The sequence below is a fragment of the Haliotis rufescens genome, unplaced genomic scaffold (assembly GCF_023055435.1).
Source record: "Haliotis rufescens isolate VD_foot unplaced genomic scaffold, xgHalRufe1.0.p SCAF_4, whole genome shotgun sequence".
In the NCBI taxonomy this organism is placed as follows: Eukaryota; Metazoa; Mollusca; class Gastropoda; order Lepetellida; family Haliotidae; genus Haliotis; species Haliotis rufescens.
The window spans coordinates 52,650,077-52,794,255 of NW_025964112.1; the positions used below are offsets into that span (position 1 = coordinate 52,650,077).

The window sequence follows — 144,179 nt, forward strand, 5'->3', positions numbered from 1 at the left end:
TCATCCCTGCCTGTCCTGCTACCCAACACCCCACTGTTCCACGGGCCTGTCCCACATCTTACTGTCTCCAAGAAACAACAGATGAGGAAAATGTATTTCTTCTTTCTGTCCTTAATGAGAAGGGGCATGATTGGCCCAGTTGTCTAAGGTACTGCACACTAGAAACCTATGGTTGTGGGTTTCGAATCCCGGTTCGCCCAAATTATGTTTCTAGGTTTGTCAGCGCCATACCCATGGTGGGTTTCACCCAAGTGGTAAATGTCTGAGACTTTGAGTTGTCATGCCACATTAGCTGACACGCCTTGAAATATCTAGAATACTGTTCAAAGTGACATTAAACCCAACTCACTCACTCACTCCTCAATGAAAGACACCACATACCTGTTCCTTCCAAGTATTCATGTTTGTTTGTTGTTTAACGCCTCACTCAGCAATATTTCAGCTATATGACAGCTGTCTGTAAACAATCGAGTCTGGACCAAACAATCCAGTGATTGACATCATGAGTATCGATCCACGCAATTGGGATACGATGACATGCAGCGACCAAGTCAGCGAGCCTGACCACCTGATCCTGTTAGTAGCTTCTAATGGCAAGCATGATTGCTGATGACCAATTCTACCCGGATCTTCACAGGGTGCCATGGGTACATCAACAACCCAATATAACAATAACCAATAAGAACAAAGCCAAGATCATATTTAAGCGTCATTTTACTCACGCTTGTGAGTTCCAAAAACTCCACAAAAAACAACTTGAGGTACAAACAAACAATATTTCCCGCCTTTCAGCTCAGGAAATGTACAGCCAAACAAATAATCATGTACAAAATACAAAATACAAGTGCATGTGTCACAAAGATGGACTCCATGTGTTTTGATCACAATACAAAACACAGGGGAAATGTTACAATGAGTGATTCATGTGCCGCTGAGATGTACAAAATGCCGCTGTAAATGAAACAGGAAATACCTCAAAGAACGATCTGAAAGACTATATCTGACATGACTACTACCAATATTCCATGAGGAAAACAATGTCCCACCAATCAGTCTTTCATCTTTGAGACTGATGTCTTTTCTACAGCGCAGTTATTTATCATAAATTCTTTTTAATGGTTAAAAGATTATCTCTGAAATGCGACATTCAGATGAATTTCAAACATTTCTATCAGCTCAAAATGCATCTGATTCGGCTAAATAATAATAGTCTTGGTTCTCAGGCACCGGCCGCATCATCATAAAGTTTGCCGCACATTTTGTTTTTAATTCCATTTTTAGAAGAAAAAAATCCTTAAATACACATGTATTCCAAGTCCAACGCTAGTCAAATATTGTCTACCACTATTTTACTCAAGGAATACATTTATGTAGAGAGGCCCTTTCCCAGGTTGATCGTACACGACTGTTTGTTTGGTTACACAACTGTTTATTTGGTTACATACTAGTTTGCACAACCCCCCCAAAAAAGAAAAAGACACAGCCGCCCGCACAATATTTTCCAAAACCATTGCCTGAGAACCAATTCTTTTATCAAAGCCTTAAATCTTTGACAAAAAGACAAATTTTACAGTGTATGTTTTTGGCTAAATGTTTACAAGGACGTATGGTTGTGCACAGTGAAGGTGATGAACGAGTGAGACTGGATGGTACATGATTAATATTGACATGTAAAAACACCATGAGGTATGACAAGCAGATAGAGTGAGGTAATCACTAGACAGTGTAATGCTATGATACAGTATTGCCGGCAGCCAGGCCATGTATACACCTTTAACTTGCTCATGCTTGAACATGTGAGTGAGTGAGTGAGTGAGTGAGTGAGTATGGTTTTACGCCGCTTTTAGCAATATTCCAGCAATATCACGGCGGGGAACACCAGAAATGGGCTTCACACACTGTACCCATGTCGGGAATCGAACCCGGGTCTTCAGCGTGACGAGCGAACGCTTTAACCAATGGGCTACCCGACCGCCCCTTGAACATGGGAAAACATTGCAGGAAATGTACACATGTTGTCATAAAATCTCTCCAGTTTGAGAAACATCTATACTGAAATTTCATTGGTATGTATGTATTTCATTCGCAAACTTTGACAATCTAGCTGATGTGTTGTGATTAATAACTGCAATCTCTTTTAATTCACATCTTGGTTCTCGCTACCGCTAAACAAAGATCTGAGGACATCCCCTTGTGGGTCCTGTCAGAGTGATCTTTCATTGGACCAATCACAGCGTCGCTAATCAGATCAGGAAAGTGACAGTCGGAATGTGTTTTCCTATCATGCAACCATGAAAAGGTTTACACAGGGTATTCTGATTGACAGTTGCGGACTGTACGAGTGATTGTCTATCTCAATGGGATAAACATTTGAATGGAAGAGACTTTGCATAGCCTGATGGAAATACTGCCATACAATCTCTCCATCTATTAGACATTCCAGAATGTTCTTTTATTCAGTTTTCAAATTCTGAATCAGGAACTTTGACAAAATATTGTTCAAAAAGAAGTCTGGCATGCAAGTCACCAGTTTGAAACTAGTGCCATATAACTTGAGAAAGCTGCTTTCTGATTGGCTGATGTTGACTTCTTGTTAGTCATTTCATTGGTGGGTCAAGATTCGCGACCTGTAATGGGGTGTCCTCAGATCCTTGTTTAGCGCTAGCAAGAACTAAGATCGGATTTCAATGAGGCTGTGTTTCACAAAGCAATCTTAGTGCTAAGACAATCGTAACTCCCATACAATAACTTTGACTGAGGTTATTGTGCTAAGATCACTTTGTGGAACAGAGCCCTCATTTTGTGATTTGCGAATTATTTAGAATATACTTGCCCCACTGTCTCTATTTCTTTGTGAACATCTTAAAAGATCTTCCCTTAAGACTTAGGAAACTTCAGTGTTTCACTAAACTACACAAGATGAATACTAAGTCTAGACTAAGATGTCGACTGTTTGGTAGGTAGGTCTCTAAGCGTCTAGGATAATCTTACAGACTAGATAGGTTTTTCTATCAAATCTTTTCGCAAATGTCTGATCTTGTGATGAGTAGCTTTAATTGATTCATAACAACCCAAAACCCACCAGTGCATTGACTTTCCTATTGTTCAGATAAGTATTTAAACCTTCATGAAACTACTCTTAAAACGTTTCTATCATGAATATATCAAAGTTGTGAGAAAGAGTTAGAAGAAAATAATGCATGTAAAATACTGTGATTTGTGACAGGCTGTAAAGTCCTGCATAATGTCGTACATACATTTCTAAAGGCACTTTTTCTAATCAATCAAACATTTTGCGGAAACTACTTGTAAAATCTCCCATTAAGCCATCGTCATCAGAACAACTGTTCTCCACAGCAAAATAACAGTAATCTCAAAACAACAGCTGAAAATAATTGAATTATAAAACTATTTCTAGCTTTTTAAGTGTCACTTTTTAAAAAAGGATCACAAATTATATCAGTGCTGTATATCTATTTACACTTTCACCGGATTGATTAAAAAAGTTTAAGGAAGCAAAAACCAGGTTGACCTTTTAGTTCCCACAGACAAGACAATATGGATACAGAAATCTGCAGTTCAGTGCCCAAACTTCTTCACCAGCAACAGCTAGGTTAGCCAGATATCATTTAAACCCGTTTGAGTTAAAAGCTTCTACACACTTAGCAAAAAATAGAAAAATAGCACTATTACTAACTTGATATGCCCAATCCTCCTAATCTACAAACAGTGTGTTTGAAACCATGCATACCAAGTGCTTTAGTCTTAAAGTTTCAAGGTTAATTCCTGACGTTTTATCTCATGTGTCCTTAAAACTCACAATACCATTTATTTGGGATAAACAGTCCAAACTACATATATTCATAACACAAAAAGAACTATCAGCCACTTTAGATTTGACCAGGAATTTAACACTATTCCAAACTAACTGCCCTTTGTTGGCCAATTTAAAAATGTTGTTTTGTTCAAAATTGGTAATTTTCAAAGTTACTGTAACATTGCGTTCAATACTTTAATGGGAAATTAAGCAACAAATCCTCTTCCGCTTCATTGGCACTGTTATCAAAGCCATAGAATCAGTCAAAAATATAACAACATGAACTGGGACATATTGATTCCGAATTGGGAATATCTACTCACATTTGCTGCAGATTTGGAACAATTCCAGCAACATCCCTGGTTACTTCTATGTATGAGAGGTTACTCTTTGATACTCCATGTTATCAGTCTCTATTATTTAAATACCAGGGGGAAATGGTTTAGTTTTCATTTTTTGTGGCAATATGATATAAAATAATGCATATATTTACAAAGATTTCAAATTGTCTTAACCTGTTCATAACAAATATCGTACAATATGGCATCTGAGAGTTTAATAGCTGAATATTTCAGTAAATGGCACCACCTTACAAAATATATAACTTCTCAACACTACATCTTAGTAAGTTGTTAAGTATTGAAACTACAATCGCAATACCTCAATCTCCTGACAATTTGTCAGCATACACCGGGACTGAACCAGAGACAGGTGCTCTTGTGGCTGCTCTTGGAAGAGCATTGTCAGAATACAAGTTTTGACAGCTGAAGTAAGTTTCACATTGAAAACCCATCATACACACAATATTTCTTTTACAACATCAATTCTCTCATCCCAAGATGGCACTGCCCGTTTTGTTTGCAAGTTTATTTGTTCATAAAAAAATCTTTAGTCTAACAAAACAGAAGCACTAAGAATGTATAAGATTTTTGTCAATATTTCTCCTGATGGGTTTTCTCAAGAACAAGGCAGGCAATAACATTGCATATCTCACATCTGTTGAATATGAAAAATAACATCTTTCAAATAGGTAAACCTGATTCAGGCATGAATTTGTGTGAAATCTGTGGTGAAATTCAGGAGCACTTTGCAAATGGATTAACATGAAACTACATAGAATATTTATGGTGAACATCCCTAGGAATGATGCTTTAAACATGAACAAACATGACTGTGCCTACAAACTGTCCTGCAGTTTCCTCAAGAACTGGATGAAGTTAAGAATATGATTCTGATATCACAATTGAGATCATACATGTCGTTGTCATCTAAAAAAAATGGTATCAAAACTCTACATAAAACTGCTCCGACATTCCGTTTTTGAAATGTATTAAAACGAGAAACACTATATACTACAATGTGGTTGGTTACAGAACATTATAAATATTACAAGTAAAACTGACAGCATATTTTAAGCTTTCTTCTCATGATTTCTTCCAATGGACACAGGTGAAATTTATTCGTCAAGTAAACAGTATAATTTTAGAAAATAATATTTTCTGTCATTCATGTCATGAAAATTGACATTAAAATGTGGATAGCACTTTGGTGATGTTTTTTAAAAGATTTGTACTCATTTGAACTCAAAAAAACAATTTAATACATGAAATCTCAATTGCCAGTGGTAACAGCACTTTCATGACATGGCAATAATTTCATTCCTTTTACATTGCTGCAAGTCAGCAACAAGACCTGCAACAAGACCTGCAACAAGACCTGCAACAAGACCTGCACCATCACCAGGTTCAGGAAACACACGTTCCAACTCACAGCTATTACTTGACAATAATTTCACCATCAATTTTTGCAGCTACTGAATGACATCCCTCTGCTGAGACAAATAGTAATAACAATTTGGAAATATTTCAACAACAAAATCATTCAACTTCTTAAAAAGTTCATGAATATACAAGCATATCTTTAAAAGTGTTGAGACTTCTTTCGTGATTAATCATACCTGAAACAACATAACAGTACTGTACGTATTATTGTTGATAACATGACGATGGAATACCGTATTCAATGCAATAAGCATCTTGTAAATGGTAGGAATCCCCCCCCCCCTCCCCCCCTTACATGAAGTGACATTCGAGACCCCTTTCCCATTGAAGACAGTCCACATGGACAAAGTAGCAGTTGCCAGTTGCTTCAGCCAAGGTGCCAAAAACTCCCACAAATGAGTACTTGTAATACAATGAATAAATGATTAAAAAAACACTTGAGATGGCAGTTATCAAGCATATCTTGTTATTGTTGGTAGTGTTATAACACCCTACTAGTTGCTAACTTTTTCAATCACCCAAGTGCTTATTGGGTTGAATACGGTAATGATTAATTTGAATTTATTGATTCACAATATTCACAATTATTGATTCAATTGCCTGTGATCTCATGATTTCTGAACAGGGATTTACCTAGAATTTTCAATTTATGTTCCTGTGGCAGCGAAACTGTCTAAAACTATTGGATTTCTATCTATCTAAATTCGGAGGTATTTTAACACTGCAATACAGAAATGTAAAACTAAGTATTAAAGCCATTTCTCTCTCTTGATACTTTCATCAGTGAAAAACATTGATTGATTGATTGATTTATTGATTGACTGTTGTTTAAAGCTCACTCAGCAATATTCCAGCTGTAAGACTGAGGTCTGGAAATAATCGAGTCTGGACCAGACAATCCAGTGATTGACATCATGAGCATCGATCCATGCAACTGGGAGCGAGCCTGACCACTCGATTCATCAAGTTACCTCGTATGACAAGCATGGGTTTCTGGGTCTGTCAAAAACAAGCAGCCTTTGCAAACTAAAACAATATTTTTTTTAAATTATACCATTAGTTGGAAATGTAACATTTTGTTTGATAGGGGTTGAATATCTGCCCTTGGGTACCTAGGTAAATCCCTGCAGAAAGTCCTATTGTCCAATATAACAGGAGGCATCACAAGTGGATGACCGACACACCTGGCGACTCTCCACAAAAACAGTAACTTCTTGCTGATGATTAAGCCACTGTTCTCCTTGTATTGTGACAGTGTAACAAAGCTAGATTCCTATCTTTGGATGATAATGGCACAGTGAACAGAGACAACAAGATCTAACTGCATCAACTTGACTGGATGAGGCATGTATGGATGAGACGAGATCTCTGGGAAGATTATCATGATTCTAGGTATCTGTGAGACGGTAACCAATGACAACCAAGATGGTCCAGATTCCATCAAGTTTCTGCACTCTCCTTAAATTTGTCTTTTAAAGATTTAAAATTTCATATAGTTTTCACATGAATATGTACAATTTTAGTCTTCCAATTGTTCAGAATCAAAATAATTTCTTTCTTCAAATCAAATTTTCCTTCTTGGACTTTGAAAACTCCAAATATTCTTCCTGGAACTTACCACTGTAAATAATATTTGTAGGAATATTTTTAATTCCCTTTTTCAAATTGATTTGGCACTCTCTTTTTACAAAACAGGGTGTTTTATGAACAACTTCTTATTGTGAATGAGTACATCTTCCGACTTTTCTTTGGGTAATTTTTAATTTAAATTTAAATGAATATTTCTGTCAAAGTTATTTCTGTGTTAAAATGCTTACCATTTCTCAATTTGCTTTCAACACAAACATGTCTTTGGAACCCAGACCACTTGGAGTGGATGAAAAACTTCATTGCATTTTCATATGCAAAATTTGTCACGAGGAATTCTATATACAATCAACCACTTGGCATACATTCTAACGTTACCATTGGCAACTTTAATTGTACAAAGTTATTAAAAGTGGAAAAATATAATTATTTACGTGTACAAAAATGACATGAGATATTCAACACACCTACATTTGTAAGCCAACAACAGTATGCATACAAATCAACAATATTTGTCTCCGAGATATATATGTACACACAGCCTAACAAAAGGCCTGACAAGCTTCGACTCATCACACAGACCAAGCTTAAACTACCAGGGACACCAAAATATTTTAACTTTAGTCCTGTCAAATTATAAGATGAACATTAACACAGACAGCATAAAATTGCAGACAGATTTACCAAATATAGACAAGCAGAAAATGTTACAATTTTATCATTATTTCATACTAGTAAAATTCTCAAAACGTGTCCAAATTACCTAAATCGTTTATCCTTGACATCCTTGTCTAAATCTTGGTCCTCATGGTAACTTGATCACTAGAGTGTGGCATTCATCCTGATCCCTCCCCTGTGTAGGGCTCCACCCTCCCCTCCCCTCCCCCGGGTAGAGTGATCCCCACTCCCAGGGCTCTCCCCGCTAGAGCATGAAGGGTCATGGCACACAACAAACCATACTATTGCATTCATTGAATTGTCATATTCACTTAATACCCACAGTAACACGTTTCTAACAATTATCTACCAAGTGTCTTTCATACACTGAGTCTTGAATGTTTATTTCTTCCAACATTGTCTGCGTGTATACTGTGAGTACTCTCAATCTCTGCATCCGAACTACTTGAAGATATTTCTAACAATGTACTTCCAAATCCCTGGCAAACAAAGGGACTATCATTCAATCTGTAATAAACCCTGAATTTTTATGAAATTAAATAAATACATTGAGTGTATTCCCATAAAAAGTCTGATATTTGTCATACTGTAAACAATTCACATAATGCAATAGTACGATGACTTACACTGACTATCATATTGATATAATGTAGCACATTTCCTCCTATTAGGCCCCAGGCTATAAAAACAGGATGTACATTAGGATCAATTTCTACCTTCGATACATCAAACTGATCACACCTGTATCCTACAATAATTAATGTTTCAAAAACATGAAAACCTCAGTTAAAGAAAGACAATTCTCCAAGTCTTAATTTGTGTATTCAAGTATTGTCAACCCTGATTAAATATACCACTCAAAAGAAGTAAAGAACATGCGATTATTTCATATTAACTATAGTAATAGGAAAGAATCGGGTCTTCTCATATAACTTCTTTTGTGCAGTCTGTACAATCTTTATCTAAGCTCCTCACATGTAGGCAGATGAATAATAATATTCCAACAAACTCTTCTGATATTATTCATGTATTTTCAAAATAATACTCTCAAAAGCATCATCACCCAGTACCTGAACTACTTTTGACTCAATATCAATGAATATCTGCCCTATAAGTACATTAATCAAAATCATTATGTATTTTTAAACAGATGTGTTCCAGTCAAAAGTTGGTACAAGATCATTTCCTCTATACGTAAAACCCTGTTATATAGCTGGAGCAGTAATTGGAGAAAATGTGATACTACTGTCAACACAACTGAGTATCAGAAGAATATTCAATACAAACAACATGACATGACCTGTTGACTACTAGTATTACATAAACTACAACTAGTTATAGTTGGGACAGTGAAAGACATGGATTCTGATGAAATAACCACCCATACGGCAGCCTCTCACTCACTGGGATACAAGTTAACATCTCAAATATGTGTCAAATGTTTACGTTCATTATAAATCCAATACTCTAAATCATGCCATATTTGTAATTCTGTTAAACAATGTTACTTTTTCACCAATTTCGATGAGAAAATTATATTTCTTCCTCTAAATAAATTTAATTTAACAGTACAGTGTTCATAACACAGATAACACTTACAACTTAAGGCAGATCTAGATTTCTTGAAAGTCAGCAACACAACATGGCTGAATTGAAGGCTCAACAACCAAAGTTTCAGAATCAAATTCAAAATTACATGAAACCTCAATTGGCACAAACAAATAACGCTTATTCAACAAACAAAATCAAAATGTAACAAACAAGTACATGTAGTACATCCGCCATCGATAAAACAAGAAGTACCTTTCAAGAACCACTGTAACCTGAAGCCAATCAGAAACTGAGTTAACTACAACATACATTGAATGCCATTCAAAAGCTGATCACAAGAAATACTTGAAACTATCACTGAGGAATGCATAAAACATGGACTTTCAACTAATATCTTTGGCCCTGTTGTAGCATCAGGCATTTTCACAAACTTACTGGATGTTTGCACATTAGCATGGCATGTTTCTGTATACACCGCCAAAAGAAATGTGAAAACATGTTAGTGAATATTTGAAGAATTGCTAATATTCAAGAGATATTAGATTGGTCGATGCACAAACGAAACTACTGTTATGCTGTGTGAACCGATGCTCATGAACGCATCACATGTGTTGTCACAGATCCATGACTCGAGATGCACCAATTGTCTCGTGCAGGATTAGCATGTAAAGTTTGGAAATCATGAGCCTCATATTGTGATAAGAATAAAGACACTCTGTGGTAACAATTGACTGACTTTAGTCTTGTCATTAATTAGTACACATTGGAAACATCTCTTCTTAACGTACCTACTTCTTTATTATGTTTCTACGGTTTGCATTTCTTTTGACGGTGAGTATATTTGTAATAATTAAGTGAGTGAGTTAGACTTTACGTCGCTTTTACCAATATACCACAAAAATGATGGCAGGGAACACAAGAAATGGGCTTCATATACTGTACCCAAATTATTAAGTGGCAAAATCTGATTGTCAAATTGAAAATTTCAAATATGCAGAAAAGTTTCAAACTCACTCATATTTACGAGTACATTTGAAAATTTCAAATATGCAGAAAAGTTTCAAACTCACTCATATTTACGAGTACATTTGAAAGGAAGAAATGCCATCCTAACAAGCCCTAGAGCATTCCTCTTGCAACAGTTACTGTCTTATATTTGCTTTAATGTTATTAAATGATGATGATTGTTTCAGCACTATGTCACCGAGGACTGACGAAAATTTTCAGATTTCCATGTTTTATGCTTTCAAACAAGAATTAAGAAAAAAAATAACATGATAGATGCAAACACACTCAGTCCTGGGTGGCAACCCATAATACTGCATGAGGTATCCAGAGAAAAAGTGTCAGTTTAGAGTTATCTCCCCTTGGCTACAGATTTTACTTTCTTGGGACTGCTGTCCGATTCTATGTGAAAACAGCCAAGATGTATTAGGCATCTATTTAAAAATTGACATATTCCAGATATATTATGCCCTTTCTCCAAGTGTTGACCTTTGGGGTTGGCCAATTCCAGTGCCAAAAATTACCAAATATTATATATTATTTTAAATAAGAATCATCAATATTCCTCTGACCTAGTGATAAAAAAGTAATGAAATGCAGTAAAATATTCTCTTATCAACTACACTTCTAAAAATAATTATTTTCTTAATTAAATTTGGGTGAAAGTGTCAACAAGATTTACCCAAGTTACAAACTGTCTTGGCAAGTGCCTGTCAGCCTTGTACAGTTTGTTGTTGGATAGGAAAAAAATATGTTTTGCTTATATCCTGTGAGTGATATGAATACTGCATGCTGCTTCTTTATACAGGCAAATCTTACACTGACATACAGAAGATGGTGTTTTCCAGCATTTAGAACTTTTTCCAAGTATATATTTGTTTCAAATTCTGCTTGCAATGGGGAGATAACACATGAACCTATCTGACATTCAAAACAGCACATACTCAACAAAGTGAAAACAAATGTTTACTTTGAAATTTGCGTTTACCTGTGATCGAATTAATCAATGAATGGAGACTGTTCTCCCTATAGAAAGTTTCAGAAGAAAGCAATAGAATATGATCTTGTTCTAATTGTATTAACAAAAACTCCACAAATATCCAAGCAAGTATTTTCAATATCCTTATCACTAACACAAAAAATAGGGACGAGCGTTTCAAATTTTTAAAATAATTTTTCCAAAATTGAAAATTGTGACCGTGAGACTGATGCAGATGTAGATGTCGATGCAATATAGATGAATATATTTGTTTGGAAAAAAATAGATTTAATTTGATCACAGGTATCCACAAACATCGTGTTACTCAAAAAAACATTGGCAAATGTCACCATACAAAGTACCAACTACACAATATGCACCAAATAAACTATAATGTGAAAAATATACCCTTAACCAATGGCATATAAGTCAAATGATCACAAATAGATTCCACATGCGTAGCGGACACAAACAATAACAAGTAAATTTTGATTTCATGACAAAATCCAAAACAGGCCAAAAGAGCCCTTGTGGGAATGCTAGATAACAGAACCAGTCTAACACTTTGGCCCCTAAAATATTCAAATGATCAAGTCACCATTTGTTGCAGACAATTCCATTTGAATTAGAGGGGATAGATTGCACCTAGCTACATATTTACACTAGGACTATCGGAACTTATAGTACATTTCTGTAGACTAACTGTATCTATGAGTGGGCTCCCCTGACCACCACTACGTGACGTAGTTGTGGCAGGGCGTTCAGGCTCTAAAAATGGATCATCGGCAACAGAATCTCTCCTAGAGTCTTCCGAGTCTATACTTTCGTAACTTGTCGACGACCAGTTCCGGGCTTTTCTGTACCCCATGAATGGATCGAAAGATGATTCTGTAGGCACAGACAGTGTATTCTGGTCGATTTCTTCAAAGTCTGGAGCCTCTTTCCTCCCACACGCCCACTGCAGCGTCTGTGTCACGTCCTTGTCGGCCTGCGCTCCTTCCGGGCTGGCGTATTTACGATGACTCGTTTCTGATTCCAAACTATCAACGCTGGACACTGAGCAGGTTCGAGTTGAGTCTGTTGTATCTGTGCTTGAAACTGAACTCTTACGTACTTCGCTACTCTCCATTTCGGGCACAGCCAGAAAGCGTCCACCTTTTCGTGATGATCTCTTGTTGTGGGTGCGCATGTGTCGTGTGATCATGTCTCGCCGACAAGCTGCGTACGGACACTGTGGACAGCGGTATGGTTTCTCACCCGTGTGTGTTCGTTTGTGAGTGTTCAGGTGGTCACTGCGGCTAAACACCTGGCCACAATCTGTGCACTCATAAGGCTTAAGTCCTGTATGGAGCCGCATATGGCGAGTAAGCATGTCACTACGCGAGAAGGACCGATTGCACACTTTACAGTAATGTATTTTGTTATTGTCAGCTGCACGTACAGTCTCAGTTGGGAGATGCTTGGCCATATGTTTAGCAAGATTATCGTAGGATGGAAACACTTGTCCACAAACCGGACAGAGGTACGTCACATCGGACTCCGATAAGGATCGTTTCTCGTAAAAGCCTTTAGTGTGTTCCTGCTTGACAGGCCCATATTGCTTGGATGGGAAGTTGGAGAACTGAGTAGGTGATGATGGGTACAGAGCCCGTGGCGAGACAGCCAAGCGATTCACCTCCGCTAGGGGACTCAACATGGAGGCGTGAGGAGGGAATGTGAAGAATCGTGGTGACATGGGACTAGGGGACAGAAGATCCGAGTCCGAGTGGGGACCTTCAAATGGACTGGGCATGCTGAAGTTGAAGATACGCCCGCCTTCAGGCACTGAACACAGAGGTGATTGTGGAGAGATAAGACCGTGGGGTGAGTATGGCAGGCGATGCGTAGACCGGAAAGTGACAGGGGAGAACTGTTTGGCTGCTGTGGGAGACAGCTCCTGCTCCTGGGGAACCTGGCCCATCCCTACACCCAGGTTTGGAGAACCCAGGTTTGGAGAACCCAGGGAGGGACTCCCTAGTGATGGCGACCCCAGAGAAGGGGATCCCAACCCTGGGGACAAATTAGGACTTGTGCTCTTTGAGAGGTCTAGAGGTTCATTCTGCTGCAAGGAAGGAGGTTTTGAACGTTTGTGTGAAGTAACAGAAGAGGTAGGTTCCATGAAGACATCGTCTGGTGTGTCCGACCGAACATCACTGGTCCTCTTGAGATCACGTTCTGACTCCGACACCGACTCACAAGACACCCATACTCCTCCCGGACCCACATCTTGGCCCCTGCCTTTCATATCCTCTAGTTCAGGAGGGTAAAAGTACACTGGCCCTTCCTTCAAGCTTTGCTCTAAGGATGAAGAGTCTGACTGAAGACTAGTCACATATCGTTGATGAAGCATTTTCTTGAATTTCCCATGTTGGTAGCTCTGACGTTCACTCTCTGAATGAAAATCTCCCTCCTCATATTTCTGAGCAGACATCTCTCCAACTCGCCTTCCTCCGAAATCCTCTTGTTCTGAGTTCCCTGGGTACTGATGTTTGGGAACATCTTCTGATCCAGTGAAGGGGGACTGTTCTCGACTGCTGCCACTGTCGATGTTGCTGGAACTTGACTCCGATATTGTCTCAACTAACGTGTTGTCTTCCGCTTCACCACTCCATAGTCGAGGTCGTTCAGTTTTTATCAATGGGGGTCCTCGAAACCACCCATATCTAGAATCATCAAACACCTCCCCTTCTTCCCCTGTTCTGGGAGGCATATTGAGTATCTCGTTACCTTCAAATCCAGGCGGACACTTTTGCAAATTGGGATTCTGGAATGCTCCAGCATGGCTGGGGTTGTCACTTGAATATGGAACGAAATTTAATGCTTTATTCACGCCTTTGTCCAACATACTGGCTGGTTGAAACTCTGACTTAATATGAAATTCAGAAGGGCTGATTGGTGCGACAGTCGCTTCCAAGGGCTGTGATTGGCTGGCTTGAATTTTATGGTGCTCCGTGGAGCTTTGTGACGGATGACCCATCATAGTCAAATAAACTCACAAATTGGAGATGGGGGAAAGGGAGAAGGTAGGCACTGGGTGGGGAACAAATGGGGATCCTTGGTATTCATGGTGACTCTGTAATGAAAACAGAAAAGAATTTCAGGTGCATAGTCAACAAAATATTAATAAAAATAATAAAAATTAATTATTAATATAATATTACAGAATATAAAGTCTACATTGATCTCCAAATAAAAAAAAACTTTTGTTTTTGAGTGAGTGAGTGAGTGAGTGAGTGAGTGAGTGAGTGAGTGAGTAAGTGAGTGAGTGAGTGAGTGAGTGAGTGAGTTGGGTTTAACGCCGCTTTTAACAGTATTCCAGTCATATCACGGCTGAGAATGATAACTAATGACATCATTCATGCTACCCTCTTTGCAAAGTTCCTGACCAAGCAGTTTAAGAGAACTGGAGTGAGAGAGTGAGTATGGTTTTACGCCGCTTTTTAAGCAATATTTCAGCAATATCACAGCGGGGGACACCAGAAACGGGCTTCACTCTTTGTACCCATGTCGGGAATCGAACCTGGGTCTTCGGCATGACAAGCGAACGCTTTAACCACTAGGCTACATGACCATCCCTCAGAGAATTGGAAGAGTTGTACATTTGTCAGTGCTTTACACTACACTGAAAACACAGCAAATTTCTCCCAGGACAAAATGAACCTCAAACTATTTAGTTCAACCAAAAGTAAATTGACTTGTGCTCTAGATTACAAAAATGAAATGTACCAGTTGTTCCAATAAAAGACAAGCAACCAGTACTGTCATCTCACGTAGAGCTGCCTATTATAGGGATAGAATTACTACACATCCATGGACTTATCATGCAGTACAGCCTTGGAGCACGGCTAGGGTTCACTCTAATGTTATCAGTGGCTGACAAAGCAAAGAATAGTACTTTCTCAATACTTATTATGCCCATGTGCAGTGATGCAGATGACCAAAATATATTGCGACTGGTACTTGAATATTAAAGGGAAAACAACTTGTCATATTGTAACTGACATTTGCCACTGAATTACATAAAACTCCCAACCCACCAGGAAGTGATGCAAGTGAATGAGTGAGTATAGTTTTACGCCGCCTTTAGCAATATTCCAGCAATATCCCAGAGAGGGACACCAGAAATGGGCTTCAACTGCATGACAACCCAACACTTTAACCACTAGGCTACCTGACTGCCTCTGATGCATGTACTCAAAGGAGATGCTAATGTTATTTGAAACCTCTGGCTGACTTATAAGAGTGAGTGAGAATGGTTATACTTTGCTTATAGCAATATTCCAGTAACACCAAAATCCCATTTTACCAATACAGTGAATCAAACACTTGGCGTCAGCATGAGAAGCGAAAGCTTTAACCATGAGGCTAACCCACAGCCCCTAACCAATAACATCTCAACATTCCCCAAAATACTGATATAGTACAAAGGCAGCCATGCATTCATGATGAAGATGGTTAAAACAAATGATTTGTAATTAAACCGGAAAATGTAAAAGTGTAAAAATTAGTAAACTCCATCATGTGAAATTTGTTAATATATTTCACAAAGCCTCCGATCATGACACTAAAATTTGAAAAACCTTTCAATCATAAAACATGTACAGATTTATAAATAAAAAAATGTTTTCTAAAAACCCAAAAGCTCTTACTGTTATGATGACCCCAGTTTTCATAATCTCCGGGAGATGAAACACTGTCAGGTGTAGATATACACTGACACTGATAAAGCTGGATTTCCATAAAATCAAATATTCAGTCTTAAAAATAAAATTACTTACATTGAACGACCAGCCTGTCACCCAAGCACATCCCAAACTAATGCCAGATCTATCAGTTTCTCTTATATATCAAGTCTGTTTCACACCCTAAGAAAAAAGTACGTAGGTTATTTACGTGGTGATTAGAATGTAGCAGCTTCCCAAGCCTCGTCTTTAGCCTGAGTGTTGTCAGAGCAAAGCGAAGGCTCTCGATCAGTCCTTTGTCTGGAAATACCTGTGAAACACAACAATCAATACTGAAGCACTAATTACAACCCTCATCGCCCAATATCCCATCTTACAAATTAACAAGTATAGCTGTGCTCCAAATACATGTGGAACGACCATTTTTTTTGCAGTTTAAACTTGTGTACTTTCTTGTATATAGTGCTAATCTTGTCTTAAAAATTACACAGCTGTGTAGAGGTGGGGTGCATAATACATACATAAACTTGACTTGTTGTTGGGTTTTTTACCCCAAAGCAAAAACATTGCCCTGAGTATATAACACTTGAAATACCACGTCAACAAATCCGTACTGAAGTAAGCAAATTTATCTGGTCATAAAAAGTGATCATTTTGTATCTGAATTATGTCTATAGTCTATTTTACAAATATTGTATTTAAAAATTCATTCAATATTGTTCATTCAATATTGGTGAAATCATCAGACCACACCAACTCACCGATATCTAGAGCAACCACAATCAAATTAACGTTATTGACGCCCTGAAACGAACCTAACTTGTTAAAGAATGAACGCATGTATAAAAAATGCCATACTTGACTGGTTAAAAGTCATATTAGCTGTAACATGACAATAGATAGATCATTGTTAGGCGAAAAAGATATACTGTCTGTACACCGGCGCGACTGTTACCGACAGAGGTGAAGCCTACACTGGTCAACTGTCTCTAGGTGTTATAGCAACACCTACCGCTCATATCGCGCATACCACATGCACCCTCAGTTTAAGGTTTAACCGTACGGGTCAGCCCACCTAGCGAGTTAGTGAAGTTAAGATAAATTGAAAAGATTGCCCATTGAACCCAGGCCTTCACTGTGATCAGCCGACGCTTTAACTACTAAGCTACCCCACCGCTCCATAAGGAAGAGTCATCAGGAGATGACATATCCCCCCGGTCTGGTGCAATTCGAAAATGGAGTTTGGCTACTTATATCCCACCCTTGGTTCACTGCTGTTGGATACCTTCAGTTCAGTGAAGAAAAAAATAATGCGGTTCAGTATTTTCAAAATTCCAAATCATGAAAAGGCACCAGTTCACCACTAGATTGATCTGTATAGCACGTTACATCCAGGAATATTTAACGGTAATAAATAGTTGCAACAGTTAGACACAGTCATTTTGAAAAATTAGTAACTCTAAATGCATAAGAACCTCTGGGAGTAACTAAAACAAGAATGTGTTCTCCCCAATCCTTTTCTTAATACATTAGTTAAAATTGTTACCCTAATTACGTCAGCAAATCCCCAAAAAACAATGATTGCAAATTATATCTTGGAAAGATAATGATTTCATGCAGAAACATTCATAGGTCCAAACTGTTTCCATGGAAACTCAAGAAATTAACCAAAAAATTTAAAAATATGACAAGCAATAGTTGAGCATGCCTTGTTTATTGTTTAATGCTGCACTCAGCAATATTCCAGCTATATGTCAACAGTTGAGCATGTGGTCATTGCACATGTGTAGTTTCATGCAAAAATATTCATTGGTTTGAGAGTCATGGCTCAGAAACGAAGCCTTGAGTTGTTTGAGACCAAATTGTTTCCATGGAAACATAACAAAATAAAATTTAGAAAGATTTCAAAATAGCAAAAGTCACCAGTCAATCTGATGACGTATGCATATGCCAATTTTCATGTTTCTCCATCATCTTGTCTGACACAAACATGGACCTAATTTGTTATTAATTCGAAACTGATGAAGTTGTCTGTTCTTGGTTATAAGTGAGTGTGTTGGGTTTCACATGTGTTTAACAGTATTCCTGTTATATAGAGCATGTCAGCTTAATGTTGGAGGAAAGCCCGAAGTGATGCAGGTCTTCAACGTTTACCACTTTAGTGAAACCCCATCTTCCCGAGGCAAGAGAGTTAACTGACTTTAAAAGTCTAGTTGTTACCGTTGCCGAACTAGGCTGGAATTTCAGGGCTCGATCCTAGTGCCACCAATGGCTATTACAAGTTATGTCACCCTTACTGACCAATCAGATTCTACCTCTCATTTCACTTGCATTTGCTTCAAGCAAAATGGCAGAGCACCTTGATTAAAAAAACATGAAAAGATTTGGAAAATATGTGTCGACGCCCAGTTGGTGGTACACATGCTCTATAAATCTTGCAATCGAACAAATTTGACACAGCAGTGGCCATGTTGTTTATGAACCATATGTCGATATTGTTACACGATTTTGATTGGACTATGAAGAGACTCGTTAGTCCAGCCAAATTATAAGTCCATAATTCCAGCTTAGTTCGGAAACTGGACTTTTATTGTCAGTCAACCCCCGTGCCTCGGGAAGATGGTAAAACCCACTTAGTCATAACAAGTACTTACTGATTTTCAGTGTCACAAGAACCACAAATAATTGCAATTCATGACTGATTAACACCCAGCCAACAAAAACTTTTGTTTTCAGAGACAGAGATTCAATAACCTGTTACTTTCTCCAACCCTTTGAATATGTCACTAGCCACAGTCTTGCAGGCTAGCAATACATTTCTGAATCATCTCCTCCATGGCGACAAAAACACCATTGTCAAAACCTACATCGGAAACCTGGAAAGACAAGACATGTGTGTCTTCTCAGAACACAAGGTATATATTTGTTCCACGTGGAACACAGCAAACACAGATGAAGTCTGAGTTGACAATGATGTTGAGTTTGAGACAACATCTCCTCCCCATAACCCCTAGTCCATCGCCCCCTCAATCCCCATCCCTCACCCTCACCCTCACCCCCATCCCCACCCCCACCCCCACCCCCACCCCCACCCACTCAACTCTGTCCTATACAAACAGGGCCTACAGGACACTAGGTAAAACATGACCATTGATTAGCATGGTCCTATCACTTGTGTAAGGTGCTGCAACTGCATATGTATCTTTGGTTACCTGGCGTGGGAATTTTATACTTTCTTGTTGGATAAGCTGGTCACATCACCTACACATCTTAAATGATAAATTTCCGAAGACATATTTGATTTATTTTTTCAAGGATGTTCTTGTTAAAATGCTGAAGGTGAAAATAAATTGTCATTACTGTTGATTCAAGTTTTAGATATTATGTAAAATATGTAAAATAATCAAATCACCATTGTTAAATAAAGTTTTAGTTGCTTGAAGACAAATATGCATGTAATATATCAAAAATATTTCATATCATTGCAAAAAATAATTCAACTTTGAGATTAGAAATGACTACACTTGAAAAAAGCAATTTGACTGAATGTGTTAAGTGGGTGAAGAAAAGGTGATACAAACTAGCCATGGGTCTCAACTGACCCCCTCAATGTTAAAGCTGGCGATGTTACCATAGTAATGACTAGAATTGCAAAGATAAAGTAAGGTCATGATACAATATGTATCTCGATATGCAACCATACAAAAAAAAAAATATCAGTACTTCAGCTTTTATTAAGTTTCAAGACTTGCATGTCAAGATTGGACCTTCATGATTTTGGAATTCTTTTATAACATGAAGACTTTTGAAGTTGTAAAGCTTCAAAGTTTCTCTCCTTCAAAACACTTCAAATTTCAAAACAGCAGACAACTTCAAAGTTCGAACACTAGAACACCTGTGAAGATCCGAGGTAGAATAGGTCTTCAGCAACCCATGCTTGCTGTAGAAGGCGACTATGCTTGTCGTAAAAGGCGACTTAGGGGATCGGGTGGTCAGGCTCGCTGACTTAGTTTATGCATGTAATTGTATCCCAGTTGTGTGGATCGATGCTCATGATGTCAATCACTGGACTGTCTGGTCCAGACTCGATTATTTACAGACTGGCGTCATATAGCTGGAATATATGTTGAGTGCAGCGTTGAACAACAAACACCAGACAACAATCAATGTAATTCAGTCTGAACAGTTCAACTTCAGGGTCTTTTTCAGAAAAATTAAAATGTCAACATTGTAAAGGGACAGGTCTCCTGCTGTTGAGTCTGAACGGAGGTACACGCTCTGCCTACCTAACACAATCTATGATGTATGTTCAAAAATAAAGATAAGAATAGAAGTTGTTTATGATTCATAGTGTAAAAAAATAATTTATTGAATGTAAGTGCTTTAAAGAAACCCATGCTTCACCCAAATCAGCAAACCTGACGACCTGATCCCATTGGTCGCCTCTTACGACAAGCATAGTCGCCTTTTACAGCAAGCATGGGTTGCTGAAGACCTATTCTAACCCGGATCTTCACAGGTCTTGTTCTTTGGGAGTGTAGGACACTTTTGTCCACATTAAATATAAAAGTGATATAATTATTATCAGTTTTATTTACAATTTGACAAACTATACCGATATAAATACTACAATTCATCAATACTTGTCAAGTTCACAAAAATATCACCAGCTAGAATCTGTCACAGATTTGTCACAATCAAATCCCTAATGACATCTTGTCTACATGGTTACAACCGGTGATTGTTAAGATCACAAATCCCAGCTTCAGTCACACAACATGGTGCGCTATATTCATTTCCAATATCCTCTCATAATTTGTGGCAAATCTTAGGACACACCATCTGAAAAGATATCTAGAGTCCCCCACCACATTCATTCTTACAACAACAAAAAAGTGGGGTGTGGGGAATGTGTCTGGTATTGTGGCTTCGTCAGCCTACTGCATTATAAACCGAAATTAATTACTTGTACAGATATTTTTTTTCAAATCCCTTTGTTTATGTTGATATTGGTCTTGAAAAGTTTTCTGTTTCAGGCAATGTAGCTAGAACCCACAGAGACATCAAAAGCAGGAGGTCAACAGCGACAAGGGGACATAACACTATCAGATGAGTGAGTGAGTGAGTGAGTGAGTGAGTGAGTGAGTGAGTGAGTGAGTGAGTGAGAGTGCGTGAGTGAGTGCGTGCGTGAGTGTGTGGTTTTACGCCACATTTAGTAATATTCCAGCAATATCACCATTTGGGACACCAGAAATGGGCATCCGCTTTGAGCCCATGTGGGGAATCGAACCAGGGTCTTCAGCTTGACGAGCGAACGCTTTAATGTCTAGGCTACCCCACCGCCCCTCACTATCAGATTAAATTTTGGCTGTTTATGCTGGTTTCCGGTGCTATTATGATCCTGTTTTTGTGCATTTCTGAGTGACCGCTGGAACCACCGAACAGAGATATTCTCATTTGTCACTGCCCTGCACTGAATCGGCCATGTGCACACTACAGCGTAACGACCAGTCAGTGAGGCACACACTTATTGTTCCTCTATACATTAGGGCTGGGGCGATATACCAACTGTGTGATCCGATACGTATCACGACACCTTGTTCATGATCAGATACATATCATGATACTTGCATGAGTTCTGGTGAGTAAGCCATCTTTTTCATAGACAGGATGGCCAAATACCTGGTACACTGATGATTTACTGTTGGCTGTGTCAAGAATGGCGCATTGGATGAAAATATCCACTAATTTTCCCTACTAATTCATGTTTGCTGTTTGCTGATTGAAGCAAATGTTTAAGGTAAGAATTGATATTTTTTACTTAGTGTTTGTTTGTTTGTTGTTTAACGCCACACTCAGCAATATTCCAGCTATATGACAGCGGTCTGTAAAATAATCGAGTCTGGACCAGACAATCCAGTGATTGACATCATGAGCATCGATCCATGCAATTGGTATCGATGACATGTATCAACCAAGTCAGCGAGCCTGACCACCCGACCCCGTTAGTCGCCTTTTATGACAAGCATAGTCGCCTTTTATGGCAAGTATGGGTTGCTGAAGACCTATTCTACCCCGGAATCTTCACGTTTTTTTTACTTAGTGTGCAACTGTAATCGATACTTGTATCAAGAAGCAAAAAAATCGCGATCGATGTATCATCCCACTACGACTATGTACAGTGATCACTCACTACAACGCTACCCTTAGGGTCCAAATAATTGATGAGCGTTATAGACAATCAGCGGTTAAGTCGAGGTGGAGTCATTGAGGCTAGATGACCAACACAACCATACATGCCCTGCCTACCTAATACGATCAATGCTGCACCTTTCAGAGTTTAAAAAAGGATTAGAATGGTAGTTGTTTTATTGTAGATGGAAGAGCTTATTAGCGCCCACTTAACTGTTTCTATAAAATTCTATCAAATTGACATGAGATTGTCCACGTTTGAATGGCGCCCCCCAGATGACTAACGACAGCTGTAAAGGTGACTTGTGACAAACATGAACTAACTGGGTGACAACTTGTCATACGAAGAATTGGAAAAGCCACCAAGTTTCCAAGCAACAATGAAGCTGTATAGCAAAAGCCTAATAAACAATGATTCTGTGACTGTGTGGTATGATAAATCATTTAGGCTTATTATCACCATATTGACCTATATAATTTTAAATGAGGAAGTAAAATGTTAGTACCAGACGCCATCTTTTATTTCTGGCAGACGATGGGGCAGTCGGATAGCCTAGTGTATAAAGCATTTGCTCGTCACGCCGAAGACCAGGGTTCGATTCCTGACATGGGTACATTGTGTGAAGCCCATTTCTGGTGTTCCCTGCATTAATATCGCTGGAATATTGCTAAAGGCGTAAAACCATACTCACTCACTCACTCCAGCAGACGATTCCATAATCATCACGTGACAGGTCAATACTTATCATGTGAAGGGTCAATATTCAAGGTCAGGGTCAGTCCTGTGAATTAGGGGTCCACATTGAAATGTATTCTTTCGTCACATGGTATGGAATAACAGACTATCCGTCGCAAATGAGTTAATTTGGTAATTGACAAGCCTTTTGGAATGTCTGCATTAAACAGACTATGGATAGGATTATAAACTATACACCTCCAGTGAAGTCATCGCATTCCAAACTTGTGCAGTATCAGGATTACAGGGATTAAGATGCCCACCCCATCACGCACAAAGTACCGTTGACTTTACGTTTCAGTGGATCAAACTTGCAACCATTGTATCTGTAGCCTGGTGAACCACAAGACTAGAAAAGGTGCTGAGAAATCACAATTCTTTCTGAGAATCTCTCTTTCAACATGTTAATTAAGATACATGTACAAATATACGTACACCACCACGAGTTAGTTGACGTCTGTTTCTTATTGACCTTTGAATTTTTTTATTTTAAAAAAAAACAACGTTGTTCCAGTCACATGAAACACATGAATTATGAGATTTAAAACCCTATCCGAGGTCGACCCAAGGTTTTATCCCCCAGATGCAGGTTGTAAAATCTCATAAAAACACTAAAGGACTGTTTATCCCACACATGACAACTGGGATCTGAAGGAATATTTTTTCACACATTGTAAGGTATATTTATTATGTGTGTTAGGCATATGTAATAATAAAAACATTAATTTCCAGAGTGAAGATATAAATACAGGAAAAGAGGCATAACTCTAGCTGGTCTCATGCAGAAATCAAGTATTCCACACTTTTGCCATTTTACTGGTGCTTCAATTACCCTACAGCACATACAGACAGACCATGAGTATATTCATATTTCTTACATATTTGTCTGGAAGTCTTATTGGAAGGCTTAATACGAGAAATACGGTAAGTCATGGCATGTCAGTTATTCTACATATAAGTCAGAACACCTCCATGGTCTAGAGAGCGGAAGGCCTGAATTTCGATCCCCGATGGCTCCATACCAAAAGACGTTAAAAGATGGTACTTGTTGTTACCCTGCCTGGCACGAGGCATTAAGGGGTTAAAACAAGGACTGGTCGGTTCGGAGTGAGTATACTGTGTCTGAGTGGGATATCCATGTCAAACTGCATGGTGTGTATATATATATATATGAGTGAGAGAGAGAGAGAGACAGAGAGAGAGAGAGAGAAAGACGCACACAGTCATAACATGTGTCAGGTATTCAATAAAGTTAGTTATTCTGTAAAAACACACTTGTTTGTTGAACTGAAGACATCAACTCAGTCTATGTTATGAGTCACAACAGTGTTGAGGAGCGCTCAGTAAGACTTACCAAATATGCATTCCTCTAGATAGTTTAATATCTTGGCAATGACATATAAACACAGTGTCAGACCCATATAGAAATATTATACTCACACGAAAAGTAAAACGTAAAAGCTGAAGGTGTACAAGAGAGTTGTCTGCCCCTGAGTGAATGTGTTGCTGTATCAATCTCTAGCCTTGCTGTCATGGTGGGTTGTGGGCATCCAATACCTGGAACAACAAAATCAGTTGTAACATTGTATGAGGTAGTCATGTTTAACACTGCCTTGTAAAATCTTTCAGGTGGGGGCACGGTGGCCTAGTCGTCTAAGGCGCCGCGATTCGCTGTGCAGAGTTGCGTCCCTTCGGCACGCCAGAAACCTATGTTTGTGGGTTCGAATCCCGGTTCTCCCCAATTATGTTTCTAGGTTTGTCAGCACCATACCCGTGCTCGTGGGTTTCACCGAAGTGGTAAACGTCTGAGACCTGCATCACTTCGGGCTTTCCTCCCACATCAAGCTGACACGCCACAATATAACTGGAATACTGTTAAAAGCGGCGTTCAACCCAACTCACTCACTCACTCACTCACTCACTCACTCTTTCAGTCAGGTACTTCAAGAATAACTGTCCCTCGCCTCTGTTCACAATGTTATAAAGGCTTCCTATAAAGGAGATTTAAACACATTTTCAGTTTCACCACGATGTGTCAGCTAAGTCCTTAATGGACATTTACAACTTCATCAGAACCAATGATGAAGACCCGTGAAGATCCTGGGTAGAATAGGTCTTCAGCAACCCATGCTTGCCGTGAAAGGTGACTATGCTTGTCAAAAGAGGCGACTAAGGGGATTGAGTGGTCAGGCTCACTGACTTGGTTAATGCATGTCATTATATCCCAATTACGTAGATCGATGCTCATGATGTCAATCATTGGCTTGTCTGGTCCAGATTTGATTATTTACAGACCGCCCTCACATAGCTATAATATTGCTGAGTGTGGAGCTAAACAACAAACAAACAAACAAACAAGAAGTTGGAGAAGCCCAGTGGTTAAAATGTTCACTCATCATGCCAAAAGCCCGGTTTTGATTCCTCACATATGATGCCCATTTCTGCTGTCCCCAGCAGTGATATTTCAGGAATAATGGCAACAGTGGCAAAAAATCCCATACTCACTGCCTGATGTCTGGTACAAGGATTCACACCAAAGGACCATAGTAAGGCATGAGGATAAGATTTTCAACAGAGGATAGTGCAGAAATCTGTCAAGTTCAAAGAAGCATTCATAAAAGGATCTTACATAATGACTGGTGCTGGACGGTTGGCCATGAACGACACTGATAACACTGCACCTCTCAACGGTCGGAAGCCAGCATCTGACTGTTGGCTTGACCTGGGGCATTAGTTGTGTTTTATAGGAAACAATTTGTTGCTGAGCAGTATGGATTTGTTGTGAATAGAAAAATATAGTGGAATAAAAACACCTGAATTGTTGCCATATTTGGTATGCCTGTTTCATGACGTTAAGGCCTTGCGTATACAAGTATAGAAATGAGGGAGTATCACATGTTAACAAATACAGAGATTTTATGACAAATATAAAGATTCCTAATGATAATAGGCAACTTTTTGAGAGTTATTTCTATTAGAGCTGACACTGAAATAGAGACCTATGGTATTGTAGCTCACCTGGTTAGATTGATTACAGAGGAAGTTCATTTTGATAAGCATGAAAATTATTCCAGCTATTTGGTACATAGTGTTTGAAATGACAGGAGGCCTGAGATCCTTAGTGTTAGCACCTTTAGTGTTTGAAACTAAGGACTACCAAAGGACAAGGGTTATGTTTGTTTGTTTGTTTGTTTATTGTTGTTGCACTCAGCAATATGACAGCTATATGACGGCGATCAGGACTAGACAATCCAGTGATTGACATCATGAGCATCGATCCACGCAACTGGGATACGATGACATGCATTAACTAAGTCAGCGAGCCTGACCACCCGATCCCGTTAGTCGCCAACAAGGGTCATGACAAGGACTTCTTGACCTTATGCTTTATGTCGAACAAAATATTAACTTAATTACCTAATCAGTTACAACTAATCTAACAGATTTATTTGACCGGGGGAAATAGTTTCATCACCCTTGATCGTCTAGTGAGTGAGTGAGTATGGTTTTATGCGGCTTTAAGCAATATGGGAAACAAAAGGCTTCAACAAAAACCTTCATAACACAAGAGGCAAGCAATGTCTAACACAAAAGATGGAATCTGGTCCACATCACAAGACAATCTCTATGCATGAATATCAATATGAGGTCACTTCAGTAGAACTTTCTAATTAGCCAATCAACGTCGAGAATTCTACATTCCGAGCAGGATATAATTTAATGATATCCCTCTATTGAAAACAAACAATAAAGGGTAGTTCTTGATGGAGATAATAAAGGTGGTGCTTTTATAGTGTTGCGGATATCTTATACATACAACTTGTCGATTCTGGATGCAATGGCATCTATTCATGGAATGTTTCTGTTGTGGGTAGGTATTGTTCTGTTAAGGCATGCCTGATTGTGTTTTCAAGCTCTGGCAGTATGGGTGAGTGAGTGAGTGAGTGAGTGAGTGTGGTTTTACGCCGCTTTTAGCAATATTCCAGCAATATCACGGCGGGGGACACCTGAAATGGGCTTCACACATTGTACCCATGTCGGGAATCGAACCCGGGTCTTCGGCGTGACGAGCGAACGCTTTAACCACTAGGCTACCCGACCGCCCCTCTGGCAGTATGGATCACTGCTCATGATTTTAGTAGTGGTGGAACAATACACGGATGCATGGGAGCATCGCGATATTTTACTTCCTGATCCAAGTATCGATCACAGTCACACATGAAGGAAAAAATATTGATTAATACCTTAAATGTTTACTTTTTGTGGCTACTAATTAGTAGTGAAAATTGGTATTGAAAAAATAAATATTTTCATCCATTGTGCCATTCTTGACACTGCCAACTGTAAATCATCAGTGTGCCAGGTATTTGGCAATCCTGTCTATGAAAAAGATGACTTACGTACCACAGATAAGGGCACATGCAAGTATCGTGATACGTATCAGATCGTGAACAAGGTATGGTGATACGTATCGGATCGTGAACAAGGTATGGTGATACGTATCGGATCGTGAACAAGGTATGGTGATACGTATCGGATTGCACAGTTGGTGTATCGTCCCAGCCCTAATGCTTAGTCCAGACAGGACTATATACAGGCTGCTGGAATATCGCTGACATCAGCCCCAAAGGAGGTGAGGTGAAATTGGGTTTAACGTCGCGTCCAAGATTATTGCACTTATATAGCGACGTGCATGCACGTGTATGTGTGTGTGTGGCTGCTTGTACTAGTCCGGACTGATGCCGATTTATAGTGCTAGCTCACTGAGATACCATGCCGCAGTTTAACATGAATACCCCACTCAGACACAGTATACTGACTCCGAGCCGACCAGTCCTTGTTTTAGCCCCTTAATGCCGAGCGCCAGACAGGGTAACAACAAGTACAATCTTTTAAAGTCTTTTTGTATGACGCGGCCCGGGATCGAACCCTGGACCTTCCGCTCTCCGGGCGGACGCTCTACCACAAGACCACGGAGGCGGTCTCAGCCCCAAAGGAACTTTCACTAACTTATAATGACACTCTAGAGTAGAGATTGTGTCCAGACTCGATTATTTACAGACCGCCATCATATAGCTGGAATATTGTTCTCAACTGCACCTTATTAATTACAGAAGACCAATAACACAACACCTGATAGAAATGGTGAAGGTAATTCCTGGAATAAACCTGTATCACTTAAGTCACATCTCTGAACTTAAGCCATTCAGCTTTCCAACACTGACAACATGAAGGTCAGAAAAATTGCAAATATAAAAGAAACTGAGTTTCCACTAAATGGTTTCATCCTGCCATTGGTCTTTGTATGTTGCAAAACAAGGATAAAAATAAAGTCAAGACCTTGGTGAAATTGTATGACAAGGTGAGGAGAAATGTGGTTTAACAACGCGTCCAAGATTATTGCAGTTATTTTGTAATGTGCATGTGTTTGTGTGTGTGGTTGCTTGTACTAGTCCGGACTGATGCCGATTTATAGTGCCAGCACACTGAGATACCAAGCTGAAGTTTAATATGAATACCCCACTCAGACACAGTATACCGACTCCAACCGACCAGTCCTTGTTTTAGCCCCTTACTGCTGAACACCAGACAGGGTAACAACAAGTACCATCTTTTAATGTCTTTTGGTATGACACGGACTGGGATCAAACCCAGGACCTTCCGCTCTCCCCGCGGACGCCTTACCACTAGACCACAGAGGCGGTCCACAATATGATGAGCATAGATGGGGTGAGGTGAAATGGGGTTTAATGTTGTGTTCAAGATTATTTCACTTATACAGCGATGTGCATGGACGAGAGAGTTTGCTGCTGAGTTAAGACAAATGCAGCATAAGAAATTGGCACTTGTCCTGTCGTCCTTGCCAAAGCACCCAATAGTTAAGGTATTATAAGGACTAGTAGAAATTTGCCGTTTTTTAAGAGTTTTACTTTATGTTATCATTAAAAGGACCAGTGGACTACAGCTGCAAATGCCTGTTTTGTTTCATTTATATTCACCACTATTCTGCCTCTTCGCCGAATGGATCTGTTCCAGCAGAATAAAACGGACTGGTTCCTCTCTGGTGTGGACATTTTATACATCAAAATGCTGGCCCCCAAGATGCCAGGCCACAGTTTAACATGGATACCCACTCAGACACATTATACTGATTCCGAGCCAGCCGGTCCTTGTCTCTTCTTTCTGGCAAGAGCCAGGAAGGGAAACAACAAGTACCGTCTTATAACATCTTATGCTCCATCACACAAAAGCAGTCTGAACATAAAAGTACTCTATCTAATGTCTACCTAGCTTCAACCCAATCCCCATAAACCTACCGTCTTCTCACCTACACCCACAAGGACAATGGCAAGTATACAGCAATGGAAACCTAAGCCTAACAAACATGCATCTCCCATTACTGACGTGACTAATGATCAAAACAAAAATGCCATCCTACTCCCCGTTCAAAACAAACCCACATTCCAACATCACGTTCGCAAACAGCAATCCAATTACAATAAGCCTACGATCAATATATACGGAAACTGAACATATCATCAATGTTAGATACGTTAAAAACACATATGAAAGAAGGTCCTTTCAATCAACAAAACATCGGTGAGGAATCGTTGGGCGGGGATCTACAAAGAAGCACTACGAGTTATGTGTTGTTAGCCCTTGTGGTTGAATAGGGCAGTTAGGTCTGTCCAACTCGGCAGTTGTATGACCAGGGAAAGTGGGACAATCAATATCATGCACTTCCTTCTATGGCGTGTATCTGCACTGAGCATAAAAGGCCAGTGTGTCGGCCAATCAGCATCGATGATCGTTACTTACAACATCCTAGTTCAAGGTTTAATGAACATTTTTCTATGGGTGCGGAGGGTCACTGTGAAGCTTAAGTTGATGTATTGCCATTTATGGAATTAGACAGCCTGAAGACACTTAAAGCGCACATTATGGAATACCAACAAATGCCAAGTGTTTCCTGTGATACACAGGTATCTGAAAAATTATTCAAGTGAAATCGGAAGACTTTGATGACATTCTAAAGAAACCAGAGAAATGCTAGGAGAAGATGTGACGCCACTTTGCTAGACAAAAGCAGAATGCTCAGGCCACACATTTTTTAGTTTTTGTTTCACGGGCCTGCCACCACTACTGGAGGAAGACTTTGATGACATTCTAAAGAAATCAGAGAAATGCTACATGAAGATGTCACGCCATTTTGCTAGACAAAAGCAGAATGCTCAGGCCACATATTTTTTAGTTTTTGTTTCACGGGCCTGCCACCCCAACTGAAAAGCAGCCGGTTAAAGAAATAAATTCAACATACAAATATTTATTTTTATTATGCCTCCGGCTAGTAATATAGACCTTCTTGTACAATACAAAATGTTAGACATAAATTCTATGTCTACATCACTATGAGTGATTCAAGAGGCCACCTGTAGTTTTAACTCCTAGCCAAAACGACTTTCCATTTTCCTCTACCTTATCTTGATGTTTGATTGGTCGGTAACCTGTTAATGAAAATCAAGAGCAGGTACCGTATTCAACTTAATAAGCGCCCAGGGCGCTCTCAAAATTAGAAATAGGGGGCGCTTATTAGAATATTATTTTGAGTTGAAAGATCGTAAATTTCGTGTTTTATGCTAACAGCATGAAATGCTTACATATGACAGATATATTTTTCAAGAATTTAATTGCTCATAATTAAGGATGATATAACACACGAGTGCGTATTATACACGAATAAATAAGTCTTGTGTACATTGATCAATCTGAAGGGGTGCTGATTGGGATTGTTCAGTAGCCAATATATTAGCAAATATCAATGTGGGCACTTATTAGAGCGGGGCGCTTATTACATCGAATACGGTAATTAGAGATCACAAGAACCATGAGAATGGAACCATCGGTTAGTGTAGATGTACCGAAATGCGAGCCTCGAGACATTATATTATAACGTGGATAGCTTCGTGTAATGTTATCCTGATGACTCTGATCTTTGTGCATTGAAGCGAGGGCGCACGGGTCATTTTAAGCACCCCAATTTGCTTACCAGAGTTGCTTCCCTTGAGCATGCCAGAAACCTATGATCGTGGGTTTGAATCCTATTTCCCTCCAATTATGTTTCTTGGTTTGTTAGCACCATGCCTGTGCTCATTATAAGGTTTCATCAAAGTGGTAAACAGGCTTTCATCCCACATCAAGCTGAAACCCTGTGATATAACTGGAATAATGTTTAAAGCAGTGTTAAACACTTCTCAGTCACTTACTGAAATCCTTAAGTTTTAACATAATGGTTATGACAAGGACTCCTTGACCTTCATGCTAATTTTGAGCAACACATACTAATTTTTATTTTTATGTACCCAAGCTATGCAATCAACCCCTATTTTGTCTGGTTCAGATTCAATTATTTATAAGCCACTGTGATACAACTTAGAATATTGTAGAATGTGGCTTTCAACAACATTCACTCACTCATAATGAGGCCTACCCATTCTCATGAGATGGTACAGACAACTACAAATATTCTATTCTCAACTTTTAAGACAAGATACCAACTTTATAATCCCGAAGGAAATTTGGGTCTCAACTTAAAATAAAATTAATACATACACAAATACATATACAGAATATCAAACGAGCTCCCGTGTAATACCACACCTCATAAAATTGGTTTTACACGGGATCAAGTTTAGTATCTTACTTATTACTTGCCATTTGTAATGTTTTTAGAATTATACTGTTGAGTGTGCATAGGCTGACACTACACGATCCATGGCATAATCCAATTGAGTTTAACAGAATAATACTTCAAACACGTCCAAAGTTGAAACGTATGAATTTAATACCATACAACGGTCCACCTTTAGAATTCAGGCGTCCGTTCCACAAAGTTATCGTAGCCCTAAGGTTATCGCATCTCACATACTTTACTTAAGACTAACGACTGTCGTTGCGCTACAATTGCCTTGTGGAACAGGGCCTTGCACCTCAAAGTTTACAATCACGTCACAATACCCGATGACGTAATTTGTGGAATTTTGTTGCAAGATCCATCGGGGAAACAATGCCATGTGACATCAGCCTAGCAACAAGGTTGCTGGGGTCATTGAGTGTGCATAAGCTCTCCTCAGTGATCTATCATCTCCAAATGCACTGTTGTTGAATAAGCCAAGGGATGTTGAGAGCTTTCAATATTTGTTTGTGAAACGTGTTCCGAGAGTACATAAGCATAGGCGTTTTGGTATTACACAATGTGCAATACAGCTGTATGTTTATTAAACGGGTGATCTCTTCACGGACAAGTAATAAAAGAACATCACAAACATTTAATGTGGCACTAGCGAATAAATCCTCAACTGTTTTTCACAAAAGTCATTGTAAAATTTGGTATTGTGATATGAATGAATTCCGGGCCGTTTGTTCTGAAACATTTTGTCAGATACTTCTTTCCAACAACTGATTTAAACAATGGATTTTTCCTGGAACAAAACACCTCATCTGGTCCTGAGTAGGATATTTACAGGCTGCAGTGACATAATTGAAATATTGTTGACTGTGACGTCAGACAACATTCACTCACTCACTCACACAGGGTCAGATACATGATACATGTACACATCCCAATACACACTCCAACTACAAAATACACACAACCCAAAAGCCCATAAACCTATGGTTTTTAAACTTTTAAAAAAACCTATGAAAATATTCGACATACCATTTTACAAAACCAGATAAATCAGTTCATCATTTTGTGCAAAGGAGTACACTATTTTCCTGAACAACACAGCCATCCCTCCTCCCCAAAGTCAACGACCTCATTACACGATAACTATTGATTTTTTACTTAACCCAATTTTCCATCTGTGGCAGATTTTGATTGTTTGTAGATACGAAGAGGTGAATGCACTACGGAACCTACGATCGTCAATCCAAAACAACAGCTAAATCAGATCTCCTAAAACAACAAAATCAGTCACAAACCGAGAAGTATTTCATAACATCACAAACTGTTTATCTGAAGACACGGCCATGTCAAATGACCACCCCTGCCATTTACCCCTCTCCTTGTATTTACAAGATCTCCAGACCATTGACGTAAATTGTGACTTACAAAGCAGCATCAGCGCGTGGCCTTACGATTCCCAGATCAATACTAGAGCAAGCTGGCCGTACTACGTCATCAAGTGGAGGGAACATCTCCAAATGGTCTTGTTTACTACATCCTACAAATGAGTGTGTTTGTAGCGCGTTGTTTTCATGGAACGCTTCACAACAGTGTAGATAAACAGGGGGTGGATGGTGCTAAAAACAACACAGCGTTACTTGTATGTCAATATGCTTGGGGCAATGAGACATGGTGCTAGTTAATATCATAAGTGAAAAGTAAACATAATTGTTCAGGCAAAACAGAAAGTTTCCTGTTAGTCAGATTAATCATGTTAATGGAAGATTTTGTTTGTTTGCTTGTTGTTTAACAATATTCCAGCTATAACGGTCTGTAAAAAGTTGAGTCTGGACATGACAATTCAATGATTGACATCATTAGGCCAGGCTTTTTATTATTTTTTGGATTACAGATTTTTCAGAGTGAGTGAGTGGGTGGGTGGGTGGGTGGGTTGAGTGAGTGAGTGAGTGAGTGAGTGAGTGAGTGAGTGAGTGAGTGAGTGAGTGAGTGAGTGAGTGAGTGAGTGAGTGAGTGAGTGAGTGAGTGAGTGAGTGAGTGAGTGAGTGAGTGAGTGAGTGGGTGGGTGGGTGGGTGGGTGGGTGGGTGGGTGGGTGGGTGGGTGAGTGAGTGAGTGAGTGAGTGAGTGAGTGAGCTCTGGGTAGGTGGGTGGGTTGGTGGGTGGGTGAGTGAGTGAGTGAGTGTGATTAAGGTTGGTGTTTGGTGAGTGAAGGGGGTCTGAGTGAGTGAGTGAGTGAGTGAGTGGGAGTTGAGTGAGTGAGTGAGTGAGTGAGTGAGTGAGTGGGTGTGATTAAGGTGGGTGTTTGGTTAGTGAAGGGGGTCTGAGTGAGTGAGTGAGTGAGTGAGTGAGGTTAGATGGGTTTTTGGTGAGTGAGGTCAGGTTTTTTAGGTGAGTGAGTGAGTGACATCCTTGACAAGGAAACTCTTACCACTATGCCACTCACATCCCCTATTCCTGTTACAACTAATCTACTTAACACCAAGGAAATAATCAGTTAAAAGGGAAGGGATGCTAATTGCGTTAATTATAGAATGAACTTCTCAAGAACAAAGTATACAAGTCACCCTACATTTTGCTCAGAGGCTATGGGAATGTTTGACTGTGTGAGTAGCTCAAATCAAAACATATTGTCAGTACAGACCTCTCTGAACAGTGATGTCACAATATGGCAATAGTGAGGGAGTGAGTGAGTATGGTTTTACGCCGCTTTTAGCACTATTCCAGCAATATCACGGCGGGGGACACCAGAAATGGGCTTCACACATTGTACCCATGTCGGGAATCGAACCCGAGTATTCAGCGTGATGAGCGAACGCTTTAACCACTAGGCTACCCGACCGCCCCTCAATATGGCAATAGAGTATTATATCATGATACAAAGCCCACATTATAGTACATTGATCTGCAACCCCTGTATCACGACACATACGATACATTACATTTACAAGTTATATTGCTGTCATGTGAATAACAGAAACTGTTCAACAATGACTTTACACAGATTCTCTAGTACTTCCTGGTTGGCTACAAGCATAACATTCATAGTGCCCTCTAGCCAAAATGTTTCTGTCCTACAAGTGAGTGAGTGAGTGAGTGAGGGAGGTTTTACGCAGCTTTTAGCAAAATTCCAGCAATATCGCGACGGGGAACACCAGAAATGGGCTTCGCACATTGTACTCATGTTGGTTAATCGAACCCGGGTCTTCGGCATGACGAGCGAATGCTTTAACCACTAGGCTACCCTAGTTAGCAGACATGTTTTCCACTATCAGTTCTTATTTATTTTTGTGTTTTGAAATGTGAAGCAACAGAATTTAGTCGCCACAAGATATTTTTCAAGGTAGTCATTTGGCTACCTCTGAATTTTAGACAGTAGACAAATTGAAATTTAGGTCGAATTGGCAACCGTTATAATCGCAACTTTGAGGCCTCGTAAGTTCAATCTTATCCTTCAGAGAGGCATGAGAATTAAGGGTAAGTCCACGTAACAAACAGTAAAGAGAAATTAGCACAAGATAAAATCTAACAAACTGTGTTACCCCTCCAAAGCTAAAAAGCTTGAAAAATCACCCAAGCGGGCGTGTCAAATAAACACTGCAAGAGTCTCTGACAGAAGAGTTCATTATTTGCGTCAGGGATTGGCTACCTGCTGGGCTACTACCAGAGAGCCAAAACTACGAACCTCTTTGACGTCTTCAAGTGCCACATCGTGAAGATAATGGCTGGCGAAGACTGTGTCGGACCTCCAGAAACATCCTTCCATGTTTGCTCTAATAGAACAGTTGTTATGTAGAGCAATGGTTGAGGCGGCCGCTCTGATTTCGTGAGGAGTATTCGCTCTTGGAGGATCAAGGTTAGCGATCTCGTAAGCATGCAGGATAACTGCACATAACCATTGTGATAAGGTGTTGCGACTAACTTCGGTTGAGGCGGTACAGGATACGGGAAAGAACAACTGTTTACTTGTGCCTCGCAGGATAAAAACTTGTAGTGCGCTTACAGGGCACAAGAGGAATTCACCCTCATCTTCAACCCCCATAATCGTAGAGATTGGTAGAATGGTGAACTTGGTGAAGGACCAATCAGATTGCCTGGTACCTGATTCTTCACAATGAAATCCCTGCACAGCCCAAGATGAACCGCTCCTGCGTACCATACTCAAAACGGACACGGGTGATGTCAAGTGCACGTAGCTCACTTACCGGCGCACCTGTGGCTTATCCAACAGAAAAATTGTCTTCTTGGTGAGGTTGAAAAAGGATGACGTATTGAGGGGCTTGTAGGGGGGCCCGTACAATCCTCTAAGTACCACATCCTAATGCCAAGCGGGGGACGGAATTAGGCCTTCTGATCGTCAAACCTAAAAGAGCGCAGTAGGGCCTGTAGTTCCATGATCTTAGTTACTTTGCTAGTTTCTGGAACAGCCAACACTGAATTAAGCACTACCAAATACGTCATAATGGTGCTACCTTTTAAATGTCAATTGGTACACATGGTTGACGGAGGAGACGACGCTTGAACTTGAACCGTGATTCAAGCCGTGATTTCTGTAAGGGCCCCTCTGAGGTGGTTCCCCATGTGACCAATATGGCGTTGCTGGAAATCTTGTGCGCAGTGAAGTGCAGCTCCTCAGATGGCTGGGCCCCCGTGCCACCCTCGAATGCTGACTGCTATAGTCACAACACTTAGGGATCAAGGTAGGTAGTGCAAGACACTGAAAATCTTGAGGAACTAGTTGTGTCCAAAAGTGTACTTATCTTATATTATAATAACCTATAAATCTGGTATGAAATCAATTTGAAATTCATAAGTGCTGGATAAAGTTACAATCACCTGTATCAGAACATCCTGAAAAAATATACAATGTGAAATTAATGAATGCTTGTATGAATGCTTAATGAATTGTATTGAAAAATAAAGACATTGAAATTCAGAAATGCTAGATAAAGGGACAAGCACATGTGCCAACATATTGAAAGGGCAATTATCTTCATATAAACTCGACCGGTCAAGATTCGGGGTAGAATAGGTCTTCAGGAACCCATGCTTGCCGTAAAAGGGCCAAATAGAATTAGGCGGTCTGGCTCACTCGGCGACTTGGTTGATGCATGTCATCCTATCCCAATTGCCTGGATCGATGCTCAATCACTGGAATGTCTGGTTCAGACTCGATTAATTACAGCTTGCCGAATATTGCTGAGTGCAGCGTTACACAACAAACATGTTCTTATATAAACTGTCTTCATTAATATAACAGCTTCTGAAATGCAACATAATGTTTCTAGTAAGTGTCATCAAGACCAACTTATTAACATCCCTCATAGCCATCAATCACATTAGCCATTTCATACAAACTCGGAATATACATATCGGTAACTAAAGCTCTTATTTGATCAGTGATTGTAATTATTCATTTCTCGATATAAAGGGCTTCCGTCACTGTAGCCCAGTCTAAATTGGTAATATCATTAACCAGTTGCCACAAAAAACGAATGATTTGTAGGCTCATGTCTCTTTCTCTTCCTTGAGGTGAGGTGAAATTGGGTTTAACGTCGCGTCCAAGATTATTGCACTTATATAGCGACGTGCATGCACGTGTATGTGTGTGTGTGGCTGCTTGTACTAGTCCGGACTGATGCCGATTTATAGTGCTAGCTCACTGAGATACCATGCCGCAGTTTAACATGAATACCCCACTCAGACACAGTATACTGACTCCGAGCCGACCAGTCCTTGTTTTAGCCCCTTAATGCCGAGCGCCAGACAGGGTAACAACAAGTACAATCTTTTAACGTCTTTTTGTATGACGCGGCCCGGGATCGAACCCTGGACCTTCCGCTCTCCGGGCGGACGCTCTACCACAAGACCACGGAGGCGGTTTCTCTTCTTTGAATACATACAGATCCAGAACCTACATTTCATAGACATATTGTTCTTTGTAAATAGCAGCAGAATCATCATTGTCAGAGCAACTTGCTGACAGATAAATGAATTAAGCACTCATGATGCACAATAACAGCAAACCAATTGGTATGTGATCTTCACCACACGCACTGATATATCAAATATGGCCCAAAACATCAATAATTAAAAGGAGTCATTACGAAAGCAGAAAGTATTAGATGTTATAAAACAATTCAAGAGTAGCCGATATCCAGGATTAGTTCAATTTTTGATCACACACCATAGTCATATTTGGCACCAAAAATCAATACAGGTATGTTTCTCACCTGCCCCAGTTAACGAGCACTCTGTGATGAGAATCCGCAATAAGGAAGTAGGAATAGGAGACACCAAGTAACAGCAGCCAGCCTTAGACAATATCTTGGATCAATACATACAAGCTTCACTGAGAACCATGGACTTCCACACAGCACCTGGCAGCATACTATCCATACACATACACACACAACACTGAATGCAGGGCAGTAAGTGAGCATCACACCACATTTGAGTTTATAATTTTGATGTTTCACGCTGCAGTAACAATATTCCAGCCATACCACAGCTGCTAATTTATATTACGATCCACTTCCCAAGCCCTTGGGTAAGGCGACACACATGCACAATAAGCCTGACAATTCAAACCATTTGGTCGCCTTGTTCGACTCAAAGGTCTGATGTTCAAATACACTGACCACTGTGCTATCTCAACGACCAACAACTGAAATGCGAGACATGCAGCTGAAATATGTCTTGTTATCTATTAGGCGTTTGTTATTTTATGAAATTCTACCTTAAATGTTGTCATTCAGCTGAGGAGATTTTGGGTTAGTTTGGCCCTATGGATTGCATGGTCAAGTTCAGTGACTTGGTTGATTCAATGTCATCACACTCCGACAGCATGGATCAATGGTCAGAATTTCAATCACTGGATTGTCTGGTCCAGATTCGGTTATTAACATTCGGTCATCATATACCTGGAGTTAGTGAGTTCAGGTTAACACTGCTTTGAAGAATATTCCAGTTATATATCGACATGTCAGCTTAATGTGGGAGGTTGGTTGAAGTGATGCAGGTCTCAGAAGTTTACCACTTTGGTGAGTGAGTGAGTTGGGTTTCATGCCGCTTTTAACATTATTCCAGTTATATCATGGCATGTCAGCTTAATGTGGGAGGAAAGTCCGGAGTGGTGCAGGTCTCAGACGTTTACCCCTTCGGTGAAACCCACGAGCACGGGTATAGTGCTGACAAACCTAGAAACATAATCAAGGCGAACCGGGATTCGAACCCACAATCATAGGTTTCTGGTATGCCCAAGGGAAGCAACTCTGCACAGCAAATTGCGGCGCCTTTGACGACTGGGTCACCCATGCTCCCCTACTTTAGTGAACCCCAAGAGCCATGGAATTGTGCTGACAAACCAAGAAACATAATCGGAGCAATTAGGGATTCGAATCCCCCATTACAGGTTTCCTGCGTGCCCAATGGACGCATTCTGCACAGCGAATTAAGGCGCCTTGGACGTCTGGGCCGACTGTGCCCCTTCAAATAGCTGGAATATTGCTAAGGACTAATTGACCAATCATATGAAACATTTTGCAAACAGTAAAGAACAGCATTGGATCAAATTCAAACAGTACACCAGGCAAATAGCGGATGAATGTTATAGAACATGATTCACTACATCGCTCCAATAACCAGCAACTGAAAGTACTGTGACAGCTTTCCATCAACCATTAGTTTCAGATGTCTGTTGCACTAGCTGATACATGGCTATTATTTCCACACAAGAAAATAGGCTGCTAAATACCAGGGACAGTTCCACAAAGCAATTGTCACACTATTACTACCGTTACAGCATGGGAGTTACCATCACCTAGCAGCTCAATAGCAGCTTCCAGAAGATAATCAATTCTGGGCCAGGCAAACCAGAGGTTGATAGCATGAGCAACAATCCATCCAATCACATTATTACATTTAGCTAGGTCACACATTGTTACTATACTGACTTGTATAACAGGCTTGGAGCCCATTCTAACCTGCAGATAACAATTCTGTTCTTACACATCAAAACAACGACAGCATTATATATTTCATATTTTTGTCCCAAATAAGAAACTAGTAGCATTTGTACAAAGGCATCCCCATGAATAAGACCTTCTACAGATACACATCCATTTTTTTGTCTTTGCTGTCAGTGAACCCACCAAAATACTGCCTTTATTAATTCAGACTATCAAATTGTATATTTGAATAATCCAAATACATTTTTCACACAAAACGCCCTTCTATAAAGACCGAATACAGGGAAATAACACTTACATCAATAGTTTTCCACTCATTTACCAGCAAGAAGTCACTGCTGCAGACAGTCAATAAGCTTACATGGCAAGTTATTAACGTCTGAGAAGTCCGGGCTAACAACTGTTCCCTTAATTAGCATCACACCCACAAACGATTAGTACAGGACTGGGCAAGAAGTGGAGTCATCTGACCACATGCTTCTCGACATAAACATCCTTTCACACAGTCCCTACTTTCACTCCACCAACTATGCACTGCACTACCCCATGACATCAGATAAAGCCTTCATCAAGGGCCCATCCTCTTTCTCGGAACCACTGTTCGGGAGGGGGGAGAGAGTGCGGGATGGGGGACCGGATACTGTTTTCTATTGGGTTATCTCCCTTTGACCTGCTGTAGAGGGTGTGGTTTCATGTCAATGATTTTATTGACTTCCCTGCTAATGTGAGCCCTTTGAGGCAATCAATCTGGATTTCTTTTGCTCGTCAACATATTACAAATAATACATTAATACACTGTTTGAGTACAATGCAAAGTTGTACATTACTTAGAGCTTAGAATCTTCATTTTGTGTTAACTTTGAATACAGATCTAATATGGAGTGGCCATAGATGCTGTTTGTTTCTTTGTTTGTTAAACGCAGGACTGCGCAATATTCCAGCAATTTGACTGCTTAGTCAGAGTATAATGAAAAACAGCATTTAGAGTTGGAGTCAACAGATTACATATCATTATTTGGGAAAGTACAAGGAATCTCTTTAAAGTGAGTGAGTGAGTAAGGTTTTACGCCCCTTTTAGCAATATTCCAGCAATATCACGGCGGGTTCTTTAAAGTACAATCCTGACTCTACAAACTTATTGATTAGATGCCACAGCCTGGAATTTCTGTTCAGTACTCCTGCACCAATGAAAACCTCAACCCTACACTAATCAAGTAAGGATAAGAAATTTATGGATGAACAACTTCTTTATTACAATTAAGAAGTTGTTCATCCATAAATTTCTTATCCTTACTTAGTACTCCAACTTCTAAATGCCTATCAAACAAGTTATTCCTACACTAATCATCTTCCCTAATCATAGAAGGTCTTCACAATCCCATGAATCACTAGCCTAGTCCAAATCCTTTCACTAATCACCTGCACTAACCTTGTCTAAACCCTTATGTTGAAAATCTAAACACATCCTAACAAGTCTTTGCCATAGCCCTGTACTCTACCCTACACTACTCACAACAGATCTCTGCCGTTACCCCAGACAGAAACAACCATTCCCCTGCCCCTCCCCCAGCCCCCAAGTCTTTCAACCCCGACCTGTCCCGCCCAAGACTTATCCCCATTAATCCCCTTTCCCACAAGCTGCCTCCACCTTGACCCAGATCTTCTGACCATTCCCTCGTATTGATAGATATATTGATCTTCCACCGCCGCCGCCACCACCCTACCGAGCTGTTCCAACATTCAGTGCTCCACGCCCGACCTCCTTGCAAACACCAGCACCTACGTCTAGTTACATACAGGCGGCCCAGTCTCACCTAATCAATACCACGACTTCCTTGAGAGCTGTACACTACTTTTCAGCACACTTCACATGATGCAATACCTCTACCACCTCACCTGTTCCCTGTGCTGAAACCATTACGACTCCCAAATTTCATCCCCATTGCTACAGATGCTACAAGTCTATGATGGCAGTTTGTAGTAAGGATGTACTTCTGGCTACGCAAGCACAGTATGTGCCATTGACCTACAAACCTTCCATATTAAGCCCAGAGAAAAATCAATTAACGCATCAGTGCCATAAAATGCTTATCTACATTGCCGTAGCTGTGACTTGTATACCATAAACAGTTTACATTGCAAACAATAAAAAAAAAATCCAGAGCCCAATATCATTTGACTGAAACATTGGCATTCAAATTCATCTTAATGTATTTCATTTGTATTTATGCTCTTATTAGTGCCCTATCTAACAGCTGAATCACAATTAAATGTGAACATCTACAAATGTGATACATTAGGAATATGTAACATCCATTAATATAATAGTCAGTTAACATTCATTATTCAAAACTATAATCACCGATTATTCAAAAGAGAATAGTCACCAAAGTAACATGTCGCATGTTTCACATAAAACCAGTATAAAAGCACAGCCTATAGTATGAGTGGTTTAACATGAGAACAAATCAAAATCACACAGAGAGTTGAGTATAGACTGCAGGTGTAATCACAACCTGCTTGTAACAGAGCAAGAATATTTGACCTAATTACCAGCAAAGCATCCTAACCAGGAAGGAGATACACACACGGGTTGAGCCTCTCTACTTACCACGAGAAATCATCATTGCTTCACGTTGGAGATATACAGGATTTCTACATCGACTTCTTTTTCGTTAATTAACTTTTTTTGACATCTGTCAATAACTTCTGCATCAATTCATCTTTCCATACAACTTCTATTACATCGATGGTAAAATATGACCAAGTTGAAAGAAGTTTTAAGTATCAACATGACAAATGACTCATTATTAATTCTGCAAAATGTACAGATATTATTATTAATACATAAACATTATTTCATGTGTAAAAGTTATGATTCAAAATAATTCCTGAATAAAATTCCTTTTAAAATAATTAAGTACTTACAAATCGTACAGACTCAAAGAAAACAAATTACAAAGTACAAAAATTATTCATTGAGTATGTTAACAAAGTTAATTGAAATACACCAATAATCATCTAATAGTTGAATAATACAAGAGGAAAACACACACACTATGTGTTAAACCTTACCTTACGCCGGCAAAACACTCCATCTTATTCCCTAGCTCTGTTGAACTCACACCCTCTCGCTCACATGCACACACGCCAAATACGTTTCTATTGTAAAGGATCCTCGTCTCACCAGCACATCGTAAATGAATCAATACCGTTCATTGATCAGCCTGCGCCGTATTGACCAATCACAAGCTGACCGACATATCCTCTCTGTACCTAGCCGGGTCACTACGGCCCAAGGGCTGTCCTTTAATGAGACTGGCTCACTGCCATCATGGCTCTTCCTTTCAGTCCAGCCTGTCAGTGAAAACAATCACAAGGTCTTCGATCTGCCCACTTGGGCCCTGCCCTTGGAGCAATGCAGCACTGGACCATCTAGGCAGTGACTGTATACTGCACTGTGTGTATACTATGTGCGGTGGTGGCGCTAAGGAGGAGGCCATGTTTACACTGCCAGTCACCGGGGTCAAGCCGTACAGCCAGCCACTGTAGATGTGTATTCACAGAAGCAATTTCAACTTTGACCTCCTTCCCCAGGTTTAGCTTCTCCACAGATGGAGGCTCCTGGCACTGGTTATGCCCAAGCTCTCTTTCACTTATTCAGCATACATATGTAGTTGGTGTCCGACACAGGGCAGCAACCGACATGCTCCCCTCCCCCATTATCTATTGCCATTAACAAGCCACATAGCTATGCTGAAGTGTTGTAGCGTTATGTAGGTCAGTTCACGAATCGGCTCAATGGCAGAATTGATTAGTTAGAGACGGCCCTCACCTGAGACCGCCATGTACACATCCTCCCCCACCTCCCTCCCAGAGAACACATTAGATGTCAACACAGGCTTTGATGCCTCCTCCTCGCTGCTGGTCATACATGTGAAGATTCGAGTAAGAATAGGTCTTCAGCAACCCATACTTGCAATAAAAGTCAACTATGCTTGTCGTAAGAGGCGACTAACAGGATCGGGTGGTCAGGCTCGCTGACTTGGTTGATGCATGTCATCGTATCCCAATTGCGTGGATCGATGCTCATGTTGTCCCTCACTGGATTGTCTGGTCCAGAGTTGATTATTTACAGACTGCCGTCATATAGCTGGAATATTGCTGAGTGCAAGAGTCACAGTCAGGATCATTGGAACATCATACATGCAGAACTTTTTACACCAGTTAACAAGTATATATAGAATACTCAGCAAGCTCCTGTCTAATACCACAACTATTCACGAGTTTCATAAAATTATTTGTAACTTGCCGTTTTTTAACATTATTAGATTTTCACTGTTGTGTATGAATAGGCAGACACCTTCACGATCCACAGCATAATCTAATTGAGTTTAACATAATAATACTTCAAACACGTCAAACGTTGACACATATTAATGTAATACATTACAACGGTCCACCTTTAGAATTCAGGCGTCCGTTCCACAAAGTTGTTGTAGCACTAAGGTTATCGAAACTCACATAGTTTAACAGAAACTTACGACTGTCGTTGCACTACAGTACGATCGCCTTGTGGAACGGGCACAATACCCGATGCGGAATTTTGTTGCAAGATCCACCAGCGAAACAATGCCATGTGACGTCAGCCTAGCAACAGGGTTGCTGGGGTCATTGAGTGTGCATGCTCCTCTCAGTGATCTTTCATCTCCACATGCACTGTCGTTAAATAGGCCCAGGGATGTTGGGAGCTTTCATATTTGTTCATGAAACTTGTTCCCGCAGTACATCAGCATGCAGTTTGGTGTGTAATATAGCTGTATGTTTTCTTAAACGTGTGATCTCTTCACCGGGAAGAAAATAAAGTGTATCATTTCAAATTATGTAATTTTTTTAGGCTTAAAAGTCACTGCAACTTGATATGTGATCATGGTGATATGTGGAATAATATTTTCCCGTTTAACGTTTTTGGTACATTACATAAAGATTGTGAAACTGGTATTCAGTTTCTAGGATATTGAGACACATTAGAAGCCTCTTTTTATGCTTCAGTCTTGCTATAATGTCACAAGCTAGATCTGATGTCATATGATTCTCATATGGAGCCAAGGACACAAGTACTTAGACTAATATATGGTCCATGAATTGGTTTATTACATAATACATTTCTTTCATCAAAAATTGAAAAAGAACATTTTCCTGGTGTTCATTTGCAGCTATGAAATAGAGTAGGCAAGACTTGCCTTTATACAAATCTTGGTTTTGTTTTCATAATGTACATATATTCCACAGTCACGGTGCATGAGGAACAAGTACTGTCTGTCATTGACACAGCCCTGAAAGGGATTCCTGGACAGAACCAGGACCAAACTTATAGTCGTGAGTGAGTGAGTAGGGTTCATAGCTTCTAGATGATCGTAACTCCCATACTTTAACTTAGACATATGACAGTCATAGCGCTAAGACAATCGTAACTCCCATACTTTAACATAGACATATGACAGTCATATCGCTAACATCACTTTGTAGAACGGGGCCTAGGTGATTACAGTATGACCACACCATGATCATTCTATTGACCACTGGTTTCTTTGCCCTGATTCAATTACTTGTGAATATTGCTGTCTGCAGTGTAAAACCATATTTACTCACTCTTTTGAAGTTGTTTAAAATTACCACCGCTCGACATCCGTCATTGACATCCTAGCTAGTGGTCCTAATTACATAATTTCCTCCTATACACTTGTCCAAAGTGATGACCAATCCTGCACTGAAATGTAGGTCAATACAACTGGCACAGTTCAAAAGCACTGTATACCTTTGTAAATGTTATTGACCGTTTATTGACCGTGGGGTCACATGGCACGGTGGAACGTGCCAATTACAGCTGATCGATAGCACTCATGAATTGGGTCAGACAGTAACTAACAGCTTGAAGACTCTAAAACTGCCCTGTCAGAAATTGGGTATGTCTCTTGTAAGACCCTAGTGGAGCCATGGGGACATCCCTTTAAAAGACAGCATTGTCACTGGAGCACTGGGGACATCCCTTTAAAGACTTCACTGTCACTGGAGCCATGGGGACATCCCTTTAAAAGACATCACTGTCAGTTGGGCCATGGGGACATCCCTTTAAAGACTTCACTGTCAGTTGAGCCATGGGGACATCCCTTTAAAATACTGCACTGTCAGTTGAGCACTGAGGACATCCCTTTAAAGACTTCACTGTCAGTTGAACACTGGGGACATCCCTTTAAAGACTTCACTGTCAGTTGAGCCATGGGGACATCCCTTTAAAATACTGCACTGTCAGTTGAGCACTGGGGACATCCCTTTAAAGACTTCACTGTCAGTTAAGCACTGAAGACATCCCTTTAAAGACTTCACTGTCAGTTGAGCCATGGGGACATCCCTTTAAAATACTGCACTGTCAGTTGAGCACTGAAGACATCCCTTTAAAGACTTCACTGTCAGTTGAGCCATGGGGACATCCCTTTAAAATACTGCACTGTCAGTTGAGCTTTGGGGACATCCCTTTAAAGACTTCACTGTCAGTTGAGCACTGGGGACATCCCTTTAAAAGACTTCACTGTCAGTTGAGCACTGGGGACATCCCTTTAAAAGACTTCACTGCTAGTGGAACCATGGGGACATTCCTTAAAAGTCTACATAGAAGCGGTGTGAAATAGTAATGAATTCTTATCACAATACATTTTGAAAATACCGGAATATGGCATTTTTCAAAATCTTTCATAATTTCACCTTGTTGGCAAAGTTTACATAAGTGACAAGTGGAATTAAAATAATGATAAATTACACCACATTCAACACCTTTAGCATTGAAACAACCCCACCACATTGTACACCTTCAGCACTGAAACAACCCCACCACATTCAACACCTTCAGCACTGAAACAACCCCACCACATTCAACACCTTCAGCACTGAAACAACCCCACCACATTCAACACCTTCAGCACTGAAACAACCCCACCACATTCAACACCTTCAGCACTGAAACAACCCCACCACATTCAACACCTTCAGCACTGAAACAACCCCACCACATTCTACACCTACAGCACTGAAACAACCCCACCACATTCAACACCTTCAGCACTGAAACAACCCAACCACATTCAACACCTTCAGCACTGAAACAACCCCACCACATTCAACACCTTCAGCACTGAAACAACCCCACCACATTCGACACCTTCAGCACTGAAAACAACCCCACCACATTCAACACCTTCAGCACTGAAACAACCCCACCACATTCAACACCTTCAGCACTGAAACAACCCCACCACATTCAACACCTTCAGCACTGAAACAACCCCACCACATTGTACACCTTCAGCACTGAAACAACCCCACCACATTCAACACCTTCAGCACTGAAACAACCCCACCACATTCAACACCTTCAGCACTGAAACAACCCCACCACATTCTACACCTTCAGCACTGAAACAACCCCACCACATTCAACACCTTCAGCACTGAAACAACCCAACCACATTCAACACCTTCAGCACTGAAACAACCCCACCACATTCAACACCTTCAGCACTGAAACAACCCCACCACATTCAACACCTTCAGCACTGAAAACAACCCCACCACATTCAACACCTTCAGCACTGAAACAACCCCACCACATTCAACACCTTCAGCACTGAAACAACCCCACCACATTCAACACCTTCAGCACTGAAACAACCCCACCACATTCAACACCTACAGCACTGAAACAACCCCACCACATTCAACACCTTCAGCACTGAAACAACCCCACCACATTCAACACCTTCAGCACTGAAACAACCCCACCACATTCAACACCTTCAGCACTGAAACAACCCCACCACATTCAACACCTTCAGCATCATAAACTGACAAATGATGCTGATAAACGGCATGAGTGAGTGACTGACAGTGGTGAGCCGAAACAATACTGCAATCCACACCTGCTTGTGTAGATATTGATTCAGAAGGACTCCATACTGATGTGAGAAACATATCTAGTCCATCGTAGTTCAAACCATAAATATATAAATATATTGAAAGTGAGGTCATAATCTGACAAACAACATTATTCAAAGATCACATACTTGATAACACATCTGATGGATTTGAGCATTCCAGAAACCGTCTTGCCATATTATTACAGAAGAAGAGCTGAATCTGATAAGGCACAAGAGCATAACACATTTGAATATCACACAAGACATTTTCAGATCTCAGTTCTGTAGCCCAGTTCTGACAGTGGGAATGGCTTTACATTCATCATCATCAATAATCATCATCATCATCATCATCATCAGACAATGCAGACATGGTGTCCTTTTAAAACCTATAACTTCGTCTCCTCCTCCTCCATCATCATCATCATCATCATCATCATCATCATCATCATGTAATAGACAGACCTCTGACAATGAAGCTATGGTGTCCTTTAGGAGCTATACCTTTGCCCCCCCAAATCAAAATTTAACCTTTTTTTAACAAAAATCCCACACAAAAGGACAAAGAACTTTTTTGGTAGTGACTTTTCTGTTTTATGAGTAATATCAAAAGGAAAAGCAATGGCTAGGCACACATAAAGACATTTGTATTCTTAAAACGCTTGGCAGTATAAATAAGTAAAGACAAAATTTCAGTATTTCATATATATTTTCATATAGTGCTAGAAATACCATATAACGTGAAGCTTTTTTTGGCTTCATAGAACTTTTATGTAATGAATAAATTGAATCTTAAATTATTTTTAAGAAAGTGTTGCCAAAATGCCTATCACGACGACCACTGCTCATAATATCAATCACTGGATTGTCTGGTTCAGGCTCAATCATGTTTGTCCGCCATACAAATGTTTCCTCAAAAATATAATTCTCAGCCTGCTGCAAAGCTTCACAACACCCATGATTATCATGATAACAGATTGAAAATGAAAACAAGGAAGGTACAAAAAAAATATCTTGTTGACATAATAATTACCTTTTCCCTAAACTTAACGATAACAATACATTAAAGCATGCCAGCAAGTCCACAATATCTACAAGCTGCAAAACAATAGGCAAAGTTCAAAGCCAGAGACGAGAAACTCCATGGGCTAATAATCATTACAGTGGAGCAGCACAGCCTGTTATTTCACTGCTACACACCCTGCCTTGTGAATGTAGTGCCCTCCAGCCAGAGATTAGTGATAAACAGATCACGCTGAACGCGGCCGCTGTGTTCCCCGACCTTACAAGGGCTAGTTTATGTTTGATATACGAACAAGCTAACTCAACACACGATGGAACTATATTTACATTAAATTTACTTTTGTCAATATCTTTTTTGTGCAGGTTTTTTCTGCTTCTTTTTAATTTAGTCAGAGTAAGATAAGCAAGCTGGGATGTGTTTCTTTCAAAGCCTGGGTAGAGGATTCTAAAACAACGTACAGGAGGCAAGTGGGATTCAATGCAACATTACTGCAGCTATGTCGCAGCGATTCAGCTTGTCAGAGGAGTGTTGTTGGAGATTTATTTACTTCCTGAAATGTATGAGCATGGTGAAGTTTCTTGTTGTTTCAATGCCACACACAGCTATATGATAGTGACCTGTAAATAATCGAGTCTTCATCAGACAATCCAGTGATTGATATTAAGATCCACACTGTCAGGGTATGATGACACACAATCAACCAATTCACCAAGTGTGAAACAAGATCAAGGTGAGTGAGTGAGTGAGTGAGTGAGTGAGTGAGTGAGTGAGTGAGTGAGTGAGTGAGAGTGAGTGAGTGAGTGAGTGAGTGAGTGTGAGTGAGTGAGTGAGTGAGAGTGAGTGAGTGAGTGAGTGAGTGAGTGAGTGAGAGTGAGTGAGTGAGTGAGTGAGTGAGTGAGTGAGTGAGTGAGTGAGTGAGTGTGATTTTGGTGGGTGTTTGGTGAGTGAAGGGGGTCTGAGTGAAGGGGGTCTGAGTGAGTGAGTTTAGTGAGGTTAGATGGGTTTTTGGTGAGTGAGTGAAATCTTTGAGTGAGTGAGTGAGTGATTGAGTGAAAATGGTAATTAATTTTCCAATTTGCATGTAGATACTATAATTAGTGACTTGTGTGAACCGACACATTGATACACAATAAAGGTAATCAATGTTTCCTTGCTTGAGAGGTCATTAAGCTAACCTCACAGATAAAGATATTGTTCAAACAGCCCTAATTCAATCTTGTATTTTCTATTTTTGCAGATTCACTTTGTCCTAATCTTCAATTATAGTCTTTTCTAATCTTTTCTAATCTTTAAATGGTTTACAAAACAGGGTTAGGAAATTACAATGATCATGAACCCTTTCGTAGAAAACCACAATTCACGAATGACATCACATATCTTCAGCTATGATGTTGTTTCTAGTGTGAATGACGTCAACAATGCCACAATGCCATCTGGATAACGTAAACTAGTGTATGTGTGAAGTGATATTTGCACAGCTAGTTATTCCTAACCCTATAGACAATAATTTAATTTATGTCATAAATCTATATAATAAAAAAAATTTTAAAAAATCGTATATATCAGTTCCCCTTTGTCACCTCAATTTATTCCCTACACATGCTGATGCAGCTTAGTTATACGTCCTGACGATTTTCTTCACAATATCATTATTTACATACAAAAACCCTTCATATCAACACTTGGAACAGATGTGCAGACAATCTGCATGACATGAAATAATCAATACTATACACACAAAGACTGATCATTTGGTGTTTTTTTTGGTTTGGTTTGTTGTTTAACGGTGCACTCAGCAATATTCCAGCTATATGACGGCGATCTGTAAAAAATCGAGTCTGGACCAGACAATCCAGTGATTGATATCATGACCATCGATCCACGCAATTTGGATAGATGACATGCATCAACCAAGTCAGCGAGCCTGACCACCCGATCCCGTTAGTCGCCTTTTACAACAAGCATAGTGACCTTTTACGGCAAGCATGGGTTGCTGAAGACCTATTCTATCCCGGAATCTTCATGGGTCCTGCTCATTTGGACGATGCACAACAGTTACATAAGTCTGACTATTATCTAGAGTCTGCCTTGGGAGCGGAAGGTTGGTGGTTTGATCCCCAGCAGTGTCAAAATATGGTACTTGTGACCCTGCCTGGCGCTCAGCATTATGGGAATAAAACAAGGACTGGTGGCTTGGGGACAGTAGTGTGTCTGAGTGGGGTGTTCATGTTAAAAACAAATTGCAGAATGCTATCTTCGTGGGCTGGCACTATAAAACCGGCATTAGTCCGAACGAGTACACAAACATGTGTGCATGCACGTTACTATGGAAGTGCACTACATTAGAATGAGCGTTAAACCACAGCATTAAGCGACATTTCATCTCACCTCACTTAAAACAATGTCATAAACCTGGTTCAGTTTGTTGAATAATTGTTGTCCTAATTCTCCTGTATAAAGACTGTATTAAAATCTTAAGTCTTAACTTTGTTTTCATTATATTGCCCTTACATCCTATGAGACATATGGTACAGTTTAATACAATTTATCAAAGAGGGGAGGGCGTGAGGAGAGGACAGAATGGGGAGAGGATGCGAAGAGAGGAGGGCGTGAGGAGAGAACAGAATGGGGAGAGGATTCGAAGAGGGGAGGGCATGAGGAGAGGACAGATTGGGAGAGGATGCGAAGAGGGGAGGGCGTGAGGAGAGGACAGAATGGGGAGAGGATTCGAAGAGGGGAGGGCATGAGGAGAGGACAGAATGGGGAGAGGACGTGAAGAGGGGAGGGTGAAGAGAGAACAGAATGGGGAGAGGATGCGAAGAGGGGAGGACAGAATGGGGAGAGGATGCGAAGAGGGGAGGGCAGAATGGGGAGAGGACAGAATGGGGAGAGGATGCGAAGAGGGGAGGGCAGAATGGGGAGAGGACAGAATGGGGAGAGGATGCGAAGAGGGGAGGGCAGAATGGGGAGAGGACAGAATGGGGAGAGGATGCGAAGAGGGGAGGACAGAATGGGGAGAGGACAGAATGGGGAGAGGATGCGAAGAGGAGAGGACAGAATGGGGAGAGGACAGAATGGGGAGAGGATGCGAAGAGGGGAGGGCAGAATGGGGAGAGGAAAGTGTGAGGAGAGGAAGGTGTGAGGAGAGGACAGAATGGAGAGAGAATGCGAAGAGGGGAGGACAGAATGGAGAGAGGAGAGTGTGAGGAGGGGAAGGTGTCAGGAGAGGACAGAATAGGAAGTGGAGAGAATGGAAAGGGATAGGAATGGTAAGAAAGTGGGGGAGGGAGTGATTGATGTATGAATTTAATAACAAACAAGGGCAAAAGAGAGCATGGCTCACTAATACCCCCGACCAGCCTAGTGTGTCAGTAGTTTCAAATTAAATAATGGATAGGGTTAGAGTTTGAAAAATTCATAAAAAAATGAAAATTAATCAAATGAATTTTTTACAGTAAAAATATCATTTATACATATCCTGACTCATACATTTTTTTCTTTTGACTGCACCCCTCCATATGACACAGATTATATGTACTACGTTTGAGATGAATCCACTGCATAGTTTAAGAGAAATCGTGCAGACAAAGTTTTCGGACAGACGGAACTTTGGTATAACTATATACCCCTGACCTAAAAGGTCGGGGGTATAATTAGTGACATACATCTTGTCAAAAGAGGCAGGTGTTGTGCTATGTGCTCTAATGTTCCCCAAAAGGTTTTGTTTGTTTGTTATTTAATGCCGGACATAGTGACATTCAAGCTATGTGACGCCTGTAAATAATCAAGTCTGGACCAGACAATCCAATGATGGATATTGTGTGCAATGATCCACTCCATCAGGGTATGATGACACACAAACCAAGTTGCTGAGTCAGACCATCCCATCCATATGGTCACCTCATACGACAAGCAGTCATTCCTGATCTGGCCTAACCCAGATTTCCTACTGGGTGCACAAGCTCGCAATCAACCTAGTTACAAGACACTAACAAGCCATCCGTTCCCCTACATAACTTTGACGAAACTTTAGCTTACCACTTCAACAGGCAGGGCTAAGGTGATGATTATAAAGTAATATATAGGTAGTGAGCAGGCCTAAGCAAAGATCTCAAACTACTAGCTTCAACCGGCAATTATAACCGGCAATTATAAGATAATTATTGTACAGAGATAGACACACGCTGGGCAGCCTTAGCCCAAATTTTGACCCACCAGCAACGGAATGTCTACAGCCTGAAGTGTAAACAGTGAAGTGCAGTTAGGCCAGTCCAAGGGGAAAGCTACCCCACCCCCTCGTCTCAGCCCTCAGCGCCGTGGTGATACCACACACATTGTTAACCCTCCATCACTCAACGCAGCCTTGCAAAATTGTTAGCACTCGCCCTGGGCTGGCCTGGTTACCTTCAATAGCATAGAGGCTCACACCACTCTCCCTACGACTCATATAAAACACATTAGCTGAATTTCATTTCAGCCCACAATGAATGGTCATGTTCTGGGTTGATGCTTTGTGCAGAATGGGAAACAAATTGAGAGTTGGCTGATAAGAAGCACACTAGTTAAAGCACTGAGGACTGGGCTTTGTGGAGGTCAGAATTTAACATAAATGTCCAAATGCTGTGAATATAAGGCTCATAATGAAGAAGCACAATGATATGGGAAGCTTGATCTTATGTTTGCTTGTTTTTTGTTTAACGGTGCACTCAGCAATATTCCAGCTATATGACGGCGGTTTGTAAATAATGGAGTATGGACCAGACAATCCAGTGATTGACATCATGAGCATCGATCCACGCAATTCAACCAAATGCTATGAACATAGGTCTCATAGAGTAGGAGCACACTAGTAAAAACACCGAGGACTCAGCTTTGTAGAAAAATCAGAACATATATGACTGTTCCTATCATACTAGTGCACTGATACAACCATATCGATACGGGAAGCTTGATCTTATGTTTGTTTGTTTCTTTCTTTCTTTGTGTTTAACGCTGCATTTAGCAATATTCCAGCTATATGACTGCAGTTTGTAAATAATGGAATCTGGACCAGACAATCCAGTGATTGACATCATGAGCACTGATATACGCAATTGGGATACGATGACATGAATGAACCAAGTCAGCAAATCTGACCACTCGTTAGTCGCCTTTACAACAAGCATAGTCGCCTTTTAAGGCAAGCATGGGTTGCTGAAGACCTATTCTAACCCTGATCTTGACAGGTCTGATTTTATGTAATATGGTGTCATGGTGTACAAGCCTAATTGATCTCGCCCATCCTCCCAAGTGATACCATCCCCACAAAGGCTGTGGTTCCAATAACCCTGTTAATGTCACTAGCCTTTTTATTACATGAATGAAATTTAGCACAGATCTTAAGCTGAATTTTCTTTATTTTCGAGTACAAGTAAAAACACACTGAGCTTAGTTTGAAATACATGAGATCAGACTGGCAATGGGTGTGGAAAATCAATGCCCGGCTTGCCCAACTCGTTACCTGAGATTGCCAGACAAACACACAAATCAGCTTCTGCTGTATGCGGACAACATTAAACAGGACCTCTACTCAATGTTGATACAATATTTGTAACTACTAAAGAGCTTTGAAAAAGTGTAAACATTGCGAGCAGGACCAATTCCACTTACGGCAGTGTATTGTTTAGTTCCTTGTTATGATTTCAATCACACTTTAGGACATGGTGTCTGACTGGTTGCTCCACGTACCACGCAGCCGATTGTGCAACATATTCTAAGATTTAGAAATTATGGCAGGTTGCACAGTCTGTTCTTTTGGTTATGGCCTAGCCATGGTCAAATTTAATATTTGTGGAGGGAAACGTCATGTAGATACAAAAACTGATTAAAAAAAAAATATCAACAGTAATCTGGACAATTAGACTTTGTCTCTAGGCACACCTCTGGGAACCAAACACTGTAGTTGTTTGACAATCCAAGGATTTAACCACTAGCCAATTACCATTTGGTAGAAGACAGTCATTAAAGTATGTAGGATAAGTAGTACCCTATTCGACGTAATAAGCGCCCATGGCGATATTTGCTAACATATTGGCTAGTGAACAATACCAATCAGCACCCCTTCCAATTGATCAATGTACACAAGACTTATTTATTCGTGTATAATACACACTCCCCTTAATTATGGGGAATTTAATTCTGGAAAAATATATCTGTCGTACATAAACATTTTAGGCTGTCAGCATAAACCACTAAATTTATCTTTCAACTCTGTTTTTTTCACCAAAATAATATTCTAATAAGCAGTCAGGGTGGCCTCTCTGGGATGTGGATTTTCAATTCCTACTGCAGGACCCGGTTTTTCGCGTGCGTGGGCAAAGTCACTGAAGCGCGTGTAAAAGGACTTTGAATGTCCTGTGTATTGGTGTCACTTCATCGTTAGCGCTTGGTTGATTCCCGGCCTTCATTACCACCAGGAGGCTCGTTTAGGTGTCTGCGGCCTGTGCGGTCAGCGGGTGAATGTGGATACATGGAAAGACGTGTGTGTACTTGAATGTGTGTGATTTAAAATTAACTTGTTGCACTATCAGGATTGTTTGAAAATTATTACGTGAACTTCACGAGTTTAGTGGTTTATCTATTCATCATAGCACACAATGAATGGTCTACGATTCAATACGACATTCAGTAGATGTTGAGAGTTCACACAAGTGTGTGGGTATTTCCTATATCAATTACCAGTATTTTCTTGAGTATAGTGTGCAACCCCCTCTAGCGGATTCACTATTTTAGGGGGAAAAATCGAATGTCAAGTGCAGAAATAAATTACACTGTAGATCTACCCCTTCAGCGAATTCCGGTAAACGAACGGGTGATGAGAAACTTGGTCAGTACAAATTCAAAATTTGAGATAAAAAATCACCAGACAAATTTATTTACCGTTTTTAAATTGTATTTTTTGTTCTGCCAGGCATTGTTTTACATCCAGGGATTAAGATTACCTTGTGTATTTTCTCGTAAACTAAGCCGGACACAGCTATCAGCTGTACACACGTTTTCTTGGAATCTACCGGTGATACGGTCAAGACACACCCAATGATATATAACTTTACAGTATTTTAATGCAAGGATCGGCAAAAATTGTATCTGAAACTATTTTTTATCAGTAATAATATATCCCAATATCTTGTTAATTTAGTTGCAGCTTTTACTAAACATATTTTAAATAATAATAACCCTAAGCGAAGCAGCTGATCGCTATTGCCGGGTAATAATTTTTCACATGGAACCAGTCTGACCAGTCACCGTCAAGGCTCTCGCGCACGTGATCGCGAGAACTACGTGTTGACATAGAATCGTCAAACTATAACAAATATGACTTTTAACGAGTCAGAGTACGGCATTTATGATATATGTATCCATTCTCGGTCAATTAAAGTTCGTTTCAAGGCGTCAATAGCGGTAATCTGACCGTGGTCGCTGTTAATAAAAGGTGAGTTGCGCGATCTTCCGCTCCCTTCGCCGAAATTAATTAAAACAATATTTAAAGGAATTTTGAATAGAATTAATGAAATAAGTTACATACATAAGTCCAGATATATAAAAAAACCAACACTTTTTATAGCCAGACAGTGTAATTACATTATTAATTTGCGTACTTTAGTATGGAATTGTTGACATGGTATTTCCGGTGTTACGTGCCCACGGCAATATCTTTCCATGGAGGGAAAAAAATCATCAAAAGTCATTATTTCGTGTATATTGCGCACCCTCTTCTACACAGCTATGTTTTTTGGACAAATATTGCGCACTATACTCAAGAAAATACGGTAGCAGCTGATTAGTTATTTCATCCACGTCATGGAACAGTTAAGGCATATCGTTTTGATCGTTTATTTGAGGATGTTAGAAATAAAAGTCAACGGAAGAAATCCGTACGCCTGTTGTCTTGTTTCTTTGCTTTATGAAATATTTAGTCCCACCAAATATATATGTTCATTCTGAAATCGTGTTCAGATGTCATCAACAGCTCCATTTATTAGTGAACACGAACAATAATAATTATGGGATACATCAGCATCACAAAGAGCACCACGTGTTTCAGGCGGGTGTTTGTTGCAAGTTCAATTGCGCGTGTTATGGCAACAATATGTTGAATAAGCTATAATTTACACTATAGCAATTGCAAGAATAATAACATTAAGTATAAATATAAATGGGGAAGAAAACATGATCTTATTCAATGACAAGACAGATGGTTTACGTACTTGTCCGTTGTCGACAGGTCGGAATTCGCTTTATGCAAATATTTTTACCCGGGCATAAATTCCATTGGCTAACTTGGACAGTATGTTTTTCTACACACAATGTTGCCTGTGATATTCAGTGCACGCGCGTTTACATGTATGTTTCATCGTTTCTACCGTTATTTATTATAAACGAAATTAGGTTGTTTTAACGTTCGTGATCGAAAATCGGACAACTACACGATCGATAACGATTCAAACTCGTAATAAAAAAGGAAATAATCATATTGTTATGTTACAATGTTAGCGGAATACGTTTTCAAAGACTACTGATACGGACTGTATGTCTGACTTAAAATACTTTATAAGGCATAGTTGGGAATGCAAGTCGGCAATTTGAAACTAAAGTACTCATGGAAATGGAAAAAAACTGTTTTGCTGGATTAAATAATCGACACAAAGCATTACGTAGATGTAAATACGAAATAACAAAACAACTGGAAAAGTACTAGTCTTGATTTGCTAGTTTTATCTCAGTGCTCAATACAAAATGTACTTTACAGGAGGTAATTGTAGGCACTTTCAACATTCAAAAATAAAACTACTGACAAATCACTAACCACTGACAAATCACATGCACGTGGGTTTCAAGCACCTGTTTTTACCTGTCGTCAAGGTGTCATAGGTCATGGACATTCACCTTGATCTTCAAACACCTGGTTATGCTCAGTTTCACAACAGTCTACGTGTAAAAAGATATAAAAACCTTTGATACGCTGTATTTGTGCCAAAGCCCAATTAGTACTAATTGAGTTGTTTGAATATTTATATATTTTGTATATTAACTGCATTTATTTAAAATCTGAGATCGAAAAAACCAGGGTTTTTTTTCATTTCCGTGAGTACTTTAGTGCCGCAAATGCTTAGAAAGCTGCTTTCAATTCATAGTGGCTTGTGTCGACTTCCTGTTAGTAATTTGATTGGTCGGTCAAACTTCGCGGAAGGTCGTTCTGACGTGACCTGTAAAGTACACAGCGGTTGCGAGATTTTGTATATGAGTTTAATAAGATTGAGGTAATCGAGGCATGTGATTAATCCTGTTTTGTTTATTGAAAGCAGTAGTTGTTTATTGTTAAGCAAGTTTATCTCTGCAGCCGTTGAAATATGCAGCTACTCGCCGACTCGTCTCGCATCAAAACACGTGTCTGTGTACTCGCGGGCAGATGACCACGGAGTACGTTGATCACCGTGTCGGATTAACGAGACTAATTAATAAGTGATTTCAGTGGTTCGTTGCAAATTCGGTGTGTCGATGTCGGGAGTGCGAGGCTGTCGGATTTACGGGTCTAAATAGCGATGAAGTATATTGTGGATGTATATTGCTGCACGGTCGATTGTCAAACCATTAAAACTATTCCATGGTTCACACTGCCATACAGCCAATTCAAGGAATTCGAGACACGTACGTCTGTTAAAAGTTGATATAAGTACCTTAATGCATGTCCAAGATACTAACCCTTACTTGTTGACAAAGAAACTCGTAAGGTGTGTCATTGTCAAGTACAGCCTGACGCGTTATTGTTGTGACTGTTAATTTGACGCATTCATAATTACTGGATGAACGTTTAGGAGTATTTCAGACCTTTATTGATATCTCCCTGTATTTGTACATGTTTATGTACATAAAACATTAAATCAACTGAAACATGTATTATGTATTATATTAAAATAGCATAATATTTTTAGATCATAATTTGTTTTAAAATATTTTAGCCCGTTATCAATTCCATATGTTATTGGGCAATTATTGGTATATTATTAATGTTAAATGTGTTCATATACAATCATATAGCAAATATTTCGATATTGACATCAATACATTAATTTTCGCTTCGCTTCTATTCTCTTGCATTTTCACAATTCTTCGCCAGTGGCTGGAAGTATGAACGATCGAGCGAATTCCGATTAAAAAAATCTTTGTATTCTCGCAAAACGCCGCGCCTGTGATGTCCATACATAGTACTTTGGCTAATTCGTGGTGTCATCAACTATCATACCACGGGAAAGAAATCGAAGAGGCGACGATATATTTTAACGTGGAGGGGTAAGTTCATTTTGGGAGTAGTCACGTGCTGTATTGCGTCATCCCAGTTGACTGCGGGGTGATCACTGGCTCCCATAAATTTGATGCTGCTTCCCATTTGATTACGCGTATTTGGTACAGGGATTACCTAATACAATTAATGTCCAAAAAACAATGAACACCTGTTATTTTTATTTGTTTAAAACACACGACGTAGGTTTTCCGTATCTGGACCCAATTATGATCCGACTTCCATCTTCATCAATTTAACACATCAATCTGTGCTGTGACTAGTTTTAAACATCAATCGTGTCGCGTGTGTAAGAGTTAAAACTAATCTGAAACAACATTAAAAGTGAGAAGAAGTTAGTGCTGAAATCATACTGGGTATATAAAATTCCAGTTCCCATTTTTTTCTGTACCATTTCATCATGGCATCAGTGAAAAGCAGACGACAAGCATTGCGGAGAAGTTAGCGTTGATCAAGAGAGAAAGAGATTCACAGGCTAAAGACAGAAGACATCAGAAGACAGAGACATGAGGCAGGAAAAGACGGCGTACGTGAGTGAGTGAGTTTGGTTTTACGCCGCTTTTAGCAATATTCCAGCAATATCACGGCGGGGGACACCAGAAATGGGCTTCACACATTGTACCCACGTCGGGATTCGAATCCGGGTCTTCGGCGTGACGAGCGAACGCTTTAACCACTAGGCTACCCGACCGCCCCAAGACGGCGTACGACCAGACACTGGACAATGCACTGTTTGCGCGGTTTACGCTATCCCGACATGACGGGACACCCATCTCTGGCGAAGTAATGAAATTTCAAGCCCAAAAGATTATTTCATTCATGTATATCTTACCATATTTGCATTCAAATGGGCCCAACAGTCAAAGTAGTTAACAATAACGGAACATCAAAACTTCTACAAAAGATCGATCTAACTCGAACAAAAATAAAATCATACATTGTATTTATTCTCACAAACACCGGCAATTCTTCTGTCGAAACCATGCATGCGCATTTACGTACATACGTCATCAAGTGTGCATATACAGTACATGTATTGGACTCCTCTTTAGTTCAACTATCACCTGACCTACATTCCATTGGCCCTGAGACCCGCGTTATCGGGGGGGGACTGTATAACTGCTAATCACAGTGGATAATTAAATATACAGAGTTTCCTGTATATGGCAGATGTGTATGCCGATTGAGGAATTTGCATTATTTCTAGAAGTACTGTATGCATATGAAATATATATTAGAAAATCACCGTGGGCATGTGGACTGTAAATATCAAATGCCCCACAGCATATTAACAACATCAAATAACAATCTTATGTTATCCCATACGCATGTAAGCATTATGAAATCGACGCTAAAACAAGGAAATAATTCTGTTTCACCCAAGGTGATGTGTTTAAGAACATTGGTTTTGTATGAAATAAGACACCCCGCAACATGTAATAATAGGTTAATCATATTTTATTCATCTGAGATTTGTAAACAGGCCAAACTGGCTTATGTAAATAATGCTCCCTCCAACACAACATATATTAAATACCGCATTCAGCAATATTCCAGCTATATGACGGCGGTCTGTAATTAATCTAGTCTGGACCAGACAGTCCTGTGATTGACATATTGAGCATCAATCCACGCAATTGGGATTGATGACATGCATCAACCAAGTCAGGGTCGCTGACTTTGTTGATGCATGTCATCGTTTGTTTGTTCGTTGTTTATCGCCGCACCCAGCAATATTCTAGCTATATGACGGCGGTCTGTAAAATAATCGAGTCTGGACCAGACAACCCAGCGATTAATATCATGAGCAACGATCCACGCAATTGGGATCGATGACATGCATCAACCAAGTCAGCGAGCCTGGACACCCGATCCCGTTGGTCGCCTTTTACAAGCATGGTCACCTTTTACGGCAAGCATGGGCTGCTGGCATGTCATCGTATCTCAATTGCTTGAATCCACATGCACATCAATTCCAACACATTTCTCCTGGGTTTTTTATATCTTTTTTCGCCACGGAAGTAATCAAGGTAATCGCCGTTTCACTTCGACTTACCCGATTTCATAATGTTTTTATGCAGTAACTAAACTGAGCAAAAACTCCGTGAAACTATTTTTACCACAAGTTCGTTAAATTGTCGCTGTCTCGGCGCCTTATAACAGAGGCCCGCAAGCGCTTAGCACCACTGGTAATGCAAATATGATTCGCCAGGCATATGTCTTTTACCCTTTTCAACTGGTGTTCCCTTAAAGAACCACCAGTTGAAAGGGTAATAGACATATGCGCAACACGTTGGTATTTAATGCTTGCTAATCGTATATTTAAGCTTCATTTATCCAATGAGGACAGTCGGGATTTTATTATCGATTTCAATTGTGTGGCGGCAGATTCATATATAATATAACCCCAGATCCATATTGGTAATGCTTTACGCATGGTAATCAACCGCGTTATCGTGGTTCTAAATATTTTAATCTGCTGTCACAATTATTTTGATTGCTATTAAAATTCCACATGCCCCCAAATCCCAACACATTTTTCCTGCTTTTGATCTTTTTTCACCACCGCGTTACGCATGGAGATTGGCGAAAATAGTCGAAAACAACCGTGTTCATTTGTGTACATGGTGTAAGCATTTGCATAATACACTGGCGATACGGAACATTGAGGTGAACATCGCCATCACACACACATATATGCTGTCACAATTAAAATTGCTAATACAATACCACATGTCCCCCCATTTCCAACATATTTCTCCTGCTTTTTATCTTTTCTGAAAATGAAAGCCATTTATTCTTGTAATCGCCGTTTTTGACGACTGTTGTTGTCTATTCATATGTATAATAAAACCACACATACATATTTGTCAGGCGATACCCTTGGAAACCATCATGGTTATCATGGTTTAAAATATTGAAATCTGCTGTCACAATTCCAACACATTTCTCCTGCGTTTTAAATATTTTTCGCCACCGCGTTACGCATGGAAGGTGGCGAAAATAGTTAAAAACAACTGCGTTATAGCGTTCCGTAAGCATTTGCGATTCTAATGTTATCAAATTCGTAGATTCAAGGAAATGCCATAAATCCCTGTATAACCATGATAACAACTTCCGATAAGTTTATTATTACATAAACAGAACCACCTGCCCGACATGCTCATTACAGAACATTTCAATACATACACAGCACACAGATCACTTTTACGTTGTCCCATGACCTCATTGTAGACATGATAGAGCTACTGGTTACCGACCAGTTATCGCCAGTTTTTTTTTTCATTTCTGTCACTCCGTGATTTCAGTTCGTGAAAAATGATTTAGTTGATCTCTGTTATAACGTGTATAACTTTCCCGTCGTCTTGACAGCACGTGCCACGTGATCACGCATATACGCTTCAGTTATACAAATGACATTACAAATTTGTCGTCTGCAAACCAATATTCCCCACATTCGATCTCTACATGCTATCATATGTACTATGGATTTCGATATATACACATGCTACGTACAGCTCAAATAGGTTTCAGAATTGTATTTTGAGAAAGAAATGACTGACCGATAGAAAGCAATGCCAGAACGGAAGTGCGTCATTGTGTTTTGTTTTTTATTTTCGAGTGAATAAGTCGCGATGGCCCACATGTCTTTGATAAAGCTGTATTCGGGCTTGGCGATTATTGTGGGTTTTTAAAAAAAAATATTTCCTCACAAGTGTTTTGTCATTTTCGGATAAATCTTTCTCTCTTCCAATGAAAACGAGCAAAATTAAAATGATATCCCGTGCGACAACGGGGAGTTGGCGATAATTTATAGCCAGTAGCAATACAGTCTAAATAGTTTTGGTAAATAATTTGTTTACGAAATGTTGTGTCACATGATATGCAAATTAGGTGTAATGCCACGTCACCACTGCGCCGGAAATTAGCTTTTTGTCCGTCATCCTTTTGCCGGATCATGGTTGGTCAGATTACAACAATGGGTACCGTTTTTCAGATGGAAATCGCGCGGGTGTTAAAAATATTGAACTTCGTGGACATATCGTGCTTGGTTACCACATGTGACAAAGATTTCTCATGTATATATTCTGGCATTAAACAACGTGTCTGTGCCGATAACTCAAGGTGACAAATGCCGACTGACATGACTAACATCCCACGAACGTCTTTCGCATGCTCGAATTATTCCGTACCGTTTCGCCACATAATAAAGTAGCGGAAGGGAACATTGAGGTGAGTATCGACATCACACACACATATATATGCTTTCACCAGTTCACAATTAAAATCGCTAATAAAATAACACATGTTCCCCCAATTTCCAACATATTTCTCCTGCTTTCGATCTTTTCTGAAAATGTATATTCTTGGGGAATGTAATTTTCGATTCAATTGTGTGGCGGCAGATTTATATATAATAAAATCCCACATACATGTTTGTCAGGCGATATCCACGGAAACCAACCGCGTTATCTTGTTTTAATATATTGAAATTTGCTGTCTCAATTCCGACACATTTCTCCTTTTTTTTCGCCACTGCGTTACAGTGTTCCGTAAGCATTTGCGATTCTCATGTTATCAAAATTGTCATACATAATTCATGGATTCAAGAAAATGCCATAATTCCCTGTATAAACAACTAAAAATTCTCGTGCAAAATTCGTGGGTTCGAGGAAATGCTGGCTTTGATTTTTTAATGAGGTGCCATAAATCACTGTATAAACAACTTGGTGACACTGACAAGTTTATTACATAAACAGAACACCTGCCCGACATTCTCATTACATAACATTTCCTGTGTGTTACAGCAAAGATCACGATTGTATTTGTAGGAATTACCATAATTAATTCACATGGTGTAACTTGCGTTGACAATACGATGAGACCTGACATTAGGCACATGTAGTCAGCTGATCCGGTCGAAGAACTCTCAAGTGGTCTGCACATCCGGTTAAGGAGCTCTCAAAATGTGACGAAAAGTCTTTTCTTGGATACCTAAGACAGTCAAAGCTCTTGAGAATTTCCTTATTCTCTCTCCAATGTCTTTTTGGTTGAAGGCAACATTGTATTACGCTTAATAATGACGATGTACTTATAGGTGTATATTTTATTGGCGCTTCTTCTTCTTGGCAGCTGATGGTAAATAAGCCGCACTCGGTTATCTCCCTTGAACGCACGCGAACGGCTTGCCCACCAATTCCAACACATTTCTCCTGCTTTTGATATTTTTTCGCCACCGCGTTACGCATGGAAGTTGGGGAAAAACATCGCGTTACGGTGCGTTATAGTATTCCTTGTGCATTTGTGATTCTAATGATATAAGTTTTATTACAAAATTCATCACATGAAGTTTGCAGTTGCCAATTGAAAATACCCTACTGTTTTGCATCATTTTTTTTAACATTTTCCCTTTCTAAGTCAAGATTACTGTTAATTTTTTTTTCAAAAGTACACTAATACAAACATTATGAATGTATGTTACTATTTGTGTCTTTCTTCATGCAAATTAATACTCTTTTGATACGAAAAAGGGGGAAAAAATGTAAAAACAGGCCAAACTGAATTTCTACACAGAGTTATGGGAATTGAATTGCCGCACGGGGAAGAGGCCACCCTAACTGATAAGAGCCCCCTATTCCTAATTTTGACAGCGCCCTGGGCGCTTATTACGTCGAATACAGTATTCACTTAAGGATCAGAGCTCAATACCACAATGAAATCTTAGCACAATGACTCCATATACGATAGTCTTAGAGATGAAATTGCGTTGGGAATAGGGACCAGTCATATATGGGGGTGAGTGAGATACAATTATTATATGTACAAAATAAGATGTCACTTCACAAATAGACGTCATTAGCTTTAACTTTTTCTCAATTAACTTGCCAGATTTGCTCATGGCCCTCTTAAAATATTTCAGAGTAGAAAATCACACAATATTAATATTTTAACCATAGAATACCCCTCGCCAAACTGTGTATTCATTTTCACTCCTCTCCCCCTGAACACATAACCTGGGTGGGGCTGGGGGTCACAAGACCCTTGGCCGGTGGCCAACAGAAACAGCACAAGCCTCTGGATTTATAGAAGATTGCAAACAAAGACTCCTGGCAAGCAAATTTGGAAATATATGTTATTTTGTGCAAAATTGTTTTGTTTTTAAGATCCTGTTTTGTAAAATCAAAGGTCTTTTAACTTAGAAAATTAACATTACCGTATTTGACGTAATAAGCTCCCAGGGCGCTCTCAAAATTAGAAACAGGGGGCTCTTATTAGATCATAAATTTAGTGTGGAGGAAAAACAGAATTGAAAGATCGTAAATTTTGTGGTTTATGCTGACAGCCTGAAATGATACAAAAGAAAAGTCTGTGCGTATTATACACGACAGATATATTTTTCCAGAATTTAATTGCCCATAATTAAGGGTGCATATAACACACGAGTGCGTATTATACACGAATAAATTAGTTTTGTGTACATTGATCAATCGAAAGGAATTGGGATTGTTCACTAGCCAATATATTAGCAAACATCGCTGTGGGTGCTTATTCGGGCAGGGTGCTTATTACGTCGAATATGGTATATTCAATAACATAAAACCAAGCCTTTAAAGCCTCTTCCTCTCTACTGGTCCCATCAGTGAAACGCAAGTCGACCCAACCAAGCCATCTATATAACAATACTACAACACTCAGGAACGTTTTAATTCCAATTTGGAAAGTTTCACTTACATTCGCTGCAGACCTATGGTCAAATACAGGCCTCTCAGCAGGTCTAGATTAATTCTTAAGCGTATTTTCTAAAGTTGGGTCAGTTTGACAACCTTCATCCACACACACTTTTATGTAAGAGTTAAATAGATATGCTAATTAATATTCATGTCTAGCATTCCACTGATAAACAAACACAGCCAGGAAGAACATTTGATGCATTCAAATGACCCGGTTGGCTTGTGTGTTATCAAAGCCATCTCTAACCAACACTAGCTAACCCCACAAGGCTGTAAATATATATTAATCTGCCTCTGCAGATTTACAAGCCGAAGAACATGTTAGGCTACCAACAAAAATATTAAATTTTATGCGCCACGCGATTCTTTAAACAGTAGTCAATCTGCCATGTGTGAGCCAGCTAGTGGCAATTTGCATCTTTGACCTGTGTCAAATACTTTAGTGACACCCCCCCCCTCCCAATAGTTGTCAGGTCCCTTTGAAACCAATAGCAGGTCCTATCAACTACACATCATATCCTGACAGTACACAGGAGGGTCCAGATGGGTGTTGCTGTCTAGTGTAAAAGGACTCTAAAACACTCTCCCAAGCACGTGTAAAAAGTACTGCTAACAGCTTCAGTAGCAGAGCGATAAGTGATGTCATTTGATTGTGATGTCATGGTAACCAATGATGTCACAATGGTCTCTAAGCATTGTGATGCAATTTCATTGCAGCATTATCTACAATTTAGGGAGCCAGATTTGGATGATAAAACACAATTTCAATTGGGAGAAAAAAGCAGTTTTAAGAAGAATAAGAAAAAATATTGCCATGTTCATCCATTTACGACTTAGTACTAGCCTGCTAGCCCGGTCCAGTGTTCTGTATCCTAAGGGCTAGTAGAATTTCAAACATTTTGAGGGTACTGTTAGATATTAGTAACCAGAACTCGCGGTAGTAGACATTCTTGGTTAATTCCCATCACTGACCAAATAAGATTTCAAAATCCATTAAATGATTGGTGTTGATATTTCAATCAAAGTAATATTGTTATTGTTTATTGACTAAAGGTCATACATAAATCTTACAGCCTAATGATTAGCCTCTCATACAGTCACTGAAAACTAAAATATACTAAAACTCACAAGCACGTTTACACTACTTTGGAAAATTTAGATTTCACCAGAATATGAAGGGAATTTTTGAACTCTTTATATGATAAACTGAAAGACCAAAAACCAAAAGTTCTCAAAAAAAAAATTTTTTCTGAGACTAAATGTTAGATCCTACTGACTGATGCCCACCCCATCAAGACCCTCACACAGTATTTGGTGTGGGTGTGTTATACAAGATTTCTATGACACATATCCTGGTTAAAACCTAAATCATGCGAAACGTTTAAGAATGTAAGTGAGGGTTGTCACTCAAAGCACAAAGCTCCAACTATATAAACCTGAGCTAACAGGAAGCTAGCTCATAATACATTCTGCTGGCCGTTTCCTGGTCAATACTGGCCCATATCATGCATATGTAATAGTGTGGTGCTTAGAATGGTGCAGAAAGATGCATTTATAAAAAGATAAAATGATTTGATAAAAGACACAAAAAATTATGCAACATTCGATAATAAACAGGTGGTCAAAACATTTTAGTACTGATGCATACTGTGCAATGATTACAGTTGAAAGTTTCCCTTCAATATGAGCAACACTTGAAAGTGTAAATGCAGGTGTGAAGAAACATCACGCCCACTCACCCAACCCGGTACTTTAAACAGTCACCCAAGTAGATTCTTGTATTTTAGTTGTCAGTTGACAAGTTGTAATATTTTTAGAAAACATAAATGTACACACTTATATTTATTTCACACAATACATCATGATCCCTTCACCCTGTTGCTGAGCAACCTCTTAAGGAACTTGGTGAGTGAGTGAGTGAGTGAGTGAGTGAGTGAGTGAGTTGGGTTTTAATGCCACTTTTAACAGTATTCCAGTTATATCGCGGCACATCAGCTTAATGTGGGAGGAAAGCCCGAAGTGATGCAGGTCTCAGACATTTACCACTTCGGTGAAACCCAAGAGCATGGGTATGGTGCTGACAAACCTAGAAACATAATCGAGGCAAACCGGGGTTCGAACCCACAATCATAGGCTTCTGGCAAGCCCAAGGGATGCAACTCTGCACAGCGAATCACGACGCCTTAGACGACTGGGCCACCCGTGACCCCTAAGCAAGTCGGTGATCAGGTACATGGGACTTAAAGTATTTATCAGTGAAATTCAAGATGCGCAGTTTGTTGAAGGACTTACGGCTTTGTGAGAAACAAAGCATCTGGTATCTCCTACACGTGGACACAAAGAAGAAATTACCTACCTCAAACCAACACTAAATATACTGTGCCCCATTTCGGACCAGAAGCCCTGAACGAGAAGTTTCCACGATTTTACATGACGCAGAAATGTGCATCCAGTATGCACAAATTTATAGAATGGATGCAGAAAAATTAAATTGCATCCTGAACAATGCACAATAATATTCATTGTACCAAATTCTTGAGAAGACATATAATGGTCCTATAATTACTTAATTATCAAAACTTACACTACACTACACCATTTCATTACAATACCACCCGTGAAGATCCGGGTTGAGAATAGGTCTTCAGCAACCCATTCTTGCCATTAAAGACGACCAGCTTGTCGCAAGAGGCGACTAACAGGATCAAGTGGTCAGGCTCACCGACTTGGTTGAAGCATGTCATCGTATCCTAATTGCTTAGATCAATGCTCAAGTCATTAACTGGATTGTCTGGTCCAGATTTGATTATTTACAGACTGCCTTCACATTGGTGAAATATTGCTGAGATCAGCGTTAAACAAACAAACAAACAAATCATTCCAAACAGAACCCTCAATGTCCTGTGAGGACCCTTGGAATCAATATTGGGGGTCCCCTGGAACCCCAGTATTGATGGTCATGGTAAAACCCTGAGTTTCATATGTGTGGATGTATTTCTACAGCTCCTTTCTCAGGTTCTGTATCATGAAACAAAAAGCAATGACCAATTTGAATGTATCCAACTATCACTTGCCCTAACCAGTGTTTGAAATTAAGCATGAAAGTCAAGGTAAAATTTTCTTCAAAGCCCTGATGGAAAAGGTTAAATATTCAGGAGATCATTAGATTCAAATACACTAAAGCAGCAAACCTCAAGGGCCCCAGGATCCTCCTTAATTTCGAACACTGCTAACCCTTAACAAGTGTCATCAGATGACATATCCCAATTCAAAAAAGGAATTTGTCTACTTATACCCCACTTTTGACTCATCGCCCTTGGATACCTTCGTTCAACATGTCCTTGATAAGAGGTGAGGTGAAATTGGGTTTAACGTCACCTTCAAGATTTTTGCACTTATATAGCGATGTGCATGTGTGGCTTCTTGTACTAGTCTGGACTGATGCCGATTTATAGTGGTAGCACACTGAGATACTATGTCACAGTTTTACATGAATACCCCATTCAGACACAGTATACTGACTCCGTGCCGACCAGTCCTTTTTTAAGCTCCTTAATGCTGAGCGCCAGACAGGGTAACAACAAGTACCATCTTTGAACGTCTTTTGGTATGACATGGCTGGGGATCGAACCCCGGACCTTCCACTCTGCCGGCGAATGCTCTACCACTAGACCACAAAAGCGGTCGTCCTTGATTAAGCGACGTGGGCAAATATAGCAGCATGACCCAGCTAAAGGACACCATACACATTATTGTGACAGGCAATGAAATGGTTATCGAAAGGACTAAACAATAGTAATTTAATTATGATTTTCTCCTAAAGTACCTGTCATGCAAATCCTAAAGGGGTATCAAAGCTTACATAACTGTCTCACAGAGATCAGATCAGACCAATGACGTCACAATGGCCTGCAAAGCATTGTGATGCAATTTCATGTGGGAGGAAAGCCCGAAGTGATGCAGGTCTCAGACGTTTACCACTTCGGTGAAACCCACAAGCACAGTATGGTGCTGACAAACCTAGAATCATAATCGGGCGAACCGGGATTCGAACCCACAATCATAGGTTTCTGGCGTGCCCAAGGGACGCAACTCTGCACAGCGAATCGCGGCACCTTAGACGACTGGGCCACCCATGCCCCCAGCTGTAAAGAGGATAGAGCTTAGAGGTGGAAGAGGTGGGATAGGGGTATTACATTAATTGATATTCATATATTCTGCAACTTCCATGGGAGTATATCATACAGCTAGAGTCGGTAACTTCAGAAACCTAGGACCATCATTTATTTCACACAGAATCTACTCCACAAGTCAAGGTGAGCTTTAAAATACAGCCATGACCAGGCATATATCGTACCAATAAATTACGAGCGTTTATCATATACATGTATTAAAGGGGAAATTATTTAATTTCAAATTGTATAAATGCTACAAATGACATTTCAAATCAACAATAATAAGCCAGGATTTTCAAACTGACATTTCATCCTTGCATAATGCGTACTTATTCATAAACTGACATTTCAAATTATTAGATAAGTGCTGCATCAAATGGCCAATCCCAGCTGCTGGTAAATGTGTCTACAGCCAACCCAGACCAATCACCTGTTGAAATCATAGCTGAGAATAATGCAATATTGATTCGACTTCTCTCATCTTTAATCCCTGGGATGGCAAAATCAAGGCAGATATACCTCTCTCTGCATCACCCTGTGCAATAATCCACTCAATAACTATGAAAGAATCTTAGTTTCATTTTTAACCCATCCTCACATTAAAAAACAAACCTTACTTGTTTCACCGTTATTTTGCCTTTTACTTCCATGGAACCTGTTTCAGTTGACAATCCAGACTGGTATCCTCTGGTGTTGACATATATCTAATAAATAATTACATTTGGTCCTGACATAGCCAAGAATTTACTTATTTCTAAGATGTTATATAACATTCTTAAAACTTTTTGATAAAAGTTCCCAAAACTTTGTATAGGTATGTCAATGGCTACAATCGGGGCCATATACCAGTTATATGTTACACCATATTACATCGCAATACCTGATAACAATCACGCATTTCAAAGTTACTAACGCCAAATTATCCTTACAAAATCCATAAAACAAACATGCAGCAATACACAAGGTGCATAAAACTCATAATCCCGCAATCATGATAACAAACAATAACTTGTACAAATGTTACAAACTGATGAATGACATATCATATCATGCCAGTCAATTTCAATTTCCTGTTTTATTGTCTGAATAGGCCAGGAAGGATCTCGCCACATCAAATTTACCTACTGCACAGCTCATATCGGACTAAATATGAATTAAATTATTCAGATTACTAAACTAAAATGAAATGTTCATGAAGCCACCTGTTTCTTGCTCTTGAATTAAACATCAAAACATCTCTATCATAATCATGTGTTGTATATTGAAAAAGAAATCTCGTTCTAATATCAGAACTTCATTATAATTTGAATCAAAAACGAACAAATTGTACAATACATGGGGTATATCTTGCTGTTAATATGTACAAAAGCTGTGGCCTAAAATTGAAAGATTGATTGGTATAATTTGAATACTTATGGGTATAAATATAGAATACTAAACAAGCTCCCGTGCAATACCAATTTTATGAAACGAGTGAATAGTTCTGGTATCTGACGAGCGAAAGCGAGTCAGATACCATAACTATTCACAAGTTTCATAAAATTGGTTTTACACGGGAGCGAGTTTAGTATTTTATTTATTACTGGCCATTTATAACGTTTATAGAATTATACTGTTGAGTGTGAATAGGCTGACACCTACACGATCCACGGCATAATCCAACTGAGTTTAACACAGTACTACTTCAAATACGTCAAAAGTTGAAACGTATGAATTTAATACCATCCAACGGTTCACCTTTAGAATTCAGGCGTCCGTTCCACAAAATTATCGTAGCGTTAAGGTTATCGCAACTTATATACTTTAACTTAGACCAACGACTGTCGTCGCGCTACCGTACGATCGCCTTGTGGAACGGGGCCTTGCACCTCAAAGTTTACAATCACGTCACAATGCCCGATGACGTAATTTGTGGAATTTTGTTGCAAGATCCTTCGGCGAAACAAGGCCATGTGACGTCAACCTAGCAACAAGGTTGCTGGGGACATCAAGCGTGCATAAGCTCCTCTCAGTGATCTATCAACTCCACACGCAATGTCGTTGAATAAGCCAAGGGATGTTGAGAGCTTTCAATATTTGTTCGTGAAACGTGCTCCCAGAGTACATAAGCACGCGTTTTGGTATTACACAATGTGTAATACAGCTGTATGTGTATTAAACGGGTGATCTCTTCACGGGCAAGTAATAAAGACTTATAATCAACCGTGAACATGATGGCAGTGGGAATATCAGACATTCATCCTAAGCAATTGGCCCTTTGTAGGGATTCCACAGCAGAGTTAGCCCATTTGCAAACATGCCTGTCATAAGAGGCGACTTAAATTGATCGGGTGGTCAGGTTCGGTCACTTAGTTGTGTCCATGGTGTTCATTATGTTGGCTTCATTATTTACGGCTTCTGTCATAATCCTGCTGCTGTATTCCTGACTGTGACGCAATACAACATTCACTCACTGTTCGGGGCAAGTAGTAAAATTTTCTTACTTTTGGTCATTTGCCAATATTATTCAAACAAATGCAAAACAAACAGTCACTGTCCTCATGATGGCCTGACTTCCATATTGTCTGGGGACCACATCGCTAAAAGATGGAAAATCATAAGTTTCCTAGAGAACAATGACCCAAACCTCTCGGCAATCTGAAGGACTGTGCCATATTAGAAATCAGATCTACAAGACCCAAGTGCCGGAAGAGCTTTTGTCTGGTTGTCGAGACTTAATTCATGTCTTCTAATTGTTCACACAGGGCTTCCAAGTCGAGCGTCACACATGAGGAGTTGTGGTTCGAACACTAGTAATCTGTCTAAACCAGCCTTGCTACATGACATACTTCAAACAGACATACAGCCATTTATAGTGCATACACTCCTATTCTTACTGTGCTTGTTTTAACAGTTTAGCAGCCACACAGGCGGAGAACTTAGCAATGATGGTCTATATTTGCCATGACTTCTACCATATACCTGTCATTTCATAGCACATGGCATGTTTACAGAAGAAAAATGCAAATGTTTGCAACCATCAGTCATCACTTTTTGCCATAAATACAGCTGGCAAACAGTCTAGAACAGTAAGGCAAACAGTCGAGTCTACATCGGTGTAAGAGCCTTACTTGACAAGGCCAAGGTGAGCTGACGTGATGGTAGCCTTGGTGATAACTTGCCTTCAAGAGACTTTATTTCACAATTCCAGTTTTTATAAGTTCCAACTTGTGCGTGGTTGTAGGGACACAGTCATTGGGATAAGTCTGAAGGAGACACTAATATCCTGTCACACATACTGCTAGAAGAGTCAAGGTCATGGCCAGCGAAATAATTACATCCACGAGTCATGTCAGGGAGAGATAAATCTTGAATTAAGGACTATTTTGAATTTCAATTTACATAAACATGCTTCATATATCTACATAAACATTCATAAGACATTTTCACATTTTGCTTTATATATTTAATGTTCAATTGTGCAGTCAAATGTTGAGCGACAATGGTATGATCAAAAACACAAATTCATACAATATGACACAGGATTTAACATTGTAATCTGGGAATAAAAACATCTGAGTTTCTACAAATATGCAAATATTACTTTATCCAATGTACTTTCCACGTTTGTTTTCAGTAAAATTCCTTTATTGTTAAATCCCCTCTCTCCTCCCTTCAATCAACCCTTTCGACCGCCTCCGTGGTAGAGCGTCCACCCGGAGAGCGGAAGGTCCGGGGCTCGATCCCTGACCGCGTCATACCAAAAGACGTTAAAAGATGGTACTTGTTGTTACCCTGTCTGGCACTTGGCATTAAGGGGCTAAAACAAGGACTGGTCGGTTCGGAGTCAGTATACTGTGTCTGAGTGGGGTATTCATATTAAACTGCGGCATGGTATCTCAGAGAGCTAGCACTATAAATCGTCATCAGTCCGGACTAGTACAAGCAGCCACACAAACACACACACGTACATGCACGTCGCTATATAAGTGCAATAATCTTGGACACGACGTTAAACCCCATTTCACCACTTCAATCAACCATTTCGCCCCCTCGTCTCCTTCCTAAGTCAAACCCTCTACCTCAGTCCTTGCTCTTTTTACTTTGGTCAAATAATTATCCTTCCTTTCTCCTTCATTCAGTCAAGGAAATACGGCTCTATTTGTTTTCCTATTCCATCACATGTACAAAGACAGGGATAGAAACTAATCCGAAAGCTTGCTAAACAATATGCCAACTAAGTCAGTTTCAGGTGTTAATTTCAATCCATGCATAGACTGGTTGCTATTCCTCCAATCGTAACGCGTGTCCCATATCATCATGATCATGACATTTTGTATATCAGCCACATCACAATAAAGGAAATTTATGTCAAATCATTTTTCAAACAGGATTTAAAAAGAATTGACATTATTCCTTAAAAATATCTTCTTTGATGGAAATCCTTTTCCAGTGAAAACTGAGATTTTTCTGACTAATATAAAACATAGTTTCCATTAAGGCGGACCTTAGGATTCATATGATTTTTGTACAATATTTGAATCCCTGTAAATCTTTAAATCGTAACATTGGGTCACAATAGTCTCTCTGACATTCATGACAGCATAGTCTATACTAAAACATTTATCCCATTTCATTCGGATCCTCTTCTCATCTCTACTCACCGATACTCACCCCTTTCAGCTCTATGAGTGAGTTGGGTTGAACGCCGCTTATAGCAGTATCCAGTTTTATCACGGCATCTCAGCTTTTGATTGGACTATGCATAGACTCGTTAGTCCAGCCATAATGTAACTCCATAATACCAGCCTAGTTCGGCACTTTTACAGTCAGTTAACTCTCTTGCCTTGGGAAGATGGCACTGGCTGTAAAGAGTGAGTGAGTGAGTGAGTTGGGTTTAACACCGCTTTTAACAGTATTCCAGTTATATCAAGGTGTCTCAGCTTAATCTGGGAGGAAAGCCCCAAGTGTTGCCGGTCTCAGACATTTACCACTTTGATAAAACTACAAATACGGGTATGGTGATGACAAACATAGAAACGTAAACAGGACAAACCGTGATTCTAACCAGCAATCAATCGAACCTCACCGCAGTGAATTGCTTTGCCTTAAGACAAGTAGACAACCCATTCCCCTCAGCTCTATGAGATTGTTTATTTTTTGTTTGTTTGTTGTTTAACGCCACACAATTCCAGCTATATGATAGTCTGTAAATAATCAAATCTGGATCAGTCAATCCAGTGATTGACATCATGAGCATCAAACCATGCCTAGCCACCTGATCCCGTAAGTCTCATTTTATGACAAGCATGGGTTGCTGAAGATCAATTCTAACCCAGATCTTCAAGGGGTTCAGCTCTGTGAGAACGAGAGTTTCTTTATACTCAATGAGTGAGTGAGTGAGTGAGTGAGTGAGTTTGGTTTTACACCGCTTTTAGCAATATTCCAGCAATATCACGGCGGGGGACAACAGAAATGGGCTTCAGACATTGTACCCATGTCGGGATTCGAATCTTTATACTCAAAGTTTCCTTTATAGAATTATTTTTATTTAACCTTACATGTAACTTTATTCCAAAGACTTTGATGTCAGCCTTGGACCCTACGTGCTTAATACCAAACCTGTGAAACTTTACCTTAGTTGTGTAAAAGCAGTGTTTGAGATCACCTTGCTCCCTATCCATCCGTGCTGTGACAAGCCCAGCAGTGTAGAGAACACAAGGCTGTACTTACCATGTGTATTTTTGAAAGGTGGCAAACAGCTGTGACGCTAGGTGTATATATAACACTGTGAGAGGCGGTCTGCCTCTTTCAACAACCTGCTCACACATTGTAAAAAATAGAAGATCCTATTTTATTCCCTGGATCTTAAAATAGTTTCCAACTTTTGCATCTTTTATCTTTAGTTTGAGGGTCAAGGGTTGAGTTATTAATATTGAACATGTTTTTCATGCACACCTAAATGGCATATGACTGATGGAGTCATGTCTTTTTCTTTTATTGTTTCACAATTTCTTTTCATACAAATTTAATCAGATTTTTGAAAGATGGTGTCATAAATACAACTGAATTCATGAAACAAAACTGAGGGGGAAAAGAATGTATACCTCGTTTGTTTTTATGTAATTGAAAATTGAAGGGACTGTTGTTAAATCGGATAATGTTTATTCAACCATCACACCTCCCTGGAACAGTGTGTAAAAAGTAATCTGTGGCTTGGTAATTTTGTTTACAAATAAATTGGTTCAATAAGTCTTCATTGAACCAATCTATTTGTAAACAACATTAAGAAAGTAAAGGTGAGTGAGTGAGTGAGTGAGGTTTTACGCCGCTTTTAGCAATATTCCAGCAATATCACGGCATGGGACACCACAAATGGGCTTCACATATTGTACCCATGTCGGGAATCGAACCCGGGTCTTCGGCGTGACGAGAGAACGCTTTAACCACTAGGCTACCCGACTGCCCCAAAGTAAAGGTGAGAAATGAATTTGCAACCACAAGACCTCTGTCATGTTTGCAATGTATATTTGTGCCGAAAAACACACACATTTATTTATTATCAAACATACAATTCCATCATAACCATTAGCTGTTGTGTTTCATGTGAATTGTTATTTTTTTTATTACTGCAATTATTCTGCCATGCCATGACAGATTAACTACAATAACATGAACAAACAATCGGGTGATCCTTCATTTTTTAATCGTATATTTCTAAAACTCAATTTTTCAACAACAAATCCAGATCATTTTGACTGTTAACGAGTTAACAACCACAATAATGTCGCTCTTCAGAAACAGGGCCGGGGTTGGTTATACTTGAACGTATTACTGTCAATCACTGGATTGTCTGGTCCAGACTCGATTATTTACAGACCGCCGTCATATAGCTGGAATATTGCTGAGTGCGGCGTTAAACAACAAACCAACCAACCAACCAACTTCTTATCATAATTGAGTTAGTTTGCAAATTACTGTTAAGAAAGTGAACATCATGCACTCCAACAGGAATTATACATAACATTGTTTTTTACAACTTAACAAATAAATGCCACATGAAATGAACAAATATTCAGCTATATTTATTCATTTGAATGTCCATCTGCCCATATTGGTCAGCAAACTATCTGCAAAGGATAAAACGCAAAATCAGCATCCTACATCCTTTGTGTATCTTAGGGTATGACAAAGGTGTCAACCTATGTTATTACAATGATCAAGGTAATATGTCTTAAATCAACTGAAACAGCTGTAAATGATTTTTGCCTTTATATTTTAGCCGAAACAACAGTTCTAAGGCTTGGCACAAAACACAACTGGAAGTACGTTATTTCATAGCTAAATAATATATATTGATTATCCCTTACTTCAGACACTGCATGACAGATGAAAGAACCGCACTCGTAACAAGTCAAAAAGCTGGTTTCACATCAGGAAATGCACAAGGTTATGCACACGCCCAGTAGCAAAATTGCAGCGACAAGTGGGTTCACCCAAGTAGAGACTAAGTCAGTGAACGTTCTAACTGCCAAAGCTTTGCCTCTGGGTCTCAACTGTGACAAGAGAATACAGTCAATGATGAATTTGCGTCCGTTTGCGATGAAACAAACCAGATTCTTATCAGGAGCATAACGACACCTCATGTATATCAATAGTTGACACTGGGGATAAACAGTCTGAATGGCATTGATCCTGTTCTGATTGTGACAGTAACAGTCTTCATAGGACATGTGAGGTGAGGTGAGGTGAGGTGAAATGGGTTATTGCACTTTACACTCAGCAGTATTCCAGCTAAGTGATAACAGACCGGACAATCCAGTGATTGATATTGTGAGAAACGTTCTGTCGGGCAATATGTGTGTGACATGCAAGTCGTCATGGAGCTAAAGCACCCGATCCATTACAAGAAGCATCTCTCTCTCTCTCTCTCTCTCTCTCTCTCTCTCTCTCTCTCTCTCTCTCTCTCTCTCTCTCTCTCTCTCTCTCTCTCTCTCTCTCTCTCTCTCTCTCTCTCTCTCTCTCTCTCTCTCTCTCTATCTCTATCACGGGTTATTTGAGTTTACTTTAGCTAGATTCATAAACATTGTAAAATTAGAGTTAGGAGACAACCAGTGTGGTGTTTTGACGAATTACTTCCAACTTGCTGGGACTGCATATACCCTATTCGTTGTTCCCCTTTAACACTGCTTTGAACAGTAATTCCATCATATGATGACGTGAAGGCTGGAAAGCCTAAATAGAAGGTCATAGACGTTTTCCACTATGGTGAAACCCTGAAGAACAATATGGTGCCAACAAACCAATGGGGGGCACGGGTGGCCCAGTCGTCTAAGGCGCCGCGATACGCTGTGCAGAGTTGCGTCCCTTGGGCACACCAGAAACCTATGATTGTAGGTTCGAACCCCGGTTCGCCCCGATTATGTTTCAAGGTTTGTCAGCACCGTACCCATGCTCGTGGGCTTTCACATGCATCACATTGGGTTTTCCTCCCACATTAGGCTGACACACCATGATATAACTGGAATAATGTTAAAAGCGGCATTAAACCCAACTCACTCACTCAACAAACCAATGATAACAAAGGTGATACTGAGTTTCGAACCCACAACCCACATATCTAGTTAATGTGGTATCCATGTTTAGTGAGTGAGCAAGTGAGCATCTTTGGTTTTACGCCACTTTTAGCAATATTCCTGGCATATCACGACAGGAAGACACCAGAAAAAGGTTCTACACATTGTACCATGTACATCTTCCTGAGGCAAGGGAGTTAACTGACTAAAAGTCCAGTTTCCACCCTTACCGAACTTATTAGGCTGGAATTATGGAGTCATATTTTGGCTGGACTAACGAGTCTATGCATAGTCCAATTAAAATCGCGTTACAAAATCAACATCCAGTTTGTAAACAACATGGATTTCAACTTGCAGATTTCGGTCGACTGCAGGATTTGCAAAGCATGTGTCCCATCAACTGGTCTTCAACAGATATTTTCCAAATCTTTTCATGTTTAAATCAAGGCTCCAGTGATTTGATGCACTTCGCAAGGTAAAACCTGTTTTATCACAAAATAAATCTTGATCATCAATCATAATGTCTTGACTGGCATGAGAGGTGGAGTCTGATAAGTCATTAGGAGGGGCATAGAAGGGATATATTTTGTAACAGCCACTGGTTATGCTACGATCGAGCCCAGAAATTCTCGCCTCGTTTGGGAAGGGTGGAAACAGGACTTTCTATCATTTATCTCCCTTGCCTAGAGACGATGACCGAAGAAGGAATCAAACCCAGGTGTTCATGTGATGAGCCAACCTTTTAAGCACTGGGCTACCCAAACTCTCCCAAACCAACAGGTGAGGTGAAATGGGGCTTAACGTCACATCCAAGATTAATGAACATATTAAGCGACGTGCATGCACGTGTGTGTGTGGCTGGTTGTACTAGTCCGGACTAATGTCGATTTATAGTGCTATACCATGCCTCAGTTTACATGAATACCCCACTCAGACACTAAAAGCCGACCAGTCCTTGTTTTAGACCCTTAATGCCGAGCTCCAGACAGGGTAACAACAAGTACCATCTTCTAACCTCTTTTGGTATGACGCGGCCGGGGATCAAACCCCAGACCATCCACTCTCCAGGCGGACACTCTACCACCAGACCACGGAAGCTGTCTCCTAAACCAGAAGGGTCAACCAGAAATGAGTGAACTTTGTCAACCCCATGATAAGTAAATACCTAGATAACAGAAGTGTTCTTAAGGCCTTCCTGGTTGCATGAGCTCGGCGAGGGTGATTATTTGTTACACCCCACCCACCTCGGTCACGACAGACTACGCTTCATTCATATCCTGTAGGATAATAAAGGTATGACTTCACTCCAGGGTGTGGTGTAATAAGAGTAATGTTCTTGGCGACATTGGAGGACGTACCTGTCTTTCTTCAAGCCTGTGTTTCCCCAGGCGTAGCTGTCACACAGAATTTAATATAACAGGTCAAGCTATTAGGCATATTCAGCTGGAATTCCCAGTCTGATAGATGTCCCAATATTGCTCACTTAAAAACTGTAGAAACAAGGCCTCAGTCTGGAATAACAATGCTGTACAATTGTTGATTTTTAACTGTTATTTTATTGTCTAGAGTGTAAGACGACTGGTTATATAGTGAACTTGTCTAGAGCTGAACTAAGCAATATTTTTCGGGCTTTTTATATGCTAAACTACATTATGTTGCTCTAAACTGTCAGCAAATAAATATACAGCAGTCCATATATTCCAGCAATATGACACCACCCTTTAACAAAAAAAGTCTGACCCAGACAAACGAGTGATCTATTTTGTATATATTTTGTTCATACAGAATATTTGTCAAATGAAATTCTAGACCTACTGTTATCAGTGACATTGATGTACAAACAAATGACAGAAAATCTTCCAAGTTGTTGTTGGCAAATTGATCTTACATACCTTCACTTCCTCACTTGGTTAAATCAGTAACTTCCACATGATAACTCTTATGTAGCAATCAAGTCTGTTTATATCACCTTCTAGCAAACTTCCAGAGACCTATCACAGTAACATGTCAGTTACCATGGTTACAGATAAATGATGCCACTTTTCGGCACCCACAACTTTTTCGGCAACCAAAATGCACTTGGCACTTGATACCAACCATTAGTGGTGTTCTCATCAACTGAAATAATCAAAGATTAATTGGAAGGTCAAAACAACCAAGCAATCTAACTTAATTTTCCAATGGGGCCGTCAGGTAGCCTAGTGGTTAAAGCATTTGCTCGTCACGCCGAAGACCTGGGTTCGATTCCCGACATGGGTACAATGTGTGAAGCCCATTTCTGATGTCCCCTGCCGTGATATTGCTGGAATATTGCTAAAAGCGGCATAAAACCATACTCAATCAATAATTTTCCATAACTGTATACAAACAAAATCCTCAGATAGTTATGTTACCTTGGTTTGTTTGTTTGTTTGTTTGTTTGTTTGTTTGTTTGTTTGTTGTTTAACGCCGCACAAAGCAATATTCCAACTATATGGCGGTGGTCTGTAAATTATCAAGTCTGGACCAGACAATCCAGTGATTGACATCATGAGCATCGATCCACGCAATTGGATGACATGCAAAAACCAAGTCAGGGAGCCTGACCACCCGATCCCGTTAGTCGCCTTGTGTTACCTGAGCAGGTATATTCACTACATGGTAAATGAGGACAAAAGTGAGATAGAGCGTGGCCAGTATTCTGTGCTTTTTAAAAATATGATGTGAAGTAAGTATTTATGCTTGTTTTTGTGAGGAGTGTTCTAATTTTACTGAATATTACATTGGAAAACAGCAAACTGACACCGACTGATAAAATTCAATGATCCATCTGTTATGAAGATATATAAATAATCAATCATGTTTTTAGAACAAAATCCAAACATTATTATCCATGCCAGCAAACCACTCAGGAAATGTTTGATATTGAATATAATTAATGCACAAACAATGGCAAGTCTATTTAGTCAAGTCAGGCTACTGAAATCCAAGTTTAACACCAACTGGACAGGGTGAGTTAATTTGGTATAATGCCGCTTTGAACTGAACAGTATTTCAGAAAGATCAAGGGGCGTCAGCTTGATGTGGGAGGAAAGCCTTAATTGATGCAGGTCTGAGACATTTGCCTCACTGGTGAAACCCACAAGAACGGTTAAGGTGCTGACAAACCTAGAACTGTAATCAGGGCAACCTGGAACTCAAACCCACGATCCTGTGCCTATAGCAACACCTCCGAAGACTGGGCCACCACTGCCTGCACTAGCCTTGCTCCAAGGCTGTACTGAGAGATAAGCCCATGGATGTGTATTAATTCTATCCTCCTAACAGGCAAGTCTAAATATGTGACTAGTCGAAGGACTCCAGTCTCTTATAGTGACAGCTTTTTCTTATTATTTATATAATCTAGAAATTGTGATTTAAACTAATAATTATTGACTGAAAGAGTTGTACAAATCTATGCCTACAACAGCAAATGGAAATCCAGCTGCTAGACAACTAAAGAAAACCATCTAACCAATTTCATAATCTTGTGAATACAAACATTCTGTCATTTACTGACATTTCATTCTTATTTTATGCTTTTCAGTCAGACCTGTATTATACCACTCAAAATAAGTTAAGCACCACCTGACTCCTTCATATTACGATAGTGAGTGAGAATGGTTTTACGCCGCTTTTAGCAATATTCCAGAAATATCATGGCGGGGAACACCAGAAATGGGATTCACACATTGTACCCATGTCGGGAATCGAACTCGGGTCTTCGGCGTGGAGAGTGGCATAAAACAATACTCACTCACTCACTCACATACAGCTAAACTAAACTGTTCGTTTTTAGTGAACATGCGTTTAACATTGCACTCAGTAATATTTGAGCTATAAGATGACAATCAGTAAATAATTGAGTCTGGACCAGACAATCCAGTGACTGACATCTTAAGCAAAATCGACACCATTGGGATAAGATGACATGCATCAAGCAAGTGTAGCGAGCCTCAGACCACCCAATTCTGTTAGCATGAGTTGCTAAAGACCAGTTCTAACTTGGATCTTCAGTTGTTTTAGTGAAAAGTATTCATCGAATTGACACACAAAAATCAACTTGATTCCTATTTCAGCGTTAGAACTTGCCAGTTGTCCTACTATCCTTGCCAAACTGCCCAAAAGTTAAGGTATCATAAGCAATTTGCCCTTGTAAGGACTTTGCTATATCTTGTCATCATAAAGACTAGTGGACTAAAACTGTTAGTTTCTTTTCCTGCTATTTGTGTACGTCTGCTGAGTTTCATGTTTCAACTGTAATAAGACAACAAAGACATGGAAACCATGTTTGAATGGAGTCCAGTAAATTACACAAATGACATCAGTGCAGAAATAAGAGAAATGTCAAGTTGTTTTTCCCTCACTGGTGCAAAACAACTGCTGACTTTCATTATTTTTTTAAACAAAATGGGGTCAAACTTTTGTTACAAAACAAACAATAAAGTTGTTTTGAAAAAGACCTTTCATGTCTACATGTACTTTCAACTTCTAAATGGATATCAAAGACTTAATTCATCAAAAAATTTAATATTAAAAAAAGTGGAATTTATATAGTAATTGCAGCGCCTTGAGTCTTGAGGTGAGTATGGCCTGACATCTAGTGATATGCTACTTATCATGAGACCTGTGAAGACCCGGGGTAGAACAGATCTTCAGCAACCCATGCTTGCCGTAAAAGGCGACTGCGCTTATTATAAGAGAGGGCTAACGGGATCGGGTGGTCAGGCTCGCTGACTTGGTTGATGCATGTCATCGTATTCCATGGATCAATGCCCATAATGTCAATCACTGGATTGTCTGGTCCAGACTCAATTATTTACAGACCACCATCATATAGCTGAAATATTACTTAGGGCGGCGTTAAACAACAAACAAACAACATATCATGATATGGGCTGATGATACCATTGTATCACGATACTCCACAACAAATAGTACAAATTCATAAAATCACTGAAATACAACTCTTAAACCTGAGCATACAACATTTTTTTTCTGTTTTAAGATTTTCAAAACCAAACCGAAGACTAAATGCAGCACCTCATCCCCTATCACCACCATGTCCCTGGCATGGTGATAGGTGGCGCTTTGCTACTTCTGCTGTTATGACATCTCTTCCTGTTCTATTTAAAGTGATCTCCCAAACTGACAATTCAAGTATCGTCTGTAGCTAAGTATCGATGACAACCTAGGTATCACTGAAATCACTCCTGTGACAATACAAGGCGACCCACTAGCAACACAATTCCACCAATGAACATTTCCCTCCGAGATCCTGTGTGCCATCATCAAGCACAAGCTACAATATGTTTTTAATGTTACAAATCCTAAGCATTTAAGGGATACTTAAGGGACATAAATGTTGAGAAATTAATGATCAAAAACAAATTTCCCTCAATCTAAATCTAAACTTATCGCTTATCATATCTCCGCCTGAAGTGCACAAATGTACATCTGTTTGTGGTGTTCCAATGTTCGGTCATAGTCAAATACTCATCATTTCACATCCCGATATAAAAAAAATAAAAAGATAAATAATTATTGTAAATATCCAGAATCATTAGTGGAACACAACATCACTTCATGATTATTTCAAATGTTTAATCATTCTGACAATAAAATACACATCACTGACATTTGACCAGTAGGCTTAGATTTCTAAAACAATCAATGAAAAAGGAGGCACTCTAACCACATTAGCCATGACATGTAACCATGACATGCTACCATGACACATAACCATGACGTCATGTAACCAAGTTAATGCGTAATCCATGAATGTAACCACAGTGTCACATTTCCATGACATGTAACCATGACGATGTGTAACCATGACATGTAACAAGGCCGTGTAACGATGATGATGATGATGATGATGATGATGATGATGATGAGATGTAACCATGATATGTAACAAGGCCGTGTAACGATGATGATGATGACATGTAACCATGATGATTTGTTGGTTTGTCTGTTGTTTAACGCCGCACTCAGCAATATTCCAGCTATATGACGGCGGTCAGTACATAATCAAGTCAGGACCAGACAATCCAGTGATTAATATCATAAGCATAGTCGCCTTTTACAGCAAGCATGGGTTGCTGAATACCTATTCTGATGCGTAACTATGACGTGTAACCATGATAACGTATAACCATGAAAACGTGTAATCAAGAGGAAAGTAGGACATAAATTATCAATTTCCATTAACAATCAATGATTGATCAATTGTTACAACTTATATGACCAATGAGGAAATAAAAAAAAATTCCTTAAACACGACTCTCACACGGACCTCAAAGAAAAAGTGAGTGAGTTAAGAAGCATTACCATGACATCAGTATTCTTTTAAGTTTGGCAATATAAAGACCTCAAACCTCATCGTCAGTCATATAAAAAAAGACCTTTTACAACAGAGTACTTGTCAATGTCACTGTCACGAGACGGTCAATGAGTATCTTACCTCCAGGAATGACAACCTCGTACAATAACACCAAGCTGGTGTACAGCTAGAGGACCAAACCTCCAGACCTAATCAGAGGCTCGAGAGATAAGATCCCCACCCACTTATATTCCACCCACTTATACCTAGCCAGTTGTTTATCAGGGCAACCACAGTTATTGTTATCTTGAACCACATCACGTAAATTTCATTATATCCCGTTTTTCCGTGTTCTAACCAAACTATGCTTGATAGATAAGATTTGATCAATCCTTCATTCATATTGTAACATTTATAATATTGAATTTTCTAACTGTGCCATTTGACATGCAGTGCTAATTGGTCACTCTAGTGACTCTGGGGTCACTTATTACATACGCATGACACTGATATGTTTATCCTGTAACTCTATATCCTTTATCATGGCGCATGAGAACAGGTTCAGGAAGTTGGTGATGACAAACTACTTACCCCAGTGCTCAGTGAGAATGTTTGTGGTTTCACCCACACGACAGCAATGTCATTGACGGTGTGATTTAGTCGCATCTTACAACAATTACCGTATTTGTCGTAATAAGCGCCCAGGGCGCTCTCAAAATTACAAATAGGGGGCTCTTATTAGAATATTATTTTGGTGAAAAAAAACAGAGTTAAAAGATAAATTTCGTGGTTTATGCTGACAGCCTGAAATGTTTATATACGACAGATATATTTTTCCAGAACTTAATTGCCCATAAATGAGGGTGCATATTACACACGAGTGCATATTAAACACTAATAAATAAGTCTTGTTTACATTGATCAATCGGAAGGGGTGCTAATTGGGATTGTTCACTAGCCAATATATTAGCAAATATCGCTGTGGGCGCTTATTAGAGCGGGGCGCTTATTACGTCGAATACGGTACATAGATTATTGGGTCCCCACTAGGCCTGTCTTTCTAGATAATTGTGCTTGTGTCCAACAGCATTTGTTTGTTTGTTTGTTTGTTTATTTGTTCGTTGTTTAATGCCGCACTCAGGGATATTCCAGCTATATGAAGGCAGTCTTTAAATAGAGCCCTGACCAGACAATCCAGTGATTGACATCATGAACATAAATCAACACAATTGGGATAGAATGGCATAAATCAACCAAGTCAATGAGCCTAACCACCCGATCCCATTAGTCGCCTCTTACGACAAGCATAGTCGCCTTCTACGGCAAGCATGGGTTGCTGAAGACCTATTCTTCCCCGGATCTTCCAAGGTCGGGTACCCTATTGGTTAAAGCATTCGCTCATCATGCCGAAGACCTGGGTTCGATTCCTGACATGGGTACAATGTGTGAAGCCCTGCCATGATATTGCTGCAATACTGCTAAAATCATACTCACTCTCTTACTCACTCACTAGAGCAAGGATCAATTGCCTGGGTCAGTGTGACACCCATCTTCCCAAGGCAAGAGAGCTAACTGACTATAAAAGTCAAGTTTCCACCTTGCCGAACTAGGCTGGAATTCCTGGGCTCGATCGTAGCGCCACCAGTGGCTATCATGAGTTATGTCCTTTCCAAGCCTCTCCTATGGTCCAATCAGATTCTACTTGTCGTATCACTTGCATTTGTTTCAAACAAAATAGCGGCGCCCAGTCAAGACGATCTAATCGATAATCAAGATCTACATTGTGATAAAACGGGTCTTACGTCGCGAAATGCATCAAATCACGTGAGCACCTTCATAAAAAAACATGAAAAGATTTGGAAAATATCTCTTGACAACGAGTTGGCGGTGCACATGCTTTGCAAATCCTGCAGTCGACTGAAATCTGCGAGACAGTTTACGAACCGGATTTCGATTCAGTTGCGCGATTTTGATTGGACTATGCATAGACTCGTTAGTCCAGCCAAAATGTAACTCCATACTACCAGCCTAGTTTGGCAAGGGTGGAAACTGGACTTTCTTATGAAGTCAATTAACACCTTTGACGCAGGAAGATGTGTGACACCCTCAATCAGTCAGGTCATTATATTGTTATCTTTGTACATTCAACCCACCTTGTGTTGTGTAAACATATCATGATTTATACATTATATATATAAATATATATACTCACCATCAAAAGAAACGCGAATCATGGAAACTAATAGAAGTATGTACGTTGAGAGAGAAGTTCCCCAAGTGTACTAATTAATGACAAAACAGAGTGTCTTTATTCTTACCACGATATGCTGCATGTGATGTCCAAATATACAACTAATCCTGCATGAGACAAATGGTGCATCTCGAGTCATGGCTCTACCCGAACATACCAGTATGTTCGTTTGTGCATTGAACCAATCTTATATCTATTGAATATGAGTAAGTGTGGTATTCACGTTTCTTTTGACAGTGAGTATATATCAACTCCATGCACATATTAAGCATTCACCTGATGAAGGAGCTCTGAAATGTGACAGTGAATAAAAGAAGTTGATATCAATAAACAGTGTCATATGAACACTGCTATTTATCAAAATTAAAAAATAATAGATATACCATCTATATTATTGATGGAATCATACACTCAAATGTCATTAGATGATATAAGAAATATACTTTATCAATTATGTTTGGGGCTTAATATTTCCTAAAGATCCAATTTCACATGAAACATGTGAAAAATCTTGGCAGTTTGACAAGATGACATTTACAATTTGTTCAAAATATGTCAAGAATTCTGTCATCATATGACACTACTAGGATCATTAAAGAACTATTCTTAAATCAGTTCACGATTTCATTGTCAAAAGCAAAAGATTCGAGTAGCTTAATTTTATGCATGTAGTAATGGAAAACTGCTATATCTTATTTCACAGACACCACTTGTATTGGCTTCATATATTTCATTTGTGCATTTAGTATGATTATGTTTAGCACTATCTTACATATAATCTTATATATAACCAGCTGTTGTAAAGTTATTACCTGGAGAGGTATTTACATAAGCAAGTTTTGCTTGTTTACCGATCCAGATTTCTTTTGAAATAAAAATATGTTTAAACCATCATTAAATCCTCAGGACCCACCCGAACTGAGCACCAGAGCTACACATTCCAGCTTCAACTCATGTCATCCTACTCAATGATTGTATCTTTACTCATACAAACAATGGTGAGGCAATGGAGTAGCCTCTGCTCATAAAACGGACACTTCCGACATTGCCGAGGTCGGATTCTATTCAGGGAGTGATCATTAATCAGGGGCGGTCGGGTAGCCTAGTGGTTAAAGCGTTCGCTTGTCACGCCGAAGACCCGGGTTCGAATCCCGACATGGGTACAATATGTGAAGCCCATTTCTGGTGTTCAACGCCGTGATATTGCTGGAATATTGCTAAAAGCGGCGTAAAACCAAACTCACTCACACACTATGATTAATCAAATGCTACTTTTGTAAGTTTGTACATTTCATTAACATCCTTAAAGAGGCTGTACATATCGTTGATATATATAAGAAATATACAACTCGTGGCTGTTGCATATCATACAATAAAACACTGCAGGGAGAATAAAACACTCAGGGCTGCACCCCTCATGGTGCTTTCTCCCTGCAGTGTTTTATTGTACGATCAACAACGACCAGGAGTCGGTTATTTCTTAAATATTCGAGCTTCACAATTGACTATGGTATATGTGTGTTTTGCAGGGTTTTTTTCCAAACATTAACATTTCATTTTTCAAGGTGATAAAAAAATGAAGCTGAATCGTTTTAGAAAGCTTACATCAGGTTACTCAATAACCTATGCATCTTTCACCTACCGTATTTTCTTGAGTATAGTGCGCACCCAAGTATAATGGGCATTCTCTCCTCAAGCTGATTCAGTACTTTGGAGAAAAAAAATATATTTTGCATATTATGCGCAGAAAAAAATTACACCGTACCCCTTCAGCGAATTCCGGTAAACGAACAGGTGATAAGAAACTTGGTCAGTACAAATTTGAATGAGGTAAAAAAAGTTGGTTCTGGGTTCGACTGATGCTATCTCTATGGAAGTGGAGATGGTTGGTGTCAAGAAGGTGAGGTGAAATGGGGTTTAACGTATATAGCATTGTGCATGCACGTTTGTGTGTGGCTGCTTGTACTAGTCCGGACTGATGCCGATTTATAGTGCTAGCACACTGAGATACCATGCCGCAGTTTAACATGAATACCCCACTCAGACACAGTATACTGACTCCGAACCGACCAGTCCTTGTTTTAGCCCCTTAATGCCGAGCGCCAGACAGGGTAACAGCGAGTACCATCTTTTAAAGTCATTTGATATGATGCGGCCAGGGATCGAACCCTGGACCTTCCGCTCTTTGGGTGGACGCTCTACCACTAGACCACGGAGACGGTCTGGTGGCAAGAAGGTGAAAGTAACACGTGTCATTATACTCCCACTGTTATTGCTTATCTTATTCCCGCCCACATCATCATAAATAGTTCCTTGCCTTATCAACAAAGTATTTACTAGAGACATTATCAGCTATTACTTGGACAAGACAATAATGAATACTTGTTTGATAGGCATTACTTAGAAGTTGGCGGATGACAAGATAGACACAATTTTATGGATAACAACTTCTTTAATACTGTAAAAAGCGACGTTTCGGTATAGATCCTTATACCGTTGTCAAGCAAGACTGAATGAGGGACATAGTGCAGAATATATATAGCAAGTGGAGGATTAACAGTAGGGGATTAACAGTAACAACAAGTATTTGTCACAGAAGTGACGAAATGTCTCCCGCCTGTATATACACCAAAATACCAAATATGAAGACAATCCAGCGATTAGTTCTTGAGATATCGCGGCAACACCGTTTTCCAACTCCAAAAGCAGATATGCCTGCTGTGACCTTGAAAATAGGGTCAAGGTCACCAAAACCGACTGGTGTCTGCGGTGTCTGTATATACACCATAGTTCCAAATATTAAGACAATCCAGCGATTAGTTCTTGAGATATCGCGGCAACACCGTTTTCCAACTCCAAAAGCAGATTTACCTGCTGTGACCTTGAAAATGGGGTCAAGGTCACCAAAACCGACTGGTGTCTGCGAAGTCTGTATATACACCATAGTTCCAAATATGAAAACAATCCAGTGTTTAGTTCTTGAGATATCGCGGCAACTCTGTTTTCCAACTCCAAAAGCAGATTTGCCTGCTGTGACCTTGAAAATGGGGTCAAGGTCACCAAAACCGACTGGTGTCTGCGGAGTCCGTATATACACCCTAGTACCAAATAGGAAGACAATCCAGAGATTAGTGCTTGAGATATCGTGGCAACACCGTTTTCCAACTCCAAAAGCAGATTTACCTGCTGTGACCTTGAAAATGGGGTCAAGGTCACCAAAACCGACTGGTGTCTGCGGAGTCTGTATTTACACCAAAGTTCCAAATATGAAGACAATCCAGTGTTTAGTTCTTGAGATATCGCGGCAACACCGTTTTCCAACTCCAAAAGCAGATTTGCCTGCTGTGACCTTGAAAATGGGGTCAAGGTCACCAAAACCGACTGGTGTCTGCGGTGTCTGTATATACACCCTAGTACCAAATATGAAGACAATCCTGCGATTAGTTCTTGAGATATCGCGGCAACACAGTTTTCCAACTCCAAAAGCAGATTTACCTGCTGTGACCTTGAAAATGGGGTCAAGGTCACCAAAACCGACTGGTGTCTGCGGAGTCCGTATATACACCCTAGTACCAAATAGGAAGACAATCCAGAGATTAGTTCTTGAGATATCGCGGCAACACCGTTTTCCAACTCCAAAAGCAGATATGCCTGCTGTGACCTTGAAAATGGGGTCAAGGTCACCAAAACCGACTGGTGTCTGCGGAGTCTGTATATACACCATAGTTCCAAATATGAAGACAATCCAGTGTTTAGTTCTTGAGATATCGCGGCAACAAACAGGTGGGACGTACGGACGGACGGACGTACGGACAGACGGACGTACGTACGGACGGTCGTGAATACTATATCCCCCGCTTCGCGCTTCACGCGACGGGGGACAACAAGGGCATACATGAGTGGGATAACATAGGTAGGTGTGACAACAAGGATGATGCTATCACAACACGATGGACAGAAACCACATAGCTAGAAGCCAATGGGGCATGAAGCCAATAACAGGTGATTATTGTTTGATGAGTTCATAGTAGACAGATGGGATGAAATAGCCTTGATCTCTGTTGATTGATGGGTTGTGGCGGCGAATGTGGACTGCTTCTGTTAGTTTTCTTTTGGTGAAATCATGGAGGTTGTTGGCAAGGATTTGGACGTTGTCCCAGTTGATGATGTGATTGGGACAGTTGATGATATGGTCCGAGATGGCTGATAATGAATACTTTCGGGCTAGGATGATACGTATCATGATACAATGCTCATGATCTGATACGCATCACGATACTTGCATGTGCTCGTATCTGTGGTGCCTGAACAATTTTTTTCAAAGACAGGATGATGAAATATCTGGAACACTGATTATATACAGTTGGCAGTGTCAAGAGTAGCACAATGGATGGATGAAAATACTAACTTTTTCACTGCTAACTGTCACTATGAATAATGTATATTGTAAGAGTTATTAAAGCAAACACGGAGTAAGAATCAATATTTTTTACTTTGTGTGACTGATCAATACTTGCATTGAGAAGTAATGAATCGTGATGCACCAATGCATCAGTGTATCATCCCACATCTAGAACACATGGGGGAAATAAAAAATGACACTTTCTACCAAAACATAAACAAAGAGTTTGCATTGGGCACTGAAAAGAAATAACCTTATTGGTTTTGTTTGTTTGTTGTTAACGACACACTGAGTAATGTTCCAGCTATAGGACAGTGGTCTGTATATACCAGACAATCCAGTGATTGACATCATGAGCATCAATCTAAGCAATTGGGATACTTTGACATGCATTAACCAAGTCAGCGAGCCTGACCACCCGATCCCGTTAGTTGCTTCTAAAGACAAGCATGGGTTGCTGAAGACCAATTCTAACCCAGAATCTTCATGGGACACCAATGGACCGATGCTTGCAAGTCACTGTCAAAAAGCTGTGACATTGCGAGCTGTAGCATAAAACAACATTCACTTACTATGGGCGTCTTAAGTATTTCTGCGTCTTCTCCAACAATCTACTTCCCATGATACCACAAAAAGATGCTATAAAAGTCACAAGGACAAGCAAATATTGATTGCTGAGAGCTTATCTTAGTATCATCCAATACAACTCCTAAAGTGTATGTGCAAGACAATCTTGAATTCTTGAGGGAACAGTCATGCACTTCACAAGACAATCTTGAATCCTTGAGGGAACAGTCATGCACTTCACACGACAATCTTGAATCCTTGAGGGAACAGTCATGTATTTCACATGACAATCTTGAATTCTTGCGGGAACAGTCCACAGTATATACAGGATAACAGCAACAATGACATTGGTCACTAATCCTAATGACAAGTGACCAAAATAGAACCTGATGACCTCTGCTTAGTGTTCAGTGGAACTAATTTTGAAACACAACTAAAGTACTTACCATGATTAATTAAAACTGTCCATACAGCAACAGTCCATACAGCTGAGTAGCTCCCACGTATTCCTCACTCACAAAGCGATCTGGAACAAACAAAAGCCAAATAAAGAATTTTTTTTGTTTGTTGTTTAACACTGCACTCAGCAATATTCCAGCTATATGACCGCGGTCTGTAGATAATCGAGTCTGGACCAGACAATCCAGTGATTAATATCATGAGCATCGATCCACGCAATTGGGATCGATGACATGCATCAACCAAGTCAGCGAGCCTGACCACCCGATCCCGTTAGTCGCCTTTTACGACAAGCATAGTCACCTTTTACGACAAGCATGGGTTGCTGAAGACCTATTCTATCCCGGAATCTTCACGGGTCGCCAAATAAAGAAAAATAATTTCCGGAAACACTGGCTAGAATGAGTTCAGTTGGTGCAAAGCAATCATAAGGTAAGACAAGAATATATTATAAGTAAGATCAAACACTTCCCCTCGGGTTGTTATGATATTCAATGTCATGTCAAAATTATGCAAGAATAATGTTTGGTCACTGTTACAGAGGGGCGGTCGGGTAGCCTGGTGGTTTAAGCGTTCGCTCGTCACGCTGAAGACCCGGGTTCGATTCCCGACATGGGTACAATGTGTGAAGCCCATTTCTGGTGTCCCCCGCCGTGATATTGCTGGAATATTGCTAAAAGCGGCATAAAATCATACTCACTCACTCACTCACTCACTGTTACGGAACTGAGTGATGGTAGGCCGGAGGGTTTCAGCGACAACACGACAGTTTGTTGTTTGCTCACAACTATGAGTGTTATAATCAGTTACTGTTGTTGCATAGAGAGCACCTGCTACACAAAGGGTGTGGCTCGGGTCAGGATCACACCTTCCATGATAGTCAACAGCTGCAGCCTTTTGCAGAGATAGCAATAAAGGTGAGAGGTTAACATCACATTTGACAAACCTGCATCAGTGTGTGGCAGAGAAAGAGTGAACCGGAGTCTCACACGTGGGGTAGAACTCTTCACCCCAGCAGTGATAACTAACCGGATGCCTATTGTGTAATTCCTATTCTTTAAATTACATTGTTATGTACTTGTTACATCTGCTGCTTAATAAACATCTGTATTCAAGTTGGTATTTTCTCTGTCCGAAGTGTGCAGTGAGGCCTTCCTATTGTTGATAGTCATTTTGGAGACATAACTGCAAAGTTTCATGAATGCCAACAAAGACTACTCGCATTTTTCACATTTATTTCACGCTCGCATTTATTTCAAGATTTACAGTATGTTGACTTCAACATGTTCAACTAAATATGTTGACACCATAAGGTGAACCATACATTGCTGAAGTTCAGCTTTCTCAGTTTGGCAATTTCAGGAAAGATGCTTACTAGGGCTGCAACGAATACACTTTGAGGCGAATACGATTCGTATCACGAATATAGGGTAACGAATACGAATATTCATTCATGAATAAAATAACAAGTCAGCAGCTGAAGTATTATTTGTTATATTCAGTTCAACATTAACAACATAAATTAGTTGACATGGTTTGTTAATTATTAATATATTATTCATTTATATACTGCACTTATCCAGGCACTAGAATCTGCTCACATACAACAATGACCAACGATCACAATACTGTCAAACTAAATATTACAGGAGTGTTGTCTTTGTAGAAATCTATGCATATAATGTTCTTATGCCCTTTAGGTACAGGGTATGTAAATGAACATGCTTGCATATTCATAAATTTTCAATTCTAGTGGCCCTGAATAACGAATTCAATTCATGAATGGATACAGTTCAATTCACCGAATAAGCAAGTGAATCGTAACAGCCCTAAGGCTTACAGGGTCAAAACTGCATTTTCGAGCATTACTGTACATTCTGGCTTAGCAGTGGCCATAATAAGTGTTTTCTGATCTATCTGACATGTAGGACATGTAGGATTCAAAACTCTTGAACTAATTCAGATATCGGAAAAACGGAAATTATATCTTGCACCCTACTACTAACTACACATGTACCAAATTTCATGACACTTTGAACACATTGACTGACAAATGGCTATAAATAGCATTTTCAATATGGCTGCCATGGAGGCCATATTGAAAATCTGATTGAAACAACTTGAACAAATTAGGGTGCCATCATTGGTGGGGACAAGCATGTTACGTTTCAGCACCATTGATTCAGTGGTTTCTGATGAGATTTACGATGGATGACTTGTAGGTTTTTTTATTTATTGTTTAATATGGTCACAGGCAGACATATTTGTGTTCTGGTCTAGAACAAATTTGGTACTACACCATCTCGCCCACCAAGTTAAATGGCCTCTCGCCCTTTCAGTTTCTAGGAAGATGTTTCAATTCTTTTTCTTTTTTTAATCAAAGATGACAACCTGGCAACATTATTGAAATTAATAAATGTTGATACTCTGATCAACGTAAACCTGTAAACAACAAACATCCTCACAAATAAATTCAGCTGAATCCATTAAGCCATGTCAGAAAAGTCGAAAATGTACAACATGCGAGAACATTGGGCCAAGAAAGGACCCCATTCACAAAGCAATCTTAGCACAAAGACAATCATAACTTCCATGCTTTAACATAGACTTACAATCATCTTAGCGGTGATGATCTCCCAGGTGAGCTAAAAACCAGTGTGCACTTTGTGTGAACCCACAAGGTGGAGTTACACAGTCCGCACACTGGTTTCTGTGTTTTTAAGCCATAGTTGCAATAAATATTGAAGTCATTTCTTTATTACAGCTTATTAAAATCATGAAGTGCACTTTCCTCAGTTATTTGCTGCAAATTATACATGGATTGGTGACCTAACAGGGTGTTGGATGAGCAAGTATGGAAAGATCATTTCAATTATGAATTGTGTAGGTTATTTCTCCAGTAAACCTGACTTGAAGAGACTAGTTTACCATTAGCACACTTACTTAGACATAATGAAAGGATAAACATCACTTATCTACAGCTCATGGGAGACTCAGTCACGGTTCTCTCTTAACTATGACTGATGTATAAAATATGCTCTCAGAGGTGTTTCTTAATTCCTAATTTATGGGAGTGACAAATATGCCTGTTGCCAATTACTTGGGGGGCACTGACACAGCTCGGTTCTGGATGGATGCTTGTTTCATTGATTTTGACTCAAGGACCCTAAGCTCTATCATTACACAACTGTTCAATGAGCCCTTGCATCTAAAGTGCTACCATACAGAACATAAAAATAGTGCCATGACACTGTAGCTCACCTTGATATATAGTCAACAGTTTAAACAAAAGTCACTTGTGAAGATCCGAGGTAGAATAGGTCTTCAGCAATCCATGCAAGCCGTAAAAGGCGCTATGCATGTCGTAAGAGGCGACTAACGGGATGGGGTGGTCAGGCTCGCTGACTTGGTTGATGCATGTCATCGATCCCAATTAAGTGAATCGATGCTCATGATGTCGATCACTGGAGCTTGCTGATATGGTTAACGTCTTTGGTCATGTGGACAAGGCGCCCGACCTTGTATCAGAAGGCCTTGGTTCAAATCCTATCACTGGACACAATTTTATGGTCTCTGCAATTACTCAACATGTATTCCACAACAAAATCACCCCAAAAAATAACAAAACTACACCTTCATTTTGTTTGTTTGTTGTTTAACGCTGCAATATTCCAGATATATGACGACAACCTGTAAATAACTGAGTATGGACCGGACAATCCAGTGACCGACATCATGAGCATCGTTCCACACAATTGGGATACGATGACATGCGACAACCAAGTCAGCGAGCCTGACCCCCCGATACCCTTGGTCGCCTATGACAACAATTATATTCGCCTTTTACGGCAAGATGAGTTGCTGAAAAGCTATTCTAACCCAGATCTTTAAGGGTTACCTTCAGTTTGTGACAAAACAGTTACATATTTAATTGAATATTGATTCTTTAATGACACAAGTATCAACAGCACCGACACAAACCTAGCTCTGTACATTGCAAATCTATAGGGATGACATCTTTGCCTTCTGTACAAATGCATTAATATATATTTAATGTTGATAATGTATCGATACAAATTTATCCATATCAATACTAAATTAACACTTATTAACACAATAAGGCAGAAAATTCAATTTTAAAAATTCAATGTTTGTTTAACGCCGCACACAGCAATATTCCAGCTATATGACCGAGGTCTGTAAATAATCGAGTCTGGACCAGACAATCCAGTGATTGACATCATGAACATCGATCCACGCAATTGGTATCGATCACATGCAGCCTGACCACCCGATCCGGTTAGTCGCCTCTTACGACAAGTATAGTCGCCTCTTACGACAAGCATTGTTGCCTTTTACAACAAGCATGGGTTGCTGAAGACCTATTCTACCGGACCTTCACGGGCAATAGCAAGCATGGGTTACTGAAGACCTATTCTACCCTGGATATTCACAGGTCTTAAACATTTAAGGGATCAGCCTAGATCTTATTTAGCATTAAGCTGATTAACTGTAGGTGTAGATAGTAAATATGTTACCTATACACATACAGAATAACTAGTGTTGTTACTAATCAATACATCAATATATTGTGACACTTTTGAATCAATACATTCATACAATATTTCCCAATCAACGACACCCCTACAAATGCATCCTTACTTCATGTATATTGAGATTGTAAGCATGTTAAAAAAATTGGGCCAAAGTAAAATGAATGTGAAATGTTCAAAACAAATTACATTTACAAAATGCTCTGTTTTACTTGGGTACAACTCTAACATTCTGTTAAATCACATCATAAGTGAGTGAGTGAGTATGGTTTAACGCCGCTTTTAGCAATATTCCAGCAATATCACGGCGGGGGACACCAGAAATGGGCTTCACACATTGTACCCATGTCGGGAATCGAACCGGGTCTTCGGCGTGACGAGCAAATGCTTTAACCACTAGGCTACCCGACCGCCCCAAATCACATCATAAAACTATGTAACATCATATGCTGAATTGAATAGAAAATATTTTTTTAAAAACAACAACAAAACAAAAACAAAATATATCACCAGTTACCTTTGGAGGGTTTGACAGTCCTACTGAACAGGAAGGCTACAAACTGTTCTTTGTTAGGAGAGAAGGAGTCATGTATTGTGGAGAGGAAAACCTTCAACCTCCTATTATCTATAAGAATTAGATTTGAATTAGAAATCCTTGACAAAGTGTACACAAGTTATTTGTAGACGTAGGATCAGTGTGACGTCAACATTGTGAGTAGGCATTCCTCACTGACTGCCAAAGAAATATTCAGACAAATATAGACCCACACTCGCTGTTAATAGCCATAATTGTTTCACAACAGCAACTTACACCTGATGATGACAGTATGGGGGTATTAATAGAAGCAAAGTATGGTGAAGAAGATCCGGACATACTGAATACTATTATTTAGATGTCAAATTGAAACATGAAGTGTTCCGAGTCAATACAAAACAAACTTGATACATAGGACAAAAGAAAGGGATAAAGACCAGGCCACATTCAATTGTATACTGACACACTTTGAAAACGCATACCGTATTCGACATAATAAGCGCCCAGGGCGCTCTCAAAACTAGAAATAGGGGGCTCTTATTAGAATATTATTTTGGTGAAAAACAACAGTTAAGGATCGTAAATTTCGTGGTTTATGCTGACAGCCTGAAATGTTTATATACGACAGATATATTTTCCCACAATTTAATTTCCCATGATTTAGGATGCATACAACACATGTATATAAGTCTTGTGCACATTGATCAATCGGAAGGGGTGCTAATTGGGATTGCAAATAGCAAATATTGCCGTGGGCGCTTATTAGAGCAGGGCGCTTATTACGTCAAATACAGTATTCAAATTTTGTAACATTTGACAAAATGGCCACAAAAATCCAACTTGTTGTTCTGTTTGTTTGTTTGTTTGTGTGTTTGCTTGTTGTTAAACACCGCACTCAGCAATATTCCAGTGTTTAACTGTGTAAGGGCTTGTTCACCTGTGTAAGGGTTTGTGTTCACCTGTGTAAGGGTTTGTATTCACCTGTGTAAGTATTTGTTCACCTGAGTAAGGGTTTGTGTTCACCTGAGTAAGGGTTTACCTGAGCAAGGGTTTGTGTTCAACTGAGTGAGGGTTTACCTGAGTAAGGGTTTGTGTTTACCTGAGTAAGGGTTTGTGTTCAACTGAGTAAGGGTTTACCTGAGTAAGGGTTTGTGTTCACCTGTGTAAGGGTTTGTGTTCACCTGTGTAAGGCTTTGTGTTCACCTGAGTAAGGGTTTACCTGAGTAAGGGTTTGTGTTCACCTGTGTAAGGGTTTGTGTTCACCTGAGTAAGGGTTTACCTGAGTAAGGGTATGTGTTCACCTGAGTAAGGGTTTGTGTTCACCTGAGTAAGGGTTTGTGTTCACCTGTGTAAGGGTTTGTGTTCACCTGAGTAAGGGTTTACCTGAGTAAGGGTATGTGTTCACCTGAGTAAGGGTTTGTGTTCACCTGAGTACGGGTTTGTGTTCACCTGTGTAAGGGTTTACCTGAGTAAGGGTTTGTGTTCACCTGAGTAAGGGTTTGTGTTCACCTGAGTAAGGGTTTACCTGAGTAAGGGTATGTGTTCACCTGAGTAAGGGTTTGTGTTCACCTGAGTAAGGGTTTGTGTTCACCTGTGTAAGGGTTTGTGTTCACCTGAGTAAGGGTTTACCTGAGTAAGGGTATGTGTTCACCTGAGTAAGGGTTTGTGTTCACCTGAGTAAGGGTTTGTGTTCACCTGTGTAAGGGTTTGTGTTCACCTGAGTAAGGGTTTGTGTTCACCTGTGTAAGGGTTTGTGTTTACCTGAGTAAGGGTTTGTGTTCACCTGAGTAAGGGTTTGTGTTCACCTGTGTAAGGGTTTGTGTTCACCTGAGTAAGGGTTTGTGTTCACCTGAGTAAGGGTTTACCTGAGTAAGGGTTTGTGTTCACCTGAGTAAGGGTTTGTGTTCACCTGAGTAAGGGTTTGTGTTCACCTGTGTAAGGGTTTGTGTTTACCTGAGTAAGGGTTTGTGTTCACCTGAGTAAGGGTTTGTGTTCACCTGTGTAAGGGTTTGTGTTTACCTGAGTAAGGGTTTGTGTTCACCTGAGTAAGGGTTTACCTGAGTAAGGGTTTGTGTTCACCTGAGTAAGGGTTTGTGTTCACCTGTGTAAGGGTTTGTGTTTACCTGAGTAAGGGTTTGTGTTCACCTGAGTAAGGGTTTACCTGAGTAAGGGTTTGTGTTCACCTGAGTAAGGGTTTGTGTTCACCTGTGTAAGGGTTTGTGTTCACCTGAGTAAGGGTTTACCTGAGTAAGGGTATGTGTTCACCTGAGTAAGGGTTTGTGTTCACCTGAGTAAGGGTTTGTGTTCACCTGTGTAAGGGTTTACCTGAGTAAGGGTTTGTGTTCACCTGAGTAAGGGTTTGTGTTCACCTGAGTAAGGGTTTACCTGAGTAAGGGTTTGTGTTCACCTGAGTAAGGGTTTGTGTTCACCTGTGTAAGGGTTTGTGTTTACCTGAGTAAGGGTTTGTGTTCACCTGAGTAAGGGTTTACCTGAGTAAGGGTTTGTGTTCACCTGAGTAAGGGTTTGTGTTTACCTGAGTAAGGGTTTGTGTTTACCTGAGTAAGGGTTTGTGTTCACCTGAGTAAGGGTTTGTGTTCACCTGTGTAAGGGTTTGTGTTTACCTGAGTAAGGGTTTGTGTTCACCTGTGTAAGGGTTTGTGTTCACCTGAGTAAGGGTTTGTGTTTACCTGAGTAAGGTTATCCAAGTACTTCATAGAACTATTATCGAGGCAGATCAGTGTTTAGAGCAGTGTTTGAAATAAGCGCCTTGCAGGTTGATTTCATGTCGGGCCCGTAGTTTCAAACTTGTATGTGTCCTTATGGCCTGCAATAAAATTGCGCCTAGGTGTTTGTCATAATAAGCTGCTGTTTCTTTAAATGAGTGCCTGAAGAGTTTAGCCAGGGACTGCAACCTCTAATGTCTGTGAGTCCTGATGGCAGCCTGGCAATATTCTTTTTATTTCAAAACACTGGTTTAGAGACAAACATTATCTAACCAATCCCAATCAATACATAACATCCAAATGGATAGCCAGGGGTTAGGAATAATGAAATGATGCCAATTCTAGCCATGATGATGATCTCAAGTATGTTGATTTCACAAAGTTAATTGATCGCATCAACAAATGTGAACTAAACCATTTCAAACACGACATACAGCACTATGGCTTGCATGAAAGTACAGGAGATTACATCAACAGAAACATAATATATCAAGCCAAAAAAAATATTCTGCATCATACACCATGGTACATATGATACGTGTATACCTACCGTATTTCCCTGATTAAACGCCCCTGGAATATTTCATTCAGACACTCTTTACCCCCGGTGTCTAATCGAAAAGATAATAATGGGGAGAATTCCATGCACAAAAAACAACCTGGTGTTTAATCGAGACCCTCGCATTTATTTGAGACCCGGCGTTTAATCCAGGAAGTAAGGAAGGTAATAGCTCATACACAGCTGGCAAATTCAACTGTTAAAAATTTTATGTTCAAATTCAATATTCCTCAGAAGCTCAACAAATAATCTACAATGATTTATGAATTTCAATTTCACATCAAACAGTTAATATTTTGCGTGGAACAGTTTTAATGTTGAACAGCACAAGATATCTTTGACTCAAGATTATTAAGTTTGTATTTGACAAAGCTCTCTGTGCTCTGTGGGGGAAAAATAGAGAAACATCGACCAATAGTTCACCATATTATTTTTTGGATTATTGGCAACATTAGCCATTAAATAATTATTATGATATCATAAAATAATAAGAATATGCATGGATAAGTAATAGAAGGTTCACAAAAACAAAACAGCATGCATCTATCATAATGATACACACTGAAAATTAGCCATTAAATAATTAAAAAATGTGAAAATGTGAAAATCTAGGGGGACAAGTTGTTTCCTCCCAAAATACAGTTAATTGACATAACCCAGGGATTTATCTAGGCATGCTAGGATTCTAAAGTCAATATTTTGTTCAAAATTTGGATTGTTTATAAGTTCTTATTTGTCTAAACTCTGAGGTATTTTATTTAAACATTAGAATTATGTAAAAATAAACATATAAGTCTCTCCCTCTTTATTGGTTCTGTTATAAGTGATATACAGTCTCCTCCACAAAGCCACAAAACTAGTTACAACTATGTCAACATTTATTGTGAAATTTTCTATTCCAATTTGGGAATTTTTACTGACCTTTGCTCCTGAGAAGGGGCAGAAAAATGGCCTCTGAACAGGTCTAGAATGGTCCCAGTAACCACAAATCCAAAATGAGCAGCAGAATATTTGGTATGACCAATGGTGTCTACTACAGTCCAGATAAATCCCTGATACCACAGCCCACTTGAACTAATAATCAATATTTCAAACATCCAGTTGTATGTTTTACCTAAACTGAAATTTTGGCTTGTTTATGAATAAGAAATATTTAAATTGAATTGGAAACTATTAATCTATTATAGGTTAAAAATACTTAGCATTCCCGAGCCAAAGAAGGAAATATCCTGGATGGTCTACTAGCCTGAACAGGAACAACAGACTTGAAGAATTGGTTAAACTTTAAAAATTGATCATTGAACAATTCTCAATTTTGAGTATTCTTTCCATACATCCTTCATGTAAATAATAGGGGGCACGGGTGGCCCAGTCATCTAAGGCGCCGCAATTCGCTGTGCAGAGTTGCGTCCCTTGGGTACGCCAGAAATCTATGATTGTGGGTTCAAATCCCGATTCACCCTGATTATGTTTCTAGGTTTGTCAGCACCATACCCGTGCTCATGGGTTTCACCGAAGTGGTAAATGCCTGAGACCTGCATCACTTCGGGCTTTCCTCCCACATTAAGCTGACACGCCGCGATATAACTGGAATACTGTTAAAAGCTGCGTAAAACCCAACTCACCCACTGTAAATAATAACAATGAATATAACCACACGCTATTCCTGTTTTACATGTGTGAGTGAGTTGGTGCTGACACTGCTTTAAACAGTATTCCAGTCATATCACAGCGTGTCAGCTTAATGTGGGAGCAAAACCCAAAGTAATGCTGGTGAAACCCCAGTCTGTCATACATCTGAAATGAAGTCTCTGGGCTCCTTTTTATCATACTTTATAACTATTATTTAACAACGTTTATTTCTGTAAAATATGTTCATTTCAGAGACTAGATGTTAGTCTAGTGAAACCCATGAGCATGGATATGATGCTTACAAACCTAGAAACACACATAGGGCGAAACCGGGATTTGAACCAACAATCGTAGGTTTCTGCTTGGGCACAGCTCTCCACAGCAAATTGCGGCGCCTTAGACGACTGGGCCACCTGGGCCACCTTGCTGTTCACATGAGAATCCACAGGACAATACACCTACTAGTGAGTGAGTGAGTATGGTTTTACGCCGCTTTTAGCAATATTCCAGCAATATCACGGCGGGGGACACCAGAAATGGGCTTCACACATTGTACCCATGTCGGGAATCGAACCCGGGTCTTCGGCGTGACGAGCGAACGCTTTAACCACTAGGCTACCCGACCGCCCCAATACACCTACTAGGAAACGGTGCACTAGCATCAAGGCTTGTCTGTTAGAATATTGACGCTTTACACAGGTCATGGACTCATGCTCAATTTTATTATCCGATATCCCAACAAATCTGGTAGTTAGTGGAAAATAATCAATAACATCTCTTACGATTGATTCCTTGGTTGTAACCAATTATCACTGAAAATTGATAACTGGAAATCCCATTAATAACTACACCGGTAAACTACCTATAATTCTACTGCCCTGAGGGCACTACTTAATGGGAGGACCACCATGAAGATCTGGGTTAGAATTGCGAAAACAAACAAACCTAACACCAGGCCATCTAGGCCAAAGTATAACTTCTTTCAGTTGCATTTAGAAGTTGGTATGATGAAGAAAGACAAGTTCTATGGATGAACAACTTCTTTATTACAATAAGTGCGATGTTTCGGTGTAGATCCTAACACCTTTAGCCACTCCTAACGCCACTTGCTTGATAAAGGTGTTAGGATCTACACCGAAATGTCGCACTAATTGTAATAAAGAAGTTGTTCATCCATAGAACTTGTCTTTCTTTAGGCCAAAGTACACGTGTGTTCAGGCCTACCAGGATAGCGCTAACCCTCACAAAGTTTGTGTAATGGGGTGTTTACTGTGTTTTTTACAAGTAACCATTGTTATGTACAAGTCAGTGAACGAGTGAATATGATTTTACGCTGCTTTTAGCAATATTCCAGCAATATCATGGCGGGGGACACCAGAAATGGGCTTCACATATTGTACCCATGTCGGGAACCGAACCCGGGTCTTGGGCGTGACGAGCGAACGCTTTAACCACTAGGCTACCCGACCACCCCATGTACAAGTCAGACGATGTCCATTAGTCAGTCATGCGTAGAGGGAATGAGAAGTACAGATAAGGCTCCGGTGATTGATATAATGAACAACGATCCCTCGCGTTACAATGTAAGTGATTGATTGTTTGATTGTTTGTTGTTTAATGCCACCCTCAGCAACATTCCAGCTATATGACAGTGGTCTGTAAATAATTGATTCAGGATCAGACAATCCAGTGATTGACATCATGAGCATCGTTCCACACAATTGGGATACGATGACATGCATCAACCAAGTCAGCGAGCCTGACCAGCCGATCTCGTTAGTCGCCTCTTACCAGAAGCATAGTCGCCTTTTATGGCAAGCATGGGTTGCTGAAAACCAATTCTACCACGGATCTTCACGGGTCTACAATGTAAGTGTAGGGGTGAAACGATACATCAAGGTCATGATTTTATACATATCCCAATACGCATATTCACGATTTACATCAAATTACATGACTTGACTATAAATATTTTGGAGCAAATTCAAAAAGGAATTGAGATGTAGTGGACACATGTTTGTAGAGGCTATTTTTAGCAGTGAACTTGAAGCGCTAATTACAACACATTTTGTAAAATTTGACTGAAAAAAATGCGGGGGGTCAGTAAACAACTAGTAACAATTAAATCTTTGAATGGCATGAGTGAGTGAGTTAATATTTAACATCACCTCGGCAATATTTCAGCCATATCGTGACGAGCCGAATGGCATGAAGAAGTGATGTACACAAGGAAGAGAATTTATGGATGTCAACTTCTTTATTATAAGGAACACAACATTACGATGTTTCTGACACGATCTGAAAAATACTGTCATGAAAGTGTATCCCGTGGATAAGCCGACCCCTTTCTACAGAATCTTTTTTCTGGTCCTCAAAATTCGGCTTATCTGTGGACATATATGGTATGTATATACTAACTCCTTCATAAGGTGAATGACAACTAAATTATTTTGGCAAGTGTATCATCTTGTATTGATACAGAAAAAATGTATCGTATCACCGCATGAAAAGTCATGATGCACCGATTGTATCATTTCATCATAATGAAGCGCTATCAAGCATGTCAGCAAGCCTGACCACCCAATCCATTAACATGATTAAGTCCCTGCTCCCGACCACCACAGGTTGCTGGGAACCAATTCCTGCCTGGGACACCAATATCAGTTCAAGCATGTGAAGTGCTGGGATATATTGATCAACCTCAGTCATCAAAAAAGTTTTTAGTTTTTCAATGAGAGCACAAGTGAATGCTGTTTTAGGCCACATTCAATAGTATTTCAGCTGTGTTATTGTGGCCTGCAAATAATGAAGCGTGTACTATATCAGCAGTGGATGATTTACATCAGCAGCATTTAATGGTCGACAACAAGCATTCAGAAAATAACCAACAATAATCTCATTAAAATCAGATCTGGAGGCGGTCAGGTAGCCTAGTAGTTAAAGCGTTTGATCGTCACACCAAAGACCCGGGTTCGATTCCCGACATGGGTACAATGTGTGAAGCCCATTTCTGGTGTCCCCTGCCGTGATATTGCTGGAATATTGCTAAAAGCGGCGTAAAACTATACTCACTCCCTCAATCTCGCTGCCGCTAAACAAAGATGAGGACATCCCATTACAGGTCATGTCAGAACAACCTTTCGTGAACCTTGGCCTCCCACTAAAAGGACTTACAAGAAGTCGACATCAGCCAATTAGAAAGCAGCTTCTTAAGTTAACGGCGCTCGTTTCAACCTGGCGACTTCCATTTCAGACTACGCTTGAAAAAAATGTTGACACAGTTCTCAATAAAATTTTGAAAACTAAACAAATGATAATTCCGGAATGTCTTATATATCGTTGCGATTGTATGGCAATGCTTCCCACGTACTGTGCAAAGCCTCCTTCGCTCAAATCTTTATCCCACGCAAGTGAGAGATAGACAATACTTTTGACGGAATCAGTCATAGGGGACATAACTGTCGTTCGGAATAGCCTGTGTTAACGTTTTCGAGGATCGTGATTAGAAAACACATTCCGACTGTCACTTTCATGATCTGGTAAGCTCTGATTGGTCGGATGACAGGTCGTTCTGACATGACGCGTAATGGGATGTCCTCCAATCTTTGTTTAGCCATAGCGAGAACTAAGATCTGATTTTTATGAGATTGAACCAACAAGGAATTACTGATTGTTTGTCCCTAGCAAATAAATTATGCTAATCCCATTCCTTTAAAGAGATGCTTACATCATTGATTCACGATGGACAGATAATCCATAATTACAAATTTTGATTAGACACTTTAAGGGAGAAAATAAAGAAAAACAGATGAAATGACAGCCCCACAGACAAATTTCAAAGAAGGCAGTCCATTGTTCAGATGATGTCATGTAATCAATTTGTGACGTCACGAACAATGGATGATGTCATATCATAAACTTCTCAACAATGAAGCACTGTGACGTCATCTGGCTTCAACTTACTGACAAATCAGCATTGAAAAATGGTTAATATTCACATTTGCAAGTATTTTGCAAGTAGAAAATTATTAAACAGGATAATTCAACCCTCATGGGTAATATGGTGCAAAAGTATCCACCAGCTTTTAATAACTCAGCTCTTACATCAAACACAGCCCTTGAAGATCCGGGGTAGAATAGGTCTTCAGCAACCCAAGCTGGCCGTAAAAGGCGACTATGCTGGTCGTAAAAGGCGACTAACGGGATCTGATGGTGAGGCTCACTGACTTGGTTGATGCATGTCATCTTATCCCAATTGCGTGGATCGATGCTCATGATGTCAATCACTGGATTGTCTGGTCCAGACTCGATTATTTACAGACCACTGTCATATAGCTGGAATATTGCTGAGTGCGGCGTAAAACAACAAACAAAACAACAAACACAGGCTCGTTCAGGTCTATTCTGCCCCTCTCTCCAAAATATGTGTTTTTCATACACTTCTAATAGTACGAAATGTGGATGAAAACTATCATAAACATTATTTTTAGCATTAAGTGAATAAACTCTATCAACATGCAGTAACAAGCCCATGTCTCCTTGTGCTATTCAAGAATGCCTCAACCATATTAATAGTAGAATCTATCAATGTATTTAGTACATAGTTAATGTCCGAATCATTATCTTCAGTAAATTTATTTACAGCTCTCAAGCATGAAAGTCACATGACCCTTAAAATAATTCTCATCAAAAAAAAAAAAATTGAGATCTAATACAAAACCCAACTATAGTACAATAGGCACAGAAGCTCACCTATATGAGTCGATATAAAACTGGAGAGGGTAGGATGTAGGGCTGGCTATCGATATAGATTGTAGAGATCGATAATCGCTTGACTAAATATCGATCAATTATTGATAAATATCAGAGAAGGATCTTTAAGCAAATATGCAAGAAAGTCCGGAGAAATCAACATATTTCACGCCACTGGTGAGCAGTTACACACTTAAGCATAGATTACTTTATGGACGTTTGACATGTAACAAAAACAGTTGCTTTCCGTCGTTGACAATTGACATTATTAACAATAACATGTCTGTATCAGTAAATCTAAACTTTATTTCATCACAATAGTTTATGTAAGTTATTATCGATGACCACAATTTCATATCGATAATTGTTAATATTTCTCTAAATTCCGATTACCGATCTTTTCAGCCAGCCCTAGTAAGCAGTGTTTCCATTTACTGGTAATTACCAGTTTTTTACCGGTAAAGTTAGGCTTGGGCTGGTAAATCATGTGACTGCCAGTCCCTTGGGACCGGTAAATAAAGTAGATTATAAATCTGTGATATTCAAACGATGTCAGCTTGTCTGTTACCATCAGGTTTTCCCATTGTTGATTTTTAATGCAAGGAAATGACATTTCGCTTTGGTTCAAGGTAAAAAATATATTTGTAGTGACTTCTTCTTGAAATAATAAAAAAAAAGAAGAGAAAATTGTGACTGAACTTTGTGTGAATGATGTGTAGATCTAACTAAGTTACTTCAGAGATGACATTATTGCAATGAACATGATGTTGAAAGAATTATAACAATGTAATTTTCATATGGTTTTTTTATTTGTTGAAAGTTGGGACTGACACAAATTAGGGGGGACTTGTAATTTTTAGAGCTACCAGTCCACCAGGACTGGCAGTTTCAACAGCCAGCGTCAAGAGTCAGATGTGCCAATAATGGTAAATTAGCTTTTTATCCACAATATGATTAAATAAATCTTAATAACATCATTTATAAGCACACAAAAAAATTAAATTTCCTTGTCCAGGTCGCACTTCTGTAAACATTCGTAAAACTACCTATTTTTAATAGCTTCTAACGCTCTTAAGATCAGTATCAGATGGAGTGATATCAACGACATAAAAACTGATCTATACAGAATGTGAAACATAAAGCTAATTTGCCACAAGGGTATCAGACGTGTCTGTTGCAGAGATGTGATAGCCATTTGTTTGATATTCCCAAACCATGAAAACATTCAGCATAACAATAAATAGTATTTTGAAGTTGATAAATACATATTGAAAATTGCTTTCAATGATACTCTGAATTTATACCTTTTATCCAATGATTGAATTATTTAAGCTCCAGGATACATTTCCTAAACTAATTTACACTATAACATAAAACGTATAAAGCTGACCAGATTGGTTAACACTTCAATGGTCTGAAAGTAACAGGGGATTTCCATGCCATAAATTGTGATAATGCCTTCACTAATGTCAGGACCTACTATGATAAAACCCCTGGGGGATTTAGGTTACAAAGGGACCCCAGCCACTCATGCTGGGAACCTATTGGTTGGTTGGTTTGTTGTGTAACGCCGCACTCAGCAATATTCCTGCTATATGACAGCGGTCTGTAAATCATTGAGTCTGGACCAGACAATCCAGTGATTAATATCATGCTGGGGACCTATTGGTTGGTTGGTTTGTTGTGTAACGCCGCACTCAGCAATATTCCTGCTATATGACAGCGGTCTGTAAATCATTGAGTCTGGACCAGACAATCCAGTGATTAATATCATGAGCATCGATCCACGCAATTGGGATCGATGACATGCATCAACCAAGTTAGCGAGCCTGACCACCCGATCCCGCTAGTCACCTATTACGACAAGCATAGTCACCTTTTACGGCAAGCATGGGTTGCTGAAGACCTACCCTACCCCCGGAATCTTCACGGGTCGGCAACCAAATGACTCAGGTGGTCAGGCTCAGTGAATTGGTTGATGGTGTCACAATATCGATCATTGGACTGTCTGGTCCAGATTTGATTAGTAACAGGCTGTGGTGATCTAGCTGGAATATTGCTGTGTGGGTGGTTGAACAAACACACCATGATGACGTTCATCACTAAGGGCCACTTACCTATTAGTGTATGAATATGGCAACATGCTGCTTTTAACACAATTAATCTTATCAATATTTCAGCACAGATATCAAATAGGAAATCAAACCCGTGTCTACATCCTGAGAAGTAACCAGGTTAATCACTAATGACTCTGCTTGTTATAAGTCACAAAGATCTACATTAACAAGGAGGAAAGCCTGATGTGATGCAGGTCTCAGACGTTTACCACTTAGGGGAAACCCACGAGCACAGGTTTGGTGCTGACAAACCTAGAAACATAATCACGCAGAACCGGGATTCGAACCCACAATCATAGGTTTCTGACGTGCCCAAGGGACGCAACTCTGCACAGCGAATCGCTGCGCCTTAAACAACTGGGCCACCTGTGCCCCCATTCAGATTCAGAACATTCACACACATCTTGTTTGTTTTGCAGATAAAACTTCCCTCAAATTTGCACAACTTTGATTGCCAATGTGCTAATTAAGACACTTACATAATAAAAATATATTGTGGAAATGTAACAAGTACCTTTTCATCATTTCAATCAAAATGGTACTATAAACAATAAGATCCAGATTTCACATCTCATAAACATAATTATTAAGTTTTATTATAATTTTTAGAATTGTCTGTAATACAAGCACGTCCTCATCAAGTTTTCCAAAGAAAAAAATAATGGTTGGATACAGCTATTTAACAAAAGGTTAATAAAATATTTCAATGAACAAGTTAATATTAAAGAAATAAGATTGTCGTGAATTCTGGTAATTCCTTTTGTTTACAACATGTACAATGGATACATACACAAAATTTCATTTTCAGATAAACATGTTTCAAAATTGACAATTTAGTATGTCCAGTGAAACCCTGTTATTCCAGAAACTCCACATTCCAGACAATAACTGTTTGGAAAATCAATATACATAGACTTAAGTGACATACCTGCTAACCCGAGAACCCTTAATCCAGAATTCATTAAAAGTGGACGCTTTTTATAGGAACAGTACCGTGCAGATTAACAGGGTTCGATTGCAGAGTAGTTCTTTCGAGTTTAATTATAAATTTTAATAATACCATACCAGAACAAGTTAAAATATATTCATTACACACTTATCATGCGTAAAAATGATATGGGACAACATTCATACCAACCAAACACATTATATGTCAATAAGAGTTTTTCAACTCATAATATAGTTTGTTGCTTTACAATACTTTCTCAAAAATTAGAAATGTTCTCATTTTGAAGTTCAATAAAAATATTCCTCCATCAATACTTATGCTTTGGCTGATTCTAATGTCACTTAGTTCTCCATGCAGAATGAATGTCAGTCATCTCCTGTTATGACTCACTGAGTAATCATCACACAGTTCACTCCTGCCAATATGGGTTGGGCCACTGCAAGGAGAATAGCTCATTTTTCTCCGCAGTTGCCCGAATAATGATAACATGGAGGCAGTTATTTTTTAAGAGTTGCCAACCTGCTGGAAGATACCTTAAATAATGAACAGTTTACTTTTGAACAGTTACAATTTTATTTCGACGGCCAATACGACCTAATTCAAGAGACGGTGAAACTTCACTTTATTCCCCTAAATTATATTTCATTCCTGCGCATCAGGTGCCTAAATGAAAAAATGACAGCATATGAATCTCCTTCTCCACAACATACATAAATGTGTTGGACATACAGATGATGTAACGAACAGATTTGGAAGACGAGACACGGAGCTATTTTCTAAGGTAGGGCCCGACTGTCGTGCAGGTGCCGTCTGCAAGTTGATATAACATTCAGGAAACTAGACGCAAAAGGATTCACATATTAAACAAGTCAAACTCTCTATGACATTATGACGATTACTGACCTGAACATGAGATTCCTCTTCACAAGCTGTCCGTTGATACAAACGTCATCTGTAAACAACAAAAGCAGTCAGCTGTCATTGGGAAACGTTTGGCGAACTACAAAATAAGCCAGGAAAACCGCAGCGTTGAATCGTTCACTTCGGATGCATTGTCTAGCAAAGTCAAAGTTTGAATTGACAAACTTTTTGCAATAACAATAAATTCAAACCATCTTGCAACTGCGAAGCATTATATAAAACCGTATTCTTCCACTTCGCGTGTACTTTTTAGTGTTTCAAATTTCGCCCCCCACCCACGCACCTGCAGCCATTTTGGATTATAGGCAGACATTGGCAGACTAGGTCAGGCAGCCGCAGTTTCGCACATACAATATGACGCAGTAAATTTTACATCCGTTACCAATCTGGACATATTTACAACAGTTGGGTAGCTTTATTATAATTATGCATAAAATGTTGACCTAAGGTTTCTGTTTGGCTTCCAGTAATTCATAATTCAATCAATAAACCGTAGCTAGGCAATCTATTTGCGTAAGAGATGACGTCACCAAGGCATTTCCCTGGGCTGCCCAGTTCAAGTCTACAGACTTTTTTCAAGAGCATCATGACTGACAAAGCTTCACTGGTACCATCGTGGTGAGCCATAATTCACGCAAAGTGCGGGCCTCGCTTCACTTTAGTGTCTACGCGTGAGATATCGAACGGCACCCGTAAATCTCGTGCAGTGAGGTGCGGGGGAGGGTGACCCGTCTGGTTCAGGTCACGAATCTAGGTCAGGTCACGAGTTCTCGCGCTCGTGTTGGCAAATAATCAAGACTAATGCCCTCAGCATGAATAGAACAACTGCGTCCACGTGCGCTAAGTTGAAACCTTTGTTGATATGCTGAAACGAGTATGAAGGGCGGCACAATATTTATCTTTGCGGTGTTTGGTTATATATCCTCTTTGTAAAAGCTACTCTTTTATATCTAGGTCAATAAAGCAAAGAGTCTTAACACAACTTTTAAAAGTTTTTAGAGGAGTTAGGTTTGACAGCGAAGAAAAATCAGAAAATCGGCAATCATTTTCTTGAGGTCACGAAAGGCTAAGTACATATTTACAAGATGTTTGACATACTTTTTAAACCCTATTTTCTATTGAAATTAGAAAATATAAAAGTGTGCATATGTCATTTAAAAACATTTCATTGAACCAAGCCAAGGTCAATGGGTGTACAGGAACGTTCAGCTCGTAAAATCTCGGACACCCCGCAAGTGACACATGTAACGAATTTATTATTGCGTGTACAGATACTTTTTTTCGGTGGAATTGTTTGTGTGACAATAATATAAGATCTGCCTTATGACCGACAGTGGTTTTGGTATGGAAACTCAACTATTATGACGTGACAAGCAGATGACGTCATATGAAATACTATGACGTCATAATGTCAGGACATTTTTACAAGACGGCGAATGAACAACCACATAACTTTTGGTTGTTTTTTTATTATGAACAATGATAACACTGTTTATAATTACACGTTTATGGGGAGGATCGTTAAAGAAAACTGTCAGAATTTTGGAAAGTTTACATTGTGGACATTGTTTACAAACTGTGTTTTTAATGTAGAGCAAGATTACTTCTTGATTTAACCGCGCTAAATTGAATTTGGATCCGAACGCGCAGCCTGAGATTTCAACCTTGCTCTACTTTGAAAACACAGTATGTCTATCTCCATTCTACCATGAGTAAATAAAACGCGGAGTCTTTGATGTCAGCAAATACATTGAGTGAAGCGGCATGGGTTGAGTCCAGTGTTTTGAGAGGGTTGTCCATCAGAATTTACGGAAGCACGGACAACAGCCTTTAAACCAAAAACATGGCGCTCAATGTGCACAAGCAGTTTGGTTGCACCTAATACTTCACTCGAACTTATGACAGGCACTGTAAGTATGTAGCACGGCAACTTCGTCAGATAACATGAGGTGGGCACCCCTAAAGATAACATGCAAGGGTTTCGTTCTTCACCGCGCGTCACTTTTATGACGTCGTATCGCTTATTGTGACGCAAAGGTATGACGTCACAGTCTTGACTAGAAAAGCGCCAAAAAGCAAGCTCGCCGTTGTCCTCAAAACCTGAAATACATTCTCGTTGTAGATTTATATCGTGTTTTCTGATTGAAATGTATTACCACACATCCTTTATATATTGTCGTAACCACTACTTTGCATTTTGTAGCCTACAATTGTACATATAATTATTTAAATACGCCTACCGACAATGACTGTAAAAGAATAACTATTCTAAAAATATTAACTTCCGCCGTAAAGCGGTCGTCAAATCGGTTGTTTCAGTCAGAAGGGGTTTATTGTGATTTGATACCCCTGATCGACCAACCAAACCCGAGTATGGTAGAATTCACAATATCGATACCGGTGATATTCATGGAATATTCATGAATAGCTGCCTAGGCAAGTGCGGGTGAGTTTGTTTATTCAACTCGAGTTAAATGTTAAACACTTTTGGGCAGAACTAAACTAGCGGGCAAAAGAAACGCCACCAAATAAATAATGGTCGTCAGTTTTCAACAAATTTGCCAAACAGCACGAAACACAGTTGGGAACACATAGCTGGAATGCAACTTACCTATTCCCTGTGAACATGTGCACGTGCTTCACGTAATTTGCGAGAAAAGTGAATTTAATCACTAAAAAATGCAAACTGTGCACAAAGTTACCGGTATGAAATTCTGGTATAAAACCTAAGCAGTACTGTCTCATCACATGAAACCGTTTCAAACAACGAACATGCCTCGACGTACCGCAGAGTAGAGGGAGAGCGCCATCGTAAAGCTGCTAATGGGAGCGACGCAGGAGCACGTTGCCAGGATCATGGGCTGCTTCAAGTGCACCATTGCCAGACTTGTCACACGTCACAGGCAAACTGGCAGTACTGCAGACAGGCCGAGGAGTGGAAGACCCAAGGTCACTACCCCACAGGAATACCGGTATTTACGGGTGCTTCACCTAATGTCCCTGGCGGCCTATTCACGAAGCTGTCTTAGCGCTAAGATTGGCGTAAATATGTCGTAGCGAAAAACGTCTTAGTTAAGTCTATTCTCGAAGCTGTCTTAGCGCTAAGCTATCTAAAGTTTAAGACAAAAATTAAGACGGCTACGATAGTTTTAAGACAGCTTCAAGAATAGCACTTATGGCAGTCGTAATTTTTATCGTAAGTAGCTAAGACAGCTTCGTGAATAGGCCGCCTGATTCCTAACTGTGACGTCATCATCCGCAAACAGCCTTGACATCCAGTCAGCAGAAGGGCCGTTGCAAGACGACTCCGCCTGTATGGTCTCCGTGCCTATCGACCATTCAAGGGCATGACGTTAACGTTTATACACCGACGTCACAGACTGAGATGGGCAAGGACTGTATACAGCAGTGACAGCAGAGAAATTGGCGAAGAGTGCTTTTCAGCGATGAGAGTAGGTGCCAGCTCTTGAAGTCTGATGAGTGGGTTCGAATCTACCGACGACGTTGTGGCGTCCAAGAAGTGGAGCCTTATAGAGGTGGTAGTGTCATGGTCTGGGGTGGCATCTGCGGGGACCAAACGACAGATCTGGTCATCATCGACGGAAATCACCGTACGTCGTTACATTGATGAGGTTTTGCGGCCTGTGTTACTGCCTTTCCTACAACGAAGGGGCGGTCGGGTAGCCTAGTGGTTAAAGCGTTCGCTCGTCACGCAGAAGACCCGGGTTCGATTCCCGACATGGGTACAATGTGTGAAGCCCATTTCTGGTGTCCCCCGCCGTGATATTGCTGGAATATTGCTAAAAGCGGCGTAAAACCAAACTCACTCACTCCTACAACGACACCCACGTGCGCTCTTTCAGCAGGACAACGCCACCACTCACACAGCTCGAGTCACTAGCCACTTTCTGTAAGCCAACAACGTCACCGTATTACAGTGGCCAGCTAGATCACCGGACCTGTGGCCCATACAGGTTACACACAACCAAATGTTTTCCCATAGACTTCTATAGTAACGTTATGATTTTTTTAAAATAACTAAGCATTCAACAGCTATTACCTGTATGTGTGTGCACAGTTTGGCCTTAGAGCAGCAATAAAAAAAATAAAAAATGACTAGCTTAGTCAGCTCCTTTTCCGAGTACCGGAAGCTAAACACACCACCCCCAGTTTCGCACCAAATGTCACCTACTTGAAAATAGCTGTGGTCACATTCAGCATAAGTCATCATGTTGAAAAAGACAGTACTAAATATAGAAAAACATGGTCAGTTTTAATAACTGGATGGATGTACATTTGAAAGACATAAAAATCTTACAGAATATGCTCCAATCACAGCCTGCAGATATCTCTCGATCTACACTGAAGGCTCCCTACGAAAACCGCACTGTCCAAACTGGTTCTGATTTGGTGTAGTAGAACCTAAAGCACCTCTGGGACCAACTTGGACGCAGGATTCGGAAACGCCAACGGCCGCCATTGACGAGGGATGCCTTGGCAATTGCCCTGCAGGAAGAGTGGCGGAGGATCCCTAATCAGGATGTCAGGAGACTCCTGTACTCAGTTCGAAGTCGTGCTGGAGGGGGTCACACCCGATACTGAGCAATGTGTGTAGTACGGGACTGTAAAAGAGATCAACGTCGATTCTGCGGGTGTGATCGAATACTGGACAGTGCACCCAGCATGATAAACGTGTCTGCAGAACTTTAAGTACATGGTTTTTGAGCTTGTGATTTTCAAATACCGTTTTTGAATAATTGTTTTTTTATAATAAAATATCAACTGATACTAAATTTTGCGTCTGTTTTGTTTTAGACCAGAAAATTGTTTGGTGGCTTTTCTTTTGCCCGGTAGTTTACTTTCAGTCTCAGTGACACTCTGGCTTTCAGAGAAAGATCGTGGTCAGTATGAAAATATATAATAAATAGATCATTTGTATTTCTTGTCAAATAACATTTCTCAACTCGTGACGTGACAAGTTGACATTTTCACTGGTGACTGAATCACTCCATGAGATAAACATGTTATTCTTTGTCAGGTTACGAGAAGATAAACATATACTAGTTTGACAAGAAAAAAACAAATAGGATCTTGCCATTTATATGACATACTTCATGGTTACTCGGGGTTTCAGGGCGGTAGCCTAGTTGTTAAAGCGTTCGCTCGTCACGCCGAAGACCCGGGTTCGATTCCCGACATGGGTACAACGTGTGAAGCCCATTTCTGGTGTCCCCCGCCGTGGTATTGCTGGAATATTGCTAAAAGCGGCGTAAAACCATACTCACTCACTCACTCACTCACTCACTCACTCACTCACTCACTCACTCGTCATGCTCAAAACACTGGTTCGATTCCATATCCCAACAGTCTAAAAAATTACGAAAAGAATATAAACTGGAATATAGGAAATCAAAACGGTCATTAATTATTATGATGAACTGATATAAGCTATGGCATGACATGTAACTCTCGTCATAGCCAAGTACGACACAATGAGGTACGACTGCATTTGAAAGACAACTGCCTTCCTAAACTTTTAAGACCCGTAAAGATCCGGGTTAGAATAGGTCTTCAGCAACCCATGATTGACTTAAAAGGCGACTATGCTTGTCGTAAGACACAACTAACGGGATCGGGTGGTCAGGCTCGCTGACTTTGTTGATGCATGTCATCGTATCCCAGTTGCGTGGATCGATGCTCATGCTGTCAATCACTGGATTGTCTGGTCCAGACTCAATTATTTATAGCCGGAATATTGCCGAGTGCGGTGTTAAACAACAAACAACCAAACAAATCTTAAACTTTAAGAATTTATCAATTCCAGTTGGTCCAAGAGGGCCCTTATCCTACCCCGCCCTTTCAAAGGTATTTCGACAGACCCACTGATAAGTATGAAAAGAATATAAGACAGCTTGACGTTGTTTTAAAGCATTTTTCGCCCGCCCCAAAGATATTCTTTAAAACTCCATTAGCCTTAAAAATTAAACTGCGTGACCTGATAACCGAAGGAATGTTTGGTCAAGGTCATCTATCCGAACCACCCGTAAAATCCCAAGGCCTTTAAATAAACTGAATTGGACATCATCGACGCGTCACCATGACGTGATAGGCGAGTGAGTGAGTGAGTATGGTTTTACGCCGCATTTAGCAATATTCCTGCAATATCACGACGGGGACACCAGAAATGGGCTTCACACATTGTACCCATGTCGGAAATCGAACACGGGTCTTCGGTGTGACGAGCGAACGCTTTAACCACTAGGCTACCCGACTGCCCCCGTGATAGGCGGATTAAGTAAGTCGAGCATATCGTGTTGTTATGTGTGTATGACAGTGATGATAATTTGTTTAATAAAATATTAATTCATATTATTCGGTGACGCTATCTCTCCGCAACAACAAACCCCTGTGTACGTTTTCACAATGGTTGCACGAACAGAACATCATACTTTTCTCTACACGTATTTCTCAAAGAGTATGTCATTTGAAATTTGAGATGTCCCACAGCTGCTTTCCTCTCACATTTTATTAAGCTGACACGCCTTGATATAACTGGAATACTGTTAAAAGCGGCGTTAAACCCAACTCAGTCACTCACTCTCACACCTGCTTATTCCCAACACGAGGGACAGTTGGGTAGCCTAGTAGATAAAGTGTTCGCTCGTCACGCATAAGAACCGAGTTTGTTTCCCCACTTGGGTACAATGCGTTCGGTTCTTTCTATAAATGTGATGTGATGGAATACTGCTAAAAGCGACAATGCCCCATGCTTACTCTTCCGGCACTGGCATGGTTGTGGATTCACAGGTTATGAGCACATAATCTACACCCGAGAATAGATACATGCTGATAATATGCAAGCGGCTTCTGTTTGGAAGGTACATATACTATGTGTTTTCTTGTCATTTATAGGCCAGGTTGTTGCCAGGATCTTGTACGCTGTAGTCTGTCTTTTGTTGCCAGGATATTGGACACTGTACGACTTCCTCTTGTTGCCAGGATATTGGACACTGTACGACTTCCTCTTGTTGCCAGGATATTGGACACTGTACGACTTCCTCTTGTTGCCAGGATACTTGAACCTGTACGACTTCCTCTTGTTGTCAGGATATTGGACACTGTACGACTTCCTCTTGTTGTCAGGATATTGGACACTGTACGACTTCCTCTTGTTGCCAGGATATTGGACACTGTACGACTTCCTCTTGTTGCCAGGATACTTGAACCTGTACGACTTCCTCTTGTTGCCAGGGTATTGGACACTGTACGACTTCCTCTTGTTGTCAGGATATTGGACACTGTACGGCTTCCTCTTGTTGCCAGGATATTGGACACTGTAGTCTGTCTTTTGTTGCCAGGATATTGGACACTGTATGACTTCCTCTTGTTGCATATTGGACACTGTAGTCTGTCTTTTGTTGCCAGGATATTGGACACTGTACGACTTCCTCTTGTTGCCAGGATATTGGACACTGTATTCTGTCTTTTGTTGCCAGGATATTGGACACTGTACGACTTCCTCTTGTTGCCAGGATACTGGACACTGTACGACTTCCTCTTGTTGCCAGGATATTGGACACTGTACGACTTCCTCTTGTTGCCAGGATATTGGACACTGTATTCTGTCTTTTGTTGCCAGGATATTGGACACTGTACGACTTCATCTTGTTGCCAGGATATTGGACACTGTACGACTTCCCCTTGTTGCCAGGATATTGTACAGTGAACAACTTCCTCTTGTTGCCAGGATATTGGACACTGTACGACTTCCTCTTGTTACCAGGATATTGGACACTGTACGACTTCCTCTTGTTGCCAGGACATTGGACACTGTACGACTTCCTCTTGTTGCCAGGATATTGGACACTGCAGTGTGTCTCTTGTTGCCAGGATATTGTACAGTGAACAACTTCGACACAACAGTAATTGTATATTTTTTAAGATCCATAACAACTGTTTTTGTTTTTTCTATAACGTATTTTCATTTCAAGGACAAGATGTTAGTCTATCGTCGGGATTCAAAGGCAGAATAGGTCCCAGGTACCCCAATACTGTCGTAAGAGCCGACAGTAATTTGGTTTCAATGTGTTATCCAACGGTGATGGCGTGGCTCGTTGCTTAGGCAATCAAGTGATGTGTGTTATCCAGCCAAACTCGATTGTTAACAAACCTCCACGATACACACGTAAGCTGCCGGACACATGACAGTTAACATCCATGTTTGATGGTGGCTGAAATAAAACAAACACGAAATGGTTTTTCGATGGTGATGTATTTGATTTAGGTATCATAGTTGTGTTTTTGGTACCCGTGAAGATCCGTTGGAATTGGTCTTCAGCAACCCGTGCTTGTTTTAAGGTGGCTAACGGGACCGGGTGGTTGATGCACGCCATCGTATCCCAATGGCGTAGTTCGATGCTCATGATGTCAAACACTGGATTGTCTGGCCCAGACCAATTATTTACAGACCGCCGTCATATAGCTGGAATATTGCTGAGTGCGGCGTTAAACAACAAACAAACAAATTATTGGTCAAATCCAATTTTCCAGAGTGTACTTTCTGTTGCCGGGTAGTTTCATTATGTTTTTGGGGAATACTGCTATTGTGGCGTTAAACAACAAACATCTTACTTAATATCTCCTACGTAGGACTTAGTATGGCCTAGAATTACTATCTCCTACGTATGACTTAGTATGGACTAGAATTACTATCTACTACATAGGACTTAATATCTCCTACGTAGGACTTAATATGGCCTAGAATTACTATCTCCTACGTAGGACTTAGTATGGACTAGAATAACTATCTTATACGTAGGACTTAGTATCTCCTACGTAGGTGATAGGAAGTCCTATGTAGGAGATAATAAGTCGTACGTAGGAGATAGTGATTCTAGGCCATACTAAGTCCTACATAGGAGATACTAAGTCCTACGTAGGAGATAGTGATTCTAGGTCATACTAAGTCCTACGTAAGAGATAGCAAGTCCTACGTAGGAGATACTAAGTCCTACGTAGGAGATACTAAGTCCTACGTAGGAGATACTAAGTCCTACGTAGGACAAAAAAGGGGGCACGGGTGGCCCAGTCGTCTAAGGCGCCGCGATTCGCTGTGCAGAGGTGCGTCCCCTGGACACGCCAGAAACCTATGATTGTGGGTTCGAATCCCGGTTCACCCCGGGTTTTTTTCCCCGTTTGTCAGCACCATACCCATGCTCCTGGGTTTCACCAAAGTGGTAAACGTCTGAGACCTGCATCACTTCGGGCTTTCCTCCCACATCAAGCTGACACGCCGTGATATAACTGGAATAATGTTAAAAGCGGCGTTAAACCCAACTCACTCACACACTCACTAAGACAACAAAAAATTCACCGTGGCCCTACTACGCTTCCGTACCTTCAAGTTCTTTCAGCGGGAAACATTGAGAAAAAAGATTCAAATCTGGATAACGAAATGGCGATTGACGGATTTTTCTAGTACACTAGAGCCAATAGACCAAAAACGTGTATGCATATTCCTGACATATTGCTTTGATAGACCGAGGTGTAAAGGATAGAGTGTCTGCCCGGAGAGCGTTGAGTGAGTGAGTTAATATTTAAAGTCACATCGGCAATATTTCAGCCATATAGTGACTACCGGAGAGCGGTGGTTCAATCGCCGGCCGCGTCATTCCAAAAGAGCCTGTGAAGATCCGGGGTAGAATAGGTCTTCAGCAACCCATGCTTACCGTAAAAGGCGACTAAGGGGATCGAGTGGTCAGGCTCGCCGATTTGGTTGATGCATGTCATCGTATCCCAATAGCGTAGATTGATGCTCATGATGTTAATCACTGTCATATTGCCTGGTCCGCACTCGATTATTTACAGACCGCCGTTATATATCTGGAATATTGATGTGGGCGGTGTTGAACACCTAACAAACAAAATGACATACCACAAGACGTTAAAAGATGGTACTTTTTTCCATCCCTAGCGCTTAAGTACATTGGTACAATGTGTGAAGCCCATTTCTGGTGACCCCCGCCGTGATATTGCTGGAATATTGCTAAAAGCGGCGTAAAACCTCACTCACTCACTCACTCACTCACTCACTCACTCACTCACTCACTCACTCACTCACTCACTCACTCACTCACTCACTCACTCACTCACTCACTCACTCACTCACTCACTCACTCACTCACTCACTCACTCACTCACTCACTCACTCACTCACTCACTCACTCACTCACTCACTCACTCACTCACTCACTCACTCACTCACTCACTCACTCACTCACTCACTCACTCACTCACTCACTCACTCACTCACTCACTCACTCACTCACTCACTCACTCACTCACTCACTCACTCACTCACTCACTCACTCACTCACTCACTCACTCACTCACTCACTCACTCACTCACTCACTCACTCACTCACTCACTCACTCACTCACTCACTCACTCACTCACTCACTCACTCACTCACTCACTCACTCACTCACTCACTCACTCACTCACTCACTCACTCACTCACTCACTCACTCACTCACTCACTCACTCACTCACTCACTCACTCACTCACTCACTCACTCACTCACTCACTCACTCACTCACTCACTCACTCACTCACTCACTCACTTGGTAATAAGGGTACAACATTTCAAAAACTGGTTGCGTCAGTATGCTGTGTCCGATTCCGAATCTTCGACATGGTTTGGCTCAGAAACTGTTAATGTTGTATTTTTTTTAAAATATATTATGTGCACCCCTTTAAAAAACTGTTTGTTAGATGGCACTATTGTTACCTTGTCATAAGCCGTGGCATTGCTCAAAAAAGGCTTTATGTTATGTACGTTTTCGACTAGATCCATAGATCTAGCATCCCCTTTGCCTTGATTAACCGTATTAGACGTTAAAAGATGGTACTTGTTTCCATCCCTAGCGCTTGGTAATAAGGGTACAACATTTAAAAAACCGGTTGTGTCAGTATGCTGTGTCCGATTCCGAATCTTCGACATGGTTTGGCTCAGAAACTGTTTCCCAAATGAATTATTTGCGTTAACGTTGTATTTTTAAAAATATATTATGTGCACCCCCTTTAAAAAACTGTTTGTTAGATGGCACTATTGTTACCTTGTCATAAGCCGTGGCATTGCTCAAAAAGGACTTTATGTTATGTACGTTTTCGACTAGATCCATAGATCTAGCATCCTCTTTGCCTTGATTAACCGTATTCGCTTGGTTGCTTTTGTGCCGTGCTCGTCAACAATTTCGAGCTTTTTGGAGATAATTCTTTTTTCTTGTCTGCATGAAGTTAAAGAAACCTAATTACGATCGACACTAAATTGTGTTAAGTTACCATTATTAGGCAACCAGTTACAACACCAAGACAATATGAACTAAATGTATGAGATGTTTATCTTCCTGGCATGGATGAAGGCAACTACAGCAAGACTGTAGCAGTGCATTCCGCCCTGGGGAGACGGGGATAGAGCTCCATGCTTGGCGAACGTGTGGAATAGTAAAAGACTAGACTAACATCTTGTCTCTGAAATGAACATATTTTACAGACAAAACAGTTGTTAAATTATATTTATAAAATATAATAAAAAAGAGCCCAGAGACTTTCTTCATTTTCAGATGCTCATACTGCAGCAATCTAGACTTGCCCAACATTGCATGGGCTGTATTGGATATATTTGTTTCAGGGTCTGTATGACAGACTAGTTAAGTACCTACCATTACATATGCGTGTGCATACGTGTGTTCGTGTGCATGTGGGTTAGGCTAACGCTTAGTCTCTGAAAATATACAAACAAATAACTCCGTTTAAGTTCAAAAGGAGCCCCAGTGAAATGGGAGATGAACCTGAGGAAAATCTAGACTTGCTTTATTTGGGCTGAGCGTAAGGGAAAATATTATTGTTCAGTGAGTGAGTAAGAGAGTGAGTATGGTTTTACGCCGCTTTTAGCAATATCACGGCGGGGGACACCAGAAATGGGCTTCACACATTGTACCCATGTCGGGAATCGAACCCGGGTCTTCGGCGTGACGAGCGAACACTTTAACCACTAGGCTACCCGACCGCCCCTTATTGTTCAGTGACTGTGAGAGACTGTGTGTGCGTGTGGTGTGTGTGTGTGTGTCTGTCCGCGTGCGTGCGCTGCATGTGTTTTCGTCGATTATACTATTTATTCTTTCAAGTTGAAACCAAACAGTTGTTTATCAACAAAACAGTGTTTTTTCTGACCATCCAACATTTCCAGTTTAAAAAATAAATTGTTTTCGTAATACTTTTTTTTTAAATTTTCTTTTCCATCATTTTCGGGAACAGATTGTTTTTTCAAGCCTACATATATACATATGGATTTATTCCGTGTGGAGTACAAGTGACACTGACGGGGTTACAGATCTCCAGGACCTACCTGCACTTAGAGCATTGCACACAGCACGACATAAGAAGCACTACAATGTTAAAAGTCGAGAACACTTGTAAAGCCCCTAGTTATTCTGAAACAGGGTGCCGGTATCATTACCCAAACACTATTATATATAAGTGTGAGCAGTTCATATAAGTCTAGCAGTTCATGACTAACATCTACACAAATAGCGATATAGATGTGGTATACACCAATTTACATACACAAGCCGCCTCGAAATAGTTGAAGTATTTCTTTAGAGAGCTGCGTTGCGTTGGCTTGTATATTTATACCTGTTTATGCCATATCTATATTGCTCTCGATATTATTTTCAGTAATTTATCGATAGCAAGATATGATAAATAGGGAGTAATGTATACTAACGAGGAAAAGTAACTGTGATTCATATAAAGTTCAATAAAAATCAGTTTATTCTTAAATTAAATAATGCATATTTCAGTACATAATCTTGAAGATATATCTTCGACTTAATGCTCAAGAGCGCCGCACGATTTGGATGTTTGCGTGATTGTTGGTAGCGATATTGCAGCGTAGCAAAGCGGAGTACATTTTGTAGTAAATTTGAATGTAAATTTCACATAAGGAAAAGCATGATATCTTTTTTTTCTGGCGGTTTGAAATGAAATGACGTTTGGGATTATCTGCCCTTTGGCAGAGGTGAAGGTGGAAGAGATTAAAATATGGCGGCAAAAGAACGGCGTCTAGTTGTCTGTGGTAGCGAGAATAATTACAATATGTAGAAGACAGGTCCCACAACGCAGCAATATATTTAAATGTGAACAGCACACAATGCTTGTTAAGCCATCAGGTGCTCATGAAACACTTTTGTTTAACCGTAAATAACGCTCACGCAATGCCACAGTTTGCTGAAAACCAACCTCAAAGCGCCGTTGATATGCTGCAAACAGAATTGGGCAAAACGAAGTTACCAGATATTTTAATGTTCATCGAAAGTAAATGTCATCTATTTGGAGACGTTATTTACACCACGGCATCATTCATGACACGGGCTGGTCGTCGACGTGTGACGTCACGTCAACCGTATTCGGTTGGTGCATCTACGGAAACTATATCAAACTGCCACATTAACGGCTCATTTCCTGAGTTGACATCATTTAGTGGCAGAACCGTACACATCCGGCTGAGGGAGCACAGCATCCGGCCCCGACGTTCAGCCCAATTGTGCTTCCACGTGCACCGTCGAGCACGCCTAACGTGGTGTAGATGGCATCTGGGGCTCAGAAGAAACGATTCGGATAGTATAGTGTTTACAGGTGAGTTCAGCTGATGGTCGTGCAAGGGTCTGGAGGCGTCCATGTTGACGTTTCAGCAACTCTTGCGTTACTCAACGTTGTCAGATTTTGGGTGGAAGTGAAATGATATGGGGTTGCATCGATCAGAACTTATGGGAGAAGATAACTGACGGCATCGTTCAAGATCCTTTGCGCAAATGCAGGGACGTAACTTCCCATTACAGCAGTGTAACGCTCGACCACGTGTTGTAACAGGCTTTGAGGCAGCATAACATTGCTGTACTGCCAGAGAAGGCTGTTTCTCTATACCCCTCCCCTATAGAACATACCTGGGATGAGATCAAACGAGGCCTACGACAGGACCAGAATCAGCCGGTTACGCTAGCTCAATTGGGCCAATCTTTGGTTGACATTTGGAACAAAAAAGCTGTTTTCAGTCATCTTGGCGTTATCAATGCGCCACCCCGCCTGTATCAACGTACATGGTGATCTCACCCGATATCGACATTGTTAATGGAACTGTTACACCATCCCTCTTTCAGGGCGCAGGCGGTCGGGTAGCCTAGTGGATAAAGCGTTCGCTAGTCACGCCGAAGACCCGGGTTCGATTCCCGACATGAGTACAACATGTGAAGCCCATTTCTTGTGACCCCCGCCGTGATATTGCTGGAATATTGCTAAAAGCGGCGTAAAACCATACTCACTCACTCTTTTAGGGCGTGTTGCTCTGCCTCCTGTTACCAGGTATAGGTTTGGGGTTATGTCATTGAATTTGTTTTGATAACACAATGATCAGACCTATAACCAAATATTATGTTGTTATTTTCAATAACGGGGGCACGGCTGGCCCAGTCGTCTAAGGCGCCGCGATTCGCTGTGCAGAGTTGCGTCCCTTGGGCACGTCAGAAACCTATGATTGTGGGTTCGAATTCCGGTTCGCCCCGATTATGTTTCTAGGTTTGTCAGCACCATACCCGTGCTCGTGGGTTTCACCGAAGTGGTAAACGTCTGAGACCTGCATCACTTCGGGCTTTCCTCCCGCATACACGCCGCGATATAACTGGAATACTGTTAAATGTGGCGTTAAACCCAACTCACTCACTCACTCAATAACATAACATTTACACCACATAATATGAAGCACAGTTACTTTTTTTTCCGTCAGTGTATATGCCTGAAATATTTCCAGTGCGACGTAATGTTTTAATTTACTCATTCCTGTAGACCAAGGGGCGGTGGGGAAGCCCAGTAGTTAAAGTGTTCGCTCGTCACGCCGAAGGCCCGGGTTCGTTTCCCCCAAGGGTACAATGTGTGAAGCCAAATCTGGTGTTCCTCGCCTTGATATTGCTTAAAATCTGCTAAAAGTGGCGTAAGGTCATGATGACTCAGGACCCGTGAAGATCCGGGGTAGAATAGGTCTTCAGGAACCCATGCTTGCCGTAAAAGGCGACTATGCTTGTCGTAAAAGGCGACTAACGGGATCGGGTGGTCAGGCTCGCTGACTTGGTTGAAGCATGTCATCGATCACATTTGCGTGGATCGATGCTAATGATGTCTATCACTGGATTGTCTGGTCCATACTCGATTATTTACAGACCGCCGTCATATAGCTTGAATATTGCTGAGTGCGGCGTAAAACATCAAACCAACCAACCAACCAACCATGATGACTCAGTCCTGTAGACCGAAATGTGTATTCTGTTTAGGATTTAAACACATTCCTGAACGTGTTTACTATTTTTACAGTATATAAACTGGAATATAGCGAACATTAAGTAATACGATAAACTGAATAAAACATGCGGCATGACAATAACTCTCGCCACACAATGTCGAAAACACAGCTGTGATGTATCAAATATATCACCATTCATGGAATAATCATTTCTTGTTTGTTTCATTTATAGTCAGCATCAAACATGGGTATATGCTTTCTCTTGCCCTGTAATTCATGTACCAGTCACACTATATGTTTCGTGTATAATTCCTTCAAAACAAATAATTTATTTTCCTTTTTACGACACATCCTCTTATGTTTATGTTTTCAAAGATTGTTAACTGCAAAACACCTCACAAAACACGACGGCTATTTCATCTAGAATCTGTTGCAAACAAACAAATAAGTCAAATTTACACAAATTAAAAATCAGCTTAATACCGGTAACCGAGTTGGATGACGTCATATTGCCTTACGCGGCTTTCATTGACGTTGTGAATGCGAGTGAAATGGACACGAGCGGACGTCAGCGAGTGACATTTCTCAAACAACAGTCACGCGGGCACGAGGAGCACGAGCTGTGACGTCACAATCATAGATGCTTGGTACTCCCACAACACTGGTGTTTACACCAGACAACCGTCCCTCGTCAATTAGCACTCAATTGTTGCGTGGATTTCTCCGGGGGTCAGCTCTTATTTGACAATGACTAGACAAAAACAAGAGACATTGCCCGTGGCGCGAAACAAACGACAAACAAATTTCATGTCACTATTGCAAAAGAAATTCTGAAATACAATAACACACATTTCACCGTGTTTTCATAACATCGCACAAGTTCGTATATCACGGTGACCTGAACTATGTCATTTCTCTATTATGTCTCATGTCTCCCTTGGGGTGTTATTGTCTTTGTATTAATTGTTAATGAGGTGTTTAATTACCATGTTTATGACTGCGTAATATGATATTTATGGTGCTAATCTCAGTTCCTGAATAAGACACGTTGATATACCAGTCTGACACTGACCTCAGAAGACTGTGTTGAAATGTTTTGTCGATTTCATCTGCTACCTGACCGACTTTCAACACATACTATTATACACGTGAAAACACATTGTTTGAGGGCACGTGCAGAACAGGTTGTTATATATTCTGTTCTTGTATCGTACTTCCCTTTCTGGGGGAACCATCTAAATGTATTTTATCGCCAATGTTATTTTTGTTTTTGCACTTTGCACTATCGTGTTTGTCATTTTGAAAACATTCGTGACCAACTCGTGTTATTCCTAGACAAGCCGAAAAGCGACTCGTGCCCCTCTCGTGGCCATTTTTGCGACCGGGTTCTGTCTTGGCGCAAACGGGTGTACCTAAAACAATTGTCAACTCGTTGTGTAATGATTCACACATATTTCCCCGTATATTATATATATTTCAGATGCAATTTAAAGCATATCTGGACATGCGGAATTATACAGTATGTTTGAATACATTTAACTGTGTCTTGGGTATATTTTTAGATGCAAGCAATATGTAAAATCAAATATTATTTCTGAGGGATTCTTTGACGAAGAACTTGAAATCATACGCGCATTCTGATTGGTTTGTCGTATTTTCGCACATAACATTCATCGATAGGGGACGAGTCTTCTTGCAGGTTACGGAAAGGGGCGAGTAGTGACGAATGATTTGAAAAGTATTGTGACCATTGTCGAACATGCATTTCGACAGCAACAGGTAGCAATATGCGTTCGTGAAAGCAGTTCGGTGCTTAAATGATCCAGGGGGTGGGGTAGCCTAGCGGTTAAAGTGTTGGCTCGTACTGTCGAAGACCTGGGTTCGATTCCCCACATGGGTACAATGTGTGAAGCCCATTTTCCGGTGGCCCCCGTCGTGATATTGCTGGAATATTGGTAAAAGTGGTGTAAAACCATACTCACTCAGCCACTTAAATGTTCCTTCTTCTAAACAGAGATGGGTCTAAATGAAACCCACAACCTTCTTCTTGAGAAATCAAACAGAATCAGTGACCCAAGAATAATTTGCACTCATATTAACAAACAACTACGGTTATAACGAACGCAAAGGGACCACTGATTTTAGTTTGTTATAAGCAGAGTACACACGGGACCACAAAGTGAGTTCGCTTTATCCGTTATTTCGTTAGAAACGTGTTCGGTATAGGGGGTATGTGTATTAAAACTATATCTGAAACTCTATTAGTCCGGATTCCCAGCCCACTAACAATTATTGTTGGAAATGCCTCTCTTAAGAAGGGCAATGCTTCCTTAAATAATTCTTTAATTCCTCGCAACTTTAATAGGAACTGCACCGATCCGATGTGGTTAATTCCGGACTTGTTAAGTCAGTGAGATCGTTGCCCAACTTGACAACTTCCGTAATTAACGAAACATTTAAGCAACCCCTTACATTGGGGCGGTATACCGTTCCCAGTAAAGTTGATGGATTTCACAAAATCCGTTGATCGTACTTACGTTCGGGCGGTACCGTTCATAGTAAAGTTACCTCAAAGTGTTTGGGTTTTTTTTAAATATTTTTATTTCAGTTCAGTAGACATAAATGTAACATTGGTGAGGTATATAAATGAAGCAATTCATAGCATCTTAAAACGTGACCAGATATGGGGATATACGAGGGGTGTCCCATAAGTTTCCGGCCTCCATAAGTAATTTGCGATTTATATAATAACTGTTTTACTTATTTTTCAACATAATCTCCCTTGACCTCAATACACTTGTTCCACCGTTTTTCCAGCATATTTAACCCGTCAGAAAACCACTGTTTGTCACGTGACCTTAAAAACTCCTCTACAGCAGTGATGACCTCCTCATTTGTCCCAAATCTTCGGCCCCTGAGTACAGATTTGAGTTGAGGGAAGAGGAAGAAGTCAGAGGGGGCCAGATCTGGAGAATAGGCTGGATGAGGCAGGATCTTGAAGCCACATTCATGTGCAGCGCTCACTGCTACTTGGGCGGTGTGAACTGGTGCGTTGTCCTGGAGGAGCCAGACACCTCGGCTTAGTTTACCTCTGCGCTTTGCTTTGATTTCATTACGCAATCTGCGCAATTCATCTGCATAATATGCACCGTTAATGGTGGAACCCTTCTGTAGATAATCTATCACGATTACGCCCACGGAGTCCCAGAAAACGGAGGCCATGACCTTGCCACTGGAAGATGTGCTTTTGAACTTTTTGGGTGTTGGTGACGTCACATGCTTCCATTGCATGCTCTGACTTTTTGTCTCTGGGTCAAAATGATGAACCCAGGTTTCATCCTTAGTAACAATATGAGCCATGAAAGCACGTGGATCTCTCCGAAAATCTTCCAGAAGCTGTTGACTAATCATGACCCTCTGACGTTTTTGTTCTTCAGTCAACATTCTGGGCACCCAACGGGCAGACACCTTGTTCATGTGTAAATGTTCATGGATTATTCGTTCCACTGATGTTTTACTCATGTCATGTGCAGTAGCTAACTGTCTAACAGTTACTCGTCTGTCCTGCATTATTGTATCAAGAACAGCTGCAACTTCATCTTGGGTAGTCACTTCACAAGAGCGACCAGGCCGTGGTTCGTCTTCAGTGCTGCGTCTGCCCCTTGTAATTCAGCACACAACTGTTTGACCGTACTATACGAAGTAGCATTGTCACCTAATGTTTGTACCATGTCATCATGAATTTGCTTTGGCGTTAACATTTGTAAATGTAGATACTTAATAACGACTCTACATTCGGTCTTCTCCATTTTTGTTAAATGTGAGGGGGTCATGCTGTTTGATAGCAATTTATAGGAACTTGTAGCACGTGGGATTCATGTTTTGCATGTCATCCACGTGCAGAGATATTGTTCTAGCAACAGGTGCAGTTTGGTTGAGTTTGGGCTATCCGTTCATGTTGAGGCCGGAAACTTATGGGACACCCCTCGTACATATATTGGATTGACTGATAATTTATATTAAGTAGGCTGATAATTCCTTCCATTTTATGTCGAATTTATTAATACTCATATAAGTAATAAACTTATATTTTTCATTGCGATATGTTTTTTTTCTATTTTCCATACAATTTCAATATTTTTATGAAGAAAGGAAAGCATAATGAGTGTTCATGATGTTTGACTGGTGAATGTATTTTTTTGCGAGAATAATTATATGGTTGAAAAGATAGTTCTTTTTGTTGTAGCAAAATAATTTATTTAGAATGGTAATATGAGTTTGGTTTATCACGGCGGGCTTCACACATTGTACCCATGTCGGGAATCGAACCCGGGTTTTCAGCCTGACGAGCGAACGCTGTAACCACTAGGCAACACGTCCGTCCTTGTAATATGACTATCATATGCAAGTTCAGTTACCTCAGAGTTACAAGTGAGTGAGTGATTTGGGTTTAACGCCTCTTTTGACAGTATTCAAGTTATATCGCGGCGTGTTAGCTTAATGTTGGAGGAAAGCCCGAAGTGATGCAGGTCTCAGACATTTACCACTTCGGCGAAACCCACGAGCACGGGTATGGTGCTGACAAACCTAGAAACATAATCGGGGCGAACCGGGGTTCGAACCCACAATCATAGGTTTCTGGCGTGTCCAAGGGACGCAACTCTGCACAGCCAATCGCGGCGCCTTAGACGACTGGGCCACCCGTGCTTCAGACTCCTAAAAGTCATTTTGTGTATATGATATTAACACAGTATACTGTATCATTGTGTCAGTTCAAATAGGGCGCTTTAAGTATTAATCATCTCTTTCCTGACATTTGAAAGAAAGCTGTTCATGTGATGATTACCGTCACTAGAAACGTCTTCTGTTAATGTACTGTTTTATGTGTTTCTTCAAGGCCCATCATAAAGTACTACCGAGGACGGATTTGACATTCAAAGACATATACGAACGTGATTTGTTGATGTGACGGTAAAATACAAGATTGTCTAACTAAATCAGATCTTTTGTTCCGATTTGATTCTGCCCTCTGTCAGGATCTGTTGTTTAAATGTTGTGTAACGCCGCAATTAGCAATATTCTAGCTGTAAATAATCGAATCTTGACCAGACAATCCAGAGATTGACATCGTGAGCATCAATGTACGCAGTAGAATGAGTGAGTGAGTTGGGTTTAACGCCGCTTTTAACTGTATTCCAGTTATATCACGGCGTGTCAGCTTCATGTGGGAGAAACGTTTACCACTTCGGTGAACCCCAGGAGCACTGATATGGTGCTGACAAACCTAGAAACATAATCGGGGCGAACCGGGATTCGAACCAACAATCATAGGTTTCTGGCGTGCCCAAGGGACGCAACTCTGCACAGCGAATCGCTGCGCCTTAGACTACTGGGCCACCCGTGCCCCTCCACGCACGGGGGGGGGTGGGGGGGGGGGGGGGGGGGGGGGGGGGGGTAGATGCCATGGCGCTCAGAAACGACAGTGTGTGTTTACTATCTACAACATACACTCAAAAAAGAAACTTAAAAGTAGTAAAATTGTAAATATCTGACAGAGTGTTGCCGGCATCCATACAAAATTAATACCAAAAATGAATTGGTCATTTCTGCATGGATTGATTTGTGTGGAAAGAATGAGATACTGCAGAATTTTAGTGAAAAGATGGAAAAATTGTAAAAACACAACCACATGCGAGCCTGGCGCCAAAACACACCAACATGACATGCACGTACAACATCACTTATTGGGTTATAAAAAAAAACGTTGGATTTCATTTGCATACTATCACAATCTTATAGCAAGTGAACAGCGAAAACACGCCAAGACATATGGAAGACCAACGCAACAACGCCACCGACCGACTGCACACGTAGCACCAAGCACCATTACAAGACTGTGAAACCGTTATCAGCACACGGGGCAGCAAGGGACCATCCCAGATCCGGTCGACCACGTTTCACCACAAGATAACAGGACAGATTCGTATGCCTACGTCACTTACGTGACAGAACCACCACGGCCACCTCTACAACTGCGGCAATACCAGGATTGCTTGGGATATCAGCCCAGACTGTGAGGAACCGTTTGGTTAATGGTGGCCATACAAAATATTGAGCACAGATGACCTTCATAATCAAAATCTACTGTTTCATGTGTGCCACATGGAACCTGGGTCAATGACAATGATGTGTGCCAAGTTTGAACAATCTTATACCATGTGTTGATTATTTATATGATATATAAAACATGCATCTAAAAATAACTTTTGCGTTTCTTGTTTTGCAGAGTACATTTTCTTCGGCCTTTATTATTCCCAATTCGGTTATACCCGATTACATTTTTTTACATTTCAAGATTCAGATAATAAATGCTGATCCGAAGCTTCGGCCGTACGCTGATTATCGAATCATATGGTAAATTCAAGTGACATGACCTTTTATAAGGATTTGTTCGATCTTGACAGAGATAGGTATTGAATTGGAATGAAATATCTAATTTTAACGTTATTGAAACCAAAGCGAATGTATCGAATCTATTGAAATACTGAACACAATAACTACACTGTCGGGCAAAAGAAGTATACACTTGAACATTGGAGTTGACAAAAATCAAAAGTCATGAAAATGTTACCAGACTGAAAATAGTCGCCGAAACACTGCAAAATTAAGTTTGAAACTCATCTATGATACCCGTAAATATATACATCACCATCGAATAACCTTTTCTAGTTTGTTTCATTTTAGCCATCAAACATGGTGTATACGTCTTTTTGCCCGGAAATTTAGTACTTGATAAACACTGTATGGACGTTACATTGGGTTCAATTTGTAATATGTTACATTGGGTTTGTAATCGAATGGGGATGTTATGAAATGCTCATTAAAAAACGACCCAATTTGCTGAACCCATCCCCAAACCAAAAATCCGGATTGCACATTCTTCTCTTAATTAAAACACATCTCGAGGTAATTCGTACCATTAAATGTCGGGATGTTTTTGTTATTGTAAATTTCAACGGTTAGTGTAACGATGTCGGCTCATCCCGGAAGTAGGTGGAGCCTGTAATTGTGCAACGGCGTCTGATTGGTCACTTGTTACCACCACGGAGCTTTGATCTCTTGTAGTCAGTCAATCAATAGCCTTAAGGGAATTCTTCAACTGCGGGGCCAGGGCAGGAAATGCGGGCAGTTGGTTTTGCCTGAAGACAGAAGCTTTAATTCCATCTCCGGTACTTCTGATATGTGGATCTTGTCTAATTTCTGACAGCTCTTCCCGCCACACGTGACCCCTACGGCCAAAGACTGGCCTGGCGGACATTTTACTCGTAATAATTTGTCCACAAAGTGCGCGCCATTAGCAATAAATATGTCTCAACCATTTTCGACTAGTTTGGAAAAGGTCACCATGCATTTGTAGTAGACCAAATGTCATACCGCCAAGGTCACCTGATAATGGCCACCTATCGTTATTATTACGTTTCAGGTAGAGGAGTTTTCACATACTTGACAGAAAATTGGGACTATATAATTCCACCGATAGAGTCGTCGGTATCACATCTATAGCTCAAGGCAGATGTGGGTTACTCTTAAACTCTTTATATAGTCTTTAAGTACCTGAAAACACCCACAGAGCCCTTTATGTTGCTGGTTCGTGGCAGAGTTCCTATCTGGTCACGTGATCAGTGTTTTTAGGATTTTCGTTAAGTATGCAGTTAGCCTATATGCCTTATTTGGATATAAATTGAACAATCCATTTAATACTGTCTAATCCGTGGGTAGAATAGGTCTTCGGCAACCCATGTTTGCCGTAAGAGGCGACTTACGGGATCGGGTGGTCAGGCTCGCTGACTTGGTTAATGCATGCCATCGTATCCAAATTGCGTGGTTCGATGCTCATGATGACAATCACTGTATTGTCTGGACCAGACTCGAATATTTACAGACTGCCGTCATATAACTGGAATATTGCTGAGTGCGGCATTAAACAACAAACCAACCAACGACCATAACTGGATACCCCAAGAGACAGTGAGTATGGTTTTACTTCGCTTTTAGGAATACTCCAGCATTATCACGGTGGGGGACACCAGATATGGTGAGGTGAGGTGAAATTGGATTTAACGTCGCGTCCAAGATTATTGCACTTATATAGCGACGTGCATGCACGTGTGTGTGTGTGTGTGTGTGTGTGTGTGTGGCTGCTTGTACTAGTCCGGACTGATGCCTATTTATAGTGCTAGCCCACTGAGATACCATGCCACAGTTTAACATGAATACCCCACTCAGACACATTATACTGACTCTTAGCCGACCAGTCCTTGTTTTAGCCCTTTAATGCCGAGCGCCAGACAGGGTAACAACAAGTACCATCTTTTAACGTCTTTTGGTATGACCCGGCCGGGGATCGAACCCTGTACCTTCCGCTCTCCGGGCGGACGCTCTACCTCTAGACCACGGAGACGGTCCACACCAGATATGAGCTCCACACATAGTACCCATGTTCGGAATCGAACTCGGGCCTTCGGCGTGACCATTCGTCACTACTCGCCCCTTTCCGTAACGTGCAAGAAGACTCGTCCCCCTATCGATGAATGTTATGTGCGAAAATACGACAAACCAATCAGAATGCGCGTATGATTTCAAGTTCCTCGTCAAAGAATCCCTCAGAAATAATATTTGATTTTACATATTGCTTGCATCTAAAAATATACCCAAGACACAGTTAAATGTATTCAAACATACTGTATAATTCCGCATGTCCAGATATGCTTTAAATTGCATCTGAAATATATATAATATACGGGGAAATATGTGTGAAGCATTACACAACGAGTTGACAATTGTTTTAGGTCCAAGGTTTTAGGTTTTTGCGCCAAGACAGAGCCCGGTCGCAAAAATGGCCACGAGAAGGGCACGAGTCGCTATTCGGCTTGTCCAGGAATAACACGAGTTGGTCACGAATGAGGCGTGACAAGCGAACTCTTTAACCACAAGGCTACCCACCGCCCCAACCAACTCTGTACACGACATGGATAGCCACATCGCATGACTGTATTGCAGAGGCAACCCCGCCTTTAAAGGCTACCATAACCAAAGATCAAGATAACTGGTGATGTCAGTCCACCCGTTGTTGGGATGCAACCGTACGGATATCGGAGCCCGAAGTTGCCAGAAGCGTATCTGATGCCGATTCATTGCCACCAATAAATCGCAGTTTGTCACGGCAAGCTTGAAAACGCTGAATGTTCCTTGGCATACTTCACTCGCGGTCAGTCCTCGATGTGGAGACGTCAGGGATACCAAGCACAAACGACGGGTAGGATTTTATGCCGCTTATAGCACTATTGAAGCTCTAAAACAGCTGGGGCGTTATGAGATGCTAAGAAAATGTATCCAATCATTGAATCGAACCCGAACTTAAGTGAGTGAGTGAGTTGGGGTTTGTGCCGCTTTTAACATGATCCCATCAATAAACGGCGATGACACCGGATCTCAGCTTCACACATTGTGCCCACGCTCCCAACCGTTAGATTAGTCTGTCATTCAGATCCTGAAACAATTATACCAAATACAAGTTGTTTGTCTGTTTGTTTGTTTGTTTGTTTGTTGTTTAACGCCGCAATCAGCAAAATTCCAGCTATATGACGGCGGTCTGTAAATAATCGAGTCTGGCCAGACAATCCAGGGATTGACTTCACGAGCATCGATCCATGCAATTGAGATACAATGACATGCATCAACCAAGTCAGCGAGCCTGATGACCTGATCCCGTTAGTCGCCTCTTACGACAAGCATAGTCACCTTTTACGGCAAGCATGGGTTGATGAAGACCTATTCTACCCCGGATCTCAATACAAGTAATGCATGCACAGTAATACAGGTAACAGTTTCCTACACAAACCACACTGAAAATCACACGGGCAAAGTAGTGCTGGAAACAGTTTCCTACACAAACCACACTGTAAATCACACGGGCAAAGTAGTGCTGGAAACAGTTTCCTACACAAACCACACAGTAAATCACACGGGCAAAGTAGTGCTGGAAACAGTTTTCTACACAAACCACACTGTAAATCACACGGGGAAAGTAGTGCTGGAAACAGTTTTCTACACAAACCACACTGTAAATCACACGGGGAAAGTAGTGCTGGAAACAGTTTCATAGTCAAACTAAATCACATTGGGAAAACATGAGTGGGAAGACGTTAAATAACGCAGGTCGTAGACGTGTACCACTTTGGCAAAACCCTCTACCATGTCTGTCCTGCTTTCGTTGAAGCAGCGATTCTAGGTTTAGATTCAAACCCATTCGTAGGAGATCCTGGCGCATGGACAGTGTTACCGGGTATTAGACTAATGTGCCACCCGAGATACAAGTTATGTAGTGGTACCGAATACCATATATAATGATTATCCAAAATCTGATTCTGAAGGTCGTTTATGAATTTCCCAAAAGGTTGATATGGCTGTCATTTTGTATCACGAGTGTGGCTTAAAAATAAGATGACGGTTTTGTCGTTCGACACCCACACTGAAAGAAGATTTAAATGTACATTAAAACCGAGTTTATACGAGCACTCTCGTTCCCTGTTAACTCTTCTTGAGCAAGGATTTTGAGGATGAGTGAGTGGGTATGGTTTTACGCCGCTTTTTATCAATATTCCAGCAACATCACGGCGGACGCCCGAAATGGGCTTCACACATTGCACCCATGTCGAGAATCGAACCCGGGTCTTCGGCGTGACGAGCGAACGCTTTAACCACTAGGCCACCCCACCATCCCCAAGTTGAGTGAAAAAATGACCTAGATTGCCTGGACTACAGCCCTTAAAGGGATACCTTGACAGAATAACATGCCATGAGTGAGTGAGTGAGTGAGTGAGTGAGTGAGGTTTAACGCAACTTTGAACAGTCTTCCAGTTATATCACAGCAAGTCAGCTTAATGTGGGAGGAAAGAACATGACGCAGGTCTTAGATGTTTACCACTTCGGTGAAACCCACGAGCACGGGGATGACGAAATGACGCAACATGCTCCACTTGTGTTAAACTAACAACAATGAAGACAACAAGAAGGGGACGTGACTGTTTTTCTTGTTGTAAGTTACTTTCTCTTCATAAACATCTCATTAGAGTTACATTAGCAACTCCTGGATCTCATATTCACTTTGCTAATATCCATCGTAGTTTACACAAACGACAAACATTAAAGGTTAATATCTCCTTCACGGATTCTAGCACGCAAATGACGACAGAGACACGTGGTGATTATAAAATAATCGTCGAATTACAAGTATCATGATCGCGTTATTCACATGCCCGCTCGACCTTAATATCGTGCTGGCATTGGAAAGAGTTATTGATGAGGAAGAAAATGACGAAGGAGCAAAGAGGAAGATGGCGCGTGGAAGGAAAAGATTAAGAATGTTGTTTGTTTTTTAACGCCGCACTCATCACTATTCCAGCTATATGACGGCGGTCTGTAAATAATCCAGTCTGGAATCCAGTGATTGACATCATGAACATCGACACCTTACATCCGCCATATATCCGCCATATATCCGCCAACCTGCTTCGGTGATGACTTTTTCATCCCCAGTTTCTTTCTGAAATGTTAAGTCTGATGGCAGAACAAGGTATCCTTCATGATCTTCTTCAATGCTAGACCTTTTCCCAAGCCAAACAGCCAAGAATTGCATGTAAAAAGAGCACATGCTCACATACATCACTGCCCAGCAGCCGCTTTGATTGCTTCATGCACTAAATCCTGTTCCTTCTTGGAGCTTGCTTGGGTTCTGGTGCCAGGAACAAGTCACGTGCTTCCTTTTCAACATGATGAGGAAGGAGGATAAGCAAATCTGTGTCATCTCCCACCAGGACAGGGTCTGTTTTTCTTGCAGTTGTGACAGCGTCTTGTTTTGTCAGCTCTCTCGAGTGTGTCACTCAGGCAGTAAAGTGCTGTTTGTTGTTTGGTTTGTTCAAGCATGTTTCATTCAACGATTGAATGACCATTTCCCCCGTGAAATAATCTGTCTCACCAGAACAGGTCCCTGTTCCTCTCGTGTGTGGCATCTTTCGTCGATGCATAATCATTTTGGCCATTAAAGACAATGTCAGCAGCATAGTTCTGCACAACATAAAGATGGTATATAGTTCAAATACGTGATATAACGTAGACCTCTGGTCAGTGTAGCCGGTGAAGTACAGCACTACCAACAAGAAAGTACTGGACATTTCCAGGTTTTGTTGTTTCACTTGGAGGGTTTTCCAGACAGCATCAACAAGGGTTGGCTTCCTGTCCTGCAGATATTTCAAACAATGCTGGTGGGTGACTACATACTTGAACAATGCAGGTAAATAGATCTTGTACTGCACTGGTGTGACAGTTTATTTCCCGGGGAAATGGTCATTCGATCGAAGAAGGAAGCATTCTTGAACAACGCTAAAACAAACAGCACTTTATTGTCCGTCTAAGTGACAAACTGGAGAGATCTGGGTGCAGTTCTGTACACACAAAACAGGGGAACATTAACTTGTATCCTTATGGTGTGTGTAAGGAGGAAGGAGTGAGTGAGTGAGTATGGTTTTACGCCGCTTTTAGCAATATTCCAGCAATATCACGGCGGAGGACACCAGCGTAAGGAGGAAGGACTGGATAGCTTCAGGCACAGGTGATTTTGTGAGAAGGTGACGAAGAACTACCACGTGTAAGCCACCAACTCGTAGCCACAATAAACCACAGCCCCCATGTCAATTGCCAGATAATGGAGTGGAAAGGGTTCAATATGGATCCATTATAGTGGGGATGGCAAATATTGATATTTGGTGGTTATATTGGATTTTCGAAAATGATTTAGTATTCTACATGCATTCTTGAATCTGTTTACCCCAAATGTAGAAGCTCAAATCACTCAAATATGTCACTAGAGACCAACAGTGTATTGATATTCTGTGTCTAGCCATCAAACTCTTGGCGGCCCCTCAGGGGCTTTGGTGACGGAGTTTCTATCTAAAAGTGTTAACTATTCTTAAGTGAGTTAGTGTGCCCTGTTATCTGCATATAAGCACACTGTTTCAAAGTTAAAAGATTCAACAGTGTAAACAGACATTTAGGAAACTTGTCGGCCATCTTGAAATTGGCGGCCATCTTGAATTTTTGTAGATTTGTCAATAGTCGAAAATGTTCAGTAGTTGTGAGTATCTGTCAGAAACATAATATGGCTATTTCGCAATACAACACATGCTTTTTCTCGTCAAAACATGAACCTCATCTGAAATATGGAAGATATAGTGATAATTGGTGGCCATATTGGATTATGCAAATTAGACATATTTCCCAAACTGGGATTGCTTGGGACTTTTAGTATGTGGTTTTCGGGACCTTGTAGAAATGCATTGTGGTGAAATAAACTCTGTTGCAATTTGTACCAAGTGAAACCTTATTGTGCCTGGACTACTGTGTCAATGACAGACAGAACTTGTTAATCATGCACCGTGACTGTGGAACATATGTACATTATGAAAACAAAACCAATCTGGATTTATATAAAAGCAAGTCTTGCCAGCTCTATTTCACAGCTGGAAATGAACAGCAGGAAAATGTTCTTTTTCAAATTTAGATGAAAGGAATGTATTGTGTTATACATAATTTCATGGACTATATGTTACTTTAAGTTGTTGTATGAGCTGACACTCCGTGATATGACTGAATTACTGTTCAAAGCGCCGTTTAAATAAAAGCTTATTCACTCACTCATTCCAGAGGGGAACCAGAATCAGTACCAGCCTCCCCTGGTAATTATTCAAATTTAGGTTTGCCCACATTATGATGATTATTATGTGGTATTTAATATCACATAGGCCAGTGTTAGAATACGTTGTATCTCACCATGGATGTTGCTTTGATGTTTGTTTGCATTCGGCAATGTTCCAGCTATATGACGGCAGTCTATAGTCGAGTCTGGACCAGACAATCCAGTAAATGACATCATGAGCATCGATCCACGCAATTGGGATACCATGACATGCGTCAACTAAGTCAGCGAGCCTGACCACCCGATCCCGCCTCTTACGTCAAGCATAGTCGCACGAACGGACTCATTATTGTCTCTTGCGGCAAGCATGGGTAGCTGAAGACGTATTCTCTCCCAGATCTTCACGGGTCCAGTTGCTTTGAAACACTGCTGTGATTCGATGTCGCGGGTTCGAATCCCAAATTCACACTAATTAACATTCTTGGTTTGTCAAACTGTACCCTTGTTCGTAGGCTTCTACAAGTGGTTGCTGTCTACTACCTGCGTCATTTCGAGCTTTCCTCCCACAGGATACAACACCATAAAACAGCAAAACTGTTGAAAGGGCGTTAAACCCAACACAATAACAATACTAAAAGAATGAGGGGGGCGGTGGGGTAGCCTAGTGGTTAAAGCGATCGCTGGTCACGCTGAAGACCCGAGTTCGATTCCCCACATGGGTACAATGTGTGAAGCCACTTTCTGTTGTCCCCCTTTACGATATTGCTGGAATATTGCTAAAAGCGACGTAAAACAATACTCACTCACTCACACTAACTCACTAAAAGAGTGAAGAACGCACAGTCTTAAATCTGGAATTATAAAAAGTTACCGATTCCAGCATCTTTACGTTGTTCCAGTTAATCAACTTGAGAATTAAAAAAAAATGGCCTTTTTGGTATATTTCAATATATACTGTTTTGAAATCATATACTTTTTTACTGACAACTAATTATTTAGGAATGAACTTTAGAGACATTTGGTTGGAACCCGAGAAAATGATGTCATTGACGTTAATGTTTATAACTACCGTTAACACAATAACTACTGTCAGCATAACAGCCCTCTTCTCGCTACACGTTGCCGGGAAAGAGATAAGTTATGAATGCCAGCTTGTTGTAAAGATGCATTGAAAGTATTTCAGGTATTCCATGATCACGTTGTACATAATATGTATCTTGTACTTCCAGAGATTAGGCAATACATGAAATCTGACACGTAAAAACAGTTTGATATATTATACGAATGTAAATATGTTTTTGTCATCAACACTTTATTTTGTAGTTTCAGTGAAGACGTAATATCTATATTGACACCGTATCCTGAAGCTAAATAGATACACGTGACGACAATGATCACTACTGAAACGTCATTAACCACGGCGTCAACAATGCTGTCTTTATGACGTCAGCAATGGCCTTTGCATTACGTCAACATTGAGCGAGTAAAATCATTATGACACATGTGTTTCGCATGGATGTTTATTAACTCGTGTATGAGATACCATATGAATATTTAATCCTAATATGAATCCCCTGTGGCATGTCATAAAATTTACCACATATAATATATCCCGAACATAAATTACCTTTTGAGATTTTTTCGGTCACAATTTTAATCAACGCCAGGACAGAATATCGAATGACGTTTTAAACCGTTTTACAATTTCTAAATATCCATTCTTGACGTAAAGATAGCGATTATATAAAGAAACAATTGCAGTATAATTACCTGGAAGAAACGTTCTAAACATAGAACGATGAGATAAATATACACATAAGCGCAAACTCTTTGAGGCAAAAAGAATTAGTGCGCAGGCGCCATTTTCTAATTACGGCACATGGATTGCCACGAGCTGGGATAACCAAGGGGTGATTGGCTGTAGTATGTAGTGACCCTGCAGCAACAAAAGACCTATTTATGATCAAAAGCAGGAACCCTATGTCGGGCTGTTCCACCTTCAACTTCGGCGGCATATATTTTGGTCACTGTCTTCATAATCTGGCTTACTCGCGTAAGACTGGTTTCCATTGGTCGGTTTACCATAACTCACCACTGGATAGTAATTCTACGGTTGTCACGTGACAAAGTTAATATGGTTTATCCAAATTTCCAGAACAATGCACAACTGTTTGATGGAAATACTATGCGTGTTTAATGATCTTGTTTACTACTTAAATATGTTTGTTGTATTGAAAATAGTATCGATATCCTAGGCTTCCGTTTCCCGGGTCATTGAACCATTAAATTGTACTGTCCATATGTCATGGTTATATTGACCACACTAGTATATCTGAAACTAGGCCAACATTTAAGAACTAAAATGCTTTGAATCTCTGTATCATAAAGTATATTCATTTTGTTAAAAACAAACACGAGTGTTACAATCAAGATAATCTCCTTTTGCCTGGAAATAAACTTCTGGGCAAAAGTAATTATACACTTGAAAATTGGATTTGACCCATAAATAAACTTAAGGTCCAAAACAACTATGATACCTGTATCGGGTACATCACTATCGGACCGCCTCCGTGGTCTAGTGGTAGAGCGTCCGCCCGGAGAGCGGAAGGTCCGGGGTCCGATCCCCGACCGCGTCATACCAAAAGACGTTAAAAGATGGAACTTGTTGTTACCCTGTCTGCCGCTCGGCATTAAAGGGCTAAAACAAGGACTGGTCGGCTCGGAGTCAGTATACTGTGTCTGAGTGGGGTATTCATGTTAGACTGCGGCATGGTATCTCAGTGAGCTAGCACTATAAATCGGCATCAGTCCGGACTAGTACAAGCAGCCACACAAACACACACACACGCATATGCACGTCGCTATATAAGTGCAATAATCCTGGACGCGACGTTAAACCCCATTTCACCTCACATCACCATCGAATAACCATGTCTTGTTTGTTTAAATTTTACCCATTAAATATGGGTGTAGATTTTCTTTTGCCCAGCAGGTTAGACTTTTGAAAGATTCAAATTGTCGTTAATTCCTAAAAGTAGAATTTATAAAAAGGAGAATTCGGTAAATTTGAAGTCGCCATAAGATATGCAGAAAAACAGTAAGCATTACAATGCGCAGGTAAAACGAACAGGAAATAGGTGGACCCTAGGGTACACGTGACAACACAGGTAATCTGTTCTTAGGGGCGTTACCCAAACTCACTCACTGATCAGTAACGCTTTTATCCTCCACGACACACTACTATCTCCAAACATTCTACTTTTGATCACCTAGACAGGACGCCCGTAGCTTGAGGACTATTGCTTAAAAAATCAAAGTTCAATACCTATTCCTGTACCCTTAATCTGCCAGGACGTGGCTAGAGGAAATTAAAATGCAAGCAAACTTGTTTGAGTACATAATCTTCTTAAAGGGGCACTGATCTAACGGACTGGTTGTTGCCTTTGTTATTGTTTTTCCCCCGTGAGTACCCGGATGATACGCAACGCAACTGAGCGTGACCAGAGACTGGGGTACCGTCTGCAAGGACAGCTAAATAAACTTGGAGGCTGGAGGCAATATTTGTTTTACGCATTTTTGAACACTGATTGGTTAACTGTGATCTATAAAGATTTCGACAAAGGGCGCATGTTAATTAATTTCTTCAGCCTAAACAAACAGACAAAAAGAACAAGGGAGCTCATGGGATGTCGTCATTTGGAAATACCCCAGATGGTTATAGTTTAATACTAAAATAAAGTATCCATGCAGTGAAAGCATTTTCGGATTTCGGCTTGCGTCGATAATACGATTACTACTCCCTTGTTGTCATCCA

General features: G+C 40.3%; 1 protein-coding gene and 1 long non-coding RNA gene across 4 annotated transcripts; both read right to left on the reverse strand.

Moving 5' to 3' along the window:
* Positions 1-696: 696 nt before the first annotated feature.
* Positions 697-8,043, reverse strand: LOC125372401. Its single transcript, XR_007218109.1, has 2 exons — positions 5,546-8,043; positions 697-5,509 (listed from the first exon to the last, which is right to left on the reverse strand). It is a non-coding gene; the product is annotated as an uncharacterized LOC125372401 (long non-coding RNA).
* Positions 8,044-10,018: 1,975 nt separating this feature from the next.
* On the reverse strand, positions 10,019-111,587 carry LOC124110991 (zinc finger protein 263-like). Of its 3 annotated transcripts, XM_046470522.2 has the most exons (6): positions 111,542-111,587; positions 111,241-111,289; positions 92,505-92,584; positions 24,488-24,604; positions 16,331-16,429; positions 10,019-14,510 (listed from the first exon to the last, which is right to left on the reverse strand). In XM_046470522.2, exon 6 carries the CDS (start codon positions 14,415-14,417, stop codon positions 12,048-12,050), a length of 2,370 nt encoding a protein of 789 aa, XP_046326478.2. In that variant the 5' UTR covers positions 14,418-14,510; positions 16,331-16,429; positions 24,488-24,604; positions 92,505-92,584; positions 111,241-111,289; positions 111,542-111,587; the 3' UTR covers positions 10,019-12,047. The 3 variants fall into 3 exon arrangements, with proteins under 3 accessions (XP_046326478.2, XP_046326480.2, XP_046326479.2); XM_046470524.2 differs by lacking the exon at positions 16,331-16,429 and having other exon boundaries at positions 111,542-111,563; XM_046470523.2 differs by lacking the exons at positions 92,505-92,584; positions 111,241-111,289; positions 111,542-111,587 and adding an exon at positions 42,777-43,538.
* Between the last annotated feature and the right edge of the window lie 32,592 nt (positions 111,588-144,179).

Excerpts from the sequence above, each read along its gene's own strand:
- LOC124110991 (XM_046470522.2), bottom strand. The coding sequence starts at position 14,417 with ATGATGGGTCATCCGTCACAAAGCTCCACGGAGCACCATAAAATTCAA.